At 41.5% G+C, this 127,500-nt stretch overlaps 4 protein-coding genes across 4 annotated transcripts in view; 3 read left to right on the forward strand and 1 right to left on the reverse strand.

The window, feature by feature from the left end:
- Window positions 1-7,420, forward strand: part of prr36b (proline rich 36b) — a 35,716-nt gene extending 28,296 nt beyond the window's left edge. The window contains exons 4-5 of the mRNA XM_079253457.1: window positions 2,481-2,689; window positions 2,845-7,420. Coding sequence (XP_079109583.1) covers window positions 2,481-2,689; window positions 2,845-6,008 — 3,373 coding nt within the window. The 3' untranslated portion in view covers window positions 6,009-7,420. The remainder of the gene's footprint in view (window positions 1-2,480; window positions 2,690-2,844) is intronic.
- A 9,470-nt stretch (window positions 7,421-16,890) lies between these two features.
- Window positions 16,891-78,786, forward strand: LOC306765009 (serine/threonine-protein kinase N2-like). Its single transcript, XM_079252331.1, has 22 exons — window positions 16,891-16,997; window positions 49,657-49,957; window positions 53,094-53,239; window positions 53,335-53,455; window positions 57,967-58,112; window positions 61,487-61,700; window positions 61,804-61,998; window positions 63,046-63,155; window positions 63,336-63,479; window positions 63,689-63,764; window positions 65,915-66,044; window positions 67,524-67,614; window positions 69,319-69,410; window positions 69,718-69,790; window positions 72,845-72,936; window positions 73,022-73,198; window positions 73,342-73,404; window positions 73,493-73,569; window positions 73,669-73,811; window positions 77,677-77,784; window positions 77,863-77,943; window positions 78,010-78,786. Exons 1-22 carry the CDS (start codon window positions 16,971-16,973, stop codon window positions 78,211-78,213), a joined length of 2,811 nt encoding a protein of 936 aa, XP_079108457.1. The 5' UTR covers window positions 16,891-16,970; the 3' UTR covers window positions 78,214-78,786.
- A 14,596-nt stretch (window positions 78,787-93,382) lies between these two features.
- engl (endoglin, like) lies at window positions 93,383-116,172 on the forward strand (the record flags this gene model as incomplete). Its single annotated transcript, XM_079252673.1, has 16 exons — window positions 93,383-93,488; window positions 93,732-93,904; window positions 95,564-95,701; window positions 95,839-96,013; window positions 97,001-97,163; window positions 97,259-97,403; window positions 98,663-98,846; window positions 100,965-101,122; window positions 101,745-101,900; window positions 103,041-103,145; window positions 105,002-105,082; window positions 105,177-105,425; window positions 105,522-105,971; window positions 107,093-107,206; window positions 107,252-107,399; window positions 116,138-116,172. 16 exons carry the CDS (start codon window positions 93,383-93,385, stop codon window positions 116,170-116,172), a joined length of 2,580 nt encoding a protein of 859 aa, XP_079108799.1.
- A 1,093-nt stretch (window positions 116,173-117,265) lies between these two features.
- LOC306765267 (uncharacterized protein) lies at window positions 117,266-119,272 on the reverse strand (the record flags this gene model as incomplete). The annotated part of the gene is made up of 5 exons (XM_079252674.1): window positions 117,266-117,486; window positions 117,607-117,772; window positions 117,850-117,996; window positions 118,756-118,919; window positions 119,029-119,272. 5 exons carry the CDS (start codon window positions 119,270-119,272, stop codon window positions 117,266-117,268), a joined length of 942 nt encoding a protein of 313 aa, XP_079108800.1.
- Window positions 119,273-127,500: the final 8,228 nt, after the last annotated feature.

Here is a 127,500-nt window from a genome sequence, read left to right on the forward strand (position 1 = left end):
AATATGCTGCTCATCTTTGAGAGGAGAGCTCCTCTTCGACATAATTGGTTGCCTGTGCTGCAGGGAAGACGACTGCCTTAATGCTCGCTTTTGTCTTGCTCGTTTGCCCTTTTCACGGGTCTCATTATTCAAATTACAGCCTGCGTCTTGTTGTATTGCAACAAAGAAGCACCAGCAGGCGGCCATGTTTAAATGGTGATTTGAAGACATCTGCAGCAAAGCTAAAATGTTGTCGGCGACCTTCAGGCGACCGGGGCAAACTCGGAGTATGTCGCCGAGCGCCTGTAGCCAACAAACCATCACTCTGCTGAGTTTTCAGCTCCAGTGATTTTTCTGTTCAAACATTAGCTTTAACCTTCATTTCCAGCGTGTCTCTACGCGAAGCCTGTGGTGAAATTCACACGATGAAAACAGCTTTTGTTCTTTCACACAAGCAGCCCTTTGAGTTAAATGCCGAGCCATTGTTTGGAGGCTGCAGTCGATCCTACGGTCCTTTCAGTCATTCAGCTGACAGTCAACTTAATTACAACATTGAGCATTGCTGTGTTCAGGCCTGGGAGGAAGTTTAAACCCCTTAAACTCACATCTGGTCTTATTTGGTTATCAGGGCTCAAACAAATAGATGATTTCATGATCTGTCCTCCTTTATTATCTTGTTCTTTCTTTCTGTAGCATCTTTCACTTGAACTGAAAGGAATACTATCAGTACTGAAAGCATTCAGATTCCTTATTGTGTGATTTCTTGAAAATATTGCTTAAAGCTTGAGACAAAAACAATAAATATACTTGAATAAATGGTGTTTTATCTGCAGATCTGAAGAATGCGATCCTGGATATGGATCTTACTTCCTTCGCCTACATCTCCCTCTTGCCTTTTTCTTGGTCAGTGACCTGGTTAATTTCCAGCGCTCGCTAAACTCCTCCTGCCTCCTTGGATTATCCGCATTTCTTTTATCACACAGATTACCGGGAATGCTGTCGTTGAATATCCTGTTAGCATACTTCCTCTTGAATACCAACCTTTATCTTTCGATTCTTCGCATTTTCTGCTTGTTGTAATTCTTATCTTTACAATACAGAGCTTGTTTAAACTCAGTGCTCGCAGTCTCTTAACGTCTTTGGCCACGGGCCTCTGCATCTTAGAGGGAAAAAGTTAGTTTTTTGTCCTTTTCAGGCACTGGCAGACAAGCTGGGATGTTGTCTTTATGATGGAAGAAACGGGGAATATGATGAGTTTCCAGCTGTTTTGCTGAAATGGCACTGCCGTGACCCTACAGTCTCCGTGTCAGATTAGTTATAAAGCTGAAATTGTCTCAAAGCTGACACTAAATGATGTGGATAAGCACTAAAACCTTATTTGAACCACCAAAATGACCCCACCCCTGTTTTTTGTTTTTTTTTCAACCACATGCTGCACTCAGTTTAATTTAGTTTCATTTTACCAACCGTATTTCATTACACCTGCCAGGTTGTGAACCGCACCCACCTCTTCATTGCCCTCACACAATGTACTAACTAAACCTTTGTCTCCAGCTGAAGGGGGGGGGGGGGGGGGGGATTTGGAGAAGTTATTTTTGTTCACACAGTATTAAAAATTAACACAGTCCCAGCCATCTTCGCGCTCCCTCCACCTTCTTCCAGCTGCTTGTTCTCTTTCTGCCGGCACTAACTCAATTCTTTATTTAGAAACAGGCAGTTAGTGCAGCTTGGGCCCCGGAGAAGGCACACCACAGCCTTGTCAGGACTACTAGATGTAGGTTACTTTGCTCAGATGTGACATCTAAGCCAGCTTCTACGCCAGGACCGCTAGAGCAGGCAGGCTAACGTGGAGTGGGGGGGGTGATGCGATGCGATGCTGACAGAGATGATGGGACATGGTGGATTTTTAGGGGTTGGGATGCCCTCTGGGCTCTGCGCTGACTCACCTTCCATACCGCTTTGATTCATCTCTCTTGGGAGTGTGTCATGAGGCCTCAGCTTGTCGTTTAATGTTGTTCCGATGCTGATGAGTTGAAGATTTAATTGCTTTTGACATTGTTTTATCTTTCATACAAGTTCCATCCCAAGACAATAAAATACGATCAAGTGAATGAATTCCAGAAAAGGAAACAACAAAACAATTTAAGTAGGTCAAATAGTAACAAAGCAAGTTTTCCCTCATTGCTTCAAAGCAAATATCCAGTGTAGGGTCTCTAGTTTCATTCCAGCCATTTACACCTGATTGGGGTACCCTTGTTTTGGGGCATCCTCTGGCAATAGAATGACTCATATTGACATCCCAGAAGCTCATCACACAAGACGTAAGACGTTAGTGGTTTGGAAACACAAATGCTCAGTCGGTTTGCATTAATCATCATGTGCTCTATAAATAAGACAAATGACTCTCCCTCCAGTAGAATAACTAAGGCAGCCTTGGTCTTCAGCAGACCAAAGAGAAAGATTTTGGATTTTTTCTAACCTTCTACATTGTCTTTCTAAAGGCCTTCAGCCAGCACTACTCGTCCGGCTACTGGTTCATCTCAGTCTGCTGGCTTAACCAAGAGCTCCACGGCCACATCCAAGCCTGCCACTCCTAAAACTCCCTCCACCGCCGCCAAACCTGCTACTCCCAAATCAACCTCCACTACACCCTCTGGTGGCAAACCTCCAGTATCGCAGACATCCAGAACTACAACCCCTGTGAAAAAAGGTACAAGACCGGCATGGAAGATGTGATTGATGTCTAAAATTTGTTAAAAATGTAGAGTAGAGAAGATCTTTCTTATTCAGCAAACATCAGGGTTTAGTTTTGGAGAATTAATCGTAAAACTCTCTTTGATTGTTCCCTGTGCTGTGTTTTCCTAGATGTCTCCAAACCAGCAGCCAAAAAGCTTGCAGACTCTCCACTGACACGTCCTTCCTCTACAACCAAGTCTGCAGCAAAGCCTGAGACCCCCAAGTCGGCCTCAAAATCCGATGTCGCCACCAAAAAGCCTGCTGCAAATAAAACTGCAGAAACAAAGACACCCAACCGCCTCAAAACACAAGAGAGTAAGCCCATACCCTCTAAGACCCCTAACACCAAAACAGCAGCAACCAAGACCTCCAGCCCCAAGAAGACTGTGGGAAGTAGCACCCCGACCCCCGTAAAGCGTGGCCCCAAAGCTGCAGTGGCAGCTGAGCCTGCAAAGGAAATAGTTGCTGCTGTATCTGCTGCGGCAGCCATTGCTACTGCAGCTGCTGTTATCGCAGCACCAGAAGAGTCCCAGCTTCCAGCAGTGGTTGCCGTGGAGACGCCTGCTGCAGACAAAATACCCGAACCCACACCAGAACCGGTCCCTGTAGCAGTGTTGGAGCCAGTGGAGGAGCAGACACCTGCACCGATTCGGGAGCCCACTCCTGAACCAGTCCGGGAGCCCACACCAGAACCAGTCCGGGAGCCCACACCTGAACCAGTCCGGGAGCCCACACCTGAACCAGTATGGAAGCAGACTCCTGAGCCAGCCCAGGAGCCCACACCAGAACCAGTATGGAAGCAGACTCCTGAGCCAGCCCAGGAGCCCACACCAGAACCAGTATGGAAGCAGACTCCTGAGCCAGCCCGGGAGCCCACACCAGAGCCAGTATGGAAGCAGACTCCTGAACCAGTCCAGGAACCATCTCCTGAGTTCCCAGCAGAAGTCTCTCGTCCATCAGCCGGTGTAGAACCAGCAGCTGAACTTGTCCACGATCCAGCTTTCAGTGTACAAATGTCAGCCCAGATGGACCCGTTCAGGTTCCACGAGTCTGACCAGTCGGTTCCGTCTCTGGGAACCACTGTCATGTCTCCTCCCTGCTCCCCGCCCGGCCCAGGTTCTCCCATCAGGGAACCGCAGAACGCCTCGTCTCTGCTGGACATGGACGTACAGTCTGATGTCTGGGACCAGAACCAGGCTCCTGCTACCCACAGCCCAGTTGACATGAAGACCTTCCAGAAAGGGGAGGAAAAGGAAAACAACAAAGGGTATGAGCCACAGGGGTTGCACGAGGAGGAAGAGGAGGAGGAGGAGGATAAGGAGAACCTGTTGATGCCTACCACCACAGTTCCAGAGGCCTTTTCTGCTCCTGCACAACCTCACTTTCTGTGTGCCTCGCCTCTGGGTGACATCTCCTCCGGAGACCTGAGATCCCCTCATGAAAAGGAGGAGGCAGTGGAGAAGGCGGATGAGGAGATCAACGAAGATATCAACGAGGAGGAGGAGGAGGAGGATGAGGATGATGATGATGATGAAGAACAGAGGAGACTAGGCCAACAGCTTTCGTCCATGATGACCGACATGAGCACGTCTCAGCCCTCTGACGAGTTCCAAGCCCGGTCTTCGGCATTCGGTGGTTCGGCGGGTTGGCATGGCGACGATCTGCTGTCCGGGATGGACTCGGAGGACGTGAGCAGCTGCACAAGCAGCCGGCAGCCGGGGGTGTCGGACATCAGCAGCACCCTGCACACCGCCATACTGGAGGGCACCCAGAGCTCAGACGCCTTGGTGGACTCCAGCCTCCGAGGCTCGGAGGGAGATGGTAACCTCATGGGCTCTCCCAACGTGGAAACCCTCGCCAATGAGGAAGAGGAGGATGATGACGATGAGGACGAGCGGGTGGATGATATCGACATGAGCTCGGAGAAGGTAGAAGAGCATCAGAAAGGGTTTCAGGAGGAGGAGGAGGAGGAGGAGGATGAAGACGTAGAGATGCACAGCGAAGGAGTGATGGAAAGTTTTGGTAACGATGAAGACGACTTGAACAAAGAGGAGTGTTTAGACAACTTCAGTCACTCCGGTCCTCCTCCTTGTGCTCCCACTGCTCCCTCCTGGGGTCAGAACAACCCTTTCGCTGACACCTGGGGTCAGCCAGCCTCGCTGCTCTCTGTCTCCTCCCCGAGCCCCCTCTCCGACCACGGCGCCGCCGAATCCGAGACCCCCACCCAGTCTCCTGCCCAGGCGTACTTAGAAAACAGTGCCCCTTCATTTGCTCCTCTGGAGCCCCAACATCATCAGCCATCGCATGAGGAGATGAAGGATTCAGCTCCTGAGGAGGCACATGACCTGCTCACCGCCCCAGCTGTGCCCATGTCCCAGTCCAGTACCCTGAGCGGCACAGCGCTGGCCGCCCACAGCAGCAGTGAGACAAGCACGCCGGAGGAACTTCAGGACTATGACAGCAGTTCTGGGGTGGAGTCCCGCTCCGATAAACAGCAGACCCCCGTACCCACTGCAGTCCAGCCCGACATGGAACAAGACCTGGGCATTCACTTGGAGAAAGGTGACGGAGAGGAGGAGGAGGCTGAGACGCTCCCTGCTGATGAGGTTCTAGGAACTGGACCCCCAACTGCTCCAGCATCTGCCCCTTCATCCTCCTCCACCTCCGGCGACGAGGCCAGTGACACGGAGGGTGAGATGCAAATCAACGACCCAGAGGCACCGGTGGTGATAGACGAGAGGGTTGGATTTGAAAGCCCCCCTCCCTCCTGCAGCCTACCAGCTCTGGAGGAGGATGAGGAGGCAGGGGACATGGCAGCCGGAGAGGGCGAAGAAGACGGAGGTGGAGCCACGCCACAGTCAGCCAATTCTGTGGCATCTTACGGCTTCGACTGCACGACATCCAACTCCAACGCCCACTCCATGGCGGAGAGCTGCGGGAAGAGCCCTGGGATCTTCTCCCTGGAGAATGAGGAGCAGCTTCCCGAGGAGGCCAAGGACCCCTCCCTCATCAAGGAGCTGACTCTCCCATCTGCTGCTGCCGCCCAGGCCGAGGACCTGCTGGGCAACCCTGTGGACCTGATGCCTTTGGGCCACGCAGAAGACAACTATCCCGGTCTGGACGACCACCACTACTTGTTCGGAGGAAAGATGGCAGCAGATCATCTTGAGCAGGTCCCAGTGCCCAGTCAACACCTTGGTAGCCAGGAATCCGGAGACACCGGTGACAGCCAGCCACCCTACTACTCTACCATATGTGATAAGACTGATAGTTTTCTGGAAGGTAACGTATAAGTCCCTCCTATTCTCCCCGGAATGCACCTTTTCCCTGTAACGCACCTCCTTCTCCCCCGTTGTTTTTCTCTCCAGTTGGGTAGATGTCTTAGCAGGAAAAAAAAAAAAAAAAAAAAGGAGAGTTGAATTGTAGAAGATTTTTTCAAAACAAATGAAGGACGTGGAAAATATGACTGTAGCAATTTTAAAATCGAGCCTCCATCTTTCTTACCGTTCCGGTCATGGTTCTGAGTGTCTGGCTAAAACTCCCGTTACCAACAAAAGTCACTCCCGTTTTTCTAGCAGAATGTTGTTTTTAAGTAACGCTGCATAACTTGTGGCCCCCGACGGGGTACCGACTGACTGACTGGTCCAACGTGACTGAGCATTTAAACAGAAAAGGAGAAAAAAAAAAGGAAATGGACTCATTGTGTATTTATCCTACTGTTTCTACCGAACAAATGTCAATTTCTTTTGTTTTGTATTTGCTTATTTGTTTTGTTTGTTTTTTTCTTTTTCATTTTGTTTTTGTTAAACCTGGTCCTCCCTGCCCTATGTACACACTCTCCATGTTCGGCACCATAGCGATAGTCACATACTCTTTTTAAAGTTTTATGTTCTTGTTGCAAGACTTTTAGCTATTCAATAAAGACTAGAAATTAACATGGCTGTTTTGCCTTTTACAGGTTTATCGAGTTAGGTGTGGGAGGATTAGATTTAGGGCTGACCCAAATGCTTCGAAGCTTTGACTGTTACCACATGCGAGTCAGTATATGTAACCCATGTCATCAGAAATCCTAAACAGCCTATAAAACATAATATATTCTTCATTGTTACTCACTCCCAGTCAAAGATATGAAATAAAAGTGTAATTAATGCTGCAAGCGCTAAACTATATTAACAAAATGATGAAAAAAAATCCAGTGTCTGGATGTATGTGGTGTAGAAAAACCCATAAAAGTACAAGAAAGTTGTCAGGAAAGCTTTGAAACCCCCACAGACGGTATTTGGGACAGCCCTTAACTAGATTGCAGTTGGTGGTGTTTTTAATGTGTGCTTCGGGTTCTACAGTTTTTGCATAGGTCGTTAAGGTATAAAACGTGCATTCACTTCCAGTATTTGTTTCAGGATTTCTTTGTTAGCAGCTGAACTTAAAGCCTCAGTTAGCTGGTATCCTTTATGTTGCAGCGAGTCTAGCGTTTGGTGAGACTCTGCATAATCCTACGCGGCGATCACAGCTGAGCTTTACACTCGGAAACTTTTCCATACCAGGCTTTTTGGTTGACTATTTCAACAGTATATTGCATGTTTAACTAACAAAAAGACTGTGTACTACCTGAAAGTTGAAACAGTTCTTCAGTAGACTTGTTCAGAGTTGAATGGTTCACACTAGGTTATCTTTCAAAATTCCATTAAAACATCATTGTAAGGCATTTTGTTCCTGTTTCTTACTTTCCCAGTGGATCCAGCATGTTTGAATTTATTGTCCTCGTGTTCCAGTTGTGTGTTGTGTATATTTATGTTTCCGCAGTTGTATTTCCCTCGATGTATCTCCTCCTCGCCATGGGAATGACTGATAAACAGGAAGTGATGCAACATTGTACAATGGTGTTGCATAAAAAATGGAATTTTGCTAAATTAGTGAAGTAATCCCATCGTACATCACACTCACATTTTACCACTAATGGAGGAACGTTGTACAACCAATATGCAAACAAAAACACAAACAGAGCAGAGATGAACTCATGAACACCACCTGACTTGTCAAACGCCACATGACGCCTGTAACAACAGGGCTTAGTCCTGTTTTCATTACGGAGTTATAATTTTCATCAGATAAATCTACTGGAGCTGCAGTAATAAACAGATTATCATCCCATAACTTTAACCAGCTGCGAGTACCATCCAGCTGTCATACATTAGTATATAATAAGCTGCCGATTAGCTTGGTCTGATTGCACGATGACCAACAGATCCTACTGGTTTTCTGACATGGAGTTGGGAAACGGTCCAGTTAAAGCTGGGGTAGGTAATCCTGCTTAGAGACATTTTTTTTTTACTCTGGGTGAAGTGGTTCCTCGTCCTGATAGTAGTTTATACATTTTGTAATCATGAACAATAAGAAAGATAGTTAGACCCGTCAGTTTACTGTAAATCTGTAAAAACTCTGACCAATCCAAACATTTGGACCCAAATGGAGTTGTTCATTTATATTTTGTAAGCTTCTTCTCCCAGCTCCCCTCCTCCCCCTCCACCAACACATACCTGATAGCCACATCCTGCATATAAACAGCATGTTAGGATGGAAATACAAAGTAGTGAAGAACAAACTCGGGAAGGATTTCCGACCCGGCTCGGTTTATTTGCCTCCTCCTTCTAAACAACAGAGAAAGATGGAAAAAGCTGGAAATAAAAAAACCTTGGATCACGCAAGGAGCAAAACCAGAGGGGGAGGAGCCAAGGCAGGGGGAGGAGCCAAGACCGGATGCCACTTTCACATCCTGCTAGCTCCCCAACATTACATACCCCAGCTTTAACATGAAGCAGATGAAACACTACTAGAAAGTTGGACCTGCTGGCAAAGTCATCTACAGACCGTTCAAAACAGTTCATTGTGATGCAGGTAATAAATTCCATATTTGTCCAGTCTGATGACTGTGTTCATGCTAGCCAGTTTAACCTCTGATTGAGCCAGGTTGGGGGGGGGGGTCTCCACTGGCTAGAGACAGCAGAAGCTGGGCAAAAGGGACAATTAGCAACATGCCTTTTAGCCAGAGAGATGAGAAGTTCATGATGCTAACACATGTTTGACAATGGAAAACACTGAGCAAAGAGAAGAAAATGGGAAGAATTGGTGAAAGCATTGTGGGATGCGAGCAGCAGTCTAGTCCTACAGCAGCGTAGCTAAAGGGACGAATCCCTCACCCCTCAGTAAGACGTGTACAGAAAAGATCTGAGCCTAATTTTAACCCCTTAATGCCAAACCCAAGAAACAGCAGATATAAAATCCACATCATTTTTAAAGTCTGATGTCTTAATGTGCCGCTTTGTTACATGTTTGAGTTGTAGTGCTAAAATCCACCACTAGGAGGCAGGAGCCACGTATTGGGTGCATTTATGAATTCTTGTTTTTACCGTAAAACATAGCAAAAGATCAGATGCCATACATTATGAGGGAAGGGGTTAAAGGTAGAGAGGGTGTCCGCCTCCCAGATCCAAACTGGGAGCTGATGACGCAAGAGAAGGACCTGATAGCCAAATGTTCTGCCTCCTGTTTTACCCCTAAAGACCTTAGAGACCATGCTTAAATCTGGCGGCCTGCATGTACCAGCCACACATCAAGCACACAGAAGAGGGACCATCTTCTCTGCAAAGTTTGCAGGAAGTCATCCAGATGTTGAACAACATGGTCTGTTCCTCCGACGTGCCTTTTCCCGCTCAGTGAAACCAACACATTCATTTCTGTTTGTGAGACTAAACAAGCTTCTGTTCAGGTTTGAGGACACATTTAATCAGTTACATTTACATTTCATGGCTTTGTGGTTGTGCATCTTAACAAACATGTGAAGTACAGAATTCCTGTTTTTACACCTTAAAACCAAACAAATGATTTTGTTAGTTCCGTCCTGTTTGTCTCCTTTCTGTACTGTTAACTAGATGTGACCTGCATGTTGCTTCAGAGCAGCTCTGCTGCTTCACAGATGTTTCACACAAAGTGTGCTTCTTTCTGAGGCTCATGCCACCTTTTTTTTGTTTTTTGGAAACCCCTTTCTGTTTGCGTTCCACCTCCCTGTTAGATTTTCTCCTCCTTGGCCCCCCCGTCTGTTCCACCCGTTCTGTTTGCATGCATCTTTTATGGATGCTCCAAGTGATCCTCACTGTCTCACAGGAGACGAGAAGAGCGGCGAAGAGGATGAAGATCGCAAGCTTCAAACGCACTCGCGGGAAGACAACTGGAACCAGAACCACACCGCGTTTCCCATAGCAAACGGCCACTACTTGGCACTGGTTCCAGGCAACAGGAGGCCCATTGACCCGGCTCTAGCGGAGCATTTTGCAGAGATTGCACCTCCTCCTCCTCCTCCGTTGACCAGCACAGATGCTGGCGGAGACCAGCAGAGGAGGTTGGAGCAGCATCAAGACAAGCTGAAAGAGACGCAGCACCGTCAAGAGCAGGAGAGGCAGAAGAGGCAGTGGCTGGAGGAGGAGCGGCTCCGGTTGGAGCAGCAGAAGCAGCTGGAGAAGCAGCGCAGGGAGCTCCTCCAGCTGCAGCTGCAGCAGCAGCAGCAGGAGCACCGCCACCGCAGGCAGGTCCTGCAGTGGCAGCTGGAGCTGGAGCACCAGTACCGCATGCAGCAGAAGCAAATCCAGCAACAGCAGCAGCAGCTCAGGAGGAGCCCCACCGGAGTGATGCTGTCCCCCTCCGCCGGCCTCTGCACCATCTACGAAGCCATGGAAACCAGCGACGAGGAGGACGGGGATGCGCAGGAGACCCAGAAGCTGCTGCGCCCCATGCCCCCCCGCGACCTGGAATGGAACAAGAAGGTGGACATGGTCCAGCAACTCATCAACCAGACTTTGATTCTGTCCGGTGATGGAGGCTGCCCTCCTCTCCTGCTGCTCCCAGTGGGGGCAGGGGGCACCCTCAGCCCCCTGGAGAGCAGCATGTGGCCCCACCTGCCGCCACAGTTCAGCCCCCCTGCTGCGACAGTCACCTCGGTCAGCAGCTACTCCCCAGACAGCAGGGGCAGCTCTCCCTCTGGAGACTGGACTGTAGTGGAGGTGGAGACCCAACACTAAAAGAAAACGGAAACATTTAGATTATTTTTAACATATTAATGCACCGAAACACTAATTAGTTCCCCTGATGACAATCTGTCATCAAATATGCAATGAATCTACTGTAAATTAAACCTCACAGGGATACTAATGATAAATTACTCCTCAGCAAAGTGTTTCATATCACCATTTTTCTTCCTTTAATGGTAAATCCCCAGTAGACAAAGTGACCACACTAACCCAGGCTTGCTCATCGTGTTAGTTCATAACAGCATGTTTCTGTTTCAGCGTTCCTCAGATGTTTTCCTCTGTTATGCACTGAAGCTGCTTCAGAGACTCTTACATGTGATGTTGCACCGTCTCCTTTGTATCACGATAAGAAACAGACCAAAGTGGTCGCACCCCCCCCCCCCCCCCCCCCCCTCCCCCTCCCCCCATAAGGAGGGACTATGAAGCTATGACAAATTGCACTTATGTCCTTTATTTTGTAGGTAGATGTAAGTCCGCAGGTAAGTGGCAGCGCTGATGATGGATTAGTTTATTTATGGTCGTTTCTGTTTAAATCTTTGTGAAATGTTTACGTAGGGGGGGGCTTGGTTTAATCTGTGTGCCCCCCCTTCAGTCCTACCAACCACAAGTCTGTGGTGAGCATTTCGTGTTGCTGTGACTTCTCTAGACAAGCAGGTTTTTACAGACTTAATGGAGCTGTCAGGGAGGAGGAAGGGAGGACGAAGAGGAGAAGGAACTCCTTGTTTAGCTGTAAGGAAAGGCTTTGTGGGGGTGGCGTGGGGGGGGGGGGGGGGGGGGGAGGGGTCCATCCTTACACTCGCATTCCGGGATTGCAGCCTCATTTCCTGGGTCGGCCTGTATTCAAGGAGTCGCCGAGGTTACGATGATGTCACTATGAGGGAGAAAGGCGGATGCTGAGATGAGACAATGGACCAGTCTGGATGGGCACCTGGGAGGGGTTGGGAGGCATGGGGGAGGTAAAGGGAAGGGGAATAACAGACTCAAACCATGCTTGATATATAAATTTATGTGAATCTTCTCATACTAAAAGGGATTTTTATACATATTTTCATCTTTTGTGTGTTATTTTGAATGATTTGTGCAATATTGTCCCAAACATATTTGGTATTTGTGCCAAGAAGTATCAGGTTGTCTTCTTATGAAATCTTCGGTGTTACTTCATATGTCGTAAGTTAAGTCTGGGAACAAAAAAAGGCACTTTTGTTTGTCTTTGTTGTCTGCACAAGGTAGGTGAAGACAGTCTGAGATGATGGGAACAAAGGAGCAACGCCGCCACCTGTTGGCTGCGTGACTGAGACACGAATCACAAGATCTTCCCTCTTTAGCTCCGTTTTATTCATTAGCCATGAGACAAATGCACTTTTCTATGAGACTACACAGTTACAGGGATCCTAAATTAATATTAATTATATTAAATAGATGATGTTTGAGAGCAGAATCTAGTTTTCTAAAGTATTTATACTAATATCAGACTGCATGAGCTATGACTGCGCTTGTGTAAAAGCATAAATCTCAGCTGCTATATTTGATATTAAGAGTTTATTGGTTTATCTCGACACAAATACTGCATGCAAATATAAGAGTATACCTGTACGTGCACCTACAGTCGGCAGTGCCTGAAGCTCCTTCCCACTTTTTTTCAGATCTTTGCTATGAAATCTTATATATTCCGCTTGGTATGCAGTGAGACGAGTTATGTTATTGGTTCTGTGTTAATCTTAGTCTTTTTGTATGGCAGAACGTTTGTGGCGGTGTTTTGGTGCTCAAGTTGTTTTAGGTATGAATATAAAAAAAAAAAAAAAAGTAGCATCTTTTAGTATTAAATAAAATGGTTTAAAATCCATGGTGTGTGTTGTGTTTTAATATTTATGGCAAATTAAGTGGTAGAATAAAGTCCACCTGTATGCAGTATCCAAGTGTCACATGATCTTGTTTAGATACTTGCAAGCGACAACATCAAGACTATTGGACTCCTCCACAAAGTCGGGGACTAGCTGTAGAGGAGTACAAACCGGGGTTTGGATGTATAATTATAAATAAATGATTAAATGAAAACCCTTAAATCACATGGAGTACCATTAAACTCATGACAAAAGAAAAAATGGCAAATCCACCCAGAGAGGACTGTCCACCAGACCTCTGCTGGATCTGTTTATAGGACGGCACATCAACATAAAAAGGCACATTTAACCTGAATATGGGGCATCCAGCACAAGTCTATGAGGACTGAAATCCTGCAGGTTTTAGATGTTTCCCTTATCCAACACACCAGCTTCAAATTAATGTCTCTCCTGAACAATTTGTTCTTAATTCCTGTGCAAACATGTTGACCCATCTCCTGAATGTTGATTTAAATGTGCTGCAGCAGGAAACATCCAAAACCTGCAGCACAGCATCCCTCCAAGATCAGGTTTATACGCCCTCTGACATAAAGGTATGTGTGAGACGTAAACAACGGAAGGAGGAGGACAATGAAGAAGCTCTTCTGGTCAGATGAGGCTTAAAAAAAGGGAGTTTTACAACCATCCAGGAAAACAGGCTGTCTGGCAAAAACAAACAGGAGAACCATTCCCATAGTGAAGTAAGGTGGTGGTAGCATCACGCTGTGGTTATTATTTTATTATTCATAATAATTGCAGGAATAGGGTAAATGGTCAGGGCTGTGGGAATGATGGATGGTGATAAATACTGGAAAATTCTTGAGGAAGATCTGCTCCAGTCCTCCAGAGTTTGGGACTGGGCTGAAGGTTCATCCCCCAGCAGGACAACGACCCTCAGCATGCAACACTCCAGTGGTCGAAGGGGAAAATTTGTAGATAAACCATACAGGACCAGGCAAGTTCATTATTAGAGCATATTTAATGTACAAGACAGTTAAAAGGGCCTCACATAAAACATTAAAAGCTTTACAGCAGGATGAAGAAGCATCAGAAATAAGCTTTAAAGGTAGAGTATGTAAGATTTTCAATATTTTCTAAATAAATTAACTAAAAAATAACTACAATCATAATTAGATAGTTTTTTAAACATGTAGGTTCCAATCTGTTCATATTTGATGTGTTATTAAATTACAAGTTTAATTAATGACAAAGACTCTTCTTAAATGTTTGCCTACCAGTAAAAAAAAAAGTTCTTTTTGTCATTTGTCATTAATTAAACCTGTAATTTAATAACGCATCAAATCTGGACAGACTGGAACCTACATGTTTAAAAAAAACTAATTAGGATTATAGTTGTTTTATTAGTTAATTTATTTAGAAAATCTTACATACTCCACCTTTAAGAGGAATAAAATAAAGTCAGAAAAGGCTAAAATAGAATAAGACAAAATGCAAGACATAAAACATATAGAGTGAATGATTAATAGTTGATTTGATGAAAGCTGAGTGATAGAAAAGATTTTAATTCTGATTTAAAGCAGCTGAGAGTTTCAGCAGACATGCAGGTTTCTGGGAGTTTGTTCCACATGTGAGGAGCATAAAAACTGGACGCTGCCTCCATGTTTAGTTCTGACTCTGGGAACAGAAAGTAGACCTGACCCTGATGACCTGACAAATCTGGTTGGTTCATAACCAACAAGAAGATCCTGAATATATTTTGGGCTGAAACCGTTCAGAACTTTGAAGTTTCTTTAAAAACAAGATGTCAGTGTATGATCCGGTTTCCTGGTCTCCATGACGACTTGAACAGCACCGACTACAGCTGCCATTAAATATACTGAAGTTTTATGTTTATTTGTGTTTCTATTGTTGACTTGATACTGTGTAAATCAAAATGGAAATGAAGTGAATTATTTTGCAAGCCTCCGTCTATTTCCATTCAGTCCAATTCACTGTGATTTAGTTAGAAACCAATGAAATCAAAATTCAAGATTTCATTGTTGTTGTTTCTTGAACACAATGTGCTTTTTAAATAAGCCTGTTTACCCAACTTGTGCAGTACAACAAAAACTTGTGACCATGCCTCCCAATCACTCCCCTCCAGGTCTCCCTGCCATTACCAAGGTGAGCATTGAAGTCCCCCAGCAGAACAAGGGAGTCCCCAGAAGGCCATTAAAAGCACATTAAAAAGAGAGAAAAAAAAACCGAGTTGAACTCTTACATTAAGCATAAATGTAAAATCATTTGCTTTTAAAACTGGACCCATCACTTAGAAAAAAAAGTGTTGGTAAAACAATCCAACCCGACTTTTTTCATACATGTTCCAGTGAATTACATGCAAGCAGAATATTACTATTGCTACTATCAACAGGTTGAAGCAGGAGGGCGCTCTGCTGCCGCAGTCAGATTTGTACCATGTTGGTCAAGCTGGAGGAGGGAAGAGGAGTCACAACAGCGGTACACTGCAGAGGTTTCACAATTAAAGATATTAATACCTTTAAACAAGCCTCATCATCATCATCATCATCATCATCATCATCATCAGATTAAATCACAGTAAGCTTTTTTTCCAAACATAAAACATAAAACATAAGCTACAATGAAAAATGCGTCATTTTTTTCCCCCTGATAAAACAAAAATAAGTTGGGATTCATGGCTGTAAATATATATATATATATATATATATATATATATAGATATATATATATAGATATATATATATATATATATATATATATATATATATATATATATATATATATATATATATATATATATATATATATATATATACATATATATATCTATATATATATATCTATATATATATATCTATATATATATATCTATATATATATATCTATATATATATATATATCTATATATATATCTATATATATACATATATATCTATCTATCTATCTATCTATCTATCTATATATATATATATATATATATATATATATATATATATATGTATATGTATGTATGTTCCATAGAGTCCATATAGTATATAAACTATACCCCACCACCCTCCCACCCAACAAAACAAAACAAAAAAAAAATTAAATAAAATAAAAACAAAAAAAACAAAACAAAACAAAAAAAAACCCAACAAAAAAAAACAAAGCTGTATTGGGACAGATGGCTTTATTTTAAAGTCTTCTCTCAACTTTTTGTTCGAGACTAATCATAATGATGTAGGACTTCTGTAGTTTTTACACCATTTTTTCTCCAGACAAAACAAAACAAACAAACAGAATGGGTGATGGATTTCACCCAGTTAAAACTGGTGCGTGACCATGCGTGGGATATGACTTTCTGTTTTTTCTTGCTGGTTGAACAAAAGTTATGATTCAGAGCTTTATCTGAACCACCCATTTATTTATTTATTTATGTATATGTAAGATGGATTGAGATGCATTATTCTATATTATTAAGGCTTTAATAAACATACAGTGTCCGTAAATCAGATCAGCAGTGTATGAATGAACATATAAATGATATTTCTCTGTGGAGTGGGTTAGGCTGAAGGAAAGAAAAACTGTCATTTCCACAAGAATAGATAAAACAATGAGCTACTGTGAGTAAAATGGGGAAATATTCTTCTGCTCTGCGGCACATTTGAAACTAAAATAATTCATGCTCGTTTTATGCTGAAGACCTAACCCGGAAGTGGCATTTGTCCTGTCTGTGGGACTTCATCCACGTCGTCCCCTCCCTGACAGCATTACTCACAAACACACACACACACACACACACACACACACACAAACCGGCTCCCAGCTCGCCACAGAGTCGAGCAGGAGAGCACCTCCGCGGGGAAGATGGCCTCAGTTTCCTCCTCCAGCGGGCAGCGCGCAGACTCCTGCTGAAAAGCCCGGAGGGTTTTCGGCTCTACCTTCCCCGAGGATTCTGCCCAGCCTGGCGACGAAGAGGGCACAGCCCCCCCCCCACACACACAGCAGCTCTCCCACCACAGGACACCCCACTCTGCGTGATGCAAACCACAGTCCGAGAGTTGACACCCAGCGGCCGGGAGGTGACGGCTCCTCTCCGCTCCGCTTCCCCGCTCCTCTGCGGCGAATACGCGCATGATTCACCTGCGTGAAACTCACTGCATCCACGTCCACAGGGACTGTTTCTTGTAGTTTTTACTAGAATTATACAAGACATTGAACACTGGACTGTTTCTACTCAACCTCCGGAGGATTTTAGCGGGGATTTCTACAATGTTCTGGCGGCTATAACTGGAAATAATCGGAGATAGAAGTCATCTAAAAGCTGGTGGACATGATGGCCAATAACAACGAGCTACAAGTGAGTTTCCCAACTTTTCCATCACTATGTGGTCAGGCCTTCTGCTATATGTTGAGATGACAAGCTGCAAGACATCGCATGTAAACTTTACCCCTTTTTCATGCCATGATCTGAAGATTTTCAACATATACTGATGTTTTTTTTGGGGGGGGGGGCAAAAAGCCTCATACAGTATCCATAATGAAAGCTAAGACCAGTTCAATCATCTTAATTAACATAATCTGACTAATTTACACTGAAAACATCCTTAAATTAGGAAATTTCATTGCAAAGAGGCTGATTTTTATTATTTTATGTGTTCTCGGCATTGCTGCTGCACACAGAAATGCACCTGACGGGTTAAAAATAACCACATTTGCTACTACTACTGTCACTACCGTCTGGCTACAAATTAGATTTTCCAAATTTAATCATGCTGTTTCCCATCTGAGCCACAGTATTTGCTGTCAGGTGGAGTCAGAGGTGCTGGTCATGAGGAGGGTTGTGGTGTCAGAGCCTCTCTGTTACTCTGGTGTCAGATCGCAGGATGGAGAGGAGGAAGAAATGTTAAAAATTAAAGGATGGGAGGGCTGAGCCAGAAGCCAGGGCAGCTCTCAGTGGATTGAAACCCATATTACAGGGTTTCACTGCTGTAAAGTGGAAGCTGTTTGTTTGGGCAACTCTAAAATACTGTGACTTTGATAAAACCAGATCAAATAGTGAAAAATTACAACCACAAACTACTCGTTTATCATTTCCATCACATATTAACCTGCCTGCATGTTTGGTTTCACACTTTTATTCCCGCAGCCAGCAAACAACAAATATAAAGATATTAAAAGAAAGAAAGGTGATGTTAAGTGTTTTCCTCAGAAGTTAGCTTAGTCACACTCCATCTGTTACACAACATGACTAAATCAAATGTTGTGAAGGACAGGCGAATTCTTCGTTGACTCTGGTGTTTCTTGGAAAGCTGCAACGTCTACGTGGGTGTGAGGATCAGCACTAACAGCTGATGTGGGCTGTGGTGAGCCAAGAAGTCCTGTACTGCTCCAACTCTCAGTCATACAGGCAGGAAAAGTTGTAGTTTCAGTCATTGAGGAGGTTTAGAGAAGTGATTTATGAATTCGGTATTTTGATGTTTTGATCAAATGATTACAGTGTTATGTTGTAACACAGCACCTTCCGATAACACCTCGAACTTTCAGCCCTTTTCACCGTGGCTCGTTTTAGGATGCGCAGTGAGCAATTCATTTCTATCCTACATCTTATTCTTGTTTTTTTCCATTAAGACTTGTAGCACAGTTTTAATCTATCACACACATGGGTAAAAATTACTCTTAACAACCCTTGAAGCATGTTGTACAGCTTGACAAGGCGTATAGTCTTAAAGCTAATGCTAGCACACACAGCAAACTGAGCTCAGACTAGCACACACCAAACTGCTAGGAAGCTAATTAACTGGGAGGTTTTCTCTTATACTTAAGCTCTGTTACTACCAGCGTGTCGGTGTGTATTTCTTTTTTTGCGTTTCTACAGGTAAAAAATGGGATTTGGGCAGGGTTATCTGCTCCGATCCATCCTACTGCTATCCAGAAACAGGACTTTATGTCAACAGCGTAACCACTTTAAGTCGATACTGAACCCTCTTTTTGGGACAATCTTGTAACTTGGGCATTAAGCGAACCCATCTGGTAACACGTTTATACACCTGTCATAACATCAAATTTCAGTTCAATAAACTGTTTTCTTCACTTTGCCCCAAACCTTCATATTTTTATAAAAGTGGTTTTAGCGGCTAATGCTAAGAACAGTCGCTTATAGCTAAACTTCAGTCATGTGACTTTTACAGGTCCACATTTAACTCACTAAAGAAATTATGTTAATCTAATGTTGAGCAAGGATGATGCAAAACATTATCAGAGTATTTGCACAGTTACGTTTCGAGTTTCTACACAACAAAGTCGATAAAAACATGGATCATCATCATGGTCCAGACTTTTCACAAGACTGCAGGCTCTGTTATTTTGTAGCTACAAACATCCTGGTGATAGAAGTAGGAACGTTAGCTCATGTTATGTGTTGCTGCTCAGCAGCTGTGTACTTCGTAAATAAAAAGGGAAAGCAGTGACAGGTTTTATCACTTTATGAGTTTTAATTTACCCACAAAATATCAGAAGCTAACAGAGAAAGATGCTAAACCCACTGAAGTAAAGTGATTTACAAAGCTCAAAGTGATGAAACTGATATTCTAATCAGGGTGATGCAAAATAAATAAATAAATAAAATTAATTAAAAATCTGATTTCTGGCTGGGAAAAATATAGAATTGCTAATAAGAAGCCAGATTTTAAAGTTGGGAAAGAAAAAAGAGATTAACCAAAGAGAGAGCGATGGATAGATAGATAGATAGTAGGGGTGGGAAAATCGAATTGAAAACTGAAAAATCAGGATTTTTTGCTTCACAGTTTTGAAAATTGATTTTTTTTTTTTGTTAAAAATTTTTTTTTGTTAATAAATGAAAATAATCCATTATAATTTTTTTTTTTTTTTTTTTAAATCAATCGTTTTACTTGTCTTCTTGGGCATTATAGCAGCACAATGATGGTCTGTCTACTGTGTAGATTTTTCCAAATTGAAATCAAGAAAAATGGCGAGCAAAAGAAAAAGTTTTATAAAGTTTTTTTTGTTTTTAATCTACAAAAATCAGCGATATCGAAGGATTGTGAGAATTACAATTTAAATCAAATCGGCGCCCCAAAAAATTGGAATTGAATCAAATCATAACAAAAACATAGCATCACAGCCCTGATAGACAGATAGATAGATAGATAGATAGATAGATAGACAGACAGATAGACAGATAGACAGACAGACAGACAGACAGATAGATAGACAGATAGACAGACAGATAGACAGATAGACAGATAGACAGACAGATAGACAGACAGATAGATAGATAGATAGATAGATAGACAGACAGATAGACAGATAGACAGATAGACAGACAGACAGATAGATAGACAGATAGACAGACAGATAGACAGATAGACAGATAGACAGACAGATAGACAGACAGATAGATAGATAGATAGATAGATAGATAGATAGATAGATAGATAGATACTTTTTTTGTCATGTTAAGGAAATTTAGCTAGTTTCTTTATAATTTTGCCTATAATACGGAACGGCCAGAGGAAAAGAGTTAGAGCTCCTTCTTCCCAAGGTACAGTGAATGCATCACGATTTAAAGTTGAAGTGAAGTTGAGATAAAATAAAAACACTAAATATTTCGGCTCTGAAGCTCTCTGAATGACATGTTTTTAAATCTGAGGGGTCCAAACAAAGTGCCAGAATTGACCTCTTCCAGACACAAAGCATTTGTTCCTTTTAGGCGGTACAACATGCTTACTTCATGCTGACACTTCCATTTTGATTTCTCTGTACTTCCACCATGTCAGCGCTTTTCAGCGGCGTCGTTTGACCAGTGTTTTAGTGAAGACTTGGAAAACCACCTGTCTTCTTAAAGTAGCAGCAGCAGGACTGCTAAAGAGTGTTTGTTTCTCCATGTTTCCTTGCACGAGGACAAAATTACGTGTAGCATTCAAAAAGTGAACAGATGAAGAGTTAAACTGCATCTTGTAATGAACATCGTGCATTTAAAAGGGAACTGGAGCAGTTTGCTGTTGTTCTTGTCTTCTGTTTGTATGAGTGAAGACACATAAGCAGCTTGTTAAAGCTTTCATCAGGATGCATTTTGAAAGCACTGCCCCACTTTACGCACATTTTCTTTACAGATTTTTTTGGAACAGAAATGTTCTCGCCAGGGTTACAGACAACAAAATGTCCCACTTGTCAAGCTGCCCAGTTTGCCGTCCATCCTTGTGCTGCACACAAAAAGATGATGAGTCATTCTCAGCGCAGGTAGCTGTAAAATTCTCCTTCCCTGCTGTGCTGATGATAGTTTAAAACTTCTCCAGGCCACCTGACTGAATCAGGTTGAGCCGTTTCTGTCTGCAGCGATGAATTCAGCCTCCTGCGCTGACTGGAGCTCCATCAGCTTCCCTGCAGGCTTGCAGACAAGCAGCGAGCGACAGCTGATTGGGATCCAAGGGTCACGCTGGTGATGATGATACACTGAACCTGTCAGCGTCTCACAGCACATCAGTACGATTATTATGCTGACTTTATGGCTCTTTTCTTCCTTTTTATCTCAACCTCAATTCATCACCGAGCCTGAAATGAGGTCCAGTCTCATCTTACTGAAGGTCTCGTCAAGGGAAATGACTGAAATGACCCCCTTTACATTCGTTAAAAACCCATTATCTCTTGATTCATAGAGCGAAGCTGTCAGTTTAAGCTGCCGCTTTCCTGCCAACTCCGTCTCGTTGGCACTCCTGGATTCATCGATTTTACAGCCTGTTTATCTGTTTGCCAGCCTCCCCTTTGGATGGCTGCGAGGAATGCAAATCAAGCCTTCTGCTGAGGATGTGGTCTCTCTGCCGATTCGATATCATAATGCACACTTTGAGGAAGCCATGCGCTCTCATGAATTCTTTATTTCTGTCGGTTTCCTGGAGTCATTATCCGTAAGAGGCACGTCGGCGGAGGTGCTGCTTCTTCTCTCAGCATTGAAGAGCAGAGGCTCCAAATGACTTTTTTATTGATCCCTCCAAGAGAGTGCAGGCAGCGCCCCCGGCCTGTTGATGGTCTCGCGTGTGTTTTCATACACAGTGATGTGTTTGCATCGCACCCACAGTATTGCGTGTCTCCAGCAGCCACTGCTACGGATAATAGGATTAGGAGACTGTGGACTTTTCTCTGTCTCTGACCTCCTAGGAGGGGTAGCATTAATGCCTTCAGTCACCCACACAGGCTCATGCTCACATATACCACCCAGTGCCTCCTGCCTGGATCCAGGATTACACTGTGTATGCACAAATCTGTCTGTCTCACAGACACCCCGGGAGACAAGCTTACGACTGCTGCATGTCAGCTTCTGTGCAGCTACCAGACAAGCAAATGCTTGCGTCTGACCCTGAAAGTGTGCGGCAGGTTCAGGTTGACGCGGTGGAGGAATGATATTGTTAGAGGAAATCTAAAACCCCTCCACAGCTTCCAGCATTTCACCATGATGGTTTCATCCAGCTCTTCCATTTCCATTCAGCTGACCAGCCCAAACACCAGCTGCTGCACCCAGCAGCCTCTCAGAGGATTACTCCCCACTGATGCCAAACCAAAAGAAGACCAGTGAACCATAAATACTCACTAGCTACTGGTTATACTGGTTATGTGTGTTCAGTTGTAATGTGCTCTTGTCTATGTGTTTAACTGGATCCGTCACGAATGTGTTGCTAAGGAAAGAAGCCTTTAGTTTTAACTGTAAACGATAAATCTGTCAGGATTACTTGTAAATAGACAAGAGAAAGGAAACGTTTAGGGGTGATTTGTTGGTCGGCGAAACCAGCGTCGAGGCTGTTGTGTAATGTCAGAGGGCACCGCGGCTCAGCGCTGGTTGGGAAATAGCTTACACTGTGTTTTTTGTGCTGTGGTTGTCACTGAAGGAAGAAAAGGGAAGAAATAAAATGAGGCTGTAAAATGGATGAAGCTGTTCTGATTTAGAGCTTTTGATAATAAACTAATAAATCAAAGAGAGAATAAATCTTTGATTCATTTATGTGAGTAAAACTGCATTTTTATGTTGATTTCTTTATAGTTTTATCTTTTCATATTATGTAGTCGGTGTTGCCTCAGAACTGCCTTCATTCTTGATGGAATCTGCTTTAATGTTGGACATGTTGTGTTTTAGGAGATGATAGAAACCTTGCTTAACAAACCTTGATCAGAACCAGTACTAATTTGACTTCCTATTGTCTTTCTATCATCTCCAACCAGTCTGTCCATGTTGCTTCAGACTACTGCTGCTCGCTGGATAATTTCTCTTCTTCAGATCATTCTCTGCAAACACGAGAGATGGTTGTGTGTGAAAATCCCAGTAGATCAGCAGTTTCTGAAATACTCAGACCAAGAACCATGCCATGTTCAAAGTCACTCAAACCCTCCTTTCTTCCTCATTCTGCTCAATTTGAATTTCAGCAAGTCATCTTCACCGTGTCTGCACGATTAAATAGTTGCTGATTAGATTTTTGCCTTAAACAGATGAACAGAATTATACTTAATAAAGTGCCCTTTAGGTTTACATTCATATAAATACATTCCAGTAGAAATTGTTTCATTTTCTACATATTTTGTGACCCAGTCTTTACAATAATTGTGACACACTTGAACACAACTGAAGGAAAAACAAACTTTTAAAATGATTTCTAAACAAACATCACTAGTTATAATATTCTGCTGAAATGTTCTGCAGAAAGTATTTCTTGTTGCCATTTTGCACAATTAGTCCTCTAGGCTCCATATGTTTGCTGACATTTCAGGAACTTTGGTGCACACAGGTTATTTTTATTACAGTGACTGTTCTGAATCTACAACATTTCTGATTCTAACAAAGGCAGCGTTGCTTTTCTCTAACCAGAATCAGAATAAGCCATTATCAACCCTTCTTCTGTTTGAGCCTTCATTGACAGAATTGCCGGCAAGCTTAAGAAAATGCCAACTTGCTCTGTTTCAGGTTTAAGACAGCTTCTTATATATGTCTTTAAGTGAGTCTTTTTATTAGGATACAAAATTTACTGTTGAATCATTGCAACTTCCACCACCATCACACTTCCACCACCATGCTTTATCTGTTGTTAGGAGGCTTTTTCCATGAAAGTTGCTTTTCTGTGCCAAACATATGTACTGGAATTGTGGCTGGACAACTACTTTTTTCCACATATCATTATGTGAGCTCATTATTGCAGATGGTGTGGTGTTTTGCCTTTCTGTTTTCTGTAGTTTTGCTCTCATGGTAAATGGACAGCAGAAGTGTTTTCCTGCAACATGCAGAAGAAATAATGCAGTTTTCTGACTGTAGTCCCACACATTTATATAAACAGTTACAAAGTTACATAAAAGTATAGGATAAAATCTATACTTTTTTGTAAACTTCTTTAAAAAAAAAAAAAACAGCAAACAAAGGAGATTGCCGTTATATAAAAGATATTTATGAAGTCCACTGTTGGATTCCACTACAGCTTTCTCCACGGGACATTAGCAAGCTTTTTTGATGTCCAAATCAGATGTAAATTGGGCTTTCAGGGACTCATCCCCTGAGTAATGTTCACTTCCTTCACCACCCATGTAAGCGAATATCAGATCTTTTCCGGGAAGCTCATGAGACATACAGGCTGTGTGTGTTCATATGTAAATCACTCACTAGAACAGCAGTTTATTTTTGTAGAAAGGTATAAAAGGCCAATTACAAAGCTGATCTGGAGTGGGTCCTCAGTGTCACACTGTAATCTTTTCTTGTCAAGACCATTATTTTTCATTGAATTGGTTTAGAGTTATTATAAATGGGACTCAAGTGGATCTTGTGGATTTGTTTAGACTGGATTATAATATGACTACAATGAATTGTAGTAAATTTGACTGTTTCTGTAAAAGTACCTTGAGATGATTCAGTTTTGAATTGGTGCTATAAAGATAAAGCAGCATTGAACTTAAATTAATTGAATTTAACTGAATTTAATCAAATCAAACTCAATCTTCAGTGAGTTAGCTAAAAGCTGTCCTTTAATGTTCAGATTTCAGAAGTCTCGTAGATTATATCCTCACACTAAAAGTAAACCCTGCGTAGCAATGCATTGTCTTTTTAGTTTGAAGTTTTAAAAGACGTTTAACGATCCGCACAGGAATTATTTTTGCTCGCTGGGTTAGCACTGTTTAATAACTGTAATGGTCCATCCTGAGGACCATTACATTTTTAAAAACTGTACTAAGAGATATAAAAGATACTAAGGTCCTGACTACATCTTTCCAGAAGAACGGAGACCTATTAAGATTTTAACATCACGAAGAGGGCATTGGCCAGTTAAGCTAGGACTTCCTAGCTTACTTTATTCTTACTTTTCACATGTAATAGTCTGCTTGGTAGTTTCCATAGAATGGTTGAAGTAAAACTCATTGCATGTTTGCTAAACTTTTGCACAATTTTAAAAGAAAAACATACAGACTTAAAACAATCTATTGTCTTACTTAAAATTCCCTCGTATTAGCTCACAGCTAGCTTAGTTAGCTTACTTGGCTAGCTTAGTGTCGCAAAAAAAATCTGGTGTTTGACCAGTTTGCTAATTACATAATGATAAAGAATAGGGCTGGGCGATATGACCAAAATCTCAAATCCTGATATAGCTCATTTTATATACCCATAACGATATACATAACGATATAAAATTGTTTTTGTCAGTCATTATCAGTTATGTGTCAGATGTGCTTGGCAGCGGCAGCAGTGATCTCCTTCCATATGTGGGAACTTTTGCTGTATGACGTTTCACGTCATGTTTCAGCGTCTGTGTCTGGAGTTTATTACGAGCGCTTTCGCCACCACTCGATGCTGCTTTTGTGGCTTTTGCTCATTGACTCCATTCTTTATTCTGTATTCTTTATCCTGATTCTTGTACAGGTGATGAAATGAGTTTGTTGTGTCTGAGTCCGCTGATGGGACTGTGAGCTACTCTGTTGTCGGTTCCACGTCGGTCTTTTTTATATTCAAACTGCACCACAAAATAAATTTCTCCTCTTTTATGAACAAGCTCATCAGTTTTGGTTAGCTCGTCATCTTTTCGTGAATAATCCTGCTCTGAAACTCTGCTACAGTCTTTCTCCATGTTTTAATAACTATCTTGCAGGTTGACACTTGCTCTTTTAGTAGAAACCGAAGCAATGAAAACAGGAACCTCGGCAGTGTGACCTGATTGTGGTTACTTGAGGCATAGAGATGAGTTGTCCTGCCACCATACTGAGGTCATGTGATAGCCTGTGTGTTGGTCTACAGAAGCGGTGTTGGGTTTAAGGGGAACACAGAGCCAAGGCTTCATGGGAAATGTAGCACACCTAGGCCATGATGTTGCTCTCAACAGTAGACTGTCTGTTCTGTCGGCCCAGGGGCCATAAAAGTGAGACAGACAGATAAGAAAAACATCTATTATTACCTGCTGCACAGAGATAGTTGCAGCATAGCCCACATGCCTTCCTTCACGCTGTAACTGAAACTTCAGCTTTTGTCATTAAAGTCTAAGAGGCTGAATTGCTGGAACAGGGGGATAATGAGGCACAAACAGCAGCCAGGTTCCATTGTTAACTCTGCTTTCCCCTGTACACCATTGACAATGGACGGGATATGATGAAAGTTGTAACTGGAGGAGTATAAATAGTGTTCAAAGAATACAATTTAATGTCTGGGAAATTCCACATACAAGTAGAAAGGGAAAGTTGTGATGAGACATATAGCTGGTAGCTGTGTTACTGAGACATATTACTGTTGGTTGTTTAGAAATCACTCGATCCTCTTCTTCGTCTACGTCTGACTCACGAATCTACAATATAGGCCATTGGTTAGACGAGCCTTGACGTGTGTTGGGATATTTGCTGAATAACTTTGCTTTCATTATTCTATTCTATTCTACAGTCATTTAGCAGACGCTTTTATCCAAAGCAACTTACATATGAGTGAGAACAACACAAGCACAAAATCAAACAGTAAAGGACATCATAGGAAGGGGCTCGTGGACTGTCCAGTTGGACACAGGTCCTTCCATAAAGTGCTACAGGTGTTTTTTGTTGTTATGTACGCCCTTCCCACTCCATAATATCACCAATGTTACAATACAAAGAATTAATACCATAATGTTTGTTGCAAAAAACTGGGCTAAGTTCTCCAACTTTCCAACAAATATAGCCATTTAGGTCTATTTTCTAATACAGTAAACAGGGCCCTCTGGTGGCAATAACAGCAACTGCATGTGATTTGTAAAAATGGCGACCCATTAGGGTAATTGTTGCATTGTATAAAGAATGTATTTTAGTGGCTAACCATGATAGTTTTCTAACCCTACCTATGTGATTTTGATTTCTAGCCCTAACTGAATTATTACTATAACTAAATCCAGCCAGGAAGTGGTAAATTTTTTTGTCAAAAGTTATTGCGTTTACGCGCAACCAAGTCAACTAACAAAATGGTATTGTGTGTCGTTTGGTGGCTATCTTGTAAGAGTAATGTATTTCAGCTTCAATCTTGATCATTTATAAATTCAACAGAATTGTCTAAAACTAACCAGGAAGTTACTTAAGTGTTCCTGAAAAAGTTATATTATTATGTTCTTTTCATCTCATTTCATTCATGTGACCCCCACATTGCCTGTCCCATTAGTTGTGCATATTGTGACATGGTGGTCAACCTACCACACTGTAGCCCAGAGTGGTGGTGCAGTTAGGCATTTTTTTTCTAGAGGTTGTAGTTTCTGAACTAATATTTAGTAAAATAAGATTTACTTGATAGGAGCCATTTATCTTGTGACCTGACGATTGGTGGTTCGAGTCCTGCTACCCTATGCTGCTGCACCCCGAGGAGGATTGTTCTCTGAGAGCCGGTCCCAAACCTGGATAAATGCTTAGGGTTGATGATTCGGGCGATGATTTGCTGTGGCGAACAAGAGGAAACAATGACAACTACAACTTGATAAGAGTACAAATGAGCACACGTAGAAGTAATGGAAAAGTCACACTCTTAAGTACTGTAATACAATGAAAACCTAACTCACACCACGTTGAAATGATAGCAATGTGAAATAGGACAAAAGTTGAAAATGTGCATATGTGACATGTTAAAAATATGCTAAAAGTGATATTGAAAATTATGCTCCTAAAACTGCAGCCACTGGTGTTGCAGAAGTGTATGTTAAACATGTTCTGGATCACCAAAAATGTATGTTTGCATTGGTTTTAGTTGTTAAAATGGTGTAACTAATTGACGTTACTCTAGAGTTCCTTTTAAAGCTGTGGTCTCTAAGTTTGGTCCTCGAGAGCTACCATTCTGCCAGTCCATCCTGCCAGTTTTAGTGTTTTCCTGGTACAACACACTTGACTTAAATGAATAGGTTCTCCAGCTACTTGTGTTGTATTCTGCACCTATTTGTTTATGAGCCATTGATTTGGGTCAGGTGTGTTGCAGTGGAGGAACACTAAAGCCTGCAGGATGGTAGCTCTCGAGGACTGAAGTTGGAGACCCCTTGTAAAGTCAGATAAAGGTAAAAACGCTGGTTGCTAAGGAAGACGTTAACAACACAATTTGTGCTCATATTAACACAAGCTAATGCCCAAGATGTGGACTCCAAGCTGGAGTCCAATGAAGAATCTAGACCAGGGATGCCCAGCTCCGGTCCTCTAGGGCCACAATCCTGAAGGTTTTTCATTTATCCCCGTTCCAACCCACCTGACTCAAACTAATCAATCATTGTGCAGAACTTCATTGGCTGTTGAACCCATTTAATGGAAGCCAGGTGTGTTGGAACAGGGACACATCAAAAACCTGCAGGACAGCGGTTCTTGAGGACCAATTTTGGGCACCCCTGATATAGACCATGATACAGTGAAACAGTTGGTTACAGTTTAATTGCACCAAATACACACAGAAATAATAGTATAAAACCAGCAAAATGCTTACTTACAGGAGCAGAAACAATGCAGGAATATTTATGAGAGGTCTGAATCATAGCTGCTTAAAGGTATGAGAAAACAACCTTCATGGTCTTATAGATTGAAGGACTTAATAAAACAAAGACTAGAACTGATCTGCAAATAAACATAATGTTAGAGCCACACAGTCTCCTTCATTATCATTATTCAGAGTTTTACCCACATTACCCACACTTCTTCAGTATTTTCCAGGCTGCTTTTGAATGAATTTTATACAATGAATACACCCTAAACATACTAAATAATAGTGCCATAAGCCTGTCTGAGAAGCTGGACAAATCTAAAAAAAGTAGTCTCGTTGGACTTTTTGATGGAGTATTGTTTTCATTCGGGGCTATTATACAACAACAAATATAACCTGTAAACACTTGTGCTGCTTGTGTGTTTCCTCTCCTCCTCTGAATACTGTTGTAATCAACAGCATTGCAAAGAGGGATAATCATCTGCATAACGGAATGGACCTCTTATCCCCCTCAACCCTTCTGCCATAATCATTTTTTAATCTTCCTCATCCATTACTATCATGCTTGCACCATCATTCCATTACTATCCACTCCCCCACGTCTAGCTCTAACCACTTTTTGTGACTTGCTAGGGTATGTAAAGCAGTGTAGAGTGTCTACAGTAAAATATGTGACTGAAAAGGACACAGATGCAGGAGGATGACATCTTAATAGCTGCAGATTTAAAAGCATGTGTTTGATTTTCTGGTGAAATCTCTGGCGTACAAGTGTGCAGGATTTACACAACATCTGAGTCTGGATCAGTCCCAAGGATGGGGGATGTAGTAGCTCATTCATCTTTTAGGCTGTTAACTTCCTGTGAGATTTCAGGGCTGTAAGATGCTGAGTAATAGAACGACTGTGAAGGAACGCCTCACTGAGACTTGTTTTACGTCTTCTTATTACTGGGAGTGATGTAATGGTTTGCTTACTTGAAATGAAATAATAAAGTCATGCATCGGCAAGTATGCACATCTATCCCTGTAAGACGTCACATTGCTTAAAGGAAGAGAAATATTTCTAATAATATGAAGTTTAAATGGCCATTTCCTTTTTATTTTTGGTGATGTTTCTGTTTCTTGTCTAACATCTCAGCCTGTATTATCTGCCTCTTCTTTACTGCATATCTCTTAATTTGAGATATGATTATTTCTTTGCTTTAACTTGAACAGAAACTTCCTTTCCTCCTGTCAGAGTCATGAAGCACACATTTCTGCTTGTGATTATTCAAACTACAGAAGTTGAGTTAACTTCAGAGATGGAGGCTGATGACGGATATTGTATGATCAGGATATTGCATTATTAAATGTTATAAAGCAACAAAAAGCAAAGCAGTCTTTGTAAACTGAAACAGAACATAAACATCTATCAGCCCTCTATATTAGTATTTACACACCATAAAATTACAAAAAAACAGTATATTTGCACCAACAAGGTGATTCCCATAGAGGTATTAGCTGAAATCCTGGTTTATCAACATGGTATACAGTAAGTCCCTATATATTTCAGGAAAGTGGAGCAGTGAAGGAGAGAAGAAGAAGGGTTTGGTTCAAACAAACTATGTACAGCAGATGACAGGGATCTGAAAGTGTCCCTAACAAATGGACATCTCAAGAGCAACAGCAGAGCTGAGCAGGCCCAGGCTCCAACAGCAACCACCGGTCACAGGACCCACTGGGCTCAGAACACAGCTAACTGGCCCAAGCTCCAGCAGAAGCCACAAGGCCCAGGTCTCATCATTTGTTACTGGGTCCTGGTCCCACAGAGAGCTACTGGGCCAATGTCCCATCGCCGGGCACTGGGCCTAGCCTGCAAGCCGGAACCACTATAACAGCAAACAAGCAGTAGTGATTAAATGGGCGGCTGTAGCTCAGGAGGAAGAGCAGTCGACTTTCAACCGGAAGGTTGAAATTGATTCCCCCAATTCCCCTGAAGTGTTCTTGGGGAAGACACTGAACCCAAAGTTCCCCCCTGATGTGCCTATTGACACAGTGTGTGTGTGTCTGTGTAAATGTCAGAATGTAAATTTAATTGTTGATTAGTTTAACAGTAAACTCCTTTTTACTCTCAGAATACAGAGTGTTTACACAAAACAAAAACCACCAGGTCAAAATGAAGAAACAAGGAGTTAAAAAAAGAAACAGCTGAAATAGACTGGAGGAAGAAAAGCCTAACCATCAACGATGACATTTTTAATAAAAACAAAAACCAGAAACTATAACGCAATAAAACAGACAAAATTATTCTGGACAATCACAATGACCCAAAACCTGGTTTTAAATTATCATTAAATTTTCATTAAAATTAATATCATTAAATTAAAATTAATTAGCTTTTTAACCAGAGCTTCTAAAGATGCAGGTGTGACTGCAGCAAATGTAAAATGTGAGGAATTTCCTCATTTAATAGATATGATTAAAACTTTTAATAACTCACGCTCTGTGAATTATAATAACCTTTACCACTTTGTATTGGGGAAAACGTTTTGTCTTGGTTGACGCAGAGATGATTAACAAGGTTTTTTTTTTTCCTCAGGCAAAACTAAAACTTGTCTACTAGACCCAATCTCCTCTTTTTAATTCAGTGATGATTTGGTTTGATGACACAGTGACATATATTTAATCAACCTCTGGAGCTACTGTGGCCCAGTAGTGTCCTGAGAGAAGCCAGACCACACAACGTTATTTTCTCTCATCCAAGAGCGTCACTTAGAGCAGTATTTTGCTTTACGTCATTGTGTCAGACTCTAGCAACAGGATATCAACACACTGATCAATTTGCATGCACAGTGTTCTGAATGTGGCTGATTTACCAAACGAAACCAATGCATGTTCTCCCCGTGTATGCGTGGGTTCTCTCCGGGTACTCTGGCTTCCTCCCACCATCCAAAGACATGCATGATAGGTTAACTGGTTACTCTAACCTGCCCATAGGGAGTGAGTGTGAGCGTGAATGGTTGTTCGTCTCTGTGTGGCCCTGCGATGGACTGGCGAGCTGTCCAGGGTGTACCCTGCCTTCCGCCCAAAGCCAGCTGGGATAGGCTCCAGCTTCCCTGCAACCCTGAATTGGATTAAGCGGTTAGGATAATGAATGAACCAATGAAAACATAATTAGAATAAGTGAGGAATAGAAAAACAGAACGGGACAGATATGAGAAGAGTCAGCATTGCACTGACTTTTACTGGCTAGAGAAGGCTCAGAGAAGAGATAGGATGCAAGATGGATGCTGAATTACCTGTCAGAGAAAATCTAATTCCATTACTGTTGCTTTAAGGAAGGGGAATGGATAGAAAAGACTGAGGTATGTTAAATGACACAAAAACTGGACTGAAAATCAGTGGCAACAGGTTTGACGGAGTAATCAATCCTCCTCAAAGCCTGGACCTCTTCATTCCTGAGGCAGCATGGGATCATCTGCAATGAGAAAGAAAACTTCATTATTCCCCAAAAGACAATTTATCAAAACAAAATAGCAAAGCAATAGTTACCATCCTCTATCGAGCATTATCATATCAACAAATCCTCGACCAGGGACAGCTCAGCAGAGTTAGATGCAAAATAATTCACAAATCACAGGAAGTTCACAGTTCACAATAATTCACTGCAAAAAATATTTCTGTATTTATGCATTTAGCAGATGGGATAATGAAATTGGCATAGATCTGGAATACGGGTACTCTTAGATCTGTGAAAAAATGGGCACATTTAGCTCGTGAAGTTTTTTAATCGAGCTCTTGATTAATTTAAAATGTGAACTAATCTTCCTTTGGTCTTTATCCTCCTAAAAAGCCAATCCTTCACCTCATATCTTGATTTAAGTAACCTTAGAAGTTTTAATGAATAAATCACATCCACCACAGGCAGCAAAGCATTCCCACACCATGATAGAACCTCCACCATGCTTCACTGTAGTTTACTCTGACTTTCAGCTTGTTGCTTGTCAAAAAATGGATGTACTGCATTAAAAACAACTACACTTTGATTACTTGTCGACAAAACACAAGCTCAGAAAGACTGCAGCTTACTCTTTAACAGCCTTTTAAACTTTAGTCTTGATTTTCATACTTTTTTCCCCAAAGTTGCAGCTTCCTTTTTGGCATTGATCCATAAGGACCTTCTTAGCTCATGTGCAGAATATGTTGCAGAGTTACACTTCTAGTCCAAGTAAATCTTTAGTGCACTGTATGTTGATCTTTTCATAACCTGGACCAAGCTTTGCTTCTAGGAAACATGTGCACATCTATTTTTTAAAGATATTTTGATAATAATAATGTATTTATTTGCCCTTTCTCTAAGTATTTCTAAATTCTGACACAAAAATTTAGATGCTACTTAACGAAGTTTTGATGTCGTAGTTTTTTTAATTCTCTCTACTCACTTGAGAAGATATGTACCCCAAAGGTCATGTTATTTCCTCTTCTTTAATATTAACTTCCTTAATCCCATGCTGATGTCTGAAAGAGGCCGATTAAGTTGGTGAGCTATTCTCTGTGAGGTTTTATGCTGTTTGACTCCTCAGGCTCCCGAACAGACCGCCTGTTTGTTGCAGGAACGCTCACAATGGACAAAGCTGGGAACACAAACACATAACTGTTTTACTGAGGCCTCTTGAGAAGATAGACTCTGTCACAAAGATGCCATTCATGCTGATCTGCTCCTTCCCAGCTGTGGAGCGGACACTACTGCAACACGCCCTCAACGCACACGCAGACAGATGTGCGCTCAGGAACTCACAAGACCCTCTTTCTCACCCAACATTACGCACAGCTTCTCTCCTGTTTGCTCAAGCTCGTGCACGTGATGCCTCCATGTTAAGCACGTATGCATAAAGCAGCAAAAGCAGATTTGGAAACAGCATTTCTCTGGAATATGAGGGATTTTAGGGATTAACTGGGCAGCAGACACACAGTCCAAGGTACACTGTGTAAGCTGCTAACTCATTCACACAAGGGTACATTTTTATCATCATACATGATACAAAAGACTTGATAATGTTTGGGTTTTTAACTTACACCTTAAAGTGGGGGTGCTGTTCTCTCGCATGACATATTCGAAGAAAAATATCCAACTTTAAGATTCCTGACTTGTGTCCTTCCCTGCTCAAAATGCTTAATAACATTTGCTGTTGTTTCCAGTCTTTGTTCTAATATTGGCGAACCAATTACTGGCTGGAGCCTTATATTTAGCAATCATGTGAGTCGTATTAACCGTCGCATCGAAGGCCAACCTTAAATGTCAAATGGTAGCTAAGTGAGTTACTGACTGTATTCTTCTTCAACTTGTGCTGTTTTGCTTTGAAACTGGCCCACATTGGTTAATGTGGTCTCCCTAAACAGTCTGAACAGTAGTCCTGTAGAAAAACAAAAATTGAAATATTTAGAAATTAACACATCCAAAATACATAATTAAATATAGAAATGAACTAAAATCAACAATAATTTATTTTATGTTTATACATTTGTTTGTTTGTTTTTTTTGTTATTTTTTTGCATTTATTTGATTTATTTTTTTAAACAAATCTAGAAATAGTTAAATAGATTAAGGTAAATATGTTAAAAAATGTAAACAAATGGAAAAAAAATAGTTATTTGGAAAAAAAATGTAGTAAAAATGAATTTCCATTATGTATTTGGAAAATATTTAATTTATTTTTATATATATTATTAGTATCTTAATAACATACAGCAAATAAATAAGTAAATAAATTAATAAACAGATGCAGAAAATGAATTCGACCACCATTGCTTTCCTAACAAATGTACCTTTAGTCGTTCCAGGAATTTAAATGAACATGAAATTTTTGCAAACAAGGCTGGTCAATTTTTCTGCTACTGTATTAATACATAAGAATAGATTTAAAGAATATGAATAAATAATGTTTATATCTACAAATTTATGTGATTAATAAATAGATTATTAACATATTAATACATGTACGAATAAATGAATGAAAATTATTTAGAAAAATACATTTAAGAATATCTTGAATGAATTTCTCATTTCTACATTTACTAATATTTTTTGGAAAATATGTATTGATGGTTTATGCATGTTTGGTCCTCCGTAGGCCAGACTCCCATCTACCGTGTTGACATAATGAGGTTCAACACTTCCTCCTCTTCGTCCGCTCCACATCCAGCTGATATGACGTTGCTATGTTGTTTAATTCCTTACCAGCCTGTAATCGTACATTAGACACGAGTGTGTGCGTGTGTGTGTGTGTGTGTGTGTGTGTGTTTGCAGGATGACACCTGCAATAATGTGGTTGCATGCCAAACTTTCCTCCACCTCGTTGTTTTATTCATGTTTTTATTTGTTGTGTAGTAGTTTTACTTGCTAGTCAGAAGTGTGTGTTTCTATATAGAGGAAGATTAATTGTAACCCCCCTCCCCCCCCACCTCAACCACCAACCCCAAACCACCAAACAAACAAATCCCCCCATCCCCCACTTAACCCAAATCTATGAATGTGGCTGTGTGCAGACATGAAGATGCGAGGAGAATTTAAAGTTGTTGTTTTTTTCTGCCCTCTTTTCTCTCATATTCAGAGTATTTCTCGTTTTTTTTTTTTTTACAAGCTGCGTTTTACTCGCTTAACAGGATGAAAAGCCCTGTTCACAAAAATCTGACCTCTGAACTGCACCGTCTGTTTTCCTCTCTACATCTTTATCTGGACCCTTTTTTTTCCCCAGCATGTTTGGATCACAGGATCACACATTGCGAAACTGCAAAGGGAAAAAATAAATTAATAAAGCTTATGTCATGGCACTGTTACATCTTCCCGATGATAAACGTGCTTTCATCATCTCTGACTTCCACGAAATCCAAATCCTGCTTTTAAAAGCAGCACTCCATGCGAAACCTGGCTTAGACTTCATTCATTAAATAATTAATGTTCATAATATGATCAGAACTATCAGGCTGAAAGTCTGCTCCCGAGTCCCCGTATTATCATGGCTGCATGGGATGCGTAGGCGTCATCGAGTGTGTGAATGAAAGAGAAATAAAATATTTAGGACTTACCTCTGAGGTGTTTCCACGATGCTTTATCCTAAAGAAAACAGACTCGATCATGCAGCCTGCCAAAGTCGATGAACAAAAAAACGTCACTGCAGGGACGGTTTTTCATCACGCTTCGTAAGGACCACGGAGCCTCAGCTTATCCAGAATTATATTATCGTGGACACGGAAGGTAATATTAAAATGACAACTTGAAACAGCTATTATTGAAATAATAGCAACTGTGAATGCCCATGTATTGAACTATGCTGAATGATTGAAATGAAATTGCTTAAGTATAAGAAATTGAAAATAAAAAAAGCACAACTGACATTTTTTAGAATGGCCCCACTCCGGGATTTAACCCATGAATTTCTGAATGGAAGCACACTGACTTACTCTCTACACCACGGTAACTCTGTGTTGCACCTTGAAAAACACGTTGAAATGTTTTCCAACTGGGATGGGAAGGCCTTTTCTCACTTCCAACAGGGTGTAATTAGTGGGATTGCAAAAACGTTTGCAAGGTTGAACTAAACTCCAGTGAAGATGTGAAAGACTTTGTTCAATGTGAAAACATTTTTTTTAGTGTGTTTAAGATTTATCAAAGAGTTGAAATGTTGCAGGGAGCATTTTTGGAACAAATCCTTCATATTTAACTGAGACATTTGCAAATAAATTCCTTTGCTCCTTGACGTTCGCAGCTGAGATCAATAGTTCACATTGAGCAGCCTGCAGAACTGCATGCCATCACACAAGCAACAGCCAACAAACGACAACAGAGCTATATGTTAAATGCTGCATTTGAACCCGTGCCTTGTATGTGTACCTGTGTACCGGTGCATAAAATGGACCAATTGCTGAGCTGAATTCTGTTTAGTCCAATCACTGGAGAGGATTTTAACATTTGGCAAAAATGTGAATAACTTGAAAAGTTTACATGTTAAAAAAGACCAAAAGTCATAGCCTATATCTCCTGAATGAGCTGAACAGTTTGATATTTGAATGGTTGAAGTGAGACAAAAAGGTGTAGGAGGAGTAGCGTGCCAAACATTTTGCAGGAAAGACAATGGGAACAGGAACTTGGCGAAGTGGACACTGCAAACTGGTGCAGAGCTATGAAACCCAGTTGAAGCAGTTTTCAGCTCATTATGCAAAAACTGACCAATTGCAGAGCTGAATCTTTGCAACGTAAAATGCACAGCGGGTTTGAAAGGACTTCCATCCAATCACAAGGCTGAATTAATTTTTTACAAAATCCTAAATGTCTCAAAAACTACAAAGATTTGAAACGACAAAAGTCGTAGCACACATCTCCCGAAGGAGCTGCGGGGTTTGAGATGTGAATGATTGAAGTGACCTGGACGGCGCAGGAGGAGTAGCGCGGCAAAGTTTGGCGGAATAATAATAAAAATGGCCGAACAGGATCTCAATAATGTGAATGCCCCCATGTGCATTCACATTGATAAACAGAATCCTGATTGTTATCAGCGTGTTCTTGGCTCATTAAAACATTTATTGGAAAACTCCAAAACTAAATGTGATCTCTGCAGGTGAGGTGTTGTTCCTGGGCCTCACAGGACTTACTGTATGTGTGGGAGTCTAAAGTTTAATGCTAAAAAATAAATAGACAAAAAAAAAAAAAACAACTCAGGATTTTTTATTATCTGTCCATATGTTTTTCTTCACCACTTCGTCCAATTCAGGGTTGCAGGAAGCTGAAGTCTATCCCAGCAGTCACTGGGCGAGAGGCAGGTAGATCCTGGACAGGTCTGGTTTTTCCTTTTGCAGAAGATATAATTATTTTCAAGATGATTCACTTTATGTGATGTGTTTATATCAGACAGTGTCTTGTTATAAAACCCTGAAATCGTCTCTCTCAACAGCACTTATCTGAGCCATATCTTTTACTGTACAGATGGTAAAGATGGCCTGTTTACCTGGATATAGCAAACACAAGAAACACCTGACTCTCTCTTCTTTAGTTTTTTATATATATATATATATATATATATATAAAACTAAAGAAGAGAGAGTCATATATATATATATATACATATATATATATATATATATATATATATATATATATATATATAAAACTAAAGAAGAGAGAGTCATATATATATATATATATATATATATATATATATATATATATATATATATATATATATATATGTAATTATACACACACATATATGGACAGATGTAGAGGTGTAGTAAGTAAGTATTAACACACATTACTGTAACTGAGTACTTTTTGTGAGTAATTTGTCATTTTTTAAAGTAGTTTTTCAAATGTGTAATTTTACTTTGATTCAAGTACATTTTAACTCAAGTATTTTACTTCACTACACTGGAAACCTCCCCTTACTGAGTAAAATGTTAAATACCGGGAAAAAACATCAGCCGGGAAAGGTTCAGCGCCCACTGAAAGGAAACTGTGTGGACGTATGTGGACATGTGTGGACGTATGTGGACGTATGTGGACATGTGTGGACGTATGTGGACGTATGTGACGTGGGGTGAGAAAATCTAATCAAAAAATTGAATATCAGGATTTTTTGCTTCACAATTTTAAAATTGATTTTTTATTTTGAAAAAAATCCTTTTTTTTATGAATAAAAATAATCCACTAAAATTTTTGTCATTTTTATTGTTTTCTATTGATCTATTGTCTTCTTGGGCATTATAGCAGCAGAATGATGGTCTGGCTTCTGTGTTGTTTTTTCTTGATTTCAATCAGGAAAAAACAATTATTCATTTTTGTTTTGTTTTTAATCTACAACAATCAGCAATATAAAAGAATTGTGAGAATCGCAATTTAAATTGGATTGGCACCCAAAAAAATGGAATTGGGACCAAAGCATATTGTCACAGCCCTAATAGACGTGTATGGACGTGTATGGATGTGTGTGGACGTGTGCGGGTTTGTGTTGGTGGAAATATCACAGATGAACTGTTTAAAGTTGATTAACAACGGTGCTGGATTGGATTTATAACATGTTCCTTGTTTACATCAGGTAATTGAAAGTAACTAAGTAACTTTTACTCAAACTAAATTTTAACTTTACTACTTTACCTTTACTTGAGTAGATTTTTAGATGGATACTTTTACTTTAACCTTTTATGGGGCAAGTGACTATTTTTGATCACTTTGTTTTCCAGAAGGACAATTTTAGGTTAAAATTTCTAATTTCAAGGGTTTTCATTGAGTCCTATTTATCAGTGTTTTTCCAACCTGTTTTGAGCCAAGGTACACAGTTTCCACCGAAAAAGGTACAAGGCACAGCACAAACCAAATTGTTTAAAAAACAAAAGAAGCTGATATCAATAATTTAAAGTCCATCTTATCAAAGAGTCTGACATAACCATCAGACAAACACAAGAAAAGGAAATTTTGTGATTTTTCTCTCTTCTTTTTAGACCAATTAGGTGCAATTGGATAATTTCTTATGGAACACCTGATGGTCTCTCACGGCACACTAGTGTGCCACGGCAATGTGGTTGAAAAACACTGCTCTATAAAGGGTTAACTTGAGTAGAAGTTAAGCAAAGTAAAGGTACTTTTACCTAATTACAGTTTTTCTTGTACATAATAAAATGTCTGTATTCAGTATGTATACATCTAAACACTGTCCAGTAAGGTTATTGTTTTCCTGGAAGAAGACCCAACTCTTGCTATTTCCAGTCCAGTCCTAACTTTGTGTCTGCTGTAAGGCTGTAACTTTAAGAGCTGTTTGTGTACACTGATGTGAGCTTAGTTCCTGGTACTGTGGTTAGCACTATTTTAGCTATTGCATCTATTTCCCAGGTACAATAAGTGTGACAGTTTGTGGCTGCTGGCATCACAGCAGCTTCTGAACCTTTTGGCAGGTTTAGGTTTTTAGTAGGATCATTGTGGAGACGACGACGACAGCTCCAGTGTTTCTGTGAAGGTGTGTCAGGGCCAGTATGGATGCATGGGGGCTGCTGGATCTGCAGCCACCGGTCCACTTCACACACCAAGCAACAGCCACAGCTGCTTGGTAAGGAAGGATTTCACTACCGAGCCCCTCAAATGCGGCGCACAGTGGTTTTTATTTCATCCATTCGATGCTTAGTAAGAACAACAGACACAAGCAACTTGTGTCTTGATTGAAGTGAAATAACTTCATGTTTTTTTTCACTTCCTATTCCCCTACAGCAGAGCAAAGAAGAACTGTTGGTGCTTTTTGCTTGTTTATCTGTCATGCTGTGTGTGTTTTTCATTTTGTGCGAATCTCTGGGAGCCAGAAAGGGCCATCTGGTGCACAGCGACAGCTCGGTGGGTCTGTAACCCTGCACTGCTGAGGGTCTGAGGCTGTCCGCACTTTAAAAAACCCACCAGAGGGTCCGTGACCAGTCGGGGCTGTCAGTGTGTGACCTGTGCTTGTGATTGTGAGCAGTTCGTCTCCAGAAGTAGTTTGTCTCCACGTGATGGAGCAGTTCATTAAGAATTGAGCTGAACAGCTGAGTTCATGTGTAATTTCTGCACCGGTTTTAGTTATTTAGAGCGTGGTGGTCTGGTTTTCCCTTTGACTCCAGTCCTCAGTCTGGTTCAACCTAGTTTTGTCAGCTTATATCTGAGTGTTTTTTCTCATTTATGTCCTGATGTAAACATGTACAAGTAAAAGCTGAGAGTCCATTTAAAGCGACCCCTAACTGTCTCAGCGGCCCGTCTCTCGGCTTTGGAGAGCCAGTCGCAGGAAGCAGAGCGACTGTGATCTTTCACACTTGCAAAACCACTCGAATATGTGCGTGTGTGTTTGCTTGTTTTTGTGTGTGTGTCTGCACAAAGTGCACGACGCCTCAGTCTCTATCTGGCAAAGAGCAGAACAGGAAGCAGCGAGGTGGGGTGCAGTCTTCGCTGTTCTCTTTTCCACTCCTCCACTTTGTTCACTCGCTCCAGATTTAGACCAGTGTTCGATTCCTGGTGGGGAGGACATCCTGGATTTTGAGGAGGCAGGAATAGCTCTTTGGGTTTTTGATTGGTGCTGAGTGTGTGTGTGTGTGTGTGGGACCAGAGTGGAGGCCAAGTGATGGCCACTGAGGACACGTTAGAGGACCTACCAGGGGATCAGCCCGTTGACTCCCCACCGCCGACCGAGCAGGGCGACGCAGAGTCTTCGGTAGGCAAACGGCGGCCCGCGCAGGCCTCAACGCTGTCGCCATCTCTGCACTTTCTATCCATCCAGAACTATGGCCGTCTGTTCTGCTCCACTTCCTTGTTCACTTCCTGTAAATTCATCTGCTCTCTGAAAGCAAATCGCTCCTGAGTTTTCAGTCCTGTCTGCTGTGGTGATTTCACCCCGCTGTCTTACACCTCGCTCCAGAGCTTCTTTGTTGGAAAAACACCAGGGATTTAGTTGCATTGTGCTCAGCGGGTGTGTGTCAGAGCACAAACTTCCTGCTGTTCACGGTGTGCAACTGGCTCTGCTTTCTCTTCTGCCACAAATGGCCGCTGCTCACGCTGAGACTTCTCTGGCCTTCGTCATGAAAGATACTTGATGACAAAATAAGGCAGTTTTTATTTTGTCATAAAAATGCACCCATGTAACCACCGCTGGTTTGGTTACATGGGCGCAGAATTGTGCTGTGATGTAACGTTGCTTTAAAGCCGCACTCAGCCTCCACCATGTGGACTGGCTGGCTGCTTGGACTGGGCCTGACTTATGTAGTGCATTGTGTTGCAGATGGATTATGGCTTTAATGAGAACAGAGCCGTGGTCCCAGCTTGCATGTAGCTGGATGGACACAGAGACCTAAGAAGTCGTAATCAGATCTGCTAAGCTGGATGGCTGCACGCAGCAGTGAAAGGCCCCGGGCAGCCTGTCATTATACGCTACAGGAGGAGAGGGGGTTGGGGGGGGGAGTGCACTAGCAGTGCAGTGTCCAAATATCTGATTGTGTGTTAGTGACGGAGTGAAAAGATTCTAACGAGATCTACTGTCACAACTAGGATGCACCGATACCGATACCAGTATCTGTATCGGCTCAGTACCAAGTGTGTGTACTCGTACTTGGTATTAATAAAAGTGTACCGATACCACAACCGATACCCGATACCACACTACTCAAGCCAGCACAGATGTGTGTGATGACATGCTTTGGATGTGTTTAAAAAGAAATAAACGCCTTGAATGTTAAAATGTGACATTTTTTGTTCCACTAAAAGCGAGATCTTTGTTTTAAAACCACATATTTATAGTTGTATTTGGGTAAAATGTGCCAAATCAGAATATAACTTGTTGAAATTGTTAGATGTGTAATGTTATTATATATGTATTGGTGAGGCAGCTTCAGCTTCAACTTCAGCTTCAACCTAATGAAATCTTACACAGTTATAACAGCAATAACAACCATAGTCACAATAATGTTCACATAAACAGATATCGGTATCGGCAGACATTCAGATTTCAGGATGAATAATGATGCTGCTAGAGAAACTTCTGTTGTGTTTTCTGCACAGTGACAATATAACCTGCTACTACTCGGGGTTCTGTAGTTTTCTACACGGCACTTCTCTTCCTGTTGTGTGTTGGTTGAGCTGGTATTTTTCCTGCTTTGCACAAGTTGACATAACGTGGTGAATAATATAAAAGCTAGAATCATTCCATGCTGTCTCCTGAGTGGTCTCTCACATTTAAATGACCTTTTTTTACTTGCGACGAGGAGTAATTTTGAACAGTGTTTAGCGCATTAGCCTTAATTGTCGGAAAATGTCGTCTGGCTCACGAGAGTTTGCAAGAATTCCAGTTTATGCAAGGTGGCCATGTTGCGTTATTTTGGGGTTTTCTACTTGCTGTGAAGAATTTGCTACGGCTTTTCGATGTTTTTCTCCCGCATTTTATTTTCTAAAACTCTGACATTTCCTCTTGTTTGTTCCATATTGTGCCATTTTTACCAGTAATGAACTGGTCATGACCCTCTAAGTAAAGTCCTGGGACACGTAAATGCAAAAAAAGTGTTTCCATTACACTTTTGCAATATATTTCGATATAGCATTGTCTGAAAACCACCTCATGAGCGTAAAAACATTTTAGCGATATTTAAGACTTTATTTTTCATAATGTAAATGTTCCCATTAGCGTTTTTATATTTCAAAATGAATTTTTTGCGCCATTCTAGTTGTAATGGAAACACAGCTATTGTCTAGATGGTTTGGTCTGCTTGAGTAGCAAACACGAGTGTGTGATAGCAAACCAAACTAAAGAAAGGTATGACATTTCTTGTAATTCCCCACTCCATCCTGGTGCAAATGTGTCCTTAACTATATGGACAATCTTATGGTTTTCAAAGGTTGAGGCTTTTACTTTGTTAAGCATTGATCATTTAGTAATAAATGAATGATAAACAAGTAAAAATGTACATAAATTTGAAATATTTGACCCTAAAATGTGTTCCTGATCTTGTTATATAAAGGCTCTGTGACCTTCAGATTAACACACAGTGAAAAAACAGTTTTTAAATCCCAAACACAGCAGGAGACATGTCAAACTTTAAGCAGAACACGGTTATTACCCAACCATGAACAGGAATTTCCTGTGCCTATTTCCCCACTTTGATCACAAAACAATCAGTTTGGTGGATAAAAATGAGATGTTTGTCAATATATTGGCTTCTGCCACGAGATTTTGATTGTATTCAAAATCCAGGGATCGACACGAGATGACCCTAACCTATCTCTTTTCTGGGATTTATATGTTCCAGCGTTTAGCAGGCGAGAGGCAGAATACACATCTGGACATGTTGTCATTATTATTATTATTATTATTATTAATATTGTTATTATTATTATTATTATTATTATTATTATTATTATTATTATTATTATTATTATTACTGTTGTTGTTGTTATAAGCACTATTATATTATATTATATTATATTATATTATATTATATTATATTATATTATATTATATTATATTATATTATATTATATTTATGCTCACAATTGCTCCAAGGGAGAAGTTAGAGTGACCAGTTAACCTGACATGTAAATGGTTGGACTGTGAGAAGAAGCCAGAGTACCCAGAGAGAACCCACGTATACATGGGGAAAACATTCAAACGCTGCACAGAACGGTCGCCGTTTGGACCCCCCGCGCCTCACCCCCTCCCCGCCCAGCTATGGATTTGGCTTTGCATATATCTATGATGATCTACAACAGAGAGACAGAGAGAGAAAGAGAGGAGGCAGAAAGTCTGACACATTTTTTCCAAACAGTCTGCAGTTTTGCACATTTGACACAGTTCAGTAAAACTGAAAGTCAGGTGTTAAAAGTTAAAATGTGCATTAAAGTCAGTCAGTTAATGAGCTGAAGTTTTTCATGCTCATCTGAAACTGATTCGCTCTACTTTTCATGCACACTGAAAGTACAACAAATCACTTAAAACAGCAGCAAAGCAAAGAGTGGAATCAATAAAATGAAACATTGAAAAGCCTCTCCTCAACCTTCCTGTACGGCAGCCCCAACGTACATCCTGAACATCAGCAAACCTAAATAAACCAAACCTACATCAAGGTCTGGAAGAAGTAAAGATATGTGAAAACAGTATCTTCAACTCTCAGGTCACCAATTGTTCAACTGACTAACACAAATATCTAATCAGCCAATCGCATGGCAGCAACTGAATATATTAAGTCATGGTGAAGACGGCTTGCTGTAGTTTAAACTGAGCATCAGAGTGAAGAAAAAAGGGGATTTAAGTGACTGAACATGATATGTTGACATGGCGTGTTCCAGAAACTGCTGATCGACTGGGATTTTCACACACAGCCATCTTTAGTGTTTCCAGAGGATGATCTGAAGAAGAGAAATGGTCTTGTTATCTGCAACAGAATGTTTTGTTGATAGCAAAGGTCAGAGGAGAATGGGCAGACTGGTTGGAGATGATAGAAAGGCAACAGGAAGGCAAATAAGCACTGGTTCCAACCATGATATGAACACACAACACGTCCAGGCTTGAAGCAGATGGTCAGAAGACCACACCGGGTGCCACTCCTGTCAGCTAAAAACAGGAAACTAAGGCTACAATTCACACACATACTCACCAGAACTGGACATTTATTGATTGACTGATTGGTATTTCTTTATTTCAAACAAAAATAACAATTTAATCAACAAGTTAAAGAAAAGTAGCAGTTATTATCTGAAAAGGAGCAGGATGAAGCAATGCTTATTTATTCCTGCTCCCCTTTACAATCATAATCTTATCTTGCAGTTGTTAAATTAATCCCTTAGTTGTCAGTTTCCAATTTATTTATTTTTCAAAGAAAAAATTACTAAATAGAAAAAATAATGAATAAATATAGACATGTACACATGCATACTTATGTACACATCTGCATATATACGTACACTTGTACAGAATTATATACGCACATGCACATATTCACATATATTCACATATACATGTATATATATATATATATATATATATATATATATATATATATATATATACATATATATTCATATTCACATACACTCTCAGAGACAAAACATACATATATACCTCTGGAAGTAGTTATACACCTATCTATATATTAATACTAACATACACACCTGCCTATGCACATATATTTTTGTCACATATATATATATACACACATGCATGTACCCATTACGTACAACTACATATACACTTGCAGGTGTGCATACTCATACACATGTGCATATACTCACATAAATTCATATTTATTTATAAGCTGTATGCACCTATATATCCTACTTTACATACGTTCTTTTTGTTTATACTTAGTAAATAACATTTCTTTTACTTTTTTCTTAAACATTCAGATGTTAGGATCAAAACCTGCTGGAAACATCATAAAAAAACATGATTCAGTCAATGGTTCAGGCTGCTGGTGGTGTAATTGTGTAGGGGAGATATTTTCTTGGCACATTTTGAGCACCTTAGTCCCACCATGACATGGTTTAACCAGCACAGCCTACCTGAGTGTTTCTGCTGACCATGTCCATCCATTTCTGAGGACAGTGGAGCATCTTCTGATGGAAACTTCCAGCAGGAGGATGCACCATGTCACAAAGCTCACATCATCTCCACCATGATGATGAGTTCACTGTCCTCCAACGGCCTCCACAGTCACCAGATCTCAGTCCAACAGAGCAGCTTTGGGACGTGGTGGAACGGCAGATTCTCATCATAGATGTGCAGAAACTGTGATGCTTCATGTCAACATGGAGAAAATCTCTGAGGAATGTTTCCATCACCTTGTTGAAACTATGACAGCAAGAATTCAGGCAGTTCAGAAGGAAAAGGGGGTCCAAGGTGGGGTTGGTAAAGTAGCCAGTGAATGTAGATCAGCTATAACATAAAACTCTCTTATAGGCGATTCACTCTGATCATCTCATTAAAGTGACAAAAGGCATGAGTTAAAGACGTTCAGCTGCAAGTTGAGTGTCTCTTCTGCTCTGATGAGTTGTTCTGATGTCTAACATGCATACCGATGCCTCATACTCCCCAGAGAAAAGGAATCTGTCTGAAAAGGGTTTTCCTCTGATCTTCCTCTTGTTACAGGTCAGTTGTTTTGGCTGAAAGTTTCAATGAAATAATTTTCCCCATCCGAGTTTGTAAACATATACATGAGTATTGTGCTTACTTACTTGTGACCCACCCCATAGCAGAAGGGCCCCTGATTGATTTTGGTCTGTATTAATGCCGTTCTAATCCGCTGCAATCTGGTTAGTGTTGATCAGCAGGAAAGCTGATGTGAGCACTCAGATCTTTATGCACTTAAACGGCGCTCCTGCTTCAATGCTGTCTCACAGTCTCGCCTTGCCAGTTTTCACATTTTCCCACATCCTTCATGCTCATTACAAACTGACAGGACAATATGGAGACACCACTCTGGGAGGATGTTTGCTCGGCTGCTCTAATTTAGGAGGAGAAGAATCACAGATCAGTCAAAGCAGTTTATTTAACAGTTAGGTATTATGTGTAAAACATGTTGTGATTACTAGTGTTTTGTCTGAGGTAAAAAAAACAAACAAACAAAAAAAACAAAACAGTAAATAAAACAAATACTTGAACAAGTCTAAATTTCAGAACCAATTTTGCAAATATAATTTTTTTATGGATGATTGAAACCATTTAAGCAATTTATCTAAGAAATTACCATCATCTGACCACAGTTTGCAATTGAGGGTCTGATCTACTAAGATCCCAGTTTGTGAGTTGAATTTCCGTGTGCAGTCTTGGATTTTGCACGTGGGGCTGAACGCCAGTTTGCAGTTGATTTACTAGGAGTGATTGCATAAATGGGCGGCATGTGGAAATGTGTTTGAGACTCTATTTTAATGAGGGTTTCGCATGTGACATGGTTTGCAGCATGGTGGGTGAGGAGAGAAATCTTACTGACACACAAAAGAAAGGCTGTATGGCGGCAAAAAGTTAAACTGGCGCCATTGTGCATGTTTCAGTCTGATTTATTTTTAATATGCAAATCCAGAAGGCAAGAAATAGTCAAGAATTTTTCACAAACCCCTTCATTCATTTTGTATTGATCCTCTCAGATCAGCCTCTGCCAGAAAATAGGCCAACAGAGAAAGCTCCGCCTTCTGTCCTGCGTCTGATTGGTCAACTGCTAGGCTGGGCGTGGCTTTCTTCTCATGAACGTTAACAACCTAGAAAAGATGACCAATCACCAAGTCCCTCCCCCAGGTCGTCACTAAAATTTCGAAGTGAAAAAAACTCTCTCAAACCAATAGTTTCGGTCGCCATGGAAACCAAGGATAAAGAGTGCTGGAAAGCTCAAACATGCGTTTAGGTGATTTTAAAAAATGGCGCCACTCATGTCTGATGAATATTCAACCCTATAACACTGTAGAAAACTAGAAATAGCATCATAGAGCCGCTTTAATGCTGTCGGTAAAACAATGTTACCAGTGGATGAAGTAAAAAGACATGAGAAGGTGAAGAAAAGAAAAACTGTCATGTTATAAATAAGTGGGGGTGTAAGGTGTCTGTACTGTCACTTTAAAAACAGAAAGACCACATGATGAATATGACACAGTGTCTTGTTTCTAATAAAGGCCTCTTTATTTTTTACTCAGGATTTCCAAAGTTCACCCACCTACAAGCCAGCCGTCTAAAACTAGGCGCTTGCAATTTGGAGAGCAGAAGACTGTTGTTGGAAAAATAAAAGAATCATGTGGTGATCTGAGATGTTTTGCATGTGGGCACAATCATGTGCTCCTAGAAATCCAGCTACTGGAAAAAAAACCCCCCAAAAAACAAACATGTTTGGCCTCGGTTAATGACTGCAGAGTAGATGGAAACCTAATTATCGTAAATAAACATCTGTCATTTGCAGGTATGCATAATTCTCACCAACAGCTTCAAAATGCTAGATAACGATGTTTGGATAATTGTTCATCCCAAAAATATTCACACAAGGGAGAAAAACAAGATCTTCGCGTCTCCTTGCTTTGTTTTGATGTCTCTTGTTGTGACAGTAACTACACATAACCGCAATTACACACACAGACTGTTTGCGCGTCCTTGTAAAACATTTTAAACATAGGCGCGGTTTTTTGAGCAATATTGCTCTCAGGTTTGATAGATTACATTGCAGGGGCAAAATTAATATATTTACATTTTCTCTTTAGCTGCACAAAGTAACAAAACACAACATAATTTGAGGAGAAGAAACACTAAGAGAGGAAGGAGACAGAGCAAGATATAAGTCAAGGTCACACTGACTTTTACTGCCTGGAGAGAGCTCAGAGAAGAGACAGGACGCAATTTAACTGTTTTCTTGTGTAGCTCAAGATGGGGGACTGGATCAAAGTCAATATTTGATGCAATCTGTTGGTTTTCCTTATCTAGGCTAATTTGTTATGAACTGGCTGAAACTGATGGGTCTGTTAAGTGTCCTGAGACGATGCTGTTGTTAAGTGAAATAAAAAACTGAAATAAAATGGGTAAAAGATGGACAATTTTCTCATTTAAAAACATGTAAGTCAGCAAAGGGGTGAAAAAGCTATTCCTTACATCGACTGAATGAAAATCCTTCTCTTTTTTGTCAGGATTTGTAAAATTATGCAGTAGGATTGTTTCCATCATCATCTGATGTCTGATCCTTTGGGTTGCTTCTTTTTCAACTCAAACTGAATTATTCTTCTACCTGGCAAATCTGGTTGCCAGGTCATGTTGTTTTACAGTTTTCCACTTTTCAGCGCCCTTCTCCTTTATTTGCCTTTCTAACTGCTTTTTACGGGTACATCAGCTTTTTTTAATTTAAATTTGAGTTCATTTGCTAGGAAAGTCCACTTTGTTTGGGGAAACATGAATGTGCCAAACAAATTCTGATTCGGATCAAAGAAGCGGACTTGGTCCGCCTACAAACGCAAGTCTCGGTCGGTTTTTCAGACCAAATACAGGAAGGGGACTGCAAAACAAAATGACTTCCTCCATCTGATGTAGTATTGCATTGTGGGTAAATACATAGTGATGAGGTTAAGGGTCTTCTGCCTCCTGTGTTGTTTACACTGCATCCATTGTTGTAGTGTATTTCTGCAGTATACTTGCATGAGACAAAATAAAAAAAAACAAAACAACGATAATTTCGTCTCCATGTTTAACTCGCAAGTGTTCAGAACACAGTTTTCTTCTATATCTTCATGCAGGTCTTGTCCTCTTTTTTGCTAAATACTAGTGCAGCGCCACCTTTGTTGAGAATGGGGATATATTATATTACTGGCTCATTTGACCAAAGACCAGCATGAACACGACCTCTGTCCGAATGGATACAACCCCCCCACCACTGAGCCGAGTCTAGCAAACTACCCTGATGGGAATGCACCCTAAACTCTGCATTTTGCTGACTTTTACTATCAAGAATGGTGGCTTTACTTCTCTTTTTAATTATTGTAAAAGAATTTCCGTCTCCTCTGTCCATCCACATCAAGCCATCTTTACTTTAAATGAACTGACCACCTGACCCCCGACCCTTTACGTTATCTTCCTAATCACCTTAATCTTCTTCTTCCCAGGCTGATCCGGACGGGCTTTCGGTACTCCAGCAGCTTGGTCTGGACCAAAACTCCGACTTCTCGGACTCCAGTGTGCAGCAGTGCCTGGATGAGCACCGCGAGAGAATCCGCAGGGAGATTCGTAAAGAGCTGAAGATCAAGGAGGGAGCAGAAAATCTGCGCAGGGCCACGACAGATAAGAGAAATGCCCAGCAGGTGGACTCGCAGCTTCGTAGCTCAAAGCGCAAACTGGAAGCGCTCCAGACTCAGCTGCAGGAACTGGATGCACACATTGTTGTCAAGGGCCCCGATGACAACAAAGGTAACGTGTACATCGTATAGGACACAGGTATCAAACTCCATTCCTCGAGGGCCAGCATCCTACAGGTTTTAGTTGTCTCCATGCTCCAACACACCTGACCGACATTCATCAACAGGTTGACAAGAAGCTGCTGGATCCATTTGATTTGAAACAGCTGTGTTGGTAGAAGGAAACAACATAAACCTGCCGGATACTGGCCCTCGAGGACTGGAGTTTGACACCCCTGGTATAAGAGTTTACAAACCTGCGTAGCGCTGTGGGATGTGCACACTCTTTAAGTAGTGATCGATGTTACAGCAGCTCAGCTGACATTGGCCAACATATTCCAACTAATTATGACTGATTTCTGAGGCTGGCACAGATGGATGATCATGAAGCCTCTTCTGTTCAGGAATTTTTATGTAATTAATGACTCAGTATTATGGCTCCATTGGAAAAAAACAAACCCTATGATTAATATGTAAAACATGACATGATTATTGAACATTCTTAAGCAAAAGTGTTTAGTTCAGTTTACTTTAACAAGCCTTATTCTCTTCAGCAATAATCCAGAAATTAGAAACTATCTGGATAAATTTGACTTTATTTAAATGTTCATTTCGGTCGTTTCAATATTGATAGCATGTCAATATTATTGTGCATTTTTACTTAAAAGCATTTTAGGCATATTTCTACAAAAGCATCATACATATTTGTCCAAAATAATTGACATTGCACAATAATTTATCACTGTTTACAACAGTATGGCTGTTATCTCAAGTATGATCTAAGTTTTTAATTGATTTCCTGCTGTGGGCCTTTTCTTTCAGAACATTAAAGCCTTATTAGATTAGTCAACTACTCATGTAAACAGCAGGGAAAGCCGTTCCTGATGGCATGCCTCCTGGAAAACATATCTGTTACTGGAAAACAATAAAAGTATATATTGTTATGGATCCTGAAAAGAAAAAAAAAGAAAAACCCAAAATTGATGCTCATCTGTTTAATTTTTTCATCTTTTTCCTATGTGAAATACATGATTCTATTTCATAAAAGTATAAATCTGGTAAAAATCTGATTATTTATACATGCTTCTTAACAAATTAATAAGAAATTCCTTTAATAATTCTGGTTGTTTATCACCTGATCATTTAATTTAATGCAAAAGATATTAAATGTTAAGCCCAACAGGAGACTATTTCCGGCACACTGGACTCACAAACTTTGATATAAAGATGTTGCGACATTAATGTCAAACACTGGTTTGTGAACCTCAAATTCAGCAAAATCACGTAACAAACATGGCAGATATAATAAAGGGAGATGGGTAGGAAAACCTGAGGCATGTCATATGTCAGTGGTTTGATGGGGTGATGAATCCTTCCCAGACTTCCAACATTATTGAAGCAGTGTTTGTGTTTAAAACCCCAGCATGTGAGAATTACTCCCATCTAGCGGTGCGCTAATTGAATGCTAACAACTGAAGAGTGCTCTCTGATGCCTCACCGTTTAGCCACGTTATTACCACTCTGAAGTAGCGGAGAGTTAGAAATGTGAAAATGTCAGCATCTTGTACAAGTGTCCCGTCAGGTGATGAAGTACAGAACAGTACATAATTCTGTTTTATTATGGATGCAGAGAAGTTACAAGCATGTTCTTCATGTATCTGGTAGCAAGCTACAGCTAATAGCTAATGTCATTGTGTGACTAGAGGGAGGACATTGAACCCTTTGACAAACCAGCTGAAATAAATGATGAAACACAACGAAAGCTCTGGAAAAATACGTCTGAAAGAAGCAAACGGTGACCTGCTGGTATAACCTCTGTGAAGAGTAACAATGACTGTTAAACGGCTGCAACGGAGCAGCTTTTCTGCTGTAGGCTAACGAACAAAGTAGCATCTCTGCTGTTTTATACAGCAAGTAACAGTAAATGATGCAACTAAATTAGGAGGATAAAGTAGCTGCTGGACCACCTGCCTTGTTTCTAATGCCAAAATAAACTTCAATGTAAGACTGAATGAACTTAAAGTCCAGCAGAAAGCTGTAAACTCCACCTCAGTTCTGAAGTCCTACTCCCTCATGACTCCCTCCATGTGGTAAACGCTGCACCCATATAGACTCTCCTTTTCTCCTGGTTATTATTTTATTTATCTCTCTTGGCTATTTTTACCTTCTACTTGTGGGGCAAAGAGTGTGGATGGTCCCCCATTTCAGTGGAAAACAGCAAATTTAATGATCCACAGTCGTCTTTGCATGTTTGTTCTGTTAAGACTAACAAGTTCGTCCCCTTTTGGCTACTGTATTCAGAGATGGCAGCCTTCTCTTGGGTGCGCTGTCACTAAAATTTTTATAAATAACTCATTCTAAGTTGTGAGAACGATTTCATTTGGATACGATTGCGATTAGACTTCAGTAAAATACGTATTTATGAAAGCAATACTTGATTTTTGCTCATGAAAAGCCAAATAAGTCACTCATAGTACATTGAAAGAAAATCTAAAATCCCAATGAGAACTTCGGGAAGTCATTCAAGAAGTCTGAAGAACTTTAAAATATTTTTAAAAAGACTGTGTTGAAGTATGAAGCTGTTGAAAGACTCTGTTTTGCCCCATATTCTGTATTTCCATATAGATTTGCACTTTTCAGTAGATCAAACTACACCTTATTTTTCCTTTTAACACATAAAGGCTTGACTTTTGCACAGTACTGTGTGATTTAATGTGAAGAAATCTGCATAATAACATGTGAAAAAAATAAATATACAGTATTTAGTTGTCCAGGATGGAAACTGGTGTTTTCTGAGTTGGAGTCTGCTGGAGTTGGGTTTTTTGCAACTGGTAATCATGATTGTTACTGTGGTTTTAACCACTACTGAATTGGTTTTATGTCAAAACGCCAAATGAATAATTCAATCTTTCATAAAATGTCGATAACTGGCATAAACCAAATTATTAACTTAGTCAAAGACAGTTAATCAATATAAAAACATAATGTAAGCTTTGGATGGAGTTATGAGAAGAACTTTATGGGATAAAGTATCCATAAATCACTTCCATTAGCTTCATCTTCTGCCAGAGGACATCTCTGATTTATAAACAAACCAGAAGCACCAGAAGCAGCCTGACCTTTTACTGTCAATCTGTTCCTCCTGGCAGATTCCGCAAAGTCTCCGAGCTCGGTCAATCGGACGTCGGCCAATCAGCATCGCATTGCAGCTTTAGAGCGGCAACTGAACATTGAGCTAAAGGTCAAGCAAGGAGCAGAGAACATGATCCCCATATACGCCAACGGCGGCACAAAGGTACGTTACAGACACAACCAGCAACCAGGAATCTTTCTCACATTCTGTTTTTACCATTTATGTCCATGTCATCGCCGTTTTGCAACCCTCTGCAGGACAAAAAGCTCCTCCAGACAGCCCAGCAGATGCTGCAGGACAGCAAGACGAAGATTGACATCATCCGCATGCAGATTCGAAAGGCCATGCAGGCCACAGAGCAATCTGAGGACAACCAAAGTGAATACATCATGCTTTTGTTTTCATCTTGTCTCTGGCATTTCATGCCCCTCTTTCATCCCACCTGTCACCCTTTCAGCTCATAGACACTGCATATTTTATGATGCAAGTGGTAATCGATCGATTCTTGCTTTAGAACTTCACAGGGCATGGTTTTCCAGTCAAACCCACACACTCCCAGGCAAGCTGTCCATTACAGCCCTCTCGCCCTTTTAGGTTAGAGTCTTATTGATGCTCCCACATCCTCTTGATGTTGCCCAACAACTAAAAGCCAAGCCTCATTTAGTAGAGGGTAGAGGGGAGGCAGGGGCAGGAAGGGTGAATGAAAGGATTAACTCACGAATGACAACAGAGTCGAGGAAACTGAGTCAGACATGAAACGGTGACTAAACCGAGAGAATGAAACAAAGCTAAGAGCTGCAGAGTTGAGCTCATTGTCATGAGTTGTCCTGTTTTTATCCACATTGTCATTTTAGATGCTGGAATCAACGTCCATGCATGTGTGTGCAAACAGCCACTCTCCACTTTGCAAAGCTGTTTTTTAAATATTTTATTCGATTTTTGTAATTTGATCTTGATGGAAGCGATTATGATAAATCAGCTTGCGATGTCATCTCATATCGATCACTTGCTCTTGGTCAAAGGTTTTATAGCATGCTAGTTTTGTATCCTGTTGTGAGATGTTGGTGTAGATCAAGGCGTCCAAAGTTGGTCCTTGAAGGCTACTGTCCTGCAGGTTGTGGATGTTTGTTTCAGTACAGCTCGATCACAGATGGAGTCAACATTCTTGGGCAGCGCTTGAAACTACTTTTGTTCTTGTCGAAACAGGTGTAAGCTTGCTGCTTTAACTTGTAACCAAGTTGTAATAGGGTTTATTTTTGTTTTACTTCAGCCAAAACCCCTTTCAGTCATTGTTTAATGTTTGTATTTATGTCTGAGTTATGATATTTAATGATTGACTGAAATAAACTCAACTCAACTCAAAACAAGCTGCTAGGGAGAGACATATAGTAAGAATCAGCTGTGTTGGAGCAGGGAAACATGTAAAACCTGCAGGACTTTGGCCCAAGGATCAGAGTTGGACACTCCCTGTGTAGATTCTCAGCCATCCAGGTCACAATAATCCTGAAAGTGAAAATCAAAGAAAACGTTTAGCCTCTTGTCTTAAGTCCTAATTGACCTGGTGAGGATCTTGTGGATTATAAACTGTTGATGACCCACCCAACCACCCTGTGGGTTATTAGGATCGATGCCACCTGTGAGTTGTGGACCATGGGGTGTGTTTTGGTCACAAAACTTTAGTTGTGAGTGGTTTTGAAACTGCGTGGGAAGGAGGGTCAAGGCTATGCTGTAGATGCTGGACAGATGAAACCTGAGGCCACCTCCTCTGTTGGATCTTCTCTTTAACAAATGTAAAAGTGAAAGGATCCATCTATTCCTGGTATCTGGAAAGCAAAAAAGATTAAAAAAATGCCGGGAAAAAAATCAGTTTAGAAGAATTTTCACTGTTCTGTCTGATAAACATCACAAACAGATAAGTGTTACGTCCCTAAGAAGGAGTAACACCTAAAGAAGTGAGGAATGCAACCTCAGAAGAAAGCAAGGAGGAGATGGTCCAGAGTTGGGTACATTTATTAACTGTTCACAGACAATTACTGAACAAACACTGAACAGCCATTTGCGTCGGGCAGAGCCAAGGCCAACATAACAAACAAAACACCCCTAACTACAAAGTAAAAGGACAACTTACCTAACCACCAAACAAAAAAGTACAAACCTCTAACCTACCCTACAGTAACATTAACAAGAGAAAGGTCCCTATTTGACTAAACAAAATGGCAGCTTTCCCTTACAAGGCCAATCTGGGGAGAAAAAAAAACTTCAGGATCATACCAAACAATAACAGACAGACAACCATTAATGAAACTAAGGTTACACACAATGCAGACTAGGTGTGAACGGCAGGTGGCCAAAAGGCTCAGGTCCTTTATAGGCCACTCCCAGACATGATTGGCTGGAAGAGTCTACCACACATCAGCATAATAAGGAACACTTGGGAAGGTAGTACAATGCACACATGAGTAAAACACATTCCTGTAGCAAAATGATATAAGTTCTTCAAAGAAGACAAAACCGATGGGTTGGAACCAATCAAAGAAGAGCTTATACACCAGCTACAAGTAGTGGGTTTACCTGCAGGAACTCAAAGGGCCACTTGGTCTTGGCATAGAAATGGCTGTGGTGAGTGAGACCATCAAAACCAGTAATAAATCTTAACTCACGGTGACAAACAGTGATTAAACTTGTTACATACTCCACATACCATGAGAACTTTGTTCTTGCTCTCGAGGCTGCAAGAACAAGAAAAAAGTTCATGTTGGTCTGGACCATTCATACTCCACGAGAAAACTCCGTCTTCAACCAGGCGGGGATCACTGCTGGCTTTTATGTTTAATGAACACGGTTATTTTATATTCAACAAGAAACTTCATCCACGACAGGGCGGGTTGTGCACGTGGCTGGAAACACGTGGTACTTTCTCACCACCCAAATCAACTGTTTTATTAAACTGTTTAACCTCCATCAGCAAAATTTCGTGTGCAACTGTCCGCTTCATACTTTTTCATGTTAACACCTCAAATGTCCAACCAATCACATAATATTTCCTGGTATCCCACAAGAAGAAAGTTTTGCCAACCTGATGTGTCAAGAACTGTCTTTAACCTCGTCCGTAAAAACAAAATGATGCTATTTTTCACTTAGGGCCTTGAGAACAAGAAAAAAGATTTCTTGTGGAGTATGTAGCAGGCTTCACAGAGATCTGGTTTCACTCATTTCTGTAGTCAAGCAATGGTGGAAAGGTATCTTATACAAGGTACTTGCAAGCTCCAAAAGAGAAATAGGATTTGCCCTGACAGTAGAACCCAAGCTTCACCTTTAATTTTTCTGACCAGATTTAGGATAAGCGCTGAGAAAGAAAGCTCATAATTCAGATTGCGGCAGATTTTTATTGCCTGCATAGTTTCAGGTAAACTGAGTGAAATTACCATTAGCTTGATAAAGTTTGTGATGTTAACAAAGAATGACATCCAATTATAAACCTAATTCTTTTTCAAACTTTTGACTCTTCTGACAGACCGTAGCTGAGCACACTCGTAGCTTTTTTTCTGCAATAATGGAAACAGAAGTACTTCATGACCGAGCTGTTGTCTCACAGAACTTGTCTTCTGATTCTGTTGTGGTTTTGGGTTTACCAGACCTTTTTCTGTTAGTTCCCCACAGTTTCTGAGTACCTATTAATATTGAACGAAACCCACTCACATTTAGACTCACATCCGCAGGGTCTATTTCCAGTGCCGAAGCACCTACTCAGGGAGATGTCCAGGAGGCATCCTAACCAGATGCCCGAAGAACCTCACCTGGCTCCTCTCGATACAGAGGAGCAGCAGCTCTACTCTAATAACGAACTTCTCACCCTGTTGCTAAAAGAAACCCCCTGCCAATTTACGGAGGAAACCTATTTCAGCCCTTGGTTTTCACTGTCTTGTTCTTTCGGTCACTACCCACAGCTCATGACCACCGGTCAAAGCCTTTTTCTATTATTCTGAAATACAAATTAGTTTTCAGTTTCGTTAGCCCTACTTTTCTAAACTCTATTTACCTCTGTGCTTTTTCAAGCTGTTTATTAGACTTGAACTAACTGAATGAAGGTAAAAACAAACTGGAAAAGTTGGTGTGTTGTGGGGTACTCTGTTTCAACAAACATCAAATCAATGTCAGGATATGGTATCATGATAAAACGTTACTTAAACCCCTACATATTTCTACGTAAAATATATGTTTTTATTTGTGTCAGAAATTAATGTGTTTACTTCTAGATTCCCAACTGTCTTTTCACAGTCACAGCTTTCCTCCCATTCGAGCTGGCGCTCGCTCGACCTCCACAGTGGAGTGCATAGTGCCTTTTCCACAGACTGGATCAGCTGAATCTCTGTTGGGTAGACAAACAGTAAATAACACAAAGTTAGCAGATTTTACAAGCTATCTTGAGATGGAAATGAAACATAAAGGAGAGATCTATCATTCTGAAAGAAACTCTATCATTCAGAAATATATATCTCTTCAAACCCCTCCCTGGAGGTTTAGTGTAATTTCAAAACATCCATCTCTATCAGCGTCATTTTAATGATAAAGTATTTCCCCAGGAGTTCCTGGAAAAGGCTCTTGTGGTCAAAATACAATCAAAGCGACCGTGGTTACAGGTCAGATTAATTCCTTGGAACTTCTGCATCTGTTAGAAGTTAACGTGTTTCATGGCTTTGAACACTTTCTGGGATTTAGTGAGAATTAGTTGCCATTTACAACAAACTAAAACCAGTGAGGAAACCGTGATGATGATGGTATTTTGACAAGACATTTCCCCTTTCATGATGCACACTGAAACTAACTAACTACACGTTGCTGCTTGCTCTGTTCAAATGTTGTTTAATGAACCTGACACCTTGTCCCAGGTAAGCCGGACCTGTGTGGGGTGGAGCTGCGTGTGGAGGAGCTTTGGCATCACTACCGTGTGGAACACGCCATGGCGGAGGGAGCCAAGAACATGTTGCGACTGCTGGGTGCAGGAAAGGTCCAGGATAAGAAGGCCATCGCTGAGGTCAGAGAAGTGAGAGAGGATGGCTCGGTTTGAAGCATGTTAGAAAGACTGAAGACTTCTTTAGAAATAAGACATGAAACACCATCAGTTCCACAAGCACAGAAAGCACGTATGAAATATGGCTCTGGGTAATTTATTTGCTGTGGAAAATGATCCATTTTAGCATATCTGAGTGGCAACGGCACAAACCTCTGAGTGGTGGCTCTATTATATATGAATAACATGAAAGCAAAGAGTCTTCGACCAAATCTGAGTCACACCTGCAGCTCTCTTTGGCCCACATTTAGACTGACGGGTGAATGTGAGTGCCTGAATGCAGCTGCAGAACCACCAAAGAAAGTCTAAGTCTGCATTTATTTTAGGCTTTTCTGTTACCTTGCACCATGGCAACAGTTGGAATAATTCTTGCCAATGCCAGTTTATGACATTTAGTCCACATCCGACTGGTATAACACAAGCCATAACCCAAGTAAGGCCCTGCTTATGACAAAACATATTTTAGTGTTGTAACTGAGGCATAAGAGGCAAAAGTAGTCTAGATTTGGTCCAAATGTGTGTTTAATGGCAGAAAGGGAGATCTATGAGCACCACAGAAACAGAGTTGTTTACCCTTAATTCAGCTCATTAGTCTCCTCTCCTGGCACTGCTGCGATTGTAAAGAAAACAGTGAAGCTGAAGAATCTGCTTCCTAAAACCAGTTCTAGAAGCTCTAACACAGTCACCATTTCAGAGTCAGCCTTCTTTAATAACTACTACAACATGCATCGCAGAGCTGCAAGGAGAAAGCCAGAACTTTTCAGAAGTAAACCTGCTGTGGTTCTTCTTCATGGTAAAACCATGAATAGACCAAGCGGCAACCTCCGGCGGTTAAAAGTGAAGCCTATGTGGAAGTGCATAAAGCTGCAGTTCCCCCTTCATCCACTAGGGGCTGCAAAACAGAGCAAATCCCCATAGACTCCCATGTTAAAAAGACCAACTTCACGGCAGAAATAAGCATGTTTACAGCCTGGTTCAAAAATCCATTTTAGGTTTATAGGTCAGGTTAACCTTCATGACAACTGTGGGGGGAGTGAAATTTTTCTAACTCGCCCGTTTAATAGTAATTTAATCTCGAATTTTGGCATATTTAGGGGTGTGGCCCTTTGATTGACAGGTACCAATCTTGTGCTTCAGATAAGAAGAACGTAAAACAACCGCGGTTTTTAGCCGGTTAACAACATGACTTAGCTTTAGCCCGCTTACCTCCGTTAGCTGGTTAGCTCCTGTTATCGCGGGGTTAGCTCGGTTAGCTTTTAGCTACAGAAAGCTCGGAGTTTGCTAAATGTCAATCATCCGCCATGACGCTCACAGCCCCCCGCTCAGCTCCACCTCTTTGCCCATATTTGTATTTTTCCGGGCGAGACGACACGCATGACGCTGCCAAGATGGAGATGGTAGGAACCGCCCACCGAGCTTCAATTCAGCTCTTCAGAAACCTACGGGTGACGTCACAGAGGCTCTGCCCATCTCATATACAGTCTATGGAATAGACACATCAAGCAGGTGCAAAAACTTCAATCTAAAGCCAAATAAAGAAGCACACGCGATCCATGACCCATGATGGTGTTTTCTTGTTTCAACTATTCGTTCTGTAGAAAAATTGTTAAATTGGACTAAATGTAAATTTGCCAATTGCTGCGTTTACATGGGAGTTTTAATTCCTGGTTAATGCCGAATAAAAGTTAATTCCCTTTTAAACTGATGAAAAACAACCATGTAAACACTTAATTCCTAAAGCATATTTCTATTCGGAATTAAACTTAATTCCGATGTAAGTGTCTGGTTTATTCACATTTTAATTCCGAACTATTTAATTCCTCTGTCATGTATACTTTAATTCAAAAATAGTGGAGAAACTGGTACTTATTATGTAGTTTTTAGAAGTTACGGCTGAAAAGAAGAAAAGCAGGGAGCCAACTTTGTTTATTTCCAGTATACGTCATACATTACGTGCACCCTCTGTCCAATCAGAACCCTTCCCAACCCGCCGCTCTAAAGAGGAATTAAGTGAGAACGTGTTTCATGTAAACCTCCATTTGGAATTATTAATGTCATGTAAACTTGTAGGAGAGTACGTTAATTCCAAATTATTTAATTCTGAATTATCAATTCCAAATTTAAAAACATCATGTAACCGTATCCAATGAATGAGTCGTGTCAAAGTTCTGACTTTAATTCAACAGACGTGTTTTGGAAGATCCTGAGGCAAGCAGTCCATGTGTGGAAATCTACCAGTGGTACAAAGATGAAGCCGTTCTGGACGAATAAACACACTCAATTTCCTCTAAGAAGATATATATTATACTACATTACATTACTGGGTTAAAAATTAGACCAGCTTTTGGATGGCAAACCTGTTCTTTGCCAGAAAACGTTCATGTTTATGAACCAAGAATTTTCTGAAAAGATGTCGTCAAATATAACTTGTAAACTTTTTGTTGGGACTAAGGATGTTCGATAAAGGCTTTTTTTTTTTTTTTTACCAATATGTTATATATCGATTTTGTCCGACTCTTAATTTCTGATACAATATCAACAGATACTTTTACAAAACATGCACATATTCAGTGGTTTAGTCTGGAGTATATACAGCGTATACCCACTGCTAAACCCCCTGTGATGCTGCTTTTACAATTACAAACATCCCCACACATGTACCTACATCAACCAGCAGCACTGCTAAGGTTCACTATGCTACACTGGTGCGGCTTACCATCAGCTGCGTTAACTTTAGCCTGAACATAGACATAATAAAGATATATGTATATATGTCTATCAGCCTGTCTCTCACTGGTCTGTGTGCCAGTATTGGTTTAGTCATTTTATAACTCTTCCTTCCTGAAACTGAAGAGCAGAAATTATCGGACAACAAACAAATATACTGATGGATTTTGGGGTAAACTAAGTAGAGAAGTCTTACATGTCACTTTTTCTGAAACACTTTTTAAAAAAGGAGCAAAAATTGAGAGTATACCCACTTCTTGAGGGACCACTACACCACTTCACTTCTTATATATCAATCTCTTCAGCTACATTTCCTCTAACTCAAAATGACAAAATATAAGAGATGTCATGTATAGTTTCCAGATATTTTTGCTTGTTTGGCACAATTCATTCCAAAAATATTGGTATTGGTTGATATTGGTATTGGATGTTAAAGACATATTACGTAACGTTACGTAGAGTTAACAAAACGACTTATAGCAAACATCCCTAATTCATAGATCTTGCACTCTATATATTATCCATTTGCTACTTCACACAAAAACCAGCTTTTCTGGATGATATGAAATGAGAGAAACGCTGAACCCTTGCCGCCTCTCTGTGCCCTGCAGGCTCAGTGTGGTCTGAGTGAGTCCTCCCAGCGTCTGGACCTGCTCAGGTGCTCTCTGGAACAGAGGCTGCAGGAGCTGCCAGAGGATCATCCAAAAGCCTGCCTCATCAAGGAGGAGCTGGTGCTGGCCTCCTCCTCGGCTTTCAGTGCCCGCCATAGCACCCCGTATGTTCACAACCAGTACAGTACGCTGAGCAAGCCATCACCACTCACAGGTGGGTACAAAGCTTTGAAAGATGTCTCGCTGTGGATGATAATCTGGTTATAGATTTATTTCTCTGAATGTGATTCTAATTATTTATATTTTTTCCTGTCCAGGTACTCTTCAGGTTCATCTCCTTGGCTGCGTAGGACTCCTGGAGGTGGTTCCAGGGAGGAGCAGGGGCACCCCAGTGGTTCTTCCTTCTTACGCCACTGCAGATGGACGGTCTTCGTTCAAACTGAGCGGCCTCTACAGCCGCAGCACCAGCAGCATGAGCCTCAAGATTCCCAGCAAGAACGATGAGCTTTCCTGTAAGGGTTGATTAACTTTTATTGTCACAAGCAGCTGTCTGCCGGAGACGTTCTCTCCTGGCTAGAAATATGAGGTGATGCGACACAGCAACAGTGACAAGTTAGGCTGCTTACTAGGGCTGTGACGATATGCTATTGTCCCGATTCGATTCTGATTTTTTTGGTGCCAATTCAATTTAAATTGCGATTCTCACAATTCTTCAATATTGCTGATTTTTGTAGATTAAAAACAAAAAAATTTATAAAACTTGTTTGTTTTTTTTTGCTTGTTATTTTTTTTCATTTCAATGAAAAAAAAAGACAGCCCAGTAGCCAGACCATCATTCTGCAGCTATAATGCCCAAGAGGACAAGTAAAAAGATCAATAAAAAATCATAGAAATAACAAAAATTCAATAGTGCATTGATTTTATTTATTTTTTTTAAAAAAAGGATTTTTTTAACAAAAAAATCCATTTTAAAATTGTGAAGAAAAAAATCCCGATTTCCGATTTTTCGATTCGATTTTCCCGCCCCTACTGCTTACAGTGATGAGAATCCTGAGCTTCTCATCATGGATGTGCAGGAATGGTGTGATGCTTCATGTTAATATGGAACAAAAACTCAGGAATGTTTCCAACACCTTGGTGATTCTCTGACACTTCTGAAGGGAAAAAGGGAGTCCAACCTGGTACTAGCGAGGTGGACCTGACAAAGTGAGCGGTGAGAGTATCTTGCTGTACAGAAGAAGGTTCTGGTGTGAAGCAACCAGAAAAATGGAGCAAGATGAGAAACGTGGAAGGCCATAAAGAAACTACCTTAGTGACAAAATCTAGAAACAAAAACAAGTTTGGAGGCGTTGTTAGGCGCTCTGACTGTGTGGACTAATGTGTGTGTAAAAGCAAAGTGGTCTAGTTAGTGAGGATCAAATGTTACATAATATGTAGAAGATTTTTCTGTCTTTCAGCATCACAATGTTTTTGATGAATTAAACTCAGCAGAGAGTTTTGGCTGTGGGTTAACCTGCTCAGTATCTACTCATGCTTCTGTATATACCTGTGCTTTCCAGTGGAGGTGAGCGCAGTGCTGAAGCTGGAGAACACTGTGGTGGGACAGACAGCTTGGAGAACAGTGGGAGAACAGGCCTGGGACCAGACCTTCACTGTCGAACTGGAGAGGGTAAGACATGGCAAACTACTGGGAACCAGAGAGGAAATACAAATTAGCTGCTGGTTATGCATCAGTGGACAATGACGTGATGCGGCGCAGCTCTCATAAATCTGCAAACGTTCCTATAAACACATGCAAGAGCTGAGACGAGCTGTTTAAAAGAAAAAATCATCTGTGTGCTGTGTTTAGTCCAGGGAGATGGAGATAGCTGTGCACTGGAGAGATTACCGCTCCCTGTGTGCTCTGAAGTACCTGAAACTGGAGGAGTTCCTGGACAACCAGAGACACCAAGTCCAGCTGGAACTGGAGCCTCAGGGGCTGCTACTGGCTGAGGTACAGGGCAACACACACCCTGGACACTCAAAACAACACAAAATGCATCCAAAAAACATATAATATGACCAAATATTAGCACACAGTGCTCCTTGTTGTGTGTTTGCAAACACTGAAACATAGAGGTTTTTGTTTGACCTCAAACACATGAAATGTGCTGCTAGCTTGTTGTTGTAACGTAGAATAACATGTGTCTGTGCATGCCCCAGGTGACCTTCTTCAACCCCGTCATAGAGAGAGGACGGCGACTGCAGAGGCAGAAGAAAGTCTTTTCTAAACAACACGGTATGTCCACGCGTGCACACAGACACCAAACATTTACACTGGCAGGTGATTTCCCCTCATGGTGAGCAACAACAGAATTTAATATGAACTTTAACAAAAAGATATTTTAGTTTTTAAAACCTGAAGGCCATTTACAAGTCGTTGTGTTGTTCAAGTGAGTGAATTATTAGGCTATAAATGTTAAAATACTGAATTTCACTGGTGGGTTTGGTGCTCTGTGACGCCATCTACCTGTAGAATAAGAGCAGCACATCCAAGTGAAAAGGAATTAATGCCTTCTTTCTCTTTTGTAAGAGATAATAATAATAAAAAGGATAAAAAAAATAAAAAAAAGACATCAGCAACGATCTTGGAGAGAAAATGTTACTGACAGGGACCTGGGGAGGGTTATAAGAACATTTCCAAACAATGTGGAGGCCATCTTTCCACAGAGAAGAACATTCACAAGCAGAAAATAATCAAGCAAAGAAATAAAAACAAGCTATATCTCCGACTTTCCAGGCCTCACTTAGCATGGGGGGTTTGTTTGCTTATGAGGCTCAGCTGCATGTTTGGAGAAAACAAAACATCATTAGCACAAACACCTCATACCAACTGTGGTGGAGGATGGTGATTTGGGTTTGTTTTATAGCTACAGAACAGAGTTTTTGTTTTACCTAAGGTACAGTAGAGACTGTATATAAAAGATGGATGGAGCCTCCGTGATGTCACCCAGAGGTTTCTGAAGAGCTGAATTGAAGCTCATTAGGTGGTTCCTTCCATCTCCATTTTGGCAGCATCACTCGTGTTGTCTCTCCTGAAAAATACAAAAATAGATAAAGAGGTGGAGCTGAGAGGGGGGCAGTGAGCGTGGGGGGTGGATGATTGACATCTAGCGAACTTTGATCTGCCTGTAGCTAAGAGCTAATTGAGCTAACCTGGAGCTAACAGGAGCTAACCAGCTAATGGAGGTAAACGGCTAAACCTAAGTCACACTGTTAACCAGCTTAAAATTGTTGATGTTCTACATTTTGTCCTTCTTGAACTTGGATATTGGTTGCCTGTCAATGAAAGGACACGCCCCTAAATATGCTGACTTTTAAGATTAAATTACTTCTAAACAAAGGAGTTTCTTTTTTTTTTTTAAATTCACTCCCCCCACAGTTGTCATGAAGGTAAACCTGACCTATTAAACCTAAAATGGATTTTTGAACCAGGCTGTAAACGTGTTTATTTCTGCTCTGAAGTTGGCCTTTTTAACATGGGAGTCTGTGGGGATTTACTGTTTTGGAGCCCCTAGTGGATGAGAGTGGAACTGCAATTTTTGACACTTGCACAAAGGCTTCACTTGAAGGTTGCTGCTTGCTGTAGAGTCAAATGTCGGGTGTAATCCTGGTAAACAACTAAACTTGGTTGAAACTATGTCATTAAGTGGGACAACAATCCCAAACTCAGCAGCAACTTTTCAAAAGAATGACTAAAATCATCCAAAGTCCAGACTTCAGCTTGAATGAAGTAACTGCGGTGAGATCAGCATCCACCTGACTGCCCCCATATGACAACAATAACTTCAAGTTAAAAAATGTGGTTTTACAAGCTGCTAAATCATTTTTTAGACACTTCTTGGTTTTAAATAATGACACAGTGTGGTGTGGTGTTGTTTATCTGAGGTTGTATCCACACAATTTTACAACCTGTAGTACATGAAATCTGCCAAGTAACACTGTGTGTGTGTGTGTGTGTGTTCCTTTTACCGACTGTAAATTTGCGGTATATGTGTGTGTAACCCAGCAGGTCCTCAAAACCCAAATGAAAACAGTATAAAAAGCAATAATGATAAAATATTCATCCATTGCATTTGTTTATCTCAGATGTTTGCTTCAGATGGGTTATTTACATCCTAACTTAGCATTGTATGTGAAGTGGCTTGCTACATCTGCTTACTTCATGCATGTTACATTGAAAGGTTTTATAACCCAGAGAGGTTATGAGCAGCTCATAAAGTCTTAATGACTTCTATTTCATCCTGGCAGAGGGATTATCAGCATTTCAGGAAATGCACCAGATCAGCTACAGGACACATTCTACACAGATGTTTGGATTGTTCATGTTTAATTTATTTTTCATCTGTAAACAGGAGTGTTTATGCCACATTCCAACATGTGTTTTAGGGAAAGCTTTCCTACGTGCCCGTCAGATGAACGTGGACATCGCTACCTGGGTTCGTCTACTCAGGAACGCCATTCCTAGTGGGAGCAACACGCCTGCTTTCACTCCCCTTACACTGTCGCACACCACAGGGTATGTACATGATCAACTTGTAAATGTCAAGAATACAACTAAAAGTACTGAAACACGCGTATATCTGGAAGAGTTCTGGTGATTGACTGTCCGTTCACAACTGTGATTTGAATTTGAGGCTATTTCTGCTCCAATCTTTTCAGCTTTACATTCGTCATTTTCACACAATTTAAATAAATAGTTAATTTATCAATCTATTTTCCTTCGTTTATCCTGAGTCTGGTCAGAGGAGCAGGTGCTAAAGCAGGGAAAACCCAAACTCGCTCTCCCTGGCCACTTCTTATAGCTCAACTGGGGCAATTGTAAGACATTCCCAGGCCAGTCGAGAGACTTAAGCTTGTTACATACTCCACGAGAAGCAAGATTGTGTGCAATGAACCCGGTTGTTACCTCCACCAGGTTATGTTTTTCCCGGCGACTTTTTGCTCAAGATAACTTAAAAGGTTACGGACGGATTTTTGTAAAAATTTTAAAAGTTGTTAGAAATGTAAAAATGAAGAACTGGTTAAATTTTGGTGGTGATCTGGATCACCGTTTGGATCCAGGAATGTTTTAAAAGGATTCTTTAACATTGTGCTTGGCGGAGGTTTCCGCTCTCCGAGTGCTTTTCTAGTTTCATATTTAACGAGCAGCTTCGTCCGCAGCAGGGCGGGTCGTGCACGCGGCTGGGTCCGAGTGTTTTATTGCCACATGTAAAAATGTTCGTACTTCTCACCACCTCGATCAGCTGTTTTATCAAAACAATCCGTTTTACCTGCAACAGCAAAAACACGGAAGCAGCAGTTCCGCTTCGTGCTTTCTCCGTGTTAACCACGCCCACCTCAAATGTCCGACCAATCACACGATACTTCTCGGAGCCCTTCAAGAAAAAATCTGCCCAGACCACCTGACCAGCGAGGCGTCCAAGAGGCATCCTAACCAGATGCCTGAACCACCTCATCTGGTAGAGCCCGACCACATTATATATGGAGAATTGGATAAATGGATTGGATGTCCTCTTTACCCCAACCAGTTCAGGCCGTTAGCTGCCCTCCCTGAGCTGGGTTGTGCCAGAGGTTTCTCCTTCCTGTTAAAGGGGAGTTTTTCCTTTCCACTGTCGCCTCATGCAGCTCAGGATTCATTGCAATCTGTTGGTTTTCCTCAACTAGGCTATTTATTATGAATTGGATTGAATTGTCCTGACATGACGTTGTTGTGAACTGGCGCTGTACAAATAAAGCTGAATTGATAATTAGATGTTTTAAGCCAATAAACCTGATGAAGCTCAACCATTCTGCTCTAATCTCTGTTGTTTATGGAGTAAACATACAGACATGTGCTTGACTAACATATTTACTTTTTCTGTATTAATTTTGCAAGAGGATAGATTAACTAACCAAGAGACATGCAGCAAAAAGCCCCTGCAATGCAGCGCACCGTGACTCTGCAAGGCAAACTTTCATGTTGTGTTTCTTTGTTTTGTGTCTGCATGCTTTGCAGAGAAATCTCAGTGGAGAAGCTGAATCTGGAGAGCGACTCTCCTCCCAAAGCTGAAGTCAGAAGGGATGTGGTGGACGCGCCCGCTCCCTTGGTGAGTAAGACAGAGGAAGGAAAGGAAGCAGCCTGAGGATGTTTTAATAAATCAGGTTTCTCGATACTCGATCGGGTTTCGGGACTAGCCGACTTCCAACCCGCCGCCTCTGTCCTGGGAACAGAGCTCCAGTCACAGTGCTGCTCCGCTGAGTGCTGCAGGGACATCTGAGACAGGCCGAGCACCGAGACGAAAAACAGGAGACGGGACGAAGTAATGAGAAACGAGATGTAAAATCTCAGGGAGACAGATTAAGTGAGACTTAATCTGATGCTTTAATTTGATCAAGTACAAATCCAGACGTTTGAGCAGGATTTAGAGGAGAAGCTGCAGAAGTAAAAGACAGAAGTCCTGCTTTCGCTTTTTCTTGTCATTTTAATCCAAATTCAAAGCTTACTTCAAACAACAGAGTGCTTTTGCTGCAGAACAGCATGAGGATCGCTGGCGTCTGGTGTTCAAACTGGAGAAAGCAACTCAGCAGCAAATTCAGGCTATGCTAAGCGGTCGCCTTGTCAGGTACAGCTGTGCAGTCGCTTGCCGGTACGAATATCTAATGAGTCTTGTAGACATGGTCATGATTAAGCAAGCACATCTGCAGCAGCTGTGTGATGCCGTCATGCTAATGTCAGGAAACTTTCCAACACCTTTCTGAATATACGACATGAAACATGGTAAAAGAGGGTCCAACCTGGTACTGGTGGTACACTTAGCAGACAAGCTGGCAGCGCTTCAGTCAGCAGGTCAAGTCACCTGTTGAGGAGGAAACAAGCAACTTTAGCCGCACCTTAAAGATTTCTTCTAAATTGGTGATTTCCATCTGCAAGAAGCGCCAATGTTTATGTTTAATATGGCTCTGGCTTCATGTTTCTGCTTATTTACTGAGATCAAATCCCACCTGTTTCAAATTTCAACTTTTTTTTTTAATGCATCATTAATAATCACAGATTCCTTTACTTTTAACTTTCTTCTAAATGCCTTTTATGACACTGCTGCTGCCGCTGTTTCAGTTTTCTCCATAATTTCCCTTCAATTAATTTAACATAACAGTTTGAGACAAAAACAACTGACTTTCAGGTTAGTTAGAAACAAACTTTTGGCTTATAAACTAAATTAACATTTCCTTTAGTTAACTAATTAAATTAATTAATTCCTTTAATTCCTTCCATTAACGTTTCCTTTGTTTTGCTTGATTTTATTTCATTTTATTATCATTATTGTTTTTGGTGTTATAATCATTCATAATAAAAATAATAATAAACAGATATAATAATATTTATTATTACTATTATTATTATTGTTGTTGTTATTATAAAGCTAATTGCTTTTTGTCAGTATATCGTGTTATTGATCTGGCCATCATCTCTCGGCTCATACTGTTTATTATCCTGAGTTTTAGGGAGCACAGGGGGATTCAGATGAGGGCGTGTAGCAGATGGTGTGTTCAGTGGAGCCAAAGTATTATGGGATTAATTACTTTGATGTTTTTAGACAACTAATTAACAGTCAGGAGGAGGAGGAGGAGGAGAGGAGGAGGAGGAGCATCAGCCAGCAGGAGATCTGGGTGTCAGCCATAATGAGCTACAAGTATTTTCACAGATGTCAGCGGTCCTTTTGTCCTCATCACTGATCCCTCCCTCGCTGTCACGATGCTTTTATCTGCTCGTCGTCTTCAGTGTTTAACCTTTTATTGTCTGTTTTTCTCAGGAACAGACGCCGGTCATCGAGCCCCCGCCCACGCCGAATGCCCGCGCTCAGGAACAGCCAACCAGATCGCTGTCTCAGAACTCTTTGCGCAGGTGCAAAAACACACCTCACACACCATCGCTTACAAACACACACTCACATACACAATAAACCCACACCGGAGCATCTTTCTGCAATATGGTTGACACAGCATGATATCAGGAACACCCCCCCCACACACACAATATGGGCCTGTGCTATTTTCTTTCACACCTCCTAATAAACCCGAGTCATCATTAATGTGGATTACAGCTCATGTAAAGTCTTATTTGTTCTGTATTAGAAATGTTGAGCATGAGATCATTTTTACCTCATGCTGCATTCACTGACTCTGTAATCTGTTTGTAATCTCTTTGTCAGACCCAGCAGAGGTCCTCTGTGCCTGCAGGACTTCAAGCTGATAGCAGTTCTCGGCAGGGGACACTTTGGGAAGGTAGTGTTGACTATGGCCCAACATCTCATTGCAGTTTTATTTCCTCTGCCAAGGGTGTGTTTTCAGAGGCGTCTGTCTGTCTGTTTGTGACATAACTCAAAAGATTATAGACAAAGTTTGATCAGATTTTCAGGAAATGTGAGGATGGCATAAGGAACAAGTGGTCTGGATCTCCGTCTGGATCCCAGCCTTCCTTAACGGATTCTTTGGGGAGACTGAGGTCATTTTGCAGCTTCTAACTCACTGATAAAAAAAATCACAAGATGTCATCATGGCAGATGTTAAAGACTAACAGCTAACTCATCATCTTCATCATCAGACTATTGTATCCATTTGCTTCATCCTGGTGTGTGAGGGTGTGTTTCCAGGGTCCAGGATTCTAAATAAGATGTGGTCTCAGTCCTGATGATGGACATAGATGGTGATATTGTCTTGAAGTATACGTAGGAGTGTTGGCGCTGCCTGCTCAGTCTGCAGGGTTGCCATTGCAGCATTCGGCCCGTCTGGATGGCTGCAGGGGGGTCCTGCACTGCAGCACTGTGGACCCCAGCCTGCCGTGATCGGGGTAGTTCCTGTGGGTTTGCTTGCTGTGGTCATGGGTGGGCTGGCTCCTGGTGTGGGTGGATTTCCACACTGATGTCAAGCCAGATGTTTATTGTTTATTGAATTTTTTTTTTTTACCTACATTCAGTTGAAAAAAGCATCTTGTTTAGGTGGAATATCTTTAAATGGTTTGTTTTATGTTAATATGTATACATTTATTAACTATTTGAAGCACTTTGTGTTGCTTTTTTGCATAAAAGGTGCTTTTTAAATAAAGCTTGATTAGATTGGCGGTTTATGGTTTGGCGGAGGTTTCTGAGTGCTTCACGTTACCAGTCATCAACCCATCAAATACATTGATGGATTCATAAACCTTTCATTATCTGGGACAGAAAGTTGTCTTTGACATGGCTACAATAAAAACAAAAACTGGCAACGGAGGCTGGTTGATGTGTTACGCGTGGCTTCTGCAGAACGAGTCTTTAGAGATGTTCTTGTGGGCCGCGGGCTCGATGGAGAGAAATTCGTAGCAAGATGAAGCACTGAAGATGAGAAAACTCTGCTGCTGACATTAAAAGTCCTCAGTGTCCTCACCAGGTGGGGCGAGTTTGTGGTCTTTCGTGGTGTACGTACAGACCATATATATAAAGAGATGGACGTAGCCTCCGTGACGTCATCCATAGGTTTGTGAAGAACTGAATTGTGGCGGTTCCTACCGTCGCCATCTTGGCAGAAGCATTCGCGTCATTTCACCCAGAAAATACAAATATGGGCAAAGAGGTGGAGCTGAGAGGGGGGCTGTGAGCGTCATGGTGGATGATTGACATCGAGCGAACTCCAAGCTGCCTGTAGCTAAGAACTAACCAAGCTAACCTGGCGCTAATGGGAGCAACCCAGTTAACGGAGGTAAGCGGGAAGGAGGTAAGCGCAGAAAACCGCGGTTGTTCTACGTTCTTCTTACTTAAAGCGGGAGATCGGGTACCTGTCAATCAAAAGGACACGCCCCTAAATGTGCAGAATTTTGAGATTACTTTTAAGGGGGCAAGTTAGAAAAAAAATCACACCTCCCACAGTTGTCATGAAGGTAAACCTGACCTATTAAACTAAAAATGGATTTTTGAACCAGGCTGTAAACATGTTTATTTCTGCTTCGAAGTTGGTCTTTTTAACATGGGAGTCTATGGGGATTTGCTGTTTTGCAGCCCCTAGTGGATGAAGGGGGAACTGTAGTTTTATGCACTTCCATTTAGGTTTCACTTTTAACCGCCGAAGGCGCCGTCCATCTTTCATATACGTCTATGATACAGACAGTCTCGGTTCCCAGATGTTTAAAAACGTTTCAGTGGGTTTATCTGGAGACTCAAGAGGGTAAAAAGTGGTGGTAAAAGTTCTACCTGCCCCCACCGCACAACTTCTTGGGTTTTGTAGTATTTAACTCCAGAAAAAATCACTGATTTCCTGCTGATAGTTGCTCAGAGCAGCCTGTCTTTCAGGGCTCTTAATGTTTAAAGAGACATTCCTTTTCACAATAAAAGCAGGCCAGTTTGGAAAAATGTATATATGAAGAAAGCAAACACTCAAAAACTTTTATTGCAAATGGTATCAACCAAAACACATCTTATGTATTGATATACTGAACTCTCATTTCTATATTTCTGATATATATCAGGCCCAACAAAGAGAGAAACAACTATTTACGCACACACTCACACCTAGCAACAATTTAGTGATACCTATCAACCGTACAGTCCTTATTTAAGACCATTTATGTAATTTATTAACAGCTGATAGAACCACAGATTACTGTGAATAAACTTCGTCCAGCTCTGTAATATGGAGATACATTCACAAACGCCACCCAAGCGCAACAAGCAAGAAGTTCTGGTTTCCTGTTTTATTTTGTAGTTTTTCTCCCTGGTGTATTTGCTTTAGCTTCCTCTTCTTGTTCATTAGTTCCCCTGGTTTCATGTATTTCACTGCTTCTTGTTGTGCTTTCTGTGTATATATGCTGCTTGGTTTCAGTTTTCATTTACTGGTTCACTGTTTGTAGCCTCCATGTTGTCCTTTTGTTTATTAAATGAAGAGTCTCACCGCTCTAAGCTGCCTCTTGTCTCCTGTCTGCGTTCGGGTCCTCGCCGCCACTTTGACACATTTCCATAAATATCTTCAATGATATGTGTTCTTCCATTTTCTTTTCTTTTTTTTTTTAAGTAAATAAAATTGCTTTTAGTAGTTCTGTTGTTTTAACTCGTCTGCTAAATGACTGTAAGAATAGAATAAAAAGAAAACTCTTTGGTCAGCCGGTTGTTTTTTAAATGAAACATGCAAATACATTTTATGTTATTGTAAAAGAGACCCATCAGGGGTATTTAGAAGGAGGGGCAACAGCACAAAACAGTAAAATATGAAATAATTAAGCTATAAGTTAAGGCAGGTTGGATGACTCAATAGAAAAATGATAAATTTATCCCCAAATTTCACCTGACTTTATTCAATTTCTCTATTCTTTAGGTGTTGCTGTCAGAGTACAAAAAAACAGGCAGCCTGTATGCCATCAAAGCCCTAAAGAAAGGGGACATTGTTGCCAGGGACGAGGTGGAAAGGTAAGTGTTTTCCATCGCACGCCAAAACCTCGCCCCCGTCACATCTCCGCCCGCCTCGCTCATGCACCCCTCCCTCTGTCTCCAGTCTCATGTGCGAGAAGCGGATCTTTGAGGTCGTCAACGGCTCCCACCACCCCTTCCTGGTCAACCTGTTTGCATGCTTCCAGACGCCAGAACACGTGTGTTTTGTCATGGAGTACACGGCAGGCGGAGACCTCATGATGCACATACACGCCGACGTCTTCTCTGAGCCGCGTGCCGTGTGAGTCCTGCTGCGTGTGTGTTTACAAGAACAGGCTAAATGTGTGGACTTTCTTGGAAACTTGTCTAAAGCTCGGATGATCGTGGAAAACGGGTGTTTGTGTTGCATGTTTTGTGAAACTCTCCCCTCTTTCTACGCAACAGCTTCTACTCGGCCTGTGTCGTCCTGGGTCTACAGTTCCTTCACGACCATAAGATCGTATACCGGTGAGAACTTGGATTGTCTTTGTCTTTACTTTCCACGGATGACTTAAACTGGAAGGTTACCACGGTTACCGTTTCTTCTCTTGATCAGGGACCTGAAATTGGACAACCTGCTCCTTGACACAGAGGGTTTTGTGAAGATAGCCGACTTTGGACTTTGCAAAGAAGGTGTCCGCCTCCTCCTCAACATCGCAATCCACGAATTCATCTTCACACAAATGAAATCTTGTGTTTTTAATCTCTAAACTGTTCTTTTTCCCACCTAAGGTATGGGTTATGGAGACAGAACCAGTACGTTCTGCGGCACTCCAGAGTTTTTGGCCCCGGAGGTGCTGACAGACACATCATACACCAGAGCAGTGGACTGGTGGGGGCTTGGGGTGCTCATCTATGAGATGTTGGTCGGAGAGGTGAGAATAACATACTTTTTTTCTCTTGAGAAGGTTCTGCTGCATCCCACATGCCAAAATGGCCAGTTACTGTACCTGTATTATAGCTTTATTGCAGAGTGTCAAAGTTTAGGTTGAGACATATGTTAGGAAGAAAACGAAATGCCCAAAATAAAGAAATGCATTTATACTCTATGTGTGAACCCTTTAAAAGTTTGACCCAAGAAAACATGGTGAGAAAATTCTTTTTGTGACTCTTTAACAAAATCTAACATAATATCTAACATCTAACATAATAATTAACAAAAATAACTTTTGTATATTTGACATTAATTATATTACAATACCGCTGTACTGCATTATTATTGTGTCCACCAGGGTGCAGAATACTGGTGCCATACTATATAAAACAGGATTTTGTCCAGTCTTTACCATAAAATGATGCAAAAAGGTCTCAAAAACTGTATGTATCAGATCTGGCAGATAAGGCATTAAAGCAGGGGTGTCCAGCTCCGGTACTTGAGGGCCACAATCCTGCAGATTTTCCATGCGTCCCTGCTCCAACACACCCGATTCAAACGAATGAGCCACTGAGCAGAACTTCATTGGCTGTTAAATCTATTTAATGTCTGCCAGGTGTGGTGGAGCAAGGAAACAGAAAGAACCTGCAGGACAGCACACCTTAAGGACCGACTTTGGAGACGCAATAAAGGGTTAATGATGAAATGAAAAGATAGCAGCTCAAGAGTGACACAATGGCTACGTTAACATGAGTTTTAATTCCGAAATTAAAGTTAAATCCGCTTTAAACGGATGAAAAATGACCGTGTAAACTCTAAACTAAGTCCAAATGAAAATGACTATTTTGAATTAAACTTATTCCAAAGTGGCACGTTTATTCTCCTTTTAAATCCAAAGCCATTAATTCCTCTGTCATGTAAACGTTCATTTCACTCTAAGTTAATTCCAGTCCTTCTTCGCATGTTCTTTAGGGGTGGGCAAATCGAATCGAAAAATTGAAAATCGGGATTTTTTTCTTCACAATCTTAAAATCGATTTTTTTTTTTAATAAATAAAATTAATGCACTATAAAATTTTTGTCATTTTTATTGTTTTTATTGATCTTTTTACTTGTTTTCTTGGGCATTATAGCACCAGAATGATGATCTGGCTACTGGGTTGTTTTTTCCACACTGAAATGAAGAAAAATGAAGCGCAAGAACAACGTTTTATACATTTTTCTTGTTTTTAATCTACAAAAATCTGCAATATTGGAGAATTGTGAGAATCGCAATTTAAATAGAAAAAAACTATCTTCATCTTCATCTTCTGCCACTTATCTGGGGTCGGGTCGCGGGGGCAGCAGCCTAAGCAGGGAAGCCCAGACTTCCCTCTCCCCAGCCACATTTGCCAACTCTGCAGGGGGGATCCCGAGGCGTTCCCAGGCCAGCCGAGAGATATAATCCCTCCAGCGTGTCCTGGGTCTTCCCCGGGGTCTCCTCCCAGAGGGACGTGCCTGGAACACCTAACCAGGGAGGCGTCCAGGAGGCATCCTGACCAGATGCCTGAGTCACCTCAACTGGTTCCTCTCGATGGGGAGGAGCAGCGGCTCTACTCTGATCCCCTCCCAGGTGACCGAGCTCCTCACCCTATCTCTAAGGGAGAGCCCGGCCACTCTCCAGAGGAAACTCATTTCAGCCGCCTGTATACGAGATCTCGTTCTTTCGGTCACGACCCACAGTTCATGACCATAGGTGAGGGTAGGAACATAGATCGACTGGTAAATCGAGTCAGCCAGGACATCCCCACAGCATCCAGAGCCTTAAGGAACTCTGGGCAGATCTCATCCACCCCCGGGGCCTTGCCGCCAAGGAGCTTGACCACCTCAGTGACCTCAGCCCCAGAGATAGGAGAGTCCACCCCTGAGTCCCCCAGCTCTGCTTCCTCATCGGAAGACGTGTTGATAGGATTGAGGAGGTCTTCGAAGTATTCCCTCCACCGACCCACAACGTCCCGAGTTGAGGTCAGCAGCTCCCCAACTCCACTGTACACAGTGTTGATGGAGAACTGCTTCCCCCTCCTGAGCCGCCAGATGGTGGACCAGAATCTCCTTGAAGCCGTCCGGAAGTCTTTCTCCATGGCCTCGCCGAACTCCTCCCATGCCCGAGTTTTTGCCTTGGCGACAGCCGAAGCCGCACGCCGCTTAGCCCGTACCCATCAGCTGCCTCCAGAGTCCCACAGACCAAGAAGGCCCGATAGGACTCCTTCTTCAGCTTGACAGCATCCCTCACTGCTGGTGTCCACCAACGAGTCCTGGGATTACCGCCACGACAGGCACCAACGACCTTACAGCCACAGCTCCAGCTGGCCGCCTCAGCAATAGAGGCACGGAACACAGCCCATTCGGACTCAATGTCCCCCGCCTCACTCGGGACATGTTCGAAGCTCTGCTGAAGGTGGGAGTTGAAGCTCGCTCTGACAGGGGGCTCAGCCAGACGTTCCCAGCAGACCCTCACAACACGTTTGGGCCTGCCAGATCTGACCGGCTTCCTCCCACAACACCTGAGCCAACTCACCACCAGGTGGTGATCAGTTGACAGCTCCGCCCCCCTCTTCACCCGAGTGTCCAAGGCATGTGGCCGCAGGTCCGATGATACGACTACAAAATCGATCATCAAACTGCGGCCCAGGGAATCCTGATGCCAGGTGTACATATGGACACTCTTATGTTGGAACATGGTGTTCGATATGGACAATCCATGACGAGCACAGAAGTCCAATAACAAAACACCATTTGGGTTCAGAGGGGGGGGGACCATGCCTCCCAATCACTCCCCTCCAGGTCTCACTGTCATCGCCCACAGGAGCATTGAAGTCCCCCAGCAGAACAATGGAGTCCCCAGAAGGAGCACTCTCCAGCACTCCCTCCAAGGACTCCAGAAAGGGTGGGTACTCTGAACTGCTGTTCGGTGCATAAGCACAGACAACAGTCAGGACCCGTCCCCCCACCCGGAGGCGGAGGGAAACTACCCTTTCATCCACCGGGGTAAACCCCAACGTGCAGGCACCAAGCTGGGGGCTGATGAGAATGCCCACACCTGCTTGGCACCTCTCACCACGAGCAACTCCAGAGTGGAAGAAGGTCCAGCCCCTCTCGAGGGTACTGGTTCCAGAGCCCAAGCCATGCGTCGAGGTGAGTCCAACTATATCTAGCCGGAACCGTTCAACCTCGCGCACAAGCTCAGGCTCCTTCCCCACCAGAGAGGTGACATTCCACGTCCCTAGAGCCAGCTTCTCCAGCCGGGGATCGGACCGCCAGGGTCCCCGTCCCTTGCTGCCGCCCAGCTCACATCGCACCTGACCCCTACGGTTCCTCCCGCAGATGGTGAGCCCACGGGAGGTGGGGCCCATGTAACCCTTTCGAGCTGAGCCCGACCGGGCCCCATGGGTAACGGCCCGGCCACCAGACGCTCGCTCTCGTACCCCACCTCCAGGCCTGGCTCCAGAGGGGGGTCCTGGTAACCCGTGTCCGGGCAAGGGAACATTTCTGCCCGGGTTTGTGTTCATCATAGGGGTCTTGTGAGCCGTACTTGGTCTGGTCCCTCCCCTAGACACCTGTTTGCCATGGGTGACCCTACCAGGGGCATAAAGCCCCAGACAACATAGCTTTTTTTTTTTTTTTTTTGCTTCATACTACTAGCTTTACGTCCATCTGAACTCTTCATTTGGGTAAATCCGGTGTCGGGACTGTGATGGTTACACGATATGACCCTATTTCCAGGTTTCATCGGGTAAAAATGAACAAAAGTCGGATCAGCTGTTTTCTAAAGAAGCAGACATCACATGACGTGATGTATGATGCAATCCACTTACGTGTGTGTTTCAGTCTCCGTTCCCAGGCGATGATGAAGAGGAGGTGTTTGACAGCATAGTGAACGATGAGGTGCGCTACCCGCGCTTCCTTTCCACCGAGGGGATCGGCATCATGAGACGGGTTAGACTCCTCCACGTGTTCGGGAAGTCGTTTCTAGCTCTTAAAGATGATTCATGATCTGAGTCTTTGTATTTGTAGTTGTTGAGAAGAAACCCTGAAAGACGTCTCGGCTCTGGGGAAAAGGACGCAGAAGACGTCAAGAAGCAACCGTTTTTCAGGGTGAGTCTCATAATCCTCATAAACGCTGAGACCTTTAACTGTACCATTAACTAACTACTCGCTTAGGGTATGGACTGGGAGGCGCTTCTTCAGAGGAAAGTCCTGCCCCCCTTCGTCCCGACCATCGTAGGAGAGGAAGATGTCAGCAACTTCGATGCAGAGTTCACCACCGAGGCACCCGCCCTCACGCCTCCCCGTGAGCGTCGCACCCTCTCTCGTAAGGAGCAGGACTACTTCAAGGATTTTGACTACGTCTCTGACCTCTGCTAAGGTCCGGGTTCAGGGGTCAAAGGGTCATCAGCCGCCCTCTGTCGGCCACAAACTCTGAAAGGAGACGGCTGACTGTCGGAGCCGTAGAGACAGAGGAAGGTGATGGTGACGAGAGGCGAGGATTGTCGCCACCATCTGAGTGTCATCGACAAGATGAAGGATAAAACTTGTGTGACGCGATTGTACGTCACACACGTCTTCAGTGCCACAGATCTTTTAAAGATAGACTTTCTGGTGTGGCTTTTAGAGCAGCAGGAAGAAAATCCAGATGAAGTCAGAGGAATGGAAGATCGGACGATAGATCCTGCTGTTTTGTTGGAAATCCTCTGAGAGTCTCAACAATCCTCACAAGCAGTTTTTAACTTTCTTTTTCTCTACCTTCTTGTTGTTTTATCCCTGCAAATGTGTGTTTAGCTGTGAAAGGTGTCTCTTCCTCCGTCTTGAATGTATCCAAATCTGCTGCAATCATCATCGTTACCTGTAAAATGTCAGTAGGGGGAGCCAGAGGAGAGCAGAACCTTTTTATTGTGTTTCATCAGACCTGCCACTGATTACGCCAAAGACAGGGCTGAGCAGGTGGAGGACTTCAGCATAGGTCAGCTGATGTTGGTGTCTCTCCTCAATCAAAAACACTGCATCGTCTTTCCTTCTGCTGTCTTTCGGTACACCAGATTTTATGATTTTTGTGACTTTTTTTTTTTCTCCGAACTGTTTCCTCCATATTCATCTGCTGGTGAAATGTGTTGCACTGTGACTCAGTAAAGATGTGAAAACAACGCAGATGCATTGGTCTTTTTTTTTTTTTTCAGATGTTTCCTTTTAATGTTACATAATGTTTGTATACGAAAAAATGTCTTTTTTTCGTGTAAGCACATTGCTTCCGCTCACATACTGAGGTACAACATGAGAAGGTTTGGGGGAGGGTATTACTTAATCAATTAAGAGCAAACAAGAAAAGATACAAGGTAAGTTCTAACTACCCCGTAAGTCTTTTCTAGAAAGGCAGAAATGTTTTTTTTTTTCTTTAAATGTGCATTTAGCTTCCATAAAATAAGGTGTTGCTGCTGGACAAAAATAATCTGCACAAAATAAAGGCTACTCTGTAGAAATCATACTCCCACTGGTCCCATATATATATATATATATATATATATATATATATATATATATATATATATATATATATATATATATATATATATATATATATATATATATATATATATATATTAATAATGTGAAATCTGCAGGTAACTGGCAGCACAGGACCTCAATTCAGGGATTCATAACATAGATGTGGAGTTAGTGAGTACCTGAGGATTACCTGTTTACATTTTATTTTAAGCATTTTTCCAGTTCTTTTGTTATGTAATTTCCCTTTATCAGTCCATACTACTGTTGTTTTGATTCCTTATAAATAAAAAAACAAAAAACAACTTTAGCTTGTATTGTAGCAAAGGGAGGGAACACTTTTGCAAATCTCTAAACACAGGTAGTGCGCAATGAGCATGTATCTAGTCAAAGACTTAGCTAATCCAAAATGCTGTTGTCGTCTCTACTTTGTAAATGATGATAAACTGACACACTAAACTGATAAACATTAAATTATCTACAGATCGTTTTAACACAGTTTTGTGTCTTTTGGGATCATTTTAAGGTGAACTTAATTTTCAAAAAATCTAATATTTATAATAATACTTCACTAATAACAATAGTTGAATTTTAACGCTTAATTTTTTATACATATTTATATATATATCTCTCTTTCTCTCTCTCTCTATATATATATATATAATATACACATATATATGTATATACAGAAGATTTACATCCTTTTTTTAATCTGGAAATGTCAGCTTCCTTTTAGGTTATGACTGGCTACTTGGCTGTTTCTCTGAATGCATGTGCAGAACGGTGGACAGATGTCTGGTATTTTGGTTATGGGTCGCTCTGACATCAATCTAGTTGATGATGATGTGAATTCTTCGAACTCATAAATACTCAGATGGTTGCCTGCATCAAGCATGCAGGTAAAATGAAATATTAAGAATGACTCAGTAACCATTAGACCCAGCTGTTGTTGGTGATGACTGGTTTTATTGGATGTTCATGAGAACATTGGAGGAGCCATTAGTGGGAATGAAAATAGATATTGAAGAAATTAATAAAAGTAAAGTACATTCAAAAAACATATTTTGTTAAAACGCAACATAGCTTCTTTTTTTTTTTTTTTAAACCTACAAAAAAAAGTAAAAGCATGATTTAACTAGTCCTTGTTTTGATCAGTTTTATTAGAGGCCTTATTGTATTTAACTGCTTGCTTGCAAATTTGTTTAATTGTGCACCAAAGTTGTTTCAAGTTCCCTTATCCTGCGGGATTTTCATGTCAGGGATTGGACATAAAGCGCAAAGGAACAAGATCATTTTCAGTGGTATTTCATTCATCATTTCAAATTTATAATTTTAAGTGGAAACTGAAAAAGAGCTAACAGATGCACTGCATTGCTGTTTTACTGCTTCACTGTTTCGCTGTGCCACTGTTTCACTGCTTCACTGTTTCTCTGTGTCACTGTTTCGCTGTGTCACTGTTTTACTGCTTCACTGTTTCGCTGTGTCACTGTTTCGCTGTGTCACTGTTTTACTGCTTCACTGTTTTGCTGTGTCACTGTTTTACTGCTTCACTGTTTCGCTGTGTCACTGTGACCGCACCTCCGGATACGCCCAACACCCTACCAACACAACTCAATGGCAAAGTGTAATGGTGGGACGCCCTGCCACACTTTAAACATACAAACACACATAGCGACCAAGGGTCCCGGCCATCGAGGCATGTAGGATCTCGAGTTGACCGTGCACACCTCGTCACAATGCTGGCACACAGTATCCTCCGGGACGTGTTCAATAAGACTTCATGAACCGTCATCCAGCGAATCATGAAGCAAGGTAGAGAGTTACCTATCACTCAACCTAACCACACCTGGTCATAAACTATACCTGATTATATCCATACCTGGTCAAAACTATACCTGATTATACACATACCTGGTCCTAAACATACCTGGTCATACACATACCTGGTCATACCATACCTGGTCATCCACATACCTGGTCATACCATACCTGGTCCTAAACATGCCTGGTCATACCGATACCTGGTCCTAAACATACCTGGTCATACCATACCTGGTCATACACATATCTGGTCATACCATACCTGGTCATACACATACCTGGTCATACCCATACCTGGTCCTAAACATACCTGGTCATACACGTACCTGGTCATACACGTACCTGGTCATACACATACCTGGTCCTACGGATACCTGGTCCTAAACATACCTGGTCATACACATACCTGGTCATACATATACCTGGTCCTAAACATACCTGGTCATACGGATACCTGGTCATACACATACCTGGTCCTAAACATACCTGGTCATACACATACCTGGTCATACACATACCTGGTCATACATATACCTGGTCCTAAACATACCTGGTCATACGGATACCTGGTCATACACATACCTGGTCCTAAACATACCTGGTCATACACATACCTGGTCATACATATACCTGGTCCTAAACATACCTGGTCACACCGATACCTGGTCATACCCATACCTGGTCATACACATACCTGGTCCTAAACATACCTGGTCATACACATACCTGGTCATACATATACCTGGTCCTAAACATACCTGGTCATACGGATACCTGGTCATACACATACCTGGTCCTAAACATACCTGGTCATACACATACCTGGTCCTACACATACCTGGTCCTAAACATACCTGGTCATACACATACCTGGTCATACATATACCTGGTCCTAAACATACCTGGTCACACCGATACCTGGTCATACCCATACCTGGTCATACACATACCTGGTCATACATATACCTGGTCCTAAACATACCTGGTCATACACATACCTGGTCATACACATACCTGGTCATACATATACCTGGTCCTAAACATACCTGGTCATACGGATACCTGGTCATACATTTACCTGGTCCTAAACATACCTGGTCATACACATACCTGGTCCTACACATACCTGGTCCTAAACATACCTGGTCATACATATACCTGGTCCTAAACATACCTGGTCATACCGATACCTGGTCATACACATACCTGGTCCTAAACACACCTGGTCATACACGTACCTGGTCATACACATACCTGGTCCTAAACATACCTGGTCATACACATACCTGGTCCTAAACATACCTGGTCATACACATACCTGGTCCTAAACATACCTGGTCATACACATACCTGGTCCTAAACATACCTGGTCATACACATACCTGGTCATACATATACCTGGTCCTAAACATACCTGGTCATACGGATACCTGGTCATACACATACCTGGTCCTAAACATACCTGGTCATACACATACCTGGTCCTACACATACCTGGTCCTAAACATACCTGGTCATACACATACCTGGTCATACATATACCTGGTCCTAAACATACCTGGTCATACCGATACCTGGTCATACACATACCTGGTCCTACACATACCTGGTCCTAAACATACCTGGTCATACACATACCTGGTCCTAAACATACCTGGTCATACACATACCTGGTCCTAAACATACCTGGTCATACACATACCTGGTCATACAAATACCTGGTCATACCCATACCTGGTCCTAAACATACCTGGTCATACCGATACCTGGTCATACCGATACCTGGTCATACCCATACCTGGTCCTAAACATACCTGGTCATACACATACCTGGTCATACCCATACCTGGTCCTAAACATACCTGGTCATACACATACCTGGTCATACATATACCTGGTCATACACATACCTGGTCCTAAACATACCTGGTCATTCACGTACCTGGTCATACACATACCTGGTCCTAAACATACCTGGTCATACACATACCTGGTCCTAAACATACCTGGTCATACACATACCTGGTCCTAAACATACCTGTTCATACACATACCTGGTCATACATATACCTGGTCCTAAACATACCTGGTCATACGGATACCTGGTCATACATATACCTGGTCATACACATACCTGGTACTAAACACACCTGGTCATACACGTACCTGGTCATACACATACCTGGTCCTAAACATACCTGGTCATACACATACCTGGTCCTAAACATACCTGGTCATACACATACCTGGTCCTAAACATACCTGGTCATACACATACCTGGTCCTAAACATACCTGGTCATACACATACCTGGTCATACATATACCTGGTCCTAAACATACCTGGTCATACGGATACCTGGTCATACACATACCTGGTCCTAAACATACCTGGTCATACACATACCTGGTCCTACACATACCTGGTCCTAAACATACCTGGTCATACACATACCTGGTCATACATATACCTGGTCCTAAACATACCTGGTCATACCGATACCTGGTCATGCCCATACCTGGTCATACACATACCTGGTCATACCCATACCTGGTCCTAAACATACCTGGTCATACCCATACCTGGTCATACATATACCTGGTCCTAAACATACCTGGTCATACACATACCTGGTCATACATATACCTGGTCCTAAACATACCTGGTCATACGGATACCTGGTCATACATATACCTGGTCCTAAACATACCTGGTCATACACATACCTGGTCCTACACATACCTGGTCCTAAACATACCTGGTCATACATATACCTGGTCCTAAACATACCTGGTCATACCGATACCTGGTCATACCCATACCTGGTCATACACATACCTGGTCATACCCATACCTGGTCCTAAACATACCTGGTCATACACATACCTGGTCATACATATACCTGGTCCTAAACATACCTGGTCACACACATACCTGGTCATACATATACCTGGTCCTAAACATACCTGGTCCTAAACATACCTGGTCATACCGATACCTGGTCATACCGATACCTGGTCATACACATACCTGGTCATACCCATACCTGGTCCTAAACATACCTGGTCATACACATACCTGGTCATACCCATACCTGGTCCTAAACATACCTGGTCATACACATACCTGGTCATACATATACCTGGTCCTAAACATACCTGGTCATACCCATACCTGGTCCTAAACATACCTGGTCATACACATACCTGGTCATACCCATACCTGGTCCTAAACATACCTGGTCATACACATACCTGGTCATACATATACCTGGTCATACACATACCTGGTCTTAAACATACCTGGTCATACACGTACCTGGTCATACACATACCTGGTCCTAAACATACCTGGTCATACACATACCTGGTCCTAAACATACCTGGTCATACACATACCTGGTCCTAAACATACCTGGTCATACACATACCTGGTCATACATATACCTGGTCCTAAACATACCTGGTCATACGGATACCTGGTCATACATATACCTGGTCACACACATACCTGGTACTAAACACACCTGGTCATACACGTACCTGGTCATACACATACCTGGTCCTAAACATACCTGGTCATACACATACCTGGTCCTAAACATACCTGGTCATACACATACCTGGTCCTAAACATACCTGGTCATACAAATACCTGGTCCTAAACATACCTGGTCCTAAACATACCTGGTCATACACATACCTGGTCATACCGATACCTGGTCATACACATACCTGGTCATACCCATACCTGGTCCTAAACATACCTGGTCATACCGATACCTGGTCATGCCCATACCTGGTCATACACATACCTGGTCATACCCATACCTGGTCCTAAACATACCTGGTCATACGGATACCTGGTTATACACATACCTGGTCCTAAACATACCTGGTCATACACATACCTGGTCCTACACATACCTGGTCCTAAACATACCTGGTCATACACATACCTGGTCATACATATACGTGGTCCTAAACATACCTGGTCATACCGATACCTGGTCATGCCCATACCTGGTCATACACATACCTGGTCATACCCATACCTGGTCCTAAACATACCTGGTCATACCCATACCTGGTCATACATATACCTGGTCCTAAACATACCTGGTCATACACATACCTGGTCATACATATACCTGGTCCTAAACATACCTGGTCATACGGATACCTGGTCATACCGATACCTGGTCATACCGATACCTGGTCATACACATACCTGGTCATACCCATACCTGGTCCTAAACATACCTGGTCATACACATACCTGGTCATACCCATACCTGGTCCTAAACATACCTGGTCATACACATACCTGGTCATACATATACCTGGTCCTAAACACACCTGGTCATACCCATACCTGGTCCTAAACATACCTGGTCATACACATACCTGGTCATACCCATACCTGGTCCTAAACATACCTGGTCATACACATACCTGGTCATACATATACCTGGTCCTACACATACCTGGTCCTAAACACACCTGGTCATACACGTACCTGGTCATACACATACCTGGTCCTAAACATACCTGGTCATACACATACCTGGTCCTAAACATACCTGGTCATACACATACCTGGTCCTAAACATACCTGGTCATACATATACCTGGTCCTAAACATACCTGGTCATACGGATACCTGGTCATACATATACCTGGTCCTAAACATACCTGGTCATACACATACCTGGTCCTACACATACCTGGTCCTAAACATACCTGGTCATACATATACCTGGTCCTAAACATACCTGGTCATACCGATACCTGGTCATACCCATACCTGGTCATACACATACCTGGTCATACCCATACCTGGTCCTAAACATACCTGGTCATACACATACCTGGTCATACATATACCTGGTCCTAAACATACCTGGTCATACACATACCTGGTCATACATATACCTGGTCCTAAACATACCTGGTCCTAAACATACCTGGTCATACCGATACCTGGTCATACCGATACCTGGTCATACACATACCTGGTCATACCCATACCTGGTCCTAAACATACCTGGTCATACACATACCTGGTCATACCCATACCTGGTCCTAAACATACCTGGTCATACACATACCTGGTCATACATATACCTGGTCCTAAACATACCTGGTCATACCCATACCTGGTCCTAAACATACCTGGTCATACACATACCTGGTCATACCCATACCTGGTCCTAAACATACCTGGTCATACACATACCTGGTCATACATATACCTGGTCATACACATACCTGGTCCTAAACACACCTGGTCATACACGTACCTGGTCATACACATACCTGGTCCTAAACATACCTGGTCATACACATACCTGGTCCTAAACATACCTGGTCATACACATACCTGGTCCTAAACATACCTGGTCATACACATACCTGGTCCTAAACATACCTGGTCATACACATACCTGGTCATACATATACCTGGTCCTAAACATACCTGGTCATACGGATACCTGGTCATACACATACCTGGTCCTAAACATACCTGGTCATACACATACCTGGTCCTACACATACCTGGTCCTAAACATACCTGGTCATTCCGATACCTGGTCATACACATACCTGGTCCTACACATACCTGGTCCTAAACATACCTGGTCATACACATACCTGGTCATACATATACCTGGTCCGAAACATACCTGGTCATACACATACCTGGTCATACATATACCTGGTCCTAAACATACCTGGTCATACACATACCTGGTCATACACATACCTGGTCCTAAACATACCTGGTCATACACATACCTGGTACTACACATACCTGGTCCTAAACATACCTGGTCATACACATACCTGGTCATACCCATACCTGGTCCTAAACATACCTGGTCATACAGATACCTGGTCATACACATACCTGGTCCTAAACATACCTGGTCATACACATACCTGGTCCTACACATACCTGGTCCTAAACATACCTGGTCATACACATACCTGGTCATACATATACCTGGTCCTAAACATACCTGGTCATACCGATACCTGGTCATACACATACCTGGTCATACATATACCTGGTCCTAAACATACCTGGTCATACACATACCTGGTCATACCAATACCTGGTCCTAAACATACCTGGTCATACACATACCTGGTCATACATATACCTGGTCCTAAACATACCTGGTCATACACATACCTGGTCATACCGATACCTGGTCATACCCATACCTGGTCCTAAACATACCTGGTCATACACATACCTGGTCATACATATACCTGGTCCTAAACATACCTGGTCATACACATACCTGGTCATACATATACCTGGTCCTAAACATACCTGGTCCTAAACATACCTGGTCATACCGATACCTGGTCATACCGATACCTGGTCATACACATACCTGGTCATACACATACCTGGTTATACCCATACTTGGTCCTAAACATACCTGGTCATACACATACCTGGTCATACACATACCTGGTCATACCCATACCTGGTCCAAAACATACCTGGTCATACCGATACCTGGTCATACACATACCTGGTCATACACATACCTGGTCATACCCATACCTGGTCCTAAACATACCTGGTCATACACATACCTGGTCATACCCATACCTGGTCCTAAACATACCTGGTCATACATATACCTGGTCATACACATACCTGGTCCTAAACATACCTGGTCATACATATACCTGGTCCTAAACATACCTGGTCATACGGATACCTGGTCATACATATACCTGGTCCTAAACATACCTGGTCATACACATACCTGGTCCTACACATACCTGGTCCTAAACATACCTGGTCATACATATACCTGGTCCTAAACATACCTGGTCATACCGATACCTGGTCATACCCATACCTGGTCATACACATACCTGGTCATACCCATACCTGGTCCTAAACATACCTGGTCATACACATACCTGGTCATACATATACCTGGTCCTAAACATACCTGGTCATACACATACCTGGTCATACATATACCTGGTCCTAAACATACCTGGTCCTAAACATACCTGGTCATACCGATACCTGGTCATACTGATACCTGGTCATACACATACCTGGTCATACCCATACCTGGTCCTAAACATACCTGGTCCTAAACATACCTGGTCATACCGATACCTGGTCATACCGATACCTGGTCATACACATACCTGGTCATACCCATACCTGGTCCTAAACATACCTGGTCATACAGATACCTGGTCATACACATACCTGGTCCTAAACATACCTGGTCATACACATACCTGGTCCTACACATACCTGGTCCTAAACATACCTGGTCATACACATACCTGGTCATACATATACCTGGTCCTAAACATACCTGGTCATACCGATACCTGGTCATACACATACCTGGTCATACATATACCTGGTCCTAAACATACCTGGTCATACCGATACCTGGTCATACCAATACCTGGTCCTAAACATACCTGGTCATACACATACCTGGTCATACATATACCTGGTCCTAAACATACCTGGTCATACACATACCTGGTCATACCGATACCTGGTCATACCCATACCTGGTCCTAAACATACCTGGTCATACACATACCTGGTCATACATATACCTGGTCCTAAACATACCTGGTCATACACATACCTGGTCATACATATACCTGGTCCTAAACATACCTGGTCCTAAACATACCTGGTCATACCGATACCTGGTCATACCGATACCTGGTCATACACATACCTGGTCATACACATACCTGGTTATACCCATACTTGGTCCTAAACATACCTGGTCATACACATACCTGGTCATACACATACCTGGTCATACCCATACCTGGTCCAAAACATACCTGGTCATACCGATACCTGGTCATACACATACCTGGTCATACACATACCTGGTCATACCCATACCTGGTCCTAAACATACCTGGTCATACACATACCTGGTCATACCCATACCTGGTCCTAAACATACCTGGTCATACATATACCTGGTCATACACATACCTGGTCCTAAACATACCTGGTCATACATATACCTGGTCCTAAACATACCTGGTCATACGGATACCTGGTCATACATATACCTGGTCCTAAACATACCTGGTCATACACATACCTGGTCCTACACATACCTGGTCCTAAACATACCTGGTCATACATATACCTGGTCCTAAATATACCTGGTCATACCGATACCTGGTCATACCCATACCTGGTCATACACATACCTGGTCATACCCATACCTGGTCCTAAACATACCTGGTCATACACATACCTGGTCATACATATACCTGGTCCTAAACATACCTGGTCATACACATACCTGGTCATACATATACCTGGTCCTAAACATACCTGGTCCTAAACATACCTGGTCATACCGATACCTGGTCATACTGATACCTGGTCATACACATACCTGGTCATACCCATACCTGGTCCTAAACATACCTGGTCATACACATACCTGGTCATACCCATACCTGGTCCTAAACATACCTGGTCATACACATACCTGGTCATACATATACCTGGTCCTAAACATACCTGGTCATACCCATACCTGGTCCTAAACATACCTGGTCATACACATACCTGGTCATACCCATACCTGGTCCTTAACATACCTGGTCATACACATACCTGGTCATACATATACCTGGTCATACACATACCTGGTCCTAAACACACCTGGTCATACACGTACCTGGTCATACACATACCTGGTCCTAAACATACCTGGTCATACACATACCTGGTCCTAAACATACCTGGTCATACACATACCTGGTCCTAAACATACCTGGTCATACACATACCTGGTCCTAAACATACCTGGTCATACACATACCTGGTCATACATATACCTGGTCCTAAACATACCTGGTCATACGGATACCTGGTCATACACATACCTGGTCCTAAACATACCTGGTCATACACATACCTGGTCCTACACATACCTGGTCCTAAACATACCTGGTCATACCGATACCTGGTCATACACATACCTGGTCCTACACATACCTGGTCCTAAACATACCTGGTCATACACATACCTGGTCATACATATACCTGGTCCTAAACATACCTGGTCATACACATACCTGGTCATACATATACCTGGTCCTAAACATACCTGGTCATACACATACCTGGTCATACACATACCTGGTCCTAAACATACCTGGTCATACACATACCTGGTACTACACATACCTGGTCCTAAACATACCTGGTCATACACATACCTGGTCATACCCATACCTGGTCCTAAACATACCTGGTCATACAGATACCTGGTCATACACATACCTGGTCCTAAACATACCTGGTCATACACATACCTGGTCCTACACATACCTGGTCCTAAACATACCTGGTCATACACATACCTGGTCATACATATGCCTGGTCCTAAACATACCTGGTCATACCGATACCTGGTCATACACATACCTGGTCATACATATACCTGGTCCTAAACATACCTGGTCATACCGATACCTGGTCATACCAATACCTGGTCCTAAACATACCTGGTCATACACATACCTGGTCATACATATACCTGGTCCTAAACATACCTGGTCATACACATACCTGGTCATACATATACCTGGTCCTAAACATACCTGGTCCTAAACATACCTGGTCAAACCGATACCTGGTCATACCGATACCTGGTCATACACATACCTGGTCATACACATACCTGGTTATACCCATACCTGGTCCTAAACATACCTGGTCATACACATACCTGGTCATACACATACCTGGTCATACCCATACCTGGTCCAAAACATACCTGGTCATACCGATACCTGGTCATACACATACCTGGTCATACACATACCTGGTCATACCCATACCTGGTCCTAAACATACCTGGTCATACACATACCTGGTCATACCCATACCTGGTCCTAAACATACCTGGTCATACATATACCTGGTCATACACATACCTGGTCCTAAACATACCTGGTCATACACGTACCTGGTCATACACATACCTGGTCCTAAACATACCTGGTCATACACATACCTGGTCCTAAACATACCTGGTCATACACATACCTGGTCCTAAACATACCTGGTCATACACATACCTGGTCCTAAACATACCTGGTCATACACATACCTGGTCATACACATACCTGGCACCCTGTATAACAGCCAAAAATCTCTACATGATCTTTGCAGAAATCTTGTAGTTTTTTCAGATGCATTATTTGCAAACCTAAGTTGTGTTATTATATTGTGTTAGAAGAAAATAGTTTTTCTCTTCCAAATGAACCATATTTAATCAGTTTTCTCATTATAAGATCATGAACTTTATTGTTTAACATGCTGACTAAGTTCTGTAGAGTCTCAGCTGTAATCATTAGGTTCATTGCAGTTTCTTTGAACATTGAATGGCTGCGTTTCTAAGACCATTGCCCACGTCTCTCCTCCTTGGTATTGTGTTAACACACACCTGAATGCAGCAGACTAGCAACCTATCAGAACGTCTTACAGAACTAGCAGATGATCAATGAATTGAGCGCCTCTGATTAGCAGCTCCTGGTTGTGGTCTTATTCATAAAGTCTTTGAAGTTAAAGTGAGTTTACGTTATTTTTCACATGAGTTACACATGTGTGATGCCTCTGCACCCCCTCCTTGCATCTCTGTAATCATCAACCTGCCAGTCAAGCTCAAGGTCCTCCCTCTTCCTCCTCCTTCATCCCTCCTTTCTCCCTGTGGCCCTCCTTCCTGTTGCCATCTCTGCTTAGAAACATTTGCAAAGCCTTTTATTCCTTTCCTTGCCTTCTGTCTCTCCACTCTGTCACACCATCCCACAGTCCCTCCCATATTGTCCTTTTAAGAGTGTCTTTATAAGAGCTTCTCCCCTTCAGTCCAACTCTTCACATTTAATGTCCTGTTTAAAATATTTCTCACATCAGCTGGTTAAAATATACAGCTGATATTTTTTTTGTTTGTTTTTTTCTTTTGTGCTTGGTTGAAGATAAAAATCAGTGTGTGAGTGTGTGTGTGTTGATGTGTGGTTGTGTGTTTAGGAAATGAGGGGGGCGTGATCTGAGGATCAAGTCCTCCCAGCCTGCACCAACAGCGGGGTGAGTATTCCCTCTGTGCATCGCTGCAGGTGAGTGTTACTTTGTTTTCATGCTCAGTTGGAATGAATGTCTGCTCAGGACGTAGACTGTCAGTAAACCGGTATGATCCTTCATGCAGGACAAGTTAGCTGCCTGTTTTCTTTTGTTTTGTTTTTTTTCTTTCACTAAAACTGCTATTTTATTTACAGATTAGCAGAAGAGAATATATGAAAATGGTACAAAAAAAAAAAAAAAAAAAAAAAACAGTCTTGAGCATCAGGTTGAACATTTATAAATGTTTTGTGCTCTTTATGCTGCATGATTTTACCAGAAATCTCTTAAATCTGTTTGCTCATGAAGTGTAAAATACTTACATTAAGATACAATAAATTTGATTTAAGTTAATTAATAATTACTTTTCAAACTTTGAACTTGTGGTGTTTTCAGATGTTTTGCAATGCTTAAGACATGCCAGATATTTTGGTCCGGACAACTGAATATTTTCTGGATATTTTATCTTTTTTTTTTTTTTTTTTTTACACCATCTCTGTAAACTCTACAGATGGTTGTGTGTGAAAATCCCAGTAGATACTCAGACCAACAACTGCGCCACGTTCAGAATCTATTGTTTTGATGCTCAGTTTGAATTCCAGCAAACTGTCCGGGTCATGTCCACATGACTAAATGTGTTGAGCTGCTGTCATGTGATTGGATGAGATATTTATAATAACGAGCAATTCAACAGGTGGATCTAATAAAATGGCCAGAGAATGTGTGTATACACATATGAAGCTACTGATGCTCTGAAAATGTTGCATGGATGTTGCTTTGTCTGGTCTGGACTAAACGGTTTATCTTTTAAAAGCCATAAAATGAACAACAGAAAATCACACAAATGAAATGTTTTAATTAAGTATTCGTCTTAAATCTATAGATTAATTTATGGCAAATAAAAGCATCAAATATTATGATAAATTGTGATGATTACAATCAGGAGTTTTTGACTAGATTTATGTGATCTTGATTAAAACATTAACTTATTGGTATCAGTTAAAAAAAAAAAGTGGAGCTCATAGGGCAGAAATATTATTTTATAGGATGTCACCAGGGGCTCAATCACGTAACTTCGGCTCCACGATGCCTTCACTGTCCGAGGTTGGATGGACTGTTTTTGGCCTCTTTTTACTATGGGAGAAACTGGCAGGTACAGTAAAGTCACATCATCAACAACTTTCTAACAAATATGATGTATTGCAAGTAGATTTTGTAAGTTCATTAAATTTTGGAAATTTTTTCAGGTCATTTCTGGAGACACAGAAATTAAACACAACATTAGAGAAAAAGTTTATGATTGATCAACGTTGATGAGAACTCGTTGTGATGTAACATTATTTCAAGATTTCATGGTAAATATGCACTTCATGATCATCCGTGTGTTCTTTCTTAGTTCAAGGTAATGAGATGGGATGTCCGCGGGTGGGCCCGGTGGGTTTGCTACACCCTGTTCAGGGTCTGCTGGAAAGGTTTAAGGTAGGCCCAGGCTGCGCTGCGAGAGAGAGCGGGAGCAAAGAAACTCATGTTGTTGCTTTGAGAAGAACGATAAAAAGCTCCAAAAACAAGGTAACGTATTTACTTTCTAATTTTTATTTTTTATTTATTTAATTCCAGACTTTAAAACTTTAATGGCAATTGAAGCTACTGACTTATCAAAGTGTCTTAAGCAGAGATATTCAGATAGTCTGAGGTTTAATTATATAGTTTTTTTCAACAAAATGAAAATGGAAAGAGTTTCAGAAATGATCCAAGGACATTGTCTTGGCTCTAGTCTCAGGTTAGGATAACGAATACTTCTGTTTAATAGTCTCTAATTATAACCTCACCTTTCCCAGTATTTATGCGACCTTACACACTCTGGGTCAATATTTTCAAGCAGTTCTGTTTCATGGCATTGAAAATATCATTTCAAATTTGTTTTGATTTGTTAAGTCCAGCTGAGGATGTTACCTCTGGGTCTGAGAAGCAAAGCCAATTCGGAGTTAACCTTTCTAATTGCCAGTAGTTGCTCACAAAATGTCCAGTTATGTTGAAATCAGAAAGTAAATAACACATTTCTTACCTTAATGAACATTATCTTGATGGTTTTTTCCATAATTATTTTTAACTGTAATACCTGATTAGTTTGTAAATGAAATATCATCTATGTGTTTGTGATTGAGAAATAACCATGGCTTTAATTATTTTCTAATTTCTTAACGAAATCTATTTAATGATAGTCATTTATTTTATCTGTGCATTACTTCCTTAAATAACTTTTTTTTTATTTTAATTATTTTAAACACAACCCTTTTATTTATTTGTTTATTGTTTGTTTGTTTGTTTTACATATATATTTATAGTTATAGCTCTTATTTGTCTTTTATTTACTGGCTTTTAAAAAAAAAAAAAGAAGTTTATTTTATCTTTTTCCTCTTCACCTCATTTATTTTAAACCCAGTGTTTCCCTCTTTCGGACCCCCCCACCCTGGGGGCTATGCCTTGCCTGCTGGGTCTGCGAGGTTGCCTCTGCAGTGCAGGGTAGCATTCAGTGTGGACAGATCCCCAAAATATCACTTCCTCACATCAACATTAGCCTAATATTAGGGTTTGGTGTTTGATTATGTAAATTGTGATTGGTTTATAGGTGGGGGGGGGGGGGGGACTTTAATTGTGTGCATGAGATATAATGAATGATTTGGTGTATGTTTTAAATTTCACGGGGTTATATGATTGGGTACATGAAATAATTTTAGTTTAACATTAAATCACTGTTGTTGCTACGTAAAGCATTCTGTGCTGCTTTTTGGTACGAAAAGTTCTATATGAATAAATCTTGATTGGCGCAATTTGATTTACAAATCTCCGTCAAATGTAGTCATCGCTCATACCCAGAGAAGCCTGAACAATCATTAAAACAAGATAAACTTTTAACACGTGTTTCAGAAACCACAAAACAGTCTGATTTAATTCCTATTAATAGCAAAAAAAATAAGGAGAAATGAGAAAAAAGGGAAATAAGTAGCGGAATAATTAACTCCACAAAGATAAATGTGGTGACAATCAATTCAAAACGTATTAAATGCATGTAAACAATCAGGTAATCATCTTGGCTGTATTTTTTATTCCTCTAATCAACTTTTTAATCTATTATTTATATCTGAAAAGCTTTCTTGTCTGCTGAATGTGTGTATACATGGAGGAATGTCCTCATATCCTACCAGATCTTATTTCTTCTGTCTGCAGGTGACGGTTCTGCTGCAGCCTTTGTCACAGTCTGTTTCCCCGCTCAGAGCCATCCACCTGGTGCTCAGCTCCAAGGTCGCAGTAACCTGGTTACTGGAGGCTGAACAGCTTTCCCCTAACCTCCCAGTACTGGTGCAGGTCAGTCACACTTTAGTAATGATCCTTTTTAAACGAGTGCACATTTTGATTGTATGCTTTATGAGCAGGCGAGTAAAAAAGATGATTAAAAGCCATCTGTTTCACTCTTTGTTGTATTTTTTATCTTTATCTGGAAGGTGTCCTCAAACTCCAGCGTAGAGTCACACGCTCTACGTTTGCACGTCCAAACTGTTCATTCGTTACCTTTACGCCCCTTTGCGCTGCACCGCTGGGCTCTGAAGCACCATGGCAACCTGTCCTCTCTGATGCACACAACAGAGGGCAATCGTGTCTATATCCGGCTGGGAGAGGGTGAGCAACCGAGAAACAATACTAAGTTGTTGTACTGTAGTATAAAAACGTAATTCTTATTTTGAATGCCTAACATAACCATCTGAAAAAGCCAGCAAGAATGATAACGTGTAGTGTTGGAAATCAGGTGACTTTTTACTAGGGGTGTTCAATACTGGCTGTTTTACCAATATTCAACATACCGATTTTGTTCAACTCGTAATTTATGATACCAATATCAATTGATATTTACATTTTTGGAGCCAGCTGTGTCAATCAAACAAAAATACCTGTAAAACTTTACATGCCATCAGTTTTATTTTATCATTTCCATTTAGAGGAGATGAAGCTGAAGAGTTTAATATATAATATGTGCAAGTTGCGTAAAATTTATGTTGATTAAAAAAGTAAAAAACCTATAGTGATCATTTCTGATATTGCACTTTAATGTTGAAATTGGCAGATAATATTGAAATGCCGATATTATCAGACATCTTTACAGTTTACATTGCAATGAATTGGCTCTTCAGTAAGCCTTTGTTTATTTCTCACATGGTCACACAAAAGGTAAAACAAGACTTTACAGTACAAAAACAAAACAATACAGAGCACCATGCTAGATAAGCAGCAGGAAAAGGAAATTTCTTGTAATGTCTGCCCCTTTTAAAAAAAAAACAAAAAACAAAACATAACGCACCAATAAATGGTTATTTGATTTTCTTAACAATATCCAATGAAAATAAAAGAAAAAATAATCATTATCATAGCATAGCATGCCATATGTCATAAGTCGTTCTCTTTATAGATGGATAATTTCCCACATTTTAACTGTTTGTGATAATTTCCACAAATTAAATTCAATTTCTCATACGTATAATTATGTACAGTCACATTTCCATGTACATATATATATATATATATATATATATATATATATATATATATATATATATATATATATATATATATATATATATATATAAAGTGACTCTCGTGTCCACATTTCAGATCCGAATCAACCTGCCGTGTGCCAGCTGGAGTCCAGGTTCCACTCTGACAACTACATGATCTCTGACCTGCAGCCACAGGCAGTGAAGGGTTGCAGCCGCACAACAATGAGCCCTGAGGTCCATGTGATCAAGCTCCATTCGGCAGGGTCAAGGTTCTGTCGGTGAGAACATGCGGCATCAGAGATCTGACTAATTCATTTGAGGAAATGACTGTTTGACTTAGATTAACCTTGTTGTCATGCTTCATCTCTTCCAGCTGCCTGCAGAGGAAAGTGACCATCTCTCTTGTATCCCCAGTGACCAGTGCAAAGCCACATAAAGTTGTCCTGATTTTCAGCAGCTCTGAGCCAGTCAGCTGGACTGTTGCTGCTCAGGATCTCCAGGGTCACATCCATGTTCATGTACGGACCGCAGCCGTCTACGAATTTACTCTGATGTATATGCTGAATCAGCTTCTCCTGCTGTTGTACAAATTAGCCAAACAGTTAGCAAGATGACTCCTGGACAGACCGTTTCCCTGTCTTCATCCTCCTTGGCTGAGCTTTGGTCACGTTTGCATTTTGCCAGTAACTCACCAGTAGAGATAACATAAGACTGTGTCTGGAACCCACAGGTGAAGTAGTGCAGCTCATCCAGGATGGCACATTAATGCGCGCTGTGTGCAGAGCATGGAGGAGATACCAGGAGACAGACCAGTATACCAGGAAAATGCGGAGCTGACTGTAGGAGGACTACAACCTAAAAGCAGCACCACTATCTGCTCCTTTGTACAAGGAGGAACAAGAGGAGTAGCTCTACAAGATGACCTCCAGCAGGTCACATGTGTGCATGTACCTGCTAAAACCATGGGGTCTTTGCTCATAGAACAACACCATGCAGCCGGATTGGCTAGAGGACGCCAGGATTAGCAGATTCGCCACTGGTCCCCGTTATGTTAATGGAATAGAGCAGGTTCTGGTTGCTGCCTGCAACACTCTCCAGCACGACCAGTTTGGCAGTGGGTTAGTAATGGTCTGGGGGGCATATCTGTAGCGGGCCGTACAGACCTCTCTGTGTGCCACCAAGAGACAACTTGGCTCCCGTTATATACCACGGATGAGGTCCTTGACCCATGTCAGACCATATGCTGCTGTAGTGGGACCTGGATTCCTTGGGATGCAGGACCAAGCTCGACCTCATGTGGCTGGAGTGTGTCAGAGCGTGTGATGGACTGGCCTGCTCGTTCACCAGACTCGAATCGAATCCAGCACCTCTGGAACATCATGTCTTGTTCCATCCACAGTCTCTACGTCTCACAATAGACCGTCCAGGTTTGACTGATGCCCTGATCCAGGTCTGGGAGGAGATCCCTCAGGAGAACATCTGGCATCTCGTCATGAACGTGCCCAGATGTTGCGTAGGAGTGTCTACAGGCCACATGGTGGCCACACACACACTACTGAACCACATCTAGAGATTTCCAGTTTGATCCGCATGTGATCTGATCTTTCCACTTTTATCTAATTTTATTGATCATTCCTATGTTTTGATTGACATATTCCACTATGAATTGACTAAAGATGTTTAACTGGAACATTTCATTCATCCTGATCCAAGATGTGATGCTTAAGTGTTCCCTTTGTTGTTTTGAGCTGTGTATTTCTCTCTCCTGTCTCGGCAGTCCTCCAGCAGTGTGTCCCCACCGTCTCCACCTGAGCCTGACCTAACCCTGTCCAGCACGCTTCACTCTGACCTGTCAACTGTTCCTGATCTTCTTCTCTGGGCTGATGAGTACGGCTACAAGGTGACCTCATACACGGAGGCGGGCCTGGCCAATCACTTTGCGATCCACCTGGGTGGGAAAGGTCAGAATCCTGGATGTCTTGGGTCCCTCATTTTTGGCTAAGACAACTTGTTTTGTTTAAGCGGTTGTTCTTTCAGTTTAGTTTCCAGTTAGCAACTGGTGATGGCGTTCCACTGCCTAGTTAATACAAGCAAAGCCTGTTAATGGAAACAAGTCAGATACGTATTTCCTACAAAGCCATTTTTCAAAAGTTTGTTTCGAATATGTTTCATCATAGGATGAAAACCAAACTAAAGAACCTGCAGTGCTGTTCGTACATGTCCACTAGAAGTGAGGTGTTGGAGCTTTGTGGTCAAATCCACAGAAATAGTTCTTTAAAGGTAGATTTTTTTTTAACTTGAGTTTAAAAATATTATCACAAGGGGTCAAAGTTTTACAAAACAAAGCATGTGATTAATTTCTTTCTTTAAGTTCATTTATTCATTTAGTCTGTTTTGTTTTTCTGCAGGTTGATTAAAAAACTTCAATCCAAATCATTCAGATCTCCTTTAATTTTAACCAAATAATATCAATAAAACAGGAAAATAACAGGAAACAACTTAGAAATAAGATAATCCTACAGTAGTCTTTATCTTAAGCCTGATATTGTGCAGACTGGGCACAAACACTCTGCTGTCAAAGCTACAACTTAAAAAAAAAGAAAAGAAATTAAAGCAATAAAAACACCTGTGCCAAATGGACACTCCTGAAATTATCTTGATTTGAATATATTTAATGCATCGCTGAGAGAAATTGTAAATCCTCTAAACTGATGAATTGTAAATTCAACAGTTCATGATTACTTTTAGAGTAATCATGTGTTGCATTTTTGTATGCACTGTTCAACTGAGAGGCAGGAAGAGAATGTTTTTACCTTCAGACAACAGGTGTAAACAGCTAGCAGCTTGGAATGCTACGAGCAACAGGTGTATTTAGCTAGCAGCTAGAATGGAGCTACCAACAAGATTAAACTGCTAGCAGCTAGAATGCCGTTACTAGCAGGTGTAAACAACTAGCAGCTGTGATGGCGCTACCAGCAGATGTAAACAGCTAGCAACTAAAATGCAGCTACCAGCAGGTGTAAACAGCTAGAATGCCATTACTAGCAGGTGTAAACAGCTAGCAGCTCTGATGGAGCTACCAGCAGATGTAAACAACTAGCAGCTGGAATGCAGCTAGCAGCAGATGTAAACATCTAATAGCTGGGATGGAGCTACCAACAAGATTAAACAGCTAGCAGATAGAATGCCGTTACTAGCAGGTGTAAACAGCTAGCAGCTGGAATTCGGCTACCAGCAGGTGTAAACAGCTAATAGTAGGGATGGAGCTACCAACAAGATTAAACAACTAGCAGCTAGAATGCCGTTACTAGCAGGTGTAAACAGCTAGCAGCGGTGATGCATCTACCAACAAGATTAAACTGCTAGCAGATAGAATGCGCTATCAGCAGGTGTACACAATTAGCAGCTGTGATGCAGCTACCGGCATGATTAAACAGCAAGCAGCTAGAATGCAGCTACCAGCAGGTGTACACAATTAGCAGCTGTGATGCAGCTACCAGTATGTTTAAACAGCAAGCAGCTAGAATGCAGCTACCAGCAGGTGCACACAACTAGCAGCTAGAATGCTGCTAGCACCAGGTGTAAACAGCTAAAAGCTGGGATAGACCTACAAGCAGATGTAAACAGCTAGCAGGTGGGATGGAGCTACCAGCAGGTGTAAACAGCTAGCAGCTGGGATGCAGCTACTAGCATTTAGCTCCGACCTGCTGCTATTAAAATGCTTTATTAATCTTGAGTTCAGCTCTGCATTAGAACCATCTCATGATGTACTCAACAATAGTGGGTTAGTTTTGGCACTTGGGGAGCACATTTGGGGGTTCAGGGCCTCGCTAACAAACCCACAGTGGCCCACTGCTACTATTTTTGATCGTTGCCGCCAGCTACTCGTAACTTCTGCATCTGCTGGCAGCAGGTGGACTTGTGGGCAAGGCTTTATTAGCTTATCCAAATCAAAATAAGAGGAACAAGCTGTTTTTTCAATTTTTCCAGTTTTTTACTCCACTCAAGTAATTTCTTCAGTTACTTACTTACTTAAACTAAAGCATTTGTTGACATCTATGTCTCTGTTTCTTCCTCAGATGAGGTTGCAGTGATGAATTCTCTGGTTATGAGGCCTCTTAGGACAGAAGAGAGCAAGCTGAGGCAGTGGCTTAACACTGGGGAAGGACAAGAGAGTTTCACAGTGAAATGTGAGGGTGGACTCCTCAGTGTCACGGTGGATCAGCAAAGCCTGCAGGTGTGCATCATGCTTATTAAGTGCAGCAACAAATGTGTGAGAAAAAAAAAACTTAACTAAAAGTAAAACGCTAGCTGCTCACCTTACAGGTTAGAGTAGTTTTAAACAAAATTTCCTTTATTTAGTTCATTTTAATTTTAGTTTTCCGGGCTAAAACCTCCTATCTTGTTTTTGTCACATGTTGTTTTGTCCTAAAGCAGTTGGTTGGCAGCAAATGTTGGTTTGTGTGTATGTTGATTCACAAGTGAGGATCTTGCTGAAACCCTGCATGTAGACAGGAAACAGCAGCACTCTGGATCTACAGCAAGGCTTTTCAAACCAAGCAGGAAACTGACAAACATCCACTTTAAACTGCAGCAGCTTCAGTCCTTTCCTGGCTGGTGCTGATATCTACAGTTATCTGATTATCAACTGTCTTGCATCAGATAAGTCTGGGTTCTCCCAGAAGACAGACAGTTAACTGTCTGGTGCCAGATAACCTGCCTGGTATCTGTCAGACAGTTACCCCCCCCCCTCCAAGTTTACAAACCCAGGCATCTGAAAGCCTCAACATTTTCATCATGGTCACGGAAAACAAATCATTTAGAAGTTTAATGTGCCAATATCAGTTCTTCTCCTTCAGAGCTTGTCGGTGCCAGTTGCGGCCGTGACTCTGCAGGATCAGAGATGCCAGGCTCTGTTCAACGGGAGCCATTTCCTGTTGGCGTTACCGGTCATTTTCTGCAGAACTGAGGCCGTGCTTGTGGGAGATCCCAGAGGGGTGCAGTACAAAAACACGGTGAGATAGGAACTATTGGCACAAGGGGGCTAAGTGGCATGTTAAATCTCTTTATGTCTCATGCTCTGTTTACATGATCACCTTGAGACAATAAACACAAAAGTTTGGTATAAACAAAAGTTTTGTTTACACCAAACAATTTATTTGTTGTTCAGAGAAAAAGATCCTTAAGGAAAACATCACAACATCAAACAATAAAATCTCTACTCACAAGCATGTAACTGTCTAATCAAATGTCATTAGTTTAGGAAGGACTCGTGCTGTGACAGGATTAAGATGGTCAAAGATTAAATAGTTTGCTGTAAAGGTATTGGTCAAATGCAGGCTCTAGGAATAAGGATTCCCAGTTTGGGGACAGACTGGTCGCTCCATTGGAAGAGTGATCTGCTCTACCAATGTGTGTCTATCTCACTGTCGGGTGCAGCTGCAGCTGGATGTGGAGGATAAGCCGAGTGAGACCAGAAAGTGCGGGTGAAACCGGGAAGGCAGGGCACGACATAAAATCACCTAAAAAGTAGAAAAAGTAGAAACTATTAGATTTTTTTCCCTAAATCAATCAGGCCTGATGTAAATGTAGAAGAAAAGACACAGGAAACTGTTTTTGTTTTAGAACAAGTAAAGTTTTCATACAGGACGGTTTCAAGATCCTTTTGGTCACATTTACTTTCATTTCTATTGAATCTGTTAGCATCACTTAGAAACAGATAATAATAATAATAATAATAATAATAATAATAATAATAATAATAATAATAATAATAATAATAACAATAATAATAATAATAATGATGATAATTATAATGATAAGAACAATAATAGTTATAATAATATAATAATCATCATCATCAGATTACATGACCCACAGAGACACAGACAGCTGATGACAGTTGACTCTTTAAGGGGTGAAGCAGAAAACCTGAAGTAAAATGTTAATTCAACAAGTCCCACAAACCAGTCTGGTACTGGTTTTATTCTGACCAGTGGCCACTGCTGCTGTACAAACTGTTTATAAGACACTTTGAATCCACGTGCCATTCATCTGCTGACGAACTGCACCTGCAGATATAAAAAGCCGTTTGGTGCATAATGAACACTTTAAATTGTGCTATTTGAACGAGTGACCCGTGTCAACATGACCAGAACATGGCCCAATCAAAGCCTAGAAACCAGACCTCTGCAAAGAGGCAAATGAAGCGAGCGTCTCAGTTAGGAGGCGAGAAAAGAGACGGAGAAGGAGAGAAGGATGTACAAGGGGAATATTTTAAAATACTAAATTAAGGATACAGTCATGTGAAAACGTACGCCATCTTGTTTGACATGTCAGGCCTTTTTTTAAACAGCAGGTAAACTGATGAGAAACACGTGACTTTTTACAAATATGTCAACAATCTAGATAAAAGTAAACCATTATGTAGACAGTGTGCGAAAAACATTTTTATTATTTCCACAGGTATAAATCCCTACAACAACCTGTTGTAGCAAATATGTGCCAATCCACTAGCCTTTCATTTATTTCTTATAATCTAACGGAATTTATTTATTTATTTATATCAGCTGTTTATTCAGTCTTATTTACATATTTCTTTTCATGTGATTTATTATTTTCTTAATTTTTTTAAAATTAATTGTATATTTAAATTATTTTATTTTATCTTACAGTATTGTAAAAACAAAAAATTCAAGCATTAAAGGGTTATGAGGATAAATACTGGATTTTTTTTAGCGCTTTTGTGTGCGTATTTTATTAAGCTGAAATGTTATTTTACCCGTCTGTAGCATGAAGGTATGTGTTAAAAAAAAAAATTACCAAGGAGCAAAAGACATGAGACTAACCCCAACCCTTCACTGTCAAAAGTCTTTTTTTTTTCAATCATCACCAGTTTATTAGAATTTATTAGAATGAGAGTGTGTGTGTGTGTGTGTCTTTTTTTTTTTTTTTTTTTTTTAACATTGACTAAAATGTAGAAAGACCAAAAAAAAAAACCAATAACCACAGTTTTACAGATGTGGTAAAAATAATGTTAATGTGCCTTTTTTTTTTTTTTTTTTTTTTTTTTTTGCATTTGTGCAGAAACATTATGGTTTTATGCATCTGGCTCCTTGGTGTCATACCTTGTCTATCTGGCTTCCCCTGCGCTTCCTGGTGTAGCTCGGTTTCTCCTGCATCTGTACCTGCAGCTGCGTTAACATGTCCCTCATCAACACATCAAACTCTGCAGCTAAAAGCCGCCTTCTCCCGTCACTCATCCCCAGTCTTAACAACACTCCTGTGGTCAAGAACTCACCCTGGTTACTTGTATTTTTGTACTTTACCTCTGTCTACAACACTGTTGTTAAAAAATAAAAAAAATAAAAGAAAAAAAAAGAAAAGAAACATTGTTATGTTGCTCCGTCTGCAGACTCATTATACGTGGTTTCTAGAATCAATAAATCAATTTTATTTATAAAATGTTGAATTTTATACCCTGCTATTGTTTGCTGATGGCAGTGAATGATGCTGTTAAAGCTGTGTGTTATCAACATGAAAATAAGAAAAAAAATATTGTATTTGCAATATTATAGTCAGAGTAAATTAGATAAATTAACATTTTGAGTTTGTCACATCATATACAAATATGTTATTAACTGTTTTTCTAAAAATGAGGGATTAAAACAGTCGTGTGATTTATGACATTAGGTCTTAAATCCCAGGAAATTGAGTGGATGGATAAAGTCCCAGGTCACACTGGAGGGGGTATATCTCTCGGCTCTCTGAAAGATGTTGCCTGGATGCAGCATGGGCTGCTCCAAAACCTGCACGTACTTTTCAGCATTAATGATGCCATCACAGACGTGCAGGTTACCCATGCCGTGGACACTAACACACCCACACATACACATCGTGGCTTTTGAACAATCCACAGGAGAATCATGTCAGTCCTTTTCCTCTTTGGCTCGGAGGACACGACGTTTAAAACATTTTGAGATGCCGACTCGTCGGACCACAGCACACGTTTCCCCTCAGCGTCAGTCCTGCCTTTCTGGCTGTTATTCTACTTTACATGGATATTAAAGTGTCTGTATTCTTCTGTTATCGCTGGGTTTTGTTGTCTTCTGTCCAGGTGTTACTGTGGAAAGATGAAACTCAGACTGCTGTGGCGCTCAGTGAGACAGAGATGTCCAAGCGTCCACTTAGCATACCCGTGAGATATCTACATTTTCATGCATCTTTATATATTTCATATTTATTGACATTCCAGGTCTATAATCTGTATTTTTTTTCTCTCTCTCTCTCAGATCAGCTGCTTTTTTGCCATCGCTGCACATCCCGCTGCCACTGATGATAACGTGACTCTTCCTCTGATTGGCCACTTTCCAAGCGGTTTACCACAAGGTCCAGAGTCTGATCCGGGAATCCGGCATCTCCCAACTCGCAGACATAGATCTGGACCTGTTCTTGTCCTGAAGCTTTCTGTCACTGAGCACTATGAGCAGACCTGTTCTGGGCCCTGCGTGATCACCGCTGACCACAGTGTCTACGTGGAGGTCTGCGTTTCAGGGTTCACTTTCTCTCTGCTTCTTTGGTTTAAAATTCGCCTCTCGACTCAAACATTAAAGTGATGTTTTCTTTTTTTTCCTCAGATTTCCGCGGAAGCACCCCTCGCCGACGTCGTTCAGGTGAAGTCGTGTTTTGTATCTCCCCAGTCTGACCCCAAAAAATCTCCTTTCTGGACCGTGATAAGCGACGGCTGCTCCTCCGACCCATCCCTGACCCTCATCACAAAGATAAACTGTGAACTGGAAGAAGAAAGTGAAGGTGAAGGTCAACTGGAAAAGACTGAGAACAGTCATCACAAAGAAAGGAAAGGCTCGAGAACGGCTGGGAGTTGGAGAAGTGGAGGAAAACACCCCTTAAGATTTAGTTTCGTCCTGCGGCCGGTTTTTAACGACTCCATGCAGTTTCTCCACTGCAGCGTTCTCCTGTGTGTGTCTGACTCAACTAAAGAGGAACCCATGAAGGAAGAAGTAAAGAATGACTGCCAGGGCAGGAAACATATTCCTCTACTGGGATCTAGATCACCCAGTAATCAGGTAAAAAACACACCACATCATACCCCTAAACCCATGTTAAGTAACGTGACAGTGAAGCAATAGATTATATTTATGCAAAAATGCCCCAAATCTTTCTTGATAAATCTGTATGACATGTGAATACTAACTAGGTAAAACGGATCAGGAGTTATTAATGTGACCTCAGTGAAAGAGCCAGTTTGGTTTTTATTGTACAACTATTTCACAGTCAGTGAATATGAAACATTTTTATTAATTTAAAAAATAGTTTTTCACTGCTTGTTAACACAAATATGCAATCAGCCAATCACATGGCAGCATTTAATCATGTAGACATGGTCAGGATGAGGGGAAGAAGTTCAAACCAAGCTTCAGGATGATGAAGGAAAGAGGATCTAAATGATTTTGTTGGTGTGAAACAGGATTTCCACACACAGCCATCTCTAGTGGTTGCAGAGGATGGTCTGGGAAACAGAAAATATCCAGCTGTTCAACAAGACCAACATGTCTTGTTGATGTCAGACGTTCAGAGGAATATGATGATCACCAGATCTTGCTTCCCCACAGCAGCTTGATGTCAGGGGTTTGAGTTTGTCTGTGGACAATGGGATTGGTGGTGGGGAGGGTGGGTCAGAATTTGGTGGAAACAACATGAAAGCAGCCCGGTGGCGCAGTGGTTAGCACTGTGGCCTCACAGCAAGAAGGTCGCTGGTTCAATCCTTGGCTGGTTTGGTCAGTGGCCTTTCTGTGTGGAGTTTGCATGTTCTCCCCGTGTATGCGTGGGTTCTCTCCAGGTACTCCGGCTTCCTCCCACCATCCAAAACACATGCATGATAGGTTAATTGGTCACTCTAAAAATTGCCCCTAGTATAAGCCCCTAGGAGTGAGTGTGTACATGAGTGGTTGTTCGTCTCTCTGTGTGTGGCCCTGCGATGGACTGGCGAGCTGTCCAGGGTGTACCCTGCCTGTCGCCCTAAGCCAGCTGGGATAGGCCCTTTTCTTGGCCCACTTTGGGCCCCTTAGTGCCAATATGACATGGTTTAACCAGCACAAATACCCATCATCTCCAGTTTCTTCATCATGCCTTTGGTGTGAAAGCATAACAACTGGCATAAAGATCTTCTTCTCTATTCCCATCCCAGTGTGAGATCAGAAACCTCTCCAGGCCCATGGTTGTCACCCATCCAATGACTTCACTGGCACCCAAAATGCGGACTCTAGCAGGCCAAAGAACCAAGAGATTAGGTATCGCTCCAGTGTCCAGTCTGAACCCAAGATACAGCAGAGTGTGATTAATTCAGCCAGTTTCCTCTGCTTCTCTTTACCTACATCGATCTCTGCCTCCAGACCCTGAAGTACAGACAGGACCAGTGATGGGAATTGCTTTTGCAGCTTTTGCGATTGGCGTTGGTCTGATGGGGGCGCTGTGGTGCATCTATAATCACACAGGTAAGAAGCTCAACTGGTCACACCTGACACATTAAACTGGAATGTTGTGTTAAACACAAAACACAATGCAACTGCAAGTCAGTCTTTGACTTGGGTCATTTTTTTCCCTTTTCTGTACCGTTAGTGTGTAATATACTTTGTTTTGGGTTTTTCTGTTGGTTTTTGTTAATCAGCTCAGCAGGCTTCACAACATACACGTCTCAGGATATTACCTATCCCACTGATAGGTCTTGTGTCTATTCTCATTCATTATATTTTAGCATGAAAAACATTTGTTTTAAAGGCTTATCTGCTCATTTGACCAACTGTGTTTGAGATGTTCACTTTTGACTTTGTTACATCCCCTGAAAGTGATGCAACCTGACAACCGCAGACTGGAGACAAGCCAGTGTGTCTAAGGTTAATTAAAAAGGCGTCACATGTGGAAATGCTATGCAACCTGTGGGTAGGGAAGGGAAGTTTGCTTCTGCCAAATCAATGAAAGCAATATAACAAAATGAGGTCTAACTGAAAACTAAACCCAAACAAAATAAACTCCTAACTCATCTACTAAGCTTAACCTGAACATATACAGTGAATGGGAACAACCTGTAACCTTAGTGTAGCCATACTCGCTTCACCCAGGGCATCCCAACTCACCTGGTCCATGTATCTGTTCCAAGCCCACAGGACAAAACAGCAGAGAGAGAATAAACGTGTTGACTTCCAGGTGTGCTGATTTTAAAATGTGGAATGTGATGTGGAAGCATGGTTAGGCAGATCTTTAACACCAGACATCTGAGGAGATGAGACAGATGGAAGCAGAAGCGTTCTGCACGTAACAGCGTTATATAAACCTCTCATTAACTATATAGTGCGCAACATTTATTAGGTGTGGGGAAATCAAAAATCAAGATTTTTTGTTTAACAATTTTAAAATTGATTTTTTTTTTTTTGTTCAAAAATCTTTTTTTTTTCAGTTAAATAAAATTAATCCACAATAAAATTTTTGTCATTTTTATTGGTTTTATTGATCTTTTTACTTGTCTTCTTGGGTATTATAGCAGTAGAATGATGGTCTGGCTACTGTGTTGGTTTTTACAAACTGAAATCAAGAAAAATTACGAGCAAAATAAATTTTTATTTATTTTTTTTCATTATTGTTTTTAATCTACAAAAATCAGCAATATCGTAGAATTTTGAGAATCGCAATTCAAATCAAATTGGCACCCAAAAAATCGGGATGGAAATGGAAATCGGAACCAATCGGGACCAAAGCCTATCAACACAAACCTAACATTTATACATAATGGGACCCTTTGTTTGGGGTCTCAAACTTACTAAGTCGATGCAGAATGGTGGCACTTGACTCACTGTAATCCACTGATTGGTCGAAAGAATCAATTTCCTGTGTGACTCAGCCAAACAGCAATAGTACCATGTTTTGTTTTGTTTTATATTTAACATGGAGTTTTTTGGTTTTTAAAACCAACATGACATGATGTAGCCACAGTGTGACATATTACATAGCTGACTCGCCAAACGCAGAGCAGATTTACTAAATGAACAAACCATCTGACCTGGAACCATCAGTGGTATCAGATTTTAGTTGCCAGACTTCTGAAGACAGACTCAGACCATGTACACACGTAGCTGGGTTTTTGTAAAACCCAATATCTTCCCCCTTCTGGCCAGTAAAAAAATAAGTTCACACGACTTTGTTTTCCTGCGGAAAAGAGAGGGAGAAAGGTGGAGCTTTTCTTCCGGTCAGTTTGAATGATGGTGGATTCAGTAGAGATATGGCATGGTTTTATTTAATAAATAAAGCAAGAGAACGTTGTCGTAGGGCAGTGATAGTCACTGTTAATGCAACAAGAGGCAGCAGAGAGCCCCCCCCCCCCCCCCCCCCCCCCCTCCTCAACAAAGCAAACAAAGCTAGGCAACGTATCCTGCTACGTTGCCAAATCAGTAACATTCAGCTTTTTAGCAAGGAATGGTCATTCTAAATATTGGACGGAGTAATGGCATCTCAGCCCCGTGTCTGGGTTCACCACAGAAATCCTACAGGAGCTGCGAGCTGATTGCTCTGATTGGTTGACGCCCTGCATCAAGCGGCAAAAGTTCAGCTTTGTCCATCTCTGGCTTTTGACGCGCGTCAAGCTTAAAAAACTTCATAATTTTCGGCGCGTTCCACCCGGAACGCCGACACCCAAAACGTTCAAAACGCGACCAGAGAAAGCTTGACGCCCCCTTGCCGCGCCTCCACATAGACTTTACATGGAAACCTGCCGCTCTTGACGCTCAAAATGCGTTTGGTCTGAACACACCGTAATCCTGCCCATCTCATGATGTCATTTCCACAAAAGACGAAACATGCTTCCAACGTGACATGGTTAGGTGGTGGAAAATATCTGTCCTTCATCTCGTCCTTTGCCTTTGGATGTCTATGTGGAGCGCTACTCCCAGCAGAACAAACACAAAGTGGCGGGACAACAGATAACGCCAACGCAGTGTTGAGGACGACCATGCTGTTGAACAAAGGTCACACAGGTGACATCATGGTCATTTTTTGCAATTTCAAAACCTAAAATTGAGGTTATATATGTCCGCATGCAGATGTGCAAACGGACTATTTGCATATCTTCACTTTGGTCGCGTAATGATTGCAAAAATCTGCGTTTTGGTGTGGATGAAGGACCAAATCAGAGAGAAATATCTTTGTTTTGTGAGATACCTACGTGTGGACAAAACCTCAGTATTCAGTACGCACATTTCGTCATTGCCCTGCAATGTTCAGAACATAAGAGATCACACATCACAATGGCCATTAGCTCACAGCTGGGCTTCCCTTTACACGCAACCAGAAACAGGATATCAACACACTGGCTGTAGAAAACACACGGTGGCTAATTCAGCAAAGAAATGCAAGAGGATGTTATTGCAGCAAGTGAGGAAAAAAAATAGAGAAGTTGAGATAGCAGGAGATAAGACAAGAGTCGACTTTTACTGGCTGGAGAGAGCTCAGAGAAGAGACAAGATGTAAGACGGATGCTAAATTAGCCTTCATTTGGGGCGGGGGGGGGCTTCAGTGAGAAAATCTGTTTTAGCTCAGTAGAGTTGCTTCAACAAAGACTTTGTAGTACATCCTTTAAGTTGAGCTTTCAAATATTCAAATATTCAATATTCATGTCAAATAAAATTGATATAATTTATCCCTAGTTGAAGACGTTAAAGCAGAATACTGTGGCCGTAGTCTTATTTAGTCTACAGTTCACGGTTAATTAAAACTTAATTATAACAAGTTAGTCAAGTTTGACTAACTTTACACAACTTTGGATTTCAGCATTTTCCTCATTGGACTAACAAAGACATTTTAGTTCCAATTCCACATGTTTTTACTAAAACAGGCCTTACAAATAGTCATAATCAATGTTTGATCAAATCTTTAACCTGGATTTGTGCTTGTAGACCACCAATCATTAAATGGATGAATTGATCTTCATGTATGCATTGTGACATCTGTATCGAATGAATGAGTGGACATTTTGAAGACTGGATGAGTATTTTTGGACTTGTTGCTTGAAAGAGGCAGATGCTAAAACAGAATACTCCAGACAAAATTGTAAAACAAAGAGAAGCTGTTTTTTTTTTAATGAAAGATCCATCCATCCATCTTCTGCCGCTTATCCGGGGTCGGGTCGCGGGGGCAGCAGCCCAAGCAGGGAAGCCCAGACTTCCCTCTCCCCAGCCACATTTGCCAACTCTGCGGGGGGGATCCCGAGGCGTTCCCAGGCCAGCCGAGAGATGTAATCCCTCCAGCGTGTCCTGGGTCTTCCCCGGGGTCTCCTCCCAGAGGGACGTGCCTGGAACACCTCACCAGGGAGGCGTCCAGGAGGCATCCTGACCAGATGCCCGAGCCACCTCAACTGGTTCCTCTCGATGCGAAGGAGCAGCGGCTCTACTCTGAGCCCCTCCCGGATGACCGAGCTCCTCACCCTATCTCTAAGGGAGAGCCCGGCCACTCTGCGGAGGAAACTCATTTCAGCCGCCTGTATACGAGATCTCGTTCTTTCGGTCACGACCCACAGCTCATGACCATAGGTGAGGGTAGGAACGTAGATCGACTGGTAAATCGAGAGCTTCGCCTTCTGGCTCAGCTCCTTCTTCACCACGACAGACCGGCGCAGAGCCCGCATTACTGCAGACGCCGCACCGATCCGTCTGTCGATCTCGCGCTCCATCCTTCCCTCACTCGTGAACAAGACCCCAAGATATTTAAACTCCTCCACTTGAGGCAGGACCTGACTCCCGACCCGGAGAGGGCAATCCACCCTATTCCGGCTGAGGACCATGGTCTCAGATTTTGAGGTGCTGATTCTCATCCCAGCCGCTTCACACTCGGCCGCGAATCGCTCAAGCGAGAGCTGGAGATCACGACCAGATGAAGCCAACAGGACCACGTCATCCACAAAAAGCAGGGACCCAATCCTGAGGCCACCAAGTCGGATCCCCTCAACACCTCGGCTGCGCCTAGAAATTCTGTCCATATAAGTTATGAACAGAATCGGTGATAAAGGGCAGCCTTGGCGGAGTCCAACCCTCACCGGAAACGAATCCGACTTACTACCGGCAATGCGGACCAAGCTCTGACACCTGTCGTACAGGGACCGGACAGCTCGTACAAGGGGGTCCGGTACCCCATACTCCCGGAGTACCCCCCACAGGAGCCCCCGGGGGACACGGTCGAATGCCTTCTCCAGGTCCACAAAGCACATGTAGACTGGTTGGGCAAACTATCATGCCCCCTCCAGGACCCCAGAGAGGGTATAGAGCTGGTCCACTGTTCCGCGACCAGGACGAAAACCACACTGCTCCTCCTCAATCCGGGATTCGACTATCCGGCGGACCCTCCTCTCCAGGACCCCTGAATAGACCTTACCAGGGAGGCTGAGGAGTGTGATTCCCCTGTAATTGGAACACACCCTCCGGTCCCCCTTCTTAAAAAGGGGGACCACCACCCCAGTCTGCCAATCCAGCGGTACTGCCCCCGATGTCCACGCGATGCTGCAGAGGCGTGTCAGCCAGGACAGCCCCACAGCATCCAGAGCCTTAAGGAACTCCGGGCGGACCTCATCCACCCCCGGGGCCTTGCCGCCAAGGAGCTTTTTGACCACCTCAGCGACTTCAGCCCCAGAGATAGGAGAGTCCACCCCTGAGTCCACCAGCTCTGCTTCCTCATGGGAAGACGTGTTGGTAGGATTGAGGAGGTCTTCGAAGTATTCCCTCCACCGACCCACAACGTCCCAAGTTGAGGTCAGCAGCTCCCCACCTCCACTGTACACAGTATTGATGGAGCACTGCTTCCCCCCCCCTGAGCCGCCGGATGGTGGACCAGAATCTCCTCGAAGCCATCCGGAAGTCTTTCTCCATGGCCTCGCCGAACTCCTCCCATGCCCGAGTTTTTGCCTCGGCAACAGCCGAAGCCGCATGCCGCTTAGCCTGCCGGTACCCATCAGCTGTCTCCAGAGTCCCACAGGCCAAGAAGGCCCGATAGGACTCCTTCTTCAGCTTGACGGCATCCCTCACTGCTGGTGTCCACCAACGAGTCCTGGGATTACCGCCACGACAGGCACCAACGACCTTACAGCCACAGCTCCGGCTGGCCGCCTCAGCAATAGAGGCACGGAACACAGCCCATTCGGACTCAATGTCCCCCGCCTCACTCGGGACATGTTCGAAGCTCTGCTGAAGGTGGGAGTTGAAGCTCGCTCTGACAGGGGACTCAGCCAGACGTTCCCAGCAGACCCTCACAACACGTTTGGGCCTGCCAGATCTGACCGGCTTCCTCCCCCACCATCTGAGCCAACTCACCACCAGGTGGTGATCAGTTGACAGCTCCGCCCCCCTCTTCACCCGAGTGTCCAAGGCATGTGGCCGCAGGTCCGACGATACGACTACAAAGTCGATCATCGAACTGCGGCCCAGGGAATCCTGATGCCAGGTGTACATATGGACACTCTTATGCTGGAACATGGTGTTCGTTATAGACAATCCATGACGAGCACAGAAGTCCAATAACAAAACACCATTTGGGTTCAGGGGGGGGGACCATGCCTCCCAATCACTCCCCTCCAGGTCTCACTGTCATTGCCCACGTGAGCATTGAAGTCCCCCAGCAGAACAATGGAGTCCCTAGAAGGAGCACCCTCCAGCACTCCCTCCAAGGACCCCAGAAAGGGTGGGTACTCTGAACTGCTGTTCGGTGCATAAGCACAGACAACAGTCAGGACCCGTCCCCCCACCTGGAGGCGGAGGGAAACTACCCTTTCATCCACCGGGGTAAACCCCAACGTGCAGGCACCAAGCTGGGGGCTGATGAGAATGCCCACACCTGCTCGGCGCCTCCCACCATGAGCAACTCCAGAGTGGAAGAAGGTCCAGCCCCTCTCGAGGGTACTGGTTCCAGAGCCCAAGCCATGCGTCGAGGTGAGTCCAACTATATCTAGTCAGAACCGCTCAACCTCGCGCACAAGCTCAGGCTCCTTCCCCACCAGAGAGGTGATGTTCCACGTCCCTAGAGCCAGCTTCTGCAGCCGGGGATCGGACCGCCAAGGTCCCCGCCCCTTGCTGCCGCCCAGCTCACACTGCACCCGACCCCTACGGCTCCTCCCGCAGATGGTGAGCCCACAGGAGGTGGGGCCCATGTAACCCTTTCGGGCTGAGCCCGACCGGGCCCCATGGGCGAAGGCCCGGCCACCAGACGCTCGCTCTCGTACCCAGCCTCCAGGCCTGGCTCCAGAGGGGGGTCCCGGTAACCCGCGTCCGGCCAAGGGAACATTCATGCCCAGGTTGGTCGTCATCATAGGGGTCTATGAGCCGTGCTTAGTCTGGTCCCTCCCCTAGACACCTGTTTGCCATGGGTGACCCTACCAGGGGCATAAAGCCCCCGACAACATAGCTGCTAGGATCTTCGGGACGCACAAACCCCTCCACCACAATAAGGTGACGGCTCAGGGAGAGGTTTTATGAAAGAAAGTAGTTTTAATTAGTTGGATTCATATTCAGAACCTAAAATAAAATATAAGCCCGTAAATGAGTTAAACTTGGATTCTATGATTGTTTTATGCTAATTCCTAAGTATGAGGAAGATGACGATTACTGTGTGAGTAAAGAATTTGCATTAATTTGAATTAATTTGAACACAACTGCAGTGAAATAGAACAGGATTTTTTTTTACTTTAACTTTTAAGGCTTGAACACAGTTGTTCCTCCTCCTCTCCTCTTGTTAAAGATGGAGATTTGAGACCTGTTTGCAAACTGTAGCAAGAAACTTTTGTTTGGCATTAAACACACTGAGCTTTTAAAACTTTCATCTCAGTTTCATGTCTTTACATGCTTGAATTTTGTTTGTAGCGACTGGTTTATGGTTTAATGTTGAGGTTTCTGCTTGTATGTGAAGGCAACACTGGTCAGCCACTCATTTCAGCACAGGATTAGTGTCTTTCCAGGAATCTCTGCATCCACTTCTCCCATCAAAAAGTACAGTTTCTACAGTAACAGTGCATCAGAATCAGCTTTATTTGTCACTGAGAGAGCATCCCGGCACAACGACATTGTTCCAGTGCAACCTGTCCGAGAATCAGACAAAACAACATACATGTGAGAGAAGCAGGATCAGGCAGACGGAGGCAGCAGCCATGAAAACAGCACACCTTTTATACAGAATGAGGAAAATATTACATGAGTGAGGATGGGTGGGTGTTAAAAAAAAGAAGTATTTCTAAACTTCACCTAAAAGAGAGAAGGATAAAGACCCTAAAAAAAATAAAATAAAAAAAAATAAAAAACACACAGGGCCTATACTGGTCTGGTCTAGGTTCTATACTGGTCTGGTCTGAGTTACTAGATGACCACATCATCAAAGCTGCAACGATAATATAGAAACATTAAAGATGAATCACGTTAATGTAAAAATGATGGTTCTTCCTGTGTGGAAACTATAGAACAACATTAAATGTGGGTTCTTTTGAAGGAGGACGTCTCGAGTATTTCAGAGAGGGTCATTTAAGCGATGAGACCTACGGGGGCCGCTGCCACGGGAACCCACCATCCCCATCTGATCAGTCCTCCAGCTCAGTATAGAGGTAAGTTCTGATGACCTGGAGAGCAGAACGAGGAACGGACACATGTCGGCTGACGGCCTCTTTAAAATGAAAGCGAATAATAACAGAGTAATGCTGCAGGTTGTGTATCTCTTCATCTGAGGTTCTCATTTTACACCTAATGAGGAGATATTTATGTTTTAATGTCTGTAAAATCATAATTAGGAGGTGATTTCTTTTCATTTTGAGTTTTATATATATGTATTTATTTGGGCTTACCCATTCCTCCCCCTGTACAAATATTGTTTTATTATTACTAAGATAAAAAACAAGCATTTGCTTTTAACTTCTTCTGTTTAGTTCAGCTGTGTTTGTATTTCTTTCAGGCCTCAAAGATCAAAACGATGCCAACTGAATGCTATTAATAGTCAGTCAAACCAATCAGAAGCTTATCAGCAAACTTTGTTGTTCGTAAAGATGCGATTGTTACACCGGCAAAGCGTGAACAGTGTGATCTAGAGGCCAAAGCTGCACAACTGTAGCGGTTGGAGGCGCCATTACCAGAAAAACACGCCACAATTAGGCGAACACCTGCAGATTTCATCTGCAATGTGTCAGATAAGTCTGAACAGTTTTATTCTTTTATCTCCTCCTCAGGATTTCCTCCTGCAAATCTGAGAGAGGAGAACTAGGACACAACTTGTGTGCATCAAGAAAGAGAGCACAGCTGCTTGTGTATGTGTGTGTGTGTGTGAGATGAGACGTTTTACAGTGTCACTGCTCTGCATCAAGGATGCAAAAAAAAGGTCCGAAAACATTTGAACGCAGAAGACTTTGCTCACCGCAGCGCCGCGTAAAGCCGTGTGTTTGACTCAAAGTGAAAGATTGCTCGTTCAATGATGCAAGTCACGCGAAGAGAGCCTCATCTGGGCGCAACATCGAAACGCGCTTGGAGTGACTCAAACAGAAAACACGCCATCATCGCATTCAGTTGTTTTGTTGTTTTTTGTCCGTACGTGGGATAAGATCTATCGACAACATCTCCAGTCTTGTGTTTGTCAAATGAAATGTGCTTTGTACCAGTTAGTTGTTGTACCGTATGGAAAACTGGATGTAATGTTAATGTGTTTGTTCGAAGCAGAAATAAAAGATTTGCAGTCTTTCAGATGCAAACTGTAAAGATGTCCGTTGCATTTTTTATTTTTCACACATCCTGCAAACACCCATCTAGTTTAATCCACGTTGTGGTCTCAGTTGCAAACAGATTTTTAGAACTACAAGTAAAGTTTGCTGAAAACAGGTTGGTTCATAAACATCTACGTCTCACATGAGATCCTTTATGGTGGAAAACGTATTCATGCAGGTTTAAATCTGCTTTCATCCAGTTTTTACTGAACATGATGTGGAGGTTTTGGTGAAAAGTTGTCCGTTTCCTTCCTTAGGACCAGACGGAGGATACCTTTTTCATCCAGTCATGGTAAAATTACAGACATACAATCTTACATTGCATAATATTCAGGACAGTAATGCCTGAAAATGAGGACGCTGTTACCTGGTACATCCCAAAATAATCTCTACATTACATGAAGGAGCTTTGATGTATACATGTAGACATGCCATACTGGTTAAAAAAAAAAAAAAGAAAGTAAGAGGGTAAGAGAATGTTTCCATTGCAAACAAGTCCAGCTATATTTGTATAATACATGCATGTTCATATCACAGAACATTTATAAAAGATTATAAATGGTATAAAGTTATGTACATGTGCCGTATCTCCCCGTAGAATCATCTTCTTGTTGCTTCGTGGGCCCGGCTGCCGGCGTACATGTTCCCATAACCGCACTGTGTCTCTTGGTGGCGCTGCAGGTCCACCCTGCGCTGGAAGCTGTGCTGGCAGTGAGGGCAGCTGAACGGCCGGTAGCTGCTGTGCTTTCGGCTGTGAGTGATGAGGTTGGAGCTTTGGCTGAATCCTTTACCGCACACTTTGCACACATGTGGCTTCTCACCTGATCACACACCGGAGGCAGGAAAGAAATCAAGAAAACATGCTTCACGCACGACTTCAAGCTTTTAAAAGCTTGTTTTTCTCTTCTTTTTTTTTTTTTTTTTATCGTGTTGTCTCTCACCTGTGTGGATAAACGTGTGTTTCTTCATGTCTGATTTCTGGTGGAACCTTTTCCCGCAGTACTGACAGGGGTACGGTCTCGTGTCGGAGTGGATGAGGAGGTGAGTGGACAAGGTGGACGAGCGCTTGAACACCTTGCCACACACCTTGCAGCCGAAGCTGCGCTCCTGGAAACACACAGACGAACCTTATAACGGTTTATTCAAATGGAAAATGCTGCATTTGAGGCTGGTAATGATCTCACCTTAGTGCGAGCGTAGCTGCCGTTTGCTCTGAAGCTGAAGGGAAGGTGGGATAAGTCTGCAGCGGTGAACGATCTTGTCAGAGGGACAGAGAAAGTGTTGCAAGCATGTTCCTGCTGCCCACCTGACGTCAGCACGTCTGAAACAGACTGAGGACAGACAGGGACTGAGAACAGGGTGAAGTGAATTCATGCTGGACCGAGCGACTAACAGTGTTTTGGGGTGAAATCCTTGCAGCTTCTGCAGCTCGTCTTGCAGCAGGAAGGGGTCAGTCACTGGGTACGAACGACATGAGTCGTCTTATCCAAACATTTATGCATTTTTGTTTAAATTTCTTTTTTTTTTTTTTTCTTTTTTTTTTAAATGGCTTTAAATTAAACAATTTGCCTCAAATTCTCGTTAAACATTTGCATTTTGTGCATTTATAAAAAACAACACTGCTGCACTTTAAATCAAAGACCATGTGGGGAAACTTTTCTCTTGTACCACAAAGTTTCTCACGCTGTTTGTTTCATGTTCAGTATAAATAACGCGACAGAAGAGAGAACAGAAGCAGAAGTAAAAGCAAAAAAAAAAAAAAAAAGTTATTGCACCGTTAGAGAAACTGGGTCTTATCTGAGATGAGAGTTAAACTGATTCCACATTTCTAGGCGGTCCAAATGAAATTCCCGTGTGTTTGGTATGAAATCTGAGCAGAATGAACACCACAAACCTCCCAACATGGGGAATCAGCACATTTTGTGGATGAGCGTGATGAATAATAGGTTGCACCTGGCAAGAGGTTTCCTCTTTTTTCCACATGCAACATTAGGTCAACTTAAGCGCTTCAACTTTCAGCATCCTGACATGAGAAAAATGTGGTTTTGACATTTCATTTTAAAATTCCTTGCAGTCCAGAGCTGCCTTACCTTTTCACAGAGCGGACACTCTCTGACGGGGGATTTCAGGTCCGTGTGCGACGTGTGGTTGAGCAGCATGAAGACCAGCCTCTCCAGTTCCCGCTCCCTGTCCGATCCTCGTCTGTCCGATGACCACGGGGAGACCAGCGACGACGTTTCTCCTTTGGCTTTTGCTGGACGGACAACAAGGATGGCGAGGATATTAAATCTCATGGGAGTAAACTTTAAACTTTGCTTTATCTTTGGTGTGTTTTCTGTCCTGAATATTTAAGTTCTTCGTACCTGAAGACCAAGATCTGTCTGCGAGGGCACCGTGGGAGTGGGCGGCCATCCCATCCCTCGGTGAGGAGGCTTCAAGGTCTCTGACTCCTGACGATGGCTGCACAGCCTCATCACGGCGCCCTCTGTCTTGTCCCGTCGCAGACTTCCCTGCATCTCTTTCAGGCTGACTTTGTTGTCTGAAGTAATCTTTGGCTGGATTGATTAGATGAGTCCTTTTACTCTTGACGAGGAAAGAGCGCGGCATGGCAGAAAGGTGCCCAAGGGAGCTGATTTTCAGAGGAAGAGGGGGTGAGGGGGGGGTAAGAAAAACAAACCGCTGCACTATAAATCTGCAGGAGTCTGAGAAGTCAACGCTTTCATGTCACTTTTACAGGCTCGCACGCTCACATGTCGCACACCTGTTGGTATGCCTTCAGTTAAAATGCCAGAGCTTTGAGGTTTCCTCAACAAATTCAGCCTGACACCTGCGAGTTTCAGGGCTCTCACCAAGGATAACCCTCCTCTAAACTGACTGCTGCAGCTTTTTAAGCCCCTGTTGGAAGTGCATGTATTAAATGCAGATATTTAAAGCAAAAAAAAAAAAAAAAAAGTCATTTGAGAAAATAAAGATAACTAACTTACATATCTTGTATGCAGTTGCATGATTTATCAACTACGCTATAGTTGGTTAAAAATCCACAAAATATCGTTATGTAGCTGGATAAGTTTCAAAGATAATAAAAAAAAAAAATAGATTAAAGCATAAAAGAAAAAAAAAACAAAAGAAACTTCAAAAGCCTGAAGAGAATTAACAGTTTCTAATCGTCGTGACATTTATTTTACCTCCTAATCTGATTATTCTGCAGAATATCTGACACCAACTGCACTGAAAAGTCAACCAGATAAGTAGTTTGATTAATTTAAAGTGAACACAGATCATAAATTGAACATATATGTGGATATAAATAACGTTGCTTTGCTATAAAGAGTTGAGGGAACGTGCAGATCTTACCTCTATGCAGCTGAATGCTGACTGTTTTGTTCCTCGTCACTGACGTGATCATCTCTCTCTCTCTCTCACCCATCCACTGATGACATGATACAAAGATTTGATTTGATTTGAAAAGACTTCTGAGGATTGTTTCACCGGAGCACAAAGCTACCTGAAAAGTCCACAAAGGTTACAAGAATTTGTTTACGTTTAATAAACAGCTTGTTGAGCCTTTTCCATGTTGGTTCTGCTTGTTTTAACCTGGTTTTTAAGCTAAATCTACAAATAAATCTTCCAAATGTTCAGTCATCCGAGCAGTTTTTGGTCTTATAGAAAGGTGGCAACATTTAATGTGGGACAAATGTGTCTGGATTCACAGCACCATGACTCCACATGTGGGTGGACTTACACATCATACACTCAGCATTGTTGGGAAAGTTTTAATGTGCCTTTGCTCTCATGTGAACATGTGAACCTTTATAGTAAATGTGGAATATATTTGTGTTGTTAAGTAACTAATGATTCTGTGGAAATACCCCTGCTTTGCAGTGTATTTATACACACTGGCCTTTGTGAGTCGTGTTTCAGTTGAAGACTCTGCATCTCTATATTTACAGGCATGACCTAATCAGATGATGCAATCTCAGGATGTCCCTTGCATTTAAAGGGGACATCATTTAATCTAAACTCCATTATTACATTTTTAATTTATTTACAGTTTGTCTATTTGTTGTCTTTTTTTTTTCTTTTTGCTTCCTTCTTTTGTTAAAAATGTTAATAGATAAAGATTTCCTTTAAAAAAAAAAATCAATTGAATGAAACACTGCTGCTATAATATGCAAGTGTGGGGTTATGAAAACGCATATTTATTTTCTATCTCTCATGCTTACAAGTCACAAGTTGCTTGTGATATTAAAGCCCCAATGTGTGAGAATTACTTCAATGTAGGGGTTTGCTAATTAAATACAAACAACCGAGTCGTGCTCCGTGGCGCCTTGCCCTTTAACCACGTTATCACCACTAGTGAAGCCGTGGAGTAACATAAATGTGAAAATTTTAACATCTTGCACAAGTTGGTTTCTGACCCATCAGATGGGGAGGTACAGAACGATACATGCAGATGCTGGTCATATACTGTCATTAGAATATCATTGATTTATACCAGTAATTTTATTTGAAAAGTTGAACTTGTGTTATGTAGACAGACCAACATATTTCAAGTGTTTATTTGTTTTCATTTTGATTATTAAAACTGACAACTAATAAAAAGCCCAAATTCAGTATCTCAGAAAATCTAAATATTGTTGAAAGGTTCAATACTGAATTCAATTAAAATCATATTTATCTATATAGTACTGATTCACAACAAAGTAATCAAAGCACTAGTCTAAATTACAAACAACTCAACTTTATTTACAAAGCCCTTTAAAACAACCCGAGCTGAAAGAAAGTGCTGTACACAATCAGCAAAGAATAACAACAGAGTAAAACAGTTAAATAAATAACACAATAAAACAGGCTAAATAAATCCAGTTAATTGCAGTGTTATTATTATCTAATTAAAATAAACACATTAATGTAATCAGTAATAACTGCTCGTCAAAGCCAATTAAAAAGAGTAATTAGCTGCTCGGCTAAAGGAAGCAATGGATTGCATCAGATCTCCTCTTTCGTTCAGCCCCTCCCCCATCCTGAACGTGCACATGGTGACAGTAGAGAGGAAAAACCCCTTATTAGCAAGGCCAGATTCATACACACACACACACACACACACACATATATATATATATATATATATATATATATATATATATATATATATATATATATATATATATATATATATACATAAAATATAGTGATGGCATTGTTGTTTTAGTTTTTCTATGTATTTTGTCATTTTAACGTATTTTCCAGTGTTTCTCAGAGGAAGTTCTGCGTCGGTTGTCATGGTGACCATGGCTGCTTTGACTGGTGCCTGTGGTGGTGCCCTTGGTCGGGATGATGCAGACGGCTCCTGTGATATATATACACACACTGTGATATACACACACACACACACACACACACACACATACACATACAGACATACATATATATATATATATATATATATATATATATATATATATATATATATATATATATATATATATATATATATATATATAAATAACACTGGAAAATACGTTAAAATGACAAAATACATAGAAAAACTAAAACAACAACAATGCCATCACCTACACTATATTAAAGTATAAAACATTAAATATGATGTGAAAACAATGATAACAGAATTTCTCTTATGTCCATGTTGAGCATGGGCTGGTCATCTGGGACAATAATATCTACATCTTTGTCTTTTATTTGTTTCTTTTTTAACTTTCTTTTGCAAATTTCTTGTGTTTTTACATCCATTTGCTAGTGTTGTTGCTGCAGTTTGTTGTGCTTTTCCTTTTAAGACAACAAACTCCTCGCAGCAATGGCTGCTGGTGCTAAATATGGCGTTTGTGTCTCCTCTGGAAACTTCAGCCCTGCATATGAAGCATGCCGCGCTTTGCTAGCGGGATTTTCTAATGAGTAATAACACCAAATTGCCAACATCATGCTACCAACTCAAAACAGTTGTCACGCAAGATTTCACAACTTCCTATGTGTGTGGGTTTGTGTGTGTGTGTGTGTGTTTGTGTGTGTGTGTGTGGTTGTGTTAGTGGGGTTGTGCAGGGAAAATAAAGAGCTATGATTCTTTTTCCATATGATGATATTTAGATAGAAACGCAGATCCCTTTCCTTTTAATTTGTGAGCATTGGTATCGGGCCAACACTGCTGTAAATCCTGATATGTGGAAGTCTGAGTCGAACCTACATCGATTCAAATCAGAGCATCAAATTAGCACAGAATGAGTACCAGGGAATCCACAATACACACTTTTTTAAAGCAAATACTTTGTAATGTTTCATGTCCACGGTGAAGAGTCATGAAGTGTTTTGTAGCAGTTCTTATGATCTGAACGGTAAATAAAAATGTTTGAAACTGATATTATGATTGATTATCATGTTTTCTTGTTAAAGAGGAGTCGGAAAAATATTATTCCTTTACTTCTACCTTCAGCTTTTTTGGACACTTTGTCTTGTCCCTTTTATCCTGTTTTACACACATACACATTTATATATATATATATATATATATATATATATATATATATATATATATATATATATATATATATATATATATATATATATATATATATACACACACACATATATACATATATATATATATATATATATATATATATATATATATATATATATATATATATATATATATATATATGTATATATGTGTGTGTGTATATATATATATATATATATATATATATATATATATATATATATATATATATATATATATATATATACACATATCCGGCTCCTTTTGCTCCTGAGCTCTCAGTGCTCAGTCCAGCTCTACCCAAGGTCATTCGGCCAATCACATGTGACAATATGGGTTCATACCATTATGTGAAAACAGAGGGTGGTTTTTTTGTCAGCAAATATAAGGCTTTTCATAAAAAAGCTGAACACAAAAGTTTTTTTTTTTTTTTCCTTAAAAAAAAAAACATTAAGTTTTGAAAAGTTAAGGTGAAATATGTGCCTATAAAGGATCCTAAATCAAGAGCCGTTTGTGAGCTGAAAGAGCCGACTCTTCTTTGGGACTCGGGGCAAAAGCGCCGGTTCTCTAAAAAGAGCTGAACATCCCATCTCTGCAGGGAGCTGTGTGCGTTTTCGTAAAACTAAAGTTACATCCAGTAATTGCTATTTATGTTAAAATCCTCTTTATTTCATAGTAATAATGAGCCACATATGACAAGAAAGGTATAAAAATAACGAGTACTCTAGACGTACCCAGAACTAGAAACTAAAGATGAAATTGATATCAACCTCTCGAACTCTCTTAATTTGACACGTATGAACTCGTGCAAAACAGCAGAAAGGTTGACTCATCAGTGGGAAATTAATTAGCTGAAAATAGAAAACCAAAAACCAATTTTTTACCAATGTTTCTGGTTTCTGGTATTCCAGGTCAGATTAGAGGAATTACCTGCAAAACATGACAAAATGCCAACATTTATATAGTCCGTTAATACGCTCCTCGGTTAATTTAAACAGTTTTACATTTCTAAAGTGAAGTTTAGACTTAGTTTAAAGCACTTAAAATCCTTCTATATACATCTTATGTGGTCTTTTATGCTGAAAAAGGAAAAAAAAAACAAAAAACAGCTACTTAACATAATGACAGTCAGAATTTGTCCATATGGCTGTTTCCAGCTTCTTGGTAAAAAGGTTGTAGGGCTTGAATGGAAGGCTTTCAAGTCCTTTCAGGTTCAGTCAGAAAAAGTACCAGTGATTTCACAACTGATTAACTCTTGTTAACCTCTCTTTATTTTTCATTCTGTTTCTTAAAAGATGACAGTGTGCATTTTCTGTCTGGAAAGGTGGCAGCCATAAAAGAAACCGATGTGCCACAGAAGCTACTGGTATGACACTGTAAACGACTCTCCGTTACGATGAAGGAAAAACAACGAACAGCTTAAGCAGTGGGGAATAAATCTGGCATCAGAGAGAAGTAAAATCTTTAAGGATCATAAATGAGAACTTTCTTTAGGTGGCTATAAGTTTGCAGGCATTTTATTTTGCTCCTGAAGTGAGAAGTGTGATCTTGAGTCGAGTTCCCCTTCATGTGCATGAAGACGGGCATGGCAGAGCATTGTGGTTGATGTGGTGGGGGGCTTGGAAACTTCTCCCAGGGGCTGCTGCGGAGAAAAGACGAGCGGAGTGCAAGGAACCGAGACGGGTTGGTGGGTTCGGTGGGTTTGTGTCTCATTTGCTTCAGGGGGTTTAGGGGCTTCTTTGCACCCTGATGGTGGCTCAAAACTACCTTTCTAGGAACCTGAAACTTGAGGTTGAAGGAGGGGGAAAAAGACGTGTGTTTAATCAAAAGTTCATTTCTGTTTTGCTTTGTTGAGTTTTTCAGTCTCAGTATTTTTGACAAATGTTAGAAGTATACATGAGAACGATGTACTGCACCCATCCTTCATGTTTACAGTAACCCTCCATAGAAGTTTAACAGTATAAACATTGTAGTGGCGTCTCTTAACACTATTCAGACTTGGTGAGTCTTAGAAGTTTAACTCAATATGAGTAAAATTTTACAAAAAGAAAACCTGAAAACTTCTTTCCTTGGTGAATTAACTAGTAAAGGCACAGATAGCAATTCACAACAATAATTCAAATGTTAGGAAATTAAGATGGTAACACTTTACAATACGGGCCACACAATTTCCTTTGTTACTCAGGAAGTACTGAGGAACGAATAAGGAACGAATAAGGGACTAACTATTCAATAATGATTAACGAAGTTTAGTACTCCCGTCACATTGGATTGATTAGCTATTGATTAATGAATGATTACATAATGATCAGTTAATCATAAAAAGACAAAAACCCGATCAGGGACTAATGATTCATTAATGATTACCTAAGATTTGTATTCCCGTCACATCTGATTGAGTAGATATTACTGATAATGATATTAGTTAGTCATAGACTATTATTACTTTAGCTTTAAAAGTACTATAAAACATGAGCAGAGACAACTGATTCATTGGGGTGGGCGTATGCTTCTACCCACTCCTTTTGAACATTTTTATCTTCTTTCATTTCTGTTTTGTTTCTTGTTTTTGTTTTTAGATTTCATTATGTTCAAATAAACTTTCTAAACCAAAAATAATCATCCAATTCTTCATGTGTTCATATTTGATGAGTACCTTACCTTTTTTCTGGTCCCAGGTTCAGATGTACCAAGTGAATAACAGAACCAAAATCTGTACCAGTTCCTTTTAAAATATGTTTTTCTACTGATCAGCAAACACTCAAGTAGAAAGAGGATTTATAATGAGTAGTCAATCATTACTTTACCATTAATCAATCAGTACTGAAGCCTTTTGTGGCTTCTGAAGTAAAGTAAGAGCTCAGAATGAGTAGTTAATAATTACTTTACCACATATATGAGCAACACTAATAAGATATCTCATCAAGTTAACAAATTATACACATTTTTTATACCCAAAATGGTGCTTCCTTCTGACAGTAAATGACATAATAATGGTATACTCTTTATTAGTTCAACATCATTTCTCAAACAATCAATTCTAAGTCTAAGAATGTTTCTTTGTATTTGTTGCAATTGAATAAAGACATCAATTGATCTTACATTTTGAATACTTAAAAAAAAATATATGAAAGCAAAGATTTGTAAAAATAAAGCAACTGTTCTCACATCAACATTTCTTTCTTACATATATTTCTGGCACATGTGGATATCGTGTTGCAAACGTCCAAGTGTGCCATCCTTGTGCTCATTTGCCAGCCAGTGTGTCCATTCAATGTAGGACAGATGTTTCTTCAGCATCTCTTCTGTTTGGTTTCCCCGCATTCTCTCACCTGTGACGTGTATGTTGACCAGGCCCGCTCAATGTTTTGGGTATGTGCTCCTGTGTCTAGGATAACAAAGGAATGACTGGTTTACAGAAAAAATTATAAATCTGTGGTTGGTCAGTTTGTTCATGTACACCCTACATTGGTCAGTTATGATGGTGGATCCCTGGCGAACGTGTTGCCTAATAATTGGGATAGGGCACTGTCAAGATCTCTTTTTAACTAATCTTAGCATGTATAAAGGGTCTGCTGCCCTTTATACCCAGCACCCCAAAGACCCCATTCTCCTCCTCCAGGTCCCTCCAAATCTTCCTCTTCCATACTGAAAAACATAAATGCAAAGTCATATTACACAAACACAATCACACACACACACACACATACACATATATATTGTGATGTCCCCACCACTACTTTAACTTCATCCCAAGCCTTTGCAAGTGCTGTTGTAATCAGTGGCAGAGCACACTCTGCCACTCTTTAAAATCTCCAAATCAAATCAAACTTTATTTCTTGAGCACTTTTCATGCCTCTGGCAACACAAAGTGCTTTACAGGATAAAATCAAGTCATAAGGATTAAAACAAACAGTGGATAAAAAGGCATTTAAAAAAAATAGACACAAGCTCTTTCCACACACTCACACACACACACAAGGACATAGAGCAAAGAACCCACCCACATTCCCCGAAAAACATCATTCCCTGAATACTGTCTCTTTAACTGAATTCTGGTTAATAAAACAACTAAAAACATTAAGTAAGTGATAAAAATTCTGACTTGGTGCTGATTTGAAGAGACAATACCTCGGGATCCATCCACACCAGGAGCCAGTCCCCCGCATGCTCATAGGGGCCGCTGCCACAGCAACCGCACAACTCCCAGGCAGCAACGGGGCCACCCCGCAGCCGTGAAGCTGCAGTGGTGGACCCCACGCCACCCAAACAGCCACCCAAACGGCCTATATATATATATATATATATATATATATATATATAT

This window comes from Telmatherina bonti (genome assembly GCF_933228915.1).
Source record: "Telmatherina bonti genome assembly, chromosome: 14".
Lineage (NCBI taxonomy): Eukaryota > Metazoa > Chordata > Actinopteri > Atheriniformes > Telmatherinidae > Telmatherina > Telmatherina bonti.

Bases quoted from the DNA above. Each gene is read 5' to 3' on its own strand.
- LOC306765009 (XM_079252331.1), top strand. From the start codon at position 16,971: ATGATGGCCAATAACAACGAGCTACAA. The intron at 69,411-69,717 runs GTGCAAAAACAC...TCTCTTTGTCAG, and splicing joins TCTCAGAACTCTTTGCGCAG to ACCCAGCAGAGGTCCTCTGT. The intron at 73,570-73,668 runs GTGTCCGCCTCC...TTCCCACCTAAG, and splicing joins CTTTGGACTTTGCAAAGAAG to GTATGGGTTATGGAGACAGA.